The sequence below is a fragment of the Oryza sativa genome, chromosome 2 (genome assembly GCF_034140825.1).
Source record: "Oryza sativa Japonica Group chromosome 2, ASM3414082v1".
Classification (NCBI taxonomy): domain Eukaryota; kingdom Viridiplantae; phylum Streptophyta; class Magnoliopsida; order Poales; family Poaceae; genus Oryza; species Oryza sativa.
In genome coordinates, this window is record NC_089036.1 from 26668502 (window position 1) to 26782469 (window position 113968).

Sequence of the window (113968 nt, forward strand, 5' to 3'; positions counted from 1 at the left end):
TACAGACCAACCCCCCTAACAAGAATCTCGACCCCGAGATTCAGCACCTAAGGGAGCAGCTCCGGAAACTCGGCGCGGAGAAGATCTTCTCGCTTCTAGGTTGCCTCATCTTCAGAATGGTTGCTCCATTGGACTTTGTAGAACTTGATGGTCTTCGTTCGAGTCTGACGTTCTGCCTCTTCAAGAACCTTGGTCGGTCTTTCCTTGTAGGTCAGATTCTTTTCCAGCACGATATTACCCAGGGGAACTTGCTCTTCTGGAACTCGAAGACATTTCTTTAGCTGGGATACGTGGAACACGTTGTGCACATCTGCGAGACCTTCAGGTAGCTCAAGCTGATAAGCCACTTCGCCACGTCTGGCGGTTATGAGGTAGGGGCCGATGTAGCGGGGTGCTAACTTGCCGGACATCCCAAACCTCCTCATACCACGGAGGGGTGATACCCGCAGGTACACATGATCTCCTTTTTCGAACTCAAGGTCACGCCTTCGATTGTTAGCGTAACTTTTCTGACGGTCCTGCGCTGTCTTTAAACGTTCTCGGATTAGCTTAACTTGTTCTTCTGCTGACTTGAGTATGTCAGGACCGAATGCCAGCGCTTCGCCCACCTCATTCCAGCACAAGGGGGTGCGGCACTTTCTTCCGAACATTGCCTCATTCGGCGACATCTGAATGCTGGCCTGATAACTGTTGTTGTATGAGAACTCAGCATACGGCAAACAACGATCCCAAGTGCCTTCGAAATCCAGGGCACACGCACGTAGCATGTCTTCTAGGATTTGGTTTACCCTTTCAGTCTGACCATCGGTCTGCGGATGGTAGGCCGTACTAAAATTTAGATCGGTTCCGAGGGCTTCGTGCAATTGTTTCCAGAACCTTGAGGTGAACTGAGTGCCTCGATCTGACATGATCTTCTTGGGACAGCCAAATCTACATACGACATGGGTCATGTAGAGTTCTGCTAGTTTCTTTCCATCAAAGGTGGTTTTCACTGGCACGAAATGAGCTGATTTCGTGAGTCGGTCCACGATTACCCAGATGGAGTCGTACCCGTTAGGGGTTCTTGGCAAACCGGTGATGAAATCCATTCCGATCTCTTCCCATTTCCACTCGGGAATCGGTAGGGGTTGCAGCAGACCAGCTGGCCTCTGATGTTCCGCCTTGACTCTTTGGCAAATGTCACACAGGGCTACGTATTCTGCGACATCTCGCTTCATTCCAGCCCACCAGAAGTATGCCTTGATATCTTGGTACATCTTCGTACTTCCTGGATGAATGGAATAGGCGGACTCATAAGCTTCCTTTAGGATGAGATCTCTTAACTCCTTCTTGGCCGGTACACAGATGCGTGGACCGCACCAAACTGTGCCTTGGTTGTCTATGGAGAAATTGGTGTCTTTCTTCTCCTGTATTCTTTTTATTAATTCTTTTATCCCTTCGTCGTCTTTCTGAGCCTCCCGGATTTGCGACTCTAGGGTAGGCTGTACTGTCAAGCTGGCAGGGACACCTGACTGTACCACGGTCAGCCTTAACTTCTCCAATTCTCTGCACAGGTGATCTTGGTCAGGCCGTATTTGAGCTACATTGTGATAGGCCTTGCGACTTAGCGCATCAGCGACCACGTTGGCTTTACCAGGGTGATAGTGGATTCCAAGATCGTAATCCTTGATTAGTTCCAACCATCTTCTCTGTCTCATATTTAACTCGGTCTGTGTGAAGATATACTTAAGACTTTTGTGATCGGTGTATACTTCACATCTGTTCCCGATTAAATAGTGCCTCCAGATCTTAAGAGCATGAACCACGGCTGCCAACTCGAGATCATGGGTGGGATAATTGACTTCATGAGGCCTGAGCTGCCTGGAGGCATAGGCCACAACCTTTCGTTCTTGCATTAGGACACATCCTAAGCCTTGTCTTGATGCATCACAGAAGATCTCGAAATCTTTTCGGATATCTGGCAAGGTGAGAACTGGGGCAGTGGTCAACCTTTTCTTCATTTCTTGGAAGCTGTCTTCACAGGCTGCAGACCATTGAAATTTCTTTTCCTTCTTTAACAGCTCGGTCATAGGTCTGGCTAGCTTAGAGAATCCTTTAATGAATCTTCGATAATATCCAGCTAAGCCGAGGAGGCTGCGAATCTCTAACACATTCTTGGGCGGGTTCCAAGCAAGTACAGCTTCAACCTTGCTGGGATCTACTTCGACACCATTGGAGGAAATCACGTGTCCAAGAAATGCTACTCGGTCTAACCAGAATTCGCATTTCGAGAATTTTGCGAATAGTTGACGATCCCTGAGCTTTTCCATTATCAACCTCAGGTGTTCAGCATGTTCTTCCTCGTTCTTGGAGTATATCAGGATGTCATCGATGAATACCACAACAAACTGGTCCAGGTATTCCATGAAGATTTTGTTCATTAAGTTCATGAAGAATGCTGGAGCATTGGTGAGTCCGAAGGACATTACTGTGAACTCATATAGACCATAACGCGTTGAGAAAGCGGTCTTTGGGATATCTTCAGATCTGATTTTCAGTTGGTGGTAACCTGACCTCAAGTCAATTTTTGAGAAAACTCTTGCTCCTTTAAGTTGATCGAATAAATCGTCGATCCGTGGCAACGGGTACTTGTTCTTTATAGTTACTTCATTCAGGGCTCTATAGTCGATTACCATTCTCTCAGAGCCATCCTTTTTCTTAACCAGAAGCACTGGGGCTCCCCAAGGGGATGAGCTAGGTCGCACAAAACCTTTACTTTCCAGCTCTTCGATTTGTCTTTTAACTTCTGCTAACTCATTAGCTGCCATTCGGTAGGGTCTTTTTGCAATTGGTGCGGTGCCTGGTGCCAGTTCTATGGCGAACTCAATCTCTCGGTCTGGTGGCATTCTTGTTAATTCTTCCGGAAATACGTCGGGATATTCACAAACTATGGGCACCGACTCCAATGAGGTGACTTGTAAACAGGTTAAGATAGACCGACTTGCGGTAGGAGTGTTAGGGGTAAAGCGGACTTGCTTTCCTCCAGGTCCTTGCAAGGTGATGGACTTTTCGGCACAATCTATCTGTCCTTTGTACTTAGCCAACCAATCCATCCCTAGGATGATGTCCAAGCTTTGCGAGTCTAGGACTATCGGTTTGGCTAGGAAGTCAACTTCCTCAATTCTAAGGTTAACTTCCGGGCATATTTGAGTTGCCCTTATATTCCTTCCAGGGGAATGTACTATCATTGGTACACGCAAATTTTGGGTTTTCCAACCATTTCTTTTCACAAAAGCTTGTGATATGAAAGAATGGGAAGCTCCCGAATCAACCAGAACTATTGCGGGTATGGAGTTGACAGAGAACATACCCATCACAATGTCTGAAGCATCCTGAGCGGTTTCAGCTTGAATGTGATTCACACGGCCTCGACCAAAGTGGTTGGAAGCACGTGAACCTTGTCCACTTGCCTGAGAGCTAGGACGAGACTGAGCTGCCGCTGGGTAGGAGTTCTGGCAGTGCTGCCATTCGCATGCCCTGAGCTGGTGTTGGTAGGGTTCTGAGGGCACTGTCTAGCATAGTGACCCATCTGGTTGCACCGGAAACACTGAACTACTGTCGGTCCCTGTGGTGACTTGAACGAGGTAACACTGTTTGGCGCAGTATTGCCACTAGGGGCACGCTGCTGTGGCTGAGGTGCCGGACGGTTCATCTGAGGACGAGGGGCGTAACCTGGCTGGCGGTTAGCCTGAGTGACCGACTGGTGGTATTGCATGGGTTGTCCGTAGCGAGGGCGAGGTGCGCCTCGGGAAGAATTTCCCTGATGGTTAGACTTGCGTTTCTTGTATTCTTCGGTAGCCTCTTTTCTAGCATCCTCGAGTAGAAGTGCCTTGTTGATCATATGTTGAAAAGTGGGGAAATCATGAGCAATCAACTGGAGTCTCATTCCAACTGCGATTCCTTTCAAGAATTTCCTGATCTTCTTCTCGTCGGTGTCCACTTCCTCAGGGGCGTACCGAGCCAACTTGTTGAACATACTTAGGTACTCATTGACACTGCTGTTGCCTTGCTTAAGTCTGTTGAATTCTTCTTTCTTCATATCAATAGCGCTTTCAGGCACATGAGCTGTACGGAAAGCCATAGCAAACTCATCCCAAGCAATGTTAGTGGGTTCAGGGTGTGCATTGCAGTAATTCTCCCACCAATCTGCAGCAGGTCCTCTTAGCTGGTGAGAGGCGTAGAGCGTCTTCTCAACCGGAGTACACTGCACTAAGTTGAGTTTTCTATCAACATCTTTTAGCCAATCGTCAGCCTCGACGGGCTCGACGGTATGAGAGAACTCTGGCGGACGAGACCTCAGAAAGTCTGTCAGCTTGGATCTATTGTTGCCCACGTGAGGGTGGCCATTTCCATGCGCATTATGCTGAAAACTGGCTATGGCTGTGGTTAATCCCTGCAAGATTTGTGTCTGAACTGCCATTAAGTGCTGCATGTTGTTTTCCACATGAGGTGGGGAAGGAAGGCGTTCTTCTCCAGAATTGTGACTGGCAGTGCGGTGAGAGCGGTGAGATTGTTCCATCTCTGCATTACGGAAAACTGTGCGATGCGAGCGGTTGCTGCGGCGGGGTTGCTCAACCTCTGCGTTGCGGGAAACAGTATGGTGTGAACGGTTGCTGTGGTGAGACTGCTCATTAGCTGATTCATGATTTGCTTCTGCTTCAACTCTACCATCTTCAAAACCAAAGCGGGCTGGTGCACGAGCTGCACGGCGGGGGCGGCTAGCCATCTAAACTCCCAGAAAAGGGCGGGGTAAGAGTCAGATAAGCACTTAGGAGGGCAAGGAGCAATAGCAACTCAGATAGCACACACTAGGCATAAACTGGATTTTTCAAATCATAAAAACACCTGATACAACGGGTGTGGACAAGTCACAGAGCTACACCGAGCTTGACTGTGCGCACACCACCTAGGAGAACCAGACTACCAAACAACACCCACAACAAACACACGCACGCACTACCTCGCCACGACTCCAAAAGAGTTGGCGGCGGAACAAAAGGGCCTATCACACGGACGGCTGCTGAAGACTGCCTCCTCTACTCCTCGTCGGCCTGGCTGCCTCCTGTAGTCGGCTCCTCAGTCGAAGAAACGTCGATCGGCTGGTGCGAAGGGACCGGCAGAACCTGTCGAGGGCCGGCAGCAGCACGGGCCGCTGGCGGTGGGGGAGCTGGGTGGCGGAAACGGAACACGGTGGAAGAACCAACAACACGCTTCCGCGCGGTGCGGATAAAGCGTGGGCCACGGCGGGAGGAAGCAACTGGGGTGTGTCCGGGGGTGTAGGAAGGGCTAACTGGGTGTGGGTAGGGGGAGTACACTGGTGAGTATGGCGCACGCGAGCTGGGGGAGCGCGGGCCGCTGGGGGTGCGGGCAGAGCCGCGGGAGCTGTGGGAGGACAGGTGGCTGGCGTGGCAGAGGCGTCCTGAGTCCCAAGAGATAGTGTCAACTGAGGTGACACCCTCCTCGGCCAGACGGGCCTCCAAGGCGGCGTAGCGGCGGGCAAGGGAGCGGTAAGCCTCAAGGAGTAGGTCGTGCTGAGTGGCCTGAGCCTCCGAAAGCTCAACCATGCGAGTCAGCACTGGCTGAGACTCGCTGTACGGACAAGGGTACCTGGCGTCTTAGTGGCCAGAGGGAAGGCGTGGAAGCTGCCGGAAGGCGGAGCCTCCGAGACGGTGGCTGTAGTCGTGGGACAGGCGACGAAGCGCCGTCCAGGAGAGGTCCTGGTACGCGATCTGGAGAGTGGGCCTGGCCACGGTGAAGTGGTGTGGGCGAAGGCCAGCTCCGTGTATACCTCCACGGGGGTAATGGTACACAGAGAGCTCACAGTGAGGGGGAACACGGTCCACGGAGTACCCCGTGTACTCGGGACACGAGAAGCCAAGGAAACGGGAGAGGTCACGCCCCGAACTAGTCCCGACCGGAACTAGCCCGTGACACTCCAAATTAACCTGTTAATCGATACCAGTCCCAGGAAACAGTACTGGTATCACAGGGAGACAGAATATCACAGCAACAGAGGTCTCTTTATTATAGAGTAGTTGTACAGTCATGTTGGGCTGCGGACAGATCCCGAGCTCACAACTGCATTACAAAAGGAAAGCGGAAGCCAGGACTTGGACCAATCAACACAGGCGCGACTTGGGAACTAGGCCGAAACCCTAAAACACATCGTAGCCGGCTTGCTCCTAGAAGAACTCCTCATCAGCAGGATCCGCTTCATCTTCTTCAGCAACTGGGGGGGGGATTATTTATATAGAGCAAGGGTGAGTACGGGAGTACTCAGCAAGCCAGGGGAAATAAGTGTTTAATGCAGGCTTCAAGGAAAGGCTGTTGTTTTCGTAAATGATTTTATTTGAACTTTTTTTCTAAAAACATCTAGGTGAGTGCTTCTCAAACGACATGGTTGAGACAGTGCGTCCCGTCCGGTCGGAGTATGTGCAATGTATCAGTCTTTAGAATTTAAACAAGGTTGGCACCCGGCCAACAGCTTTTTCAACGGCCACCCGGGCCAACAACTCTTCAAACGGCCACCCGGGCCAACAACTTTTCAAACGGCCACCCGGGCCTAGCTGATCCCATCAGCTGCAGATTTTTCAAATACCGAACCCCTTTTCACACAGCAATTTCACAAGCAGTAGTCAAACCAAACTACGCTAGGAATCACCTCACATCCGCCCATGACCGTGGGCACGGCTGTTCGAACAGTTTGTTAACCTCTGCAGAGGGGGTACACTTTACCCACACGACATTACTAACCCGGATCACCCATCCCGTGGGGATCAGCCACGTCGGGAGACCTCCAAGCTTTCATGACAAGGCATTTCCAAAGCCGACACAGGCTTACCATATGCCGACGAGAGGGGTCCCAGACCAACAACAGGTTAGGTCCCAGACCATACTGTGCCAGGAAGCCCAGGGGGGTCCTCTCCGACACCACCCCGGCGAATCCACATGTCTCTCGACATCATGGCTCCCCTGATAAGCTAGTTACTCAGCCAGGGGTGTCCCATTCCACCTATGTGGTCGTACTTGTCTTATGTTCGGATGAAATTCCAAGGAATCGGTCCTTAAGTGCGGGAGCGGGAAAACCGTACACCCGTACGTTCCCGGTCCGCGGTTTTAGAAATTCATTTAGTTCGCAAGCACCGACCCAGGTGTCGGGTTTTCCAAGTCTTTTTGTAAAACTCCAATTTTACCCAAGTTGTTACTCAGATTTTAAGTTTGAAGGCGACCGTCGATACTTGCACAGGGTGCACGAGTATCGAGGCACAACTGGGTGGTTACAAGGGGACATGGTATAGCAATTAACAAAGGAAGGATCAAATGCGACAAATTAGGTAGGTCCGCCAATCTGCCTTGCAGACGGGACAAACAGATTAAGTGCGATCCTATCAATGCATAATATTTAGCAAGCAACATAATTAAATTTCAAATATAGGCTCAAGATGTTCAAAGGTGGCTTGCCTTGCTCGAGATCCGGAGCTTGATCCTCGAAATCCTCGCACTGCGGGTCTTCGGGTTCCGAAACTACACGCGAAACGGGACAACTCAACAAACGGCGAAAAAAATAAGGCCCTATTAATGACCTCTAAGCGTGCCATTAGATAGATCTCGAGATTTAGGGAATTTTGGAAGTTGAACGGAGTCAACGGATTTACGGTTGGGAAGGTATTGAATTTCTAAGATTATTGAATTTTTGGCCTAAAGGAAACGGATTTAATTAAATCCTTTTTGGAAAAGAAAAGAAAAGAAAGGAGAGAGGAAATTTAGACTTTCCTCGGGCGGCTAGGGTGCGGCCCAAGGGATTTGGGGCGGCTCGGCCGAGCTTAATGGGCCGGCCGGCCCAAAAGGCGGCCCAGAGCGCGCGCGGGAGGGGAGGAGAGAGGGGACCGGTGGACCGGACTCACCGCGCGCGGTCCCGGGTGGGACCCGCTTGTCAGCGGCTCGGCTCACCGTGCGGAGGGAGCACGCGGTGCACGCGCGCGGGCGGGGTTGGGACGCGGTGCACGCGCGCGGTTTGCGGTGGACGCGGATGCGGCGGGCCCACGCGCAGCCTCACGGCTCGCGGTGGAACGCGCGCACACGGAGAGACCGACCGGGGTTGGCCCGACCCGGTCTGGGCTGAGCTGGCGCCGACGTGGTGCCTACGTGGCTGCCACGCGGGCCGGCGGAAGGTAGACGACGATCCGGCCGCGAAAGGACGGCGGACGGCGGCGGCGAGCGGCGGAGCGAACCACGGTGATACGGGCAAAAGCGAGCACACCGGGCGGTTGTTCGTGACGAGGGGAGACGAACCAACGGCTCGGATTCGCCGGAGGTTGCTCGACGGCGGCGGATTGCGGCGGCGGCAACTGGCGGCGGGAGAAGGGGAAAACGGCGACGAAGCTACGAGGGGTCGATTCCCGGCGGTGAGAGCATCTACGCGGCGTCGGGAACTCGACGCTAGCGTCGGATTGGACGGAACTACGCCGAGCGAGGCTGGCGACGTGCGGGTGCTACGGGGCTCGAGCGGCGACGGCGGCGAGCACACGGCGAGCGAAGGCAACGGCCGGGGCGGCGCCGGCTAACTACGGGGAGGCTACTCAAGCTACTACCGAAAGCTAGGGGAAGGAGATGGAGCGAGGAGGAAGAACGAAGAGAGGCACTACCGTGCGGGACAGGGCGCTGTGACGAGAGGCCGACGGCGCGGGAGTAATCTCTCCGGCCTCGGGCCGGGGAAGAGGAAGGAGAGGGCGCGGCCGGAGTCCTCCTTCCTCTTCCGCGTCCTTGCTCGTGCCGGCTCCTCCGACACGCGCAACGACGATCGGCGACGGCGAAATAGAGGGCGGCAATGGCGTGGAGGCGAAAATGAGGGAGTTTGGAGGGGGAGGGCTTGGGCTTAAATGGACGGCAATGTCGGTTTGGGAGAGGGGAACCGACATTGGACGGTTAAGGCGCGAGCTGGCGCTCGGCGCTTGCAGCCAAAGCGGCGGCAGGAGGATGACGCCGGCGAGGAGGAAAAGGGGAAAAGGAGGGGGAGAAAGGGGCTTGCCCCTTTGCCGATTCGGGAAAAAGAGGGGGAGGGGAACGGGAGCATCGCGGCAGAGGGAGGAGGGGCGCGGCTCCATCCCTTGGCGGCTTGCGCGCGGAGGGGCGGGGGCCGGGCGATGACGGCGGGGCGGTTTGGAGCGGAGCGGCGACACTGGCGACAAGCGCGTGCAGAGGCTGCCGGCGGCGGCGATCGGGCGGTCGGCCACCACGGCACGCGCGCGCGGGAAGCAACGGGCGGCGTCCGCGCGGGCGCGCACACGCTGGCTCGCGAGGACGAGCGGCTGCGCGGCTGCAGGCGCGGCAGAGCGAGGGGAAAGGGAGGGGGCGCTCGGCGCGGCGGCTCACGCGCACGCGCGCGCGGCGTGCGGGCGAGGCTGAGCGGGGAGAGAGGCGCTCGGGGCGGCTCTCGCACGCGCGAGCAGCGTACGGGCGAGGCCGAGCGGGGGGGGGGGGAGATGGGAGAGCGAGAGAGAGAGAGAGAGAGAGAGAGAGAGAGAGAGCGCCCGGGGAGAGGGGGGCCGGGGGAGAGATGGGCCGAGCGGAAATCGGCCCATCGAACCCGGGGGAGGCAAACTAGACTTTTGCGGAGGAATTTGGTTTGGAGGGATTGGATTCGGAATTGAACTCGACGATAGATCGGGGATTGAGATCTTGAGATGGCACGGACACTAGACAACAAGCAAGGAAACAAATTTCGCAATTAGGGTTTTTAAGAGATAATTTTCCCGCTAGGCGCCACGACGGAACGGGCGCTACACTAAGCTGCCATCAGCTTTCCTCTTCACTTTGTATACCCACTTACAATCAATGATATTTTTGCCTTGCTGAGGAGGTACAAGGTGCCATGTTTTGTTTCTCATTAATGCAGTATACTCAACATCCATTGCATTTCTCCATCTTTCATCAGTTAAAGCCTCATCTAAAGTTTGAGGCTCACCTGTAGCAGCAAACCCAGTATATTTATATGGAATGGTTCCATCAGTATATACCTTAGGTTTGCGGATTCCTCCTTGCAACCGTGTTTTCGGTGTTGTAGGTTCTCCCCCTGTCTCAGGCATCAGTATCGTCTGCTCGACAGTACTATCATCAGGAGTACTACTTGCATCTGCAGCAGGAGCACTGGTGTCAATAATTATATTATTCACCGGTGCATGCGTCAGGGAGGGAGTGCCAACAGCTTCTCCCTCTCTTTCTGTTGATGTGGACGCGCCCGGTTGGTCAGTACCGACGCAAGTATGCGACGGTGTTGCAGTGCCGCTATCACTTCCATCTATCTGCATGGAGCTGTCGCTTCCATCTGGCTGCATGGAGAGTTGTTCTGCTTCCTGCACACCATCACTTGCACCCAGATTTTCTGCATTTTCACTAGGAGCATTAGTGGTATTAGGAAAATCAAGCACAGGATTATCTATTTGTTCTCCCCCTTGATCATGTGCAACTAGAGAGGGTGAAAGTGATGTAATTTCTGCACGCAACCGTGCACCTGCATTGGGCTTGAGGCTAGAAAAAGGAAACACACTTTCATCAAATATAACATCTCGGGAAACATATATCCTTCCAGATGAGACATCAAGGCATTTAAAACCTTTATGCTGTGTGCTATAGCCAAGAAAAACACATTGCTTCGAACGGAACTGTAATTTTTGAGAATTATATGGGCGCAAATGTGGCCAACATGCACAACCGAAAGTGCGAAGAGAGGAATATTCAGGACTTTGGTGAAACAATCGATCAAGAGGTGTCTCAAAATCAATAACTTTGTTAGGAATTCGATTAATAAGGTAGGAGGCAGCTAGGAATGCCTCATCCCAGAACTTGAGAGGCATGGAAGCATGGGCTAAAAGAGAGAGACCAACTTCAATGATATGTCTATGCTTTCTTTCAGCTGACCCATTCTGTTGATGGGTATGAGGACATGAGACCTGATGGGAGATCCCAATTTGGCGAAAAAAGCTATTTAGTTTTTCATATTCTCCACCCCAATCGGTTTGCATGGAGATAATTTTTCGATCAAAACGTCTCTCAACTAGAGCTTGGAATTCATGGAAAATTTTAAAAACATCGGCTTTGAACTTTAAAAGATAAACCCATGTATACTTGCTATAATCATCCACAAAACTAACATAATACTTCTTTCCTCCAACAGAAGTGGGTGCAGGCCCCTAAACATCAGAGAAAATGAGTTCCAAAGGAAAGTTAGAGACACTATTAGACTTATGATAAGGTAGCTGATGGCTCTTGGCCATTTGACAAGCATCACAAACCGACTCTCTACTTTCCACACCTTGACATGGCAATTTATTTTTGCTAATGACTCGAGACACGATAGGATTAGCAGGATGTCCTAGACGACCATGCCACCTTGCAAAAGACGGCACCACAGCATGAGCTTGTTTTGTTGGTGAAGTGGATGACGACGAAGTGGGCAGGGGGGTAGAGGCCTTGGCGACATCTCCCCTCAAGCATTGTGGTCCTCATGGCTCGATCCTTAACCAAGAAATATTTACCATGAATTTCAACAAAGGCAGAGTTATCGGAAGCAAGTTTTGATGCGGAAACAAGATTTTTTGTGGCTTGTGGAACATGTAAGACATTTTTCAGATGTAAATTGCGCATGGGGGTAGAAACAAAAGATTGACCTATGTGCTTGACTTCCATACCTGCTCCATTGGTGGTGTGCACATGATCATTACCCTTGTATTTGTCGCGGATGGAAAGTTTGTTGAGCTCGCTGGTGATGTGATCTGTGGCACCGGAGTCTATATACCAATTGGAGTCAGCTCCATAGGCATATGAGACTGCTGCTGCTACATGACGCTCTTCCGGCACATAGTTCTGATCGAACCTGTGCCAGCAGTCAGACGCAGCATGTCCTCGCTTGAAGCACACCTGGCACACAGGCCGGGTGTCATTGCGGCCACCGCCACCAGTCCGGCCGCCACGGTTGGCGCCAGCGCTCGGAGCTCCACGGCCGCTGCCGCGATTTCCACAGCCACCGCGACTGGAGAAGCCACCGCGGTTGCCTCGCCCTGCTGCATTGGCAGCGATTTCTGCTCTCCTCATCTCGAGCCTGTTCTCAAAACTTAATAGTTGTGCATATGCATCTGACAGTGTAAGTGGTTCAACCCTAGCAACTAGAGCCGAAACAATAGGATCATATTCGTCATCTAGACCATTTAGTATAAAAGCAATCAATTCTTCATCATCAGGTGGTTTTCCAGACGCTGCAAGTTCATCTCCATATGCCTTCATCTTACCAAGATATTCAGAGATTGTGGATGACCCCTTCTTTGTTGTGCAGAGTGATAGCCGCACGTTCATGGACCTTGCTCGAGTCTTCGTAGTGAACATACCTTGAATCGCAGCCCATCCTTCAACCGCCGTCTGCACCGTGGCTACCTGAGACAAGACGTCTCGAGATAACGAGGAGAAGATGAAGCCGAGGACCTGTTGGTCCGCAGCGAACCACTCGTCGTACGCCGGGTTCGCCATCCTGACGATCTTGTCGCCGGTCTTCTTGTCATCTGATGGAGTCTTGTCGATCTCCTTGGGAGGAACTTCGGTCTTGCCGGTGATGTGTCCCTCCAGTCGTGCCCCACGAATCGTCGTGAGCACTTGAGCTGACCACAGTTGGTAGTTCTGCTTGTTGAGTTTTTCGGAGACATGAGATCCGAATAGAGGATTGGTTTGGGAGGTGGAAGAGGAAGAACTGGCCATGGTGGATGGATAGATTGGATCTAAACTTCAGAGCTCTTATACCATGAAGGAAATCACGAGAACTGGAGTAACGTCGCCCTTCACGCTAGGGTCAACGGTGCGTGTTTCACTTAGTGCACAAATCGGCACAGGTAAGTACATATATATGCATAGACTTGTGAGGCTCGGCTGGGGTTGTTTACATAACAAACTTGATCTTGTCTAACTATCTAAACCACCGGCCAAGCCTCATCTTGTCTATGTTTGTTACATGGGATAGTATCTCTAACACTCAGTGCCTCTCCTCCCCATCCGGCGCCGGAAACGGATTCCCCGAGCCCCGGAGATGCTCCCGCCGCCCTCAATCGATCCCTCGTTAACCGCCGCCGTTTCCCCTCTTTGCTCGCCGCCGGTATGCGCCGCCGCGATTCGTCGCCGCCGGCCTCCCTCCGGTGAATCCGGGCCGGTGGTTCGCTCCTTATTGTCCCTCCCGTCGCTCCGGTGACCTCCCTCTCCCTTGAATCCCCGTGTGCTGCCCCGGCGAATGTCGCCGCCGTCCGCCGTCCATCCGGCCACGGCCTTTCTCCCTCCTCCCGCTCGCCAGCGTGGCCGCCACCTCGGCTTTGACCGAGCCAAGTCGGTCAGCCGCCTCCTCCCTCCCCCACCCTCACGCGCGCGGTCCACGGTGCGCCAACCGGCTGCGCGTGGGCCCGCCGCATCCCTAGTCCATCCGGTGCACGCGCGTGAACCGCGCTCACCCGAATCCTAGCGCCACCCTTACGTGCGCCCATCCCTCCATGAGTCGCGTCACCGACAAGCGGGTCCCACTCGGGACAACGCGATATGAGCCCGGTCCACCGGCTCCCTCTCTCCTCCCCTCCCGCGCGCCCTAATGGGCCGTGTCTCCTTAGGCCGGCCGGCCCGTTAGCTCGGCCGAGCCGCGCCTCTTCTCTCGGGCCGCGCCCTAGCCGCCCGAGGGAAGTCTAAATCTCCTCCCCATTTCTTTTCCTTTTTAAAAAGGGTTTAAATAAATCCTTTTCCCCCTATTCCGTAAATCAATTCTTTATTCCAAAAATTCCATGAATCATTTTCCTTGGTTCCGCACGTCAGTGACTGTCAATAATATTCTTGAGAATATTATTTCTATAAATTCCATAAACCATTCCTCTCATTCTAGAAATTCCAAATAAACTTCCGAAATCCATATCTTCTCAACCGCTCATCCGATTGACTCCGTTCAACTTCCAGTAATTCCGTAAAATTAAGAACTATCTAATGGCACTATTAATTAGTCTAAATAGGGTCTTTCTTTTGATCTTTTGTTTAGGTTTTTGATTGTTTGCGTATAGTTGCGGTTGCGGATTTTCATCAATCAAGGATTTCTCGAAGATTCGTGAAGCTTCGTGAAGACCTTGAGCAAGGCAAGTCACCCTTTGACCAATTGCTCCTATAATCGAAAAAATCATTATTATTTTGTTTGCAACTTGCATTATTAGAATCACCCGTTTAACTTGCTTGGCCTCGGTTTGCATGCCAAACCGACAGACCTACCTAGTAGTCGCACTAATTCCTGTAGGCTATACTACCCTGACTCCTTGTAGCTCCACCTTTGTGGTACCTCGGTATCCATGTTCTTTGAGCGCGTATACCAAATATCCTACATACACCGTTGTTTGTCGAAAACTTGGGAAATGGGTTTGAGAAGCCTTGAAAACCCAACATGTGGTGTCGGTGTGTTTGAAAATAAAATAAATTGTGAAAACTCACGATGTGGGGGTTGTGCCTATGTGGCACTGTCCCGTATTCGCATATAAGGACCGATTCCTGTGGGAAATTCATCCGAGCATATAACAAGTGCGACCACATGGGTGCAATGGGACGCCCCTGGCTGAGTAATTAGCTAATCGGGGGAGCCATGATGCCAAGAGACATGTTGATTCAACGGGGTGGTGTCGGGGAGAACCCTCGGGCTTCTTGGCACAGTATGGTCTGGGACCTAACCTGGTGTTGGTCTGGGACCCCTCTTGTTGGCATATGGTAAACTTGTGTCGGCTTTCGAAATGCCTTGTCATGAAAGCCTTAGGGTCTCCCGACGTGGCTGATCTCACGGGCTGGGTGATCCGGGTTAGTAATGTTGTGTGGGTAAAGTGTACCCCCTCTGCAGAGGTTAACTAACTGTTCGAACAGCTGTGCCCATGGTCATGGGCGGATGTGAGGTGTTTCCTGTAGCGTAGATTTGTTTGCTTGTGCTTTGTGAAAAGTTGTTGTGGTGTGGGAATCGTTACCAGAATCAGCCTATGTGGCAGATGGATGACCTGAGTGGTCAAGAAACGAATCTGTGTGATTCGGGATGTCTACGGGCATCATAGACTAGACTTCTCGAGCGGAAGCGGATTGTTGTGCTGCTGGGCAGCTGGACTCTGGGAGTCCGAGAACATGAATAAGGCTCTGGGAGCCGCTTAATCAAGTGAAATGGCTCTGGGAGCCGAGAAGTAATGATCTGACCTGGGGGGTCGGTACATTACCAATTGAGTTGTTGAAAAACATCTCTTAAAGTCGAATCGAGACGCAAGCCTCTTTTCGGCCCAAACTTAGAAAGAAGTAAACCACTTAGTGATTTCAAAATGATTTCAAAACAAAAGATTTGCAAAACAACCTTGCCTCTCTTCCAAGCTTGCATTAAACACCTAAATTCCCGTGACTTGCTGAGTACGAAAGTACTCACCCTTGCTCTATATAAATATATATAGTTCCTCCGTCCTGAAGTTGAAGATGAAGTAAAGTGAAGATTAGGGTTTCGTCCTGGTTCCCAGCCGTCGCCTGTGGTGTTGGGTATTAGTCCGTTGGTTCCGCTGCTGCTGCTGTTGGTGTTTCCTCGTCCGTATCGTCGGTTGTATTCTCGGGCTGTCTTGAGCTGCAACCTAAGTTAAGGTAAATAAGTCCTCTATTTATTTTAAGGATTGCAATGATTCATATTTGTCACCGTGGGTACCAACGCTATGTCCTAGGATTGGTACTGAGATCGCGGTTTCGTAGGAAGCGGTTCGCGCCGTTTTTCCTACTATACACTCCTGTCAGGTGCCGTTGTACGGTGGTGCCAGATTGGGGTGTGACACAATGGAATGTGAGGCAAGATTTATGATGTCATTTCATTCGCCCTTGTATGATAAACACGACTGCAAAAATTCCTTACAATAATTGATTGCGGAGCAATAAGAAATAGCCTTAAGCTTAAGACTAGCCTTTACTAGCTTATAACTCATCCATAAGAAATAAAAAAGTGTTCTTTCTCTTACTTCCTTTCATCATGTTTATGTTTGTGTCTGCAAGCTTTACTATTCTGGATATCTTTTTTCTCGTGGGATCCACCTTATGGCTTTACGTACTATTTTGTTTTTATTCATAGAACACCATGACCAGCGTGAGATCTCAATTAAGGGTCGTATGACCTCCATACATTGAGGATGCCCATAGACGATTATGCTGCTAAGAAGCATGCGAACGAAACAAAATAGGAGCAGCAGTTCTGATATAAATGCAGCCGAATAAGCACCGAATCTGACGTTCCTGCTCAGCTAGCACCACGAACGTGAAGAAGCCAAGCCGATCGAAGGATGGCTGCCGTGTCGTGTAATCGTGTTCGTGTAGAACCACGTGAAGAGGCTGCATAATTTAAGAAGCTGATCCTGAAAATGTTTGAGAAATTCACGAACTTCGATCCCTCGAGTCAGTTATGAAATCTTCAGAGTTCCGGCTATGGATGTATGGAACTCATCGAGTCCTCTCGTTTGGCGTTTGGCGTTTGTATGGGCCTAAAACTCGGCCTGATGATATATATGGGCCTAAATTTTAGTTCGACTTTCTTAGCCTATGCCGGATCTGGCCGGGATTGATGAGACCCATCCAAACAGGTAAGATCGTAACAGATGTGGAATAGGTCCGTTTTGCTTTCCCTATCTTTGCATTGAGTTTAAATCGCAACTCTGAATCACTCAATAATGAGTATTTTTTATAATGTAAGACTTTCTAGCATGCATTGTCCATGAATGTGAGCAATGCTAGAAAGTTTTACATTGTGAAACGAAGGAAGTAGAAATCTTGAGCACCTAACTTGTAAAACGGGATTAAATTAGATCCTCTGAAAGTATAGATGATTGGTTTCCCTGATAAACCGAATGATCAAACAAGATAGAAGCACATGTCATTACTTTGCCATGTCTCTTGTCTTATTGATGTCAAAGGTACTAGACAAAGACGGATAGACGGAGGCACACTATACCACATTTACATAGAAGAGGAACTCCTTTTCTATAGAGCATTAACTATATTTAGTACTATTCAATTTCATAAGATAATAATTAGTACATGCTTTTGCCCACTGATTGATACTTGAGCAGATATAGGAGTGGGGTACATGTAGTAATTCTATACTAAACTTCTCTAGACATTAATTAAGTATAAGAAACAGGGTTTATGATTCTGAGATGGTCTTCCATTTTGGGCTCTAGCGAAATGACGGTTTTCGCGAAATCTAGTGGAAAGCCGGTAGATTCCGAACAAATTTTATAAAGCAAAATTTGAATACAAATTCCTTGACTTTACCAGTTGGCTTTGATGAAATTCTGAGTGAAATCATCGAAATTTCAATTGGTAACTAGAAAAAGAGGTGAACTGAAAGTGCTTTTCTTTTTTTTAATTCGTTATTCTTTTCTCTCTTACCGTAAGTTTTAGTAAATACACGAAATATATTATTTTTTTCGAAAATTTATATCCCAATATGTTATATGAATATCATACTATATATAATATTTTATTTGATATTTTCCTTTTTTATCAATTCAAATTTGAATTTGGATATAATTCATTGAAATCTCAGACGGTATCTACTTTCGAGCCTTATCGAAACCTTGAAATTTTACGGAATTTGACCGGTTTTTGTCGGAATTGTGAACCCTATTAGTATCGAGGCCTTTACAATTATGCTTAGGCCCCATTCTAAACTACAATTCCAAATTATTTTTTCGTTAGCGTGTCCATAACTGCTAAATGGTACATTTATTTTTAAAAAAATTATATAAGAGTTTCTAAGAGAAGAATTAAACAAATTTATTTTAAAGATTATAATAATTGATACTCGAACACAACCTTAGTTGAGATTACAGTGTAGTAGTCATCAATCCTATACATGTGAGTAAAAAAAGTTATAACATATTTTATGTATGCCAAACTAAACAATTCTCAAGTTATAAAATGTACAAGTGTACAAACACAGCTAATTCGATAGGTAAATTAAAACACAAACATGACTTGGATCATAGGCAAACAGCAGCTCACTACAACCAAAAGACACATTTACAGTTAATCATCACTGTTTATTTCTGCAATCCTCCACCCATGAAATTAAACACACTACACCTCTTAGCTTCCAGGCGTAAACTTCATGCAGATCGGTGGCTTAATCTTAGCGAGAGCAAGGATAGAAGAAGGGAAGGTCCAAATGCCATCGCCACACATGAGCCCAGACGCAACAGCAGGCACCATGAAGGCAGCCTCCTTCTTGTTCATCTTGTTCCAAGCAAACAGCACCAGGCTCCCGACGCACATGTCGATGGCGAAGCTCGCCCCTACGAGGAACGGCACGGCCATCGCCGTCGGCAGCGGCACGAGCTTCTTGTACCTCGCCGGCAGGGCGTCCCTCGCCACGTTCGTGAGCACGGCGAACGCGAAGAACCCGACGGAGAGCGAGAGGCAGTGCTTGGGCAGCGCCGAGATGCCCTCGATCCCGAGGATCGCCATGTTGCGGTAGATCAGCGCGTATGGCGCCTTCCAGTAGCCATCGGGGTTCCCGATGTCAAACGCCCTGTAGAACAGCATGAACGTCAGTGGCGCGATGAAGCAGCCAATGCCTGTCCCGATGAGCTCTCCCACGAGCATGGACCTCGGCGATGTCAAGGTGAGATGTCCCGTCTTGAGATCGTGCATCAGATCGGCAGAGACGAGCACCAGCTGCTTCACCAGGGTGCCAACCACAAGGCCGGCTATGACGCCATTGTCCTTGCCAGCCCAAGCTGCAAAGACGAAGAGAGCGATCTTGCCGTAGTTGTACCCCATGTTGATGTCCGTGAGCCCTGCTCCGTAGGAATTGGCGAATCCTAGCACCGGGCCGAGCGCGTAGGCTATGATCACGTAGTACCACTTCACTTGTCGAAACATTATCGGTATGGTGATTACCGCAATGATGCTTAGCAAGAAGTAACCACTGTATGCCATCCAAGAAGGGACAGTACCCCTCTTGAATACCTCATCACGTTGTAGATCATCTAATGAAACCATATCACCCTCCTCTGATGCTGCAATTCATTTCATTTAGCCATCATTAACAGTGTTATGAGTATGTGAAAATTAAGGTGATGGAAGAGTGTGAGAGGCATTCCATTTCCATGTAGTTGAATTTGCAATGGTTTCATTTTCTCACCTGTGTTGCTAACACTTTTTCGGTTAAATCTATTATGTAAACTCTTAGCAGTGACACCGGTAACTTTAACAAAATGGTACAGGCCATCCCCCATAATCAGAGCAATGCATAAAAACGACTGCAAAAGGAGCAATTTACATAAGTTATCTGATGGTTTTGTAAGTAGTATCTGCTTTTACATTAAGCATTGAGAAAATATGAGACCTTGTAACCATACAAACTTGTCATGCTGCTTTCAGGTATGTTTGCAGGGTACCAGTCCCCCTTATGTTTGCTGATAAGTGGCCACATTATTCCCCATGAAATGACCGCACCAAGGAGGGTAGAGAGGTTCACAAGGTGTGAGCAAATCATCCCCGCACCAACATATGTGAGGCTAAAATCAAAGAAGAATCTGATATCCAAACAAATTCAGACTTAGAAAATTTGTCACCGCATGCTACAATTTATATAAATCTGTGATGAACAATTAGGAAATTAGCATATAATTCTTACGATTGTTTCCAGGCTTTCAGACCAAAAGTAGGGAACTGAACAAATCCACAGGCATTGCCTCCCGTGTAGAACCATTGGAAGAAGCTCCAAAATAAGCTAAGCCCAAAATATTTTAGAAACCCATGGAGTTGCAATCTGTCATGAATGCAGATTGCAGAATTAGTTCATTTAGGGTCAACGACTGTCTAACAAGAATAATGCAATGAGCACAATTAATTGAGGTGAAAACACGTATACTTTGCATTCTTATCTCCTTGGGCTGTGTGGAACCCGTTGATAAGAACAGCTGTTGCAGTTCCACTTGGATAAGTTAATTTGTAGTCTACGACCAAAGCCTGAAAGCATTTAGTACCAATTAATTTAGTAGGAATAGATAATTGAGACCTATTTTTTATCCTTAAAAAATGTTTTGTGTCACATCACTACTTATATAATGCTACTGTAGTCCATGAATGTTCCCATCCTTTGGGCTCTGCTTTTTTTTTTTTACATTGCTGCCACGTACCAACTGCATCTTGGATTTGTTATTTCCAAAGGTTTTTTTTTACTTGATTGCATTTTCTTACTGAGTTTATGACAGCTTTGTCAATTGTCAACCAACTGGCTTTAGAAATTAGGAGAGGGTGGCGCAGTTTGAAACAGATCATTATTGAGCGGATTATTGCTACGAATAATCTACTTTTATATGTATGTATATATATATATATATATATATGTATGTATATATATATATGTGTGGGGGTGTGTGTGTATATATATATATATATATATATATATATATATATATATATATATATATATATATATATGTGTGTGTGTGTGTGTGTGTGTGTGTGTGTGTGTGTGTGTGTGTGTGTGTGTGTGTATGTATGTATATATATATGTGTGTGTATATATAAAGAAAATATTTTAATAAATAAACTTAACAAATCTATACTGCTTTAAAAGATTGTGGTGGTAGTGTTCAGCCACCAATCCACCACCAACAACTATCATGTAGGGGTCCATGGAAAGTGAGATAACACTTTGATTTTTTTTAGCCACCTCACACAAGAGAGTTATGATAACTGAATATCCTTTTTAAGGAAATTTTATTAATCTATGATATATTAGATAATAGGGATGACTTTTCTAAAGGCTCTAAAAATATATACAATGAATTATTTTTTAAAAGTGATCCAAACAGTACACTAGTAGAAAGTTTTATCAGAAAACACAATTTTCAAACATTAAGTAAATAATTTGTTTCAACAATTCTATAAACAATTAAAAAGAACTAACCGAAGTGGATCAAATTAAGGGAAGAAAGGCACACCTTTCTTAGGGGAATCAAGCTGAGGTTACCCGCGAAGCTAATAGCCAGGAGGAGCCCTACCATCCAGCCAATCCCAGGCTCCTTATAGCTCCCTGGCACATTGCCTGGTGAGTTCCCGGCCAGCTCGTACGTCCTCTTGTTCAGGCCCAGCAATGTCGATCCGAACCCACCTGCATGAACCACTCACACCGATCGATCAATACAGAGCACAGATCAACATCTATGTGAGGTTCACATTCTCGGTGTAAATTTCCAAAATTTCAGGTTTTACGGTGGTATCGGTACAATTTTCCAAAATTTCACTAAGATTGGCTCTGCTTAAAAAAAAATTTTGAAACATAAGGCGGAATGAACTTTGTTCCACTTTTATATTTAGAAGAAGAGAATTGATACAGTTTATAAGGAAAACCGGATCCGAAAACCACACAATTGCACGGTTAATTATAAGGAAACTGGCTGAAACCCACCGCTACACAACTAACAACGACGGTGGAGCCCAAAGCTTAAAAAAAATTCGCATATGTATAAATTAGCTAAAATATGTTTCAAACTTCAAGAAAGTTATTCCAAATTTTTGAATTTCGGTCCTTTTTTTTCCATTTTGAAATATAAAACCCTGCTTAGAGTCAAGTTATTGAAATTGAAAAACATTTCAGGAGTACTGATAGAAGCGAAATTTTAGAAATTGTGGGAATCTCAAGATGTTTTGGACGAAATTAAATACTTAAATTTAAACAAAATTTATTTAAATTTAAATGTTTTCTTGAAAAATGGCCGAAAGAATATTCTATTGGAGGATCAAAATTTCGGAAATTCCGTTCCAAAAATGGAACCCTCTGCCTATATAGTAATAAGAGATCGACGCAGAGGCTGCAGCCCGGCGACGTACCGCCGAAGGCTATGGTGTAGCAGGCGACGGCGCAGGTCTGGACGACGGTGTTCTCCTGCCGCGTGAAGGGCCGCGGCGAGAAGCCGAGGCGCTCCAGCGCGCGCGTCCAGCCGCGGAGCGCGAGGAAGGCGAGCAGCGCGGCGGAGATGTTGAGCGTGGGCACCAGCCCCGTGGTGAGCGCGATCTTCATCACGATGACGCTGAACACGAACCCGATCAGCGCCGCCGCCACCACCCCGCGCGCCGTCACCTGCTCCCGCCACGGCTGCAGCCGCTCCATCTCCCGCGCCCGCGCCGGGTCCGCCTCCGCGTCCTCGTCGTGCAGGCTCCCGATCTCGGGCGCCACCCGCGTGCGGTCCGCGTCGGCGTGCTCCATGGCGGCGGCGGCGGCGTCGATCTCGCTTAGCTGCTCGATCTGCACCACGAGGACAAGAAAGAAACACGGAATTGATTATCTCCTCTTCAGCGACGTCGAATTCCGACGAGCATTATTTGGGCCAAGATCGATGAACACGGCAGGATGCTTCACCTCAAGTTCGCACTGCTCGTTCGATCAGTGCGCCAATGGAACAGTTGCTCACTGCTCAACGTGAGCTCTGCAGCTTGCAAGTTCGAGTGATGCAGGGGTGATGCTAACTGCGATCGATGGCATGTATTTATACCCACGAGCTCTGGAAAAGGTCTACGATATACGTACAAGATTTTTTGTGTCCAATTTGTCACAAAGAAATTCCCGGATTACTTTTCATGCGTTGGACTAGTTTTGCTTCTTCTATAAATGTTTGCTGCAGTAGAGATGCACACACAAACGCATTCTATCTGTGCTTCCTCCCAAATCTTATCGTTCTACTATAGATATCCTAATCGCGGTTCCATTTGACTGAGCACCACTTGTCTAGGAACTTTATATTCTTATTGTGTATCACTATATATTACGTAATCAGTGGCGGCACTTTTCTTGCCGTCATATCATTGATGTGGAATTCACTTCGGCAATGCTCTACTCATGATTTTGTTGAATCCGAAGCTGATGATATGTACCGAGGAAAAATGCTCACTAATAGTACGGCAAAGTCAAAACCCCAATATGGTTAGTTCTTGTTTTTCTTAATAAGTGCTCTAATAAGGAAGCGGAATCATTAAACCACAAGTGTTTCATGGCAGTGCAAAAAAAATTAACGTGGTCAACTTCAGTTTATAGTAAGCTCGTAAATTAACCTGAAAGTAACTTTTGGTTGTACATTAACCTGCTATTTTTTAAAACTTTTTTTAACGAATTGACGATATTTTTTTCATAGCTTGATTTTTACAAACTTTGAACCGGGAAAAAAGCATGAGGAAATTCAGCAAAAAACATTGCGATGGAGAATCTGGAGACATGCTAGATTTCGCACTACAAAACTTGGCATGTTTTCCTGTTAAGCCGGCTCTAGGCCTCTACTTATATTAAGTGATCAATATTCATAGAGTAACAGAATATATATACTCCCTCCGTTTCAAAATATTTGACACCGTTGACTTTTAGTACGTGTTTGACCATTCGTCTTATTTAAAAAAATTAAGAAATTATTTATTCTTTTCATATCATTTGATTCATTGTTAAATATATTTTCATGTACACATATAGTTTTACATATTTCACAATTTTATTTGAATAAGATGAACAGTCAAACATGTGCTAAAAAATCAACGGTGTCAAATATTTTGAAACGGAGAGAGTAATTAACTATTTTTGTAGAAGACTATATAAAAATAACCAAAACCACACTGACGGGGTTATTTGATGAATAAAGCAAGTAAGCAACTGCAGCTTTCGGAATGTCAAACGAGAGAGAAAAGATGCTTATCACGCAACGCCAAATGCACTAATTCAATAAGTCCGCGGAGTCAAATGCTATACTATATGCATCATGGTTCATCATTTCCTGGCATAAAAAAGAGTAGTAGAACAGTACGCCCATTTCATGCCGCTTTGCTCTTAGTCTTAGTGGCCTATGCCCCTTGAAATGATGGGTTGAGGTATCAAGCAACAAATGCTTTTGTGCTCTCTCTTTTGATTTTAAACCACGATTCAAGGATGAATGACAACTAATTGCCCTCTTTAAGCGAACCTGGTTTAAGAACGTGTTTGGTTTTAAAACTATTTTTTGAGATGAATGGTACACATGTCTGATGTTTAGAGGACTTGTTTGGCTGAAAATCATACAAAATTTTGGTAGTGCCGGTTGGCAAGTTTTAGCACTACCAAAAAATTAGTAAGGTAGATTTTAAAACCCATTTGAATTGATGCCAATTAGACACATGTATATGGGTAATGCCAAATTGTTTTGTGAGGTATCAAAACCAAACAGGCTAGAATGTTTCAGTAATGCCATAGCCTTGCCTGAATACTTGGTTTCGGCCCAAACTATGAATAAAGAAGGAATAAGTTTATCTGAAATTTGTCAACGAATCTGATTTTCATCCTTCAACCTGAAAACCAGATACAACGGATCCCTCGACTGTTAAAACCGGTGCAAAATAAGTCCCAATGCAGTTTGTATGGCGGTTTTAGCTAGCGTGGCGCCTACGTCCCAAGACCGAGTTAAACTAGCCACGTAGGCGGCACGTCAGCCAAATCCGTCTTGGGACTTATTTCACACCGGTTTTGACAGGACCCATTATATCTGGTTTTCGGATTGAATGATGAAAATCAAATTCGTTGGCAAGTTAAAAACCTCAGATGAACTTAGACCAATAAAGAAGTGCGGTGCGGTGCTGGGCTGGGCGGCCTGCTTGCTGCCCGGCAAGCCACAGGCCCACAAACACCGAAGCCGGCCCGCCTCGCCGCAGACGTTCGCGCCATCCTCCCTCAACAAAAATGGAAGGCGCTGCTTCCAGCTGTCCTCAAGCCATCCTCCACCGGCTACTCGACAGCGCAACCTAGCTAATCACCTACACCTACTGCGCAGCGCAGCTTTACTGCTTACCATCTCCCCTTGCCAATTCTGTTTTCCGCTTGCATTGTCACGATGGAGAAGAGGGAATGAGGGATGGAGGGCGAGAGAGGTCGGGCGCCATGGACGGGGGCTTACTCACCAAGGGTCAACCGGTCGACGTCGCGCTTGACGCCGCAGTGGGTGGCGAGCCGAGGAGATCTCACCGTGCATGCAATGCAGCCCCTGTGGTGGCTCGGGACCGGGAGGAGGGGAAGCCCCGGGCGACGTGGGCCGAGGCGCTCGCCAGCTGTTCGATGCAATGCCCACGCCTGCCTCTGGTTCATGTGCCTGTGGGAGGAATCGAGGGGGTGGAGTAGTCAAGTGAGATCACAGACTTCCACAGCTTGTTTCAGGCAATGAGGCAAGTGTTAGTCATGATTGGCATAGCTTCTTTATCTGAAAGAGGCTATGAACTTATCATGGCATCTTGTGACTGGTATGCAGATAACTTGAGAGTATATGATCTGAAAACTTACATGGCATACACCTATATCATAATTCATAACTTACAAGCTCAAATTGTCAAGTGCTGATCTACAGCTAGACTCTGAAATGCTACTGCTCATTATGTAGTTTCAGTGGCCTGGCTTGCTGAAGTCTGTGTACAATACACTGACTGGTGTCAGCCCAGAGTTAATTTGCACTATGGACACTCTTCTCCTTTGCTGGACTAGAACTCTGGAAGATAATAACCAAGTCACTGTGAGCTCATGTTTTGTGAACATCAAGTGCTATGGGTTGCCAAGATTGGGTCGGATTTCCCAGAAGGACGGAATATTGATTATGTTGATCATTTGGTGGCCATAATCGAAGGTCAGCAGTTCTTCTAGTTCTATTTTCGTAACCAATGAGTTAAGTCGTTAAGATATTGATCGATACTAAGGGCATGTTTGGTTGGTTCCCCGTAATTAGCCAAACTTTCAAGCCACATGTTTTGTATGATGCAATTTTGGTGGTGGCAAAAGAGCTCAGTGCCATTGTGGCAAAGTTTGGCTAAGAGATGAGCCTGTTGTGGCTGTGTACATCCTTCGGGATGTAGAAGTCGGGTTTTATTTAACCCATTATCTAAAAACGAGATGAACCTGTGGCATGTAAGGATTGGGGATAGGAAAAGGTGGCAAGTATTGGGTGCAACCAAATGCTTCCAACTGTACGTCAAACTTGCCTAAATTGTGCGTGACAAGTTTGGCAATAAACCACAAACATGCCCTAAAATTCATGTTTACTAGCTAAAAATGTTTTTCTGCCATCATGTTCCGTTATGCACTTTACGATGTTGCACGGTGGTAATTTCTAAGTATTCGGTGTGCTTTGTGATTAGTGTTTAGTACATAGTGTTCTCTTCTCAAAAAAAAAAAGGGAAGAAGAAGAAGAAGGAAGTACGTAGTGTTCTGTTTTTTTCCATGTGGGCAGAGATCCTTTTCCAAGCCAGTCAAAAGAAATATATACTACAGCATAGTAAGGTTGTGTTTAGTTCACACTAAAATTTGGAAGTTTGGTTGAAATTGGAACTATGTGACTGAAAAGTTGTGTGTATATGAAAGATTTGATGTGATGGAAAGTTGAAAGTTTGGAAAAAAACTTTGGAACTAAACAGGGCCTAAGCTTAAAAAAGAGACACATGAAAATTCTTAATCCTAACTATTCATAATTGGAAGCAAAATTATGACTCACATGTTAGATTCTCCCATGAGAAAGGGAACTGTTACAGTTAACCAAATCACTTATTCATCACTAATAAAGAAAATATTAAAGGGGAAAAAGGACAATTTGTTGAAGAAAACACAGGAGATCAGTTTAAGTTTTACCTTACAAATTACAAGAAATCAAGAATAGAGTGCAACATCATATTTCATACTAATGGTAGCAGGCAACATTATTTCATACTAACTGCAAGATTTTTAGTCCATGCAAATATCAAATCAATCACAATTTTTTTCATACGGAAACATTTTCAGAGTCTACATTCACAAGTTCAGAACTCGTAACAAAAAAGAGAAAGCAGAATTACATTTTGTATTTACAAAGACACCACAAAGAACTCCTCACAGTATTAACTGTAAGTCTGATGTTTGACTGAACCTACAGAATTGTGTATTACAAATCTACAGTAAGCAAAATGTTGGATCTTTTTAAAGTATTTATAGTGATAAAAAAGTTGACTAATGGACCTACCTTTACAAGCACATCAGAATAATACAGTCAAGAACACCAACTCTTGCAGAAGTTTATGTTGGAGTTGGAGCAGCAGCTGCCCTCATGAGCATGAATCTCCTCCTCGCAATATTGTTTGCATTTTCACCTAGCGCAGCCAGGTGAAGCATCCGCCGCCTTGCTGCCGCCACAGCAACATCATCTGCGGTTGGCTTCCCAGGAACCTCATGAGGTGGTGAGCTCTCCCCTGATGCCTCGACGTCACCATCCAATTCGTTGTGCTGCATCACTTGCTTTATGCTCTCCACCACCTCTCTCATAGTTGGGCGGTCTTTTGCATGTTTTGCAAGGCAGCTGTTGGCCAATTTGGCAATTTCTCTAGTGCCCTGCTTAGAGTAATTGTGCCTGAGTCTGATATCTATAATCCTGCTGAACCTCTTAGTCTCAACAGGATACTGCCTCACCCATTCCAGGAGTTTCTGCTCGTTCTTGGGACGATTCCTTTCCATTGAACGGCGTCCGGTGAGGATCTCATATAGGACAACTCCAAAGCTCCAAACATCACTCTTGTTTGTGAGATGGCCTGTCTCAACATAGTCTGGAGCTGCATAACCATAAGTCCCCATAACCTGATAGCAGTAAAGAAAATTGTTCTTGGTGAGCTATGAAATCCATGTTCCATTATCTATTTTGATAAGAACTGGAATGTGCAGAAGCTGCATAGAGGAATTCCTTTACTTTGATCAATGAAAATAAATCAGTACTTACCGCTGTGGACACATGAGTGTTATCTGCAGTTGGCCCTTCCCTTGCTAATCCGAAGTCTGAAAGTTTCGGTCTGAATTCCTCATCAAGTAGCACATTGGATGCTTTGAAATCACGGTATATGACCTATAAAATTTTCAAGTCTGAAACAAGAATTTTCTGTGTTTCCTCAAGCAAAGTCAAAACCATAATTGACAGGATTGCATTTTTAAGGATCTCTTAAAAGCCATTTACAAGCTGGAGGTAACATTCATCGTTGGGAGAATAGCCACTATGGTCCCTGAAGTTTCGCTCTGAGATCATTTTAGTCCCTGACCTTTCAAATTGTCCAAGCAAGCCCTTAAACTTTATCATGTGGACATATACAGTCCTTGGCCCATCGAAAATTGCCACGTGGACATGCCATGTCATCTTCCAATGCAAATATATGATGACATACCCAATTTTCCCTTACACATATCGTCATAGGGAAAAAAGAGAGAAAGAAAAGGAGAAAAATAATAATAATAAAGAAGTAGGTGATCCTGCATATTAAATATCCGTTAGAGTTTTAACATTGAAATGCAACTACTTACATGAAATTTATTTGGCATGATAATTATATATTTAGTGGTTGTAGCTAATTTAACTTTGTATTAGCATAATCCAGTGAAAAAAGTTTGCCATATATCCAGTCACATTGAATAAAGTTTGTAAATTCTTTTCATTATTTTTTATGGTACATGGAAGGGTAAATTGGACATTTTACCATATATTTTGCATGAGAGCATAACATGGCATGCTCATGTGGCAATTTAAGTGGAACTAAGGACTATATTAGCCCACATGACAAATTATAAGGACTCGTTTGGACAATATAAAAGGTTAGGGACCAAATTAATCATGGAGCAAAACTTCAAGGATCATGTTGGCTATTCTCCCTTCATCGTTCATGGTAATCATTTTCTTTCAAGTATGTCCCATTCAATCAATATGTCATATGACTCAACGGACATTCAAAATACTTGCAATAAAAAGGATTGAGTAATATGTCCATCCAAGCTATATGATTAGATTCATTCCAGATCTCCAGTCATGAAATATATAGTTAACTTTAAAATTCAGAAGTGTTGCAAAAAGATCAACATAATTGACTTGCAGACAACCATTCTTGCACAGCATTTGCTAAATCACAACATTAATATGGTATGGCTCAGGGACACCAACAAACTGTGAGGCCTTTAGCAATATAACTCTATTAAAAGCTGTCCTATTTCAGACTTTAGGGGAGAAAATGGGTAATCCGTTATGATTCAGATGAATAAAATGAATTTCTTGATGGTGAGTTGCCAGCGGTGTTACCTGAACTTCCAATCCCTCATGGAGGTACAACAACCCCTCAGCAGCACCCAATGCTATCTTCAACCTGATGTCCCATGGGAGGACGGGATATGCTTTATTGAATAGATGATCATCCAAGGTCTTGTTCGACATGAACTCATATACCAGCAACCTCTGAGGGCCTCGTTCACTCTGAGCGGCACAATATCCAATGAGCTTGACGAGATTCGGGTGCTCAACAACCCCTAGAAATTGAACTTCTGTCAGCCATTGCTTGTGACCCTGATCAGAATTGGGATAGGACAGAAAAGGATAAGGTAAAACACTGAATGGTTTCTAGGCTCTTAAATATAAGCATTGAAATGAACCTACAATTTTAATTACATAGAAGGCATGCATCTATGTACACCATTAGAAACTACAGAACAAAGAAGTGAGAAGACAAAAACATTGAAATGATACACTAACGCCATCACAAATCTTATTACCGTGTTAGCAAATTCCATATTATCTACTAGACTATACATAGTTATTCAGACCATGCTCAGCTTAGGAAGCCAATATGCCGCAGAGTTGCATAATTCACATATTAGAACTACCACAATAGAAGTCAGAAGTATGAATGTCAATTGGCAGGTACTTATAAATTGTAAAGTACTGGCTAGTGATCAGGGATTCCAAAAGTTTGAGCCCAAATTTTTTAATTGAAAAACAGCTGCATTTTCTTTGTTTAAAATTTTTGGGTTTAAACTTCAGTTTGATAATTTTTTTCTAGTGATTATATACTAGTAATATAGTTGGATTAACCCGGACAACACCGCCCAATTGGACAATTAAATTGCAGAGGAAGGATACCTGTCGGCTGTTGGGATTGAGCTTTTTTATGGCGACCTCGGTGCCACCGGCGGGCCCTCCGGGCAGCCGAACGACGCCCTTGTAGACGCTCCCGAAGCCGCCCTCGCCGATCTTGAGCAGGCGGCTGAAGTCCCTGGTCGCCGCCTGGAGCTCCCGGAGCCCGAACTCCTGCAGGGAGCTCGCGCCCCTCTCCTCGTACAGCTCCGGGATGCTCCGCGCCGACGAGACCGACCCGGACGACCTGCTCCACCCGGCGGCGGGCCTCGCCGCCGCCGCGCTCGAGTCCTCGGTCGACTGGCTCGTCGCGACGGCCGACGACGACACCGTGGAGGTGGAGTGGGACGAGCCGGCGAGCGCCGACGGCGGCGGCGGCGGCGGCGCTGGCCCCTCGTGCGGCGGCGGCCTCTTCTTCCCCTTCCGCTTCTTGATCATATCCCTCACGCGGCCGAAGCAGCCCATCTCCGAGGAACAGTAAGCTGGAGAGAGGGGGATTCGGGTCAGCTCGTGGTGCTCTTCTCCATGGCCTTCACCTCGTCAGCTCGAATCGTGAGGAGAAAGGGAGCAACCTTTCGGCGATAGAAACGGAAGCCTTCTTCTTCTTCCTTCTCCTTGCTGATCGGATACAACTACAAGAACTATTTTCTCCTGGCCTCCACGAAACACGACAACAAACGGAGACGAACACGAACGAACTCGCGTGAGTCGGTAAACTGACGCAGAATCGTTTGACGCAAGCAAGGACGAGGGAAGGATGACACCAATTTGTGCTGGGTGAACAGGAAGTTCGAGTGTATTTTCCTTGTTCTTTTTCCCCTGGGAGGCGAAGAATTTTGAGCCACGCTTGCTGGACAAGTACGGGAGTAGTACTTGAGGAAGCAAAGAAAGCAGATTAATAAAAGAGGTGGTTGAAGTACAAATCTCGAATCGCGGGGGCTCAGAACAAATCGTAAGAAAACCTTGTAGGGGGTCAAACGAAATGGGCTGAAAGTGACAGGAGAGGCCGCGGATGCAAAACTGCAACAACTACTCACCCCGGTCGCAGCTCGACAGGCCCCCACGAGACTCGTAGGGACCACCTATACATTTGTCGATAAATTTTCTATTAAAAATTTGACAGATATAATTATAGTACAATCGTAGTGTAATTACACTGTAACTTGTATGTAATTACACTGTAAATTGCAAGTAACTACAGTGTAACTTGTATGTAAGTTTCATGTAATTTTGAATCGTTAGATCTATTACAAGATTTGTTCTGGTGAGGAAGAAAAAAATCACAGCACACACATATGTGAAAGGATTTGTTCCCACGACCTCTATTTTACTGAAATAATATGTTACCGAGAGATTCTTGAAAGTTACATACAAGTTACATTATAGTTACAGTGTAATTACATACAAGTTACAGTATAATTACACTACAATTGTACTGTAATTATATCTGACAAATATTAGGGGGAGAAATTTGATGACAAATATCTAGCAAAATCGGACTCGTTTGGTGTATTTTCTATTGTGCTTAGTCTTTGATAAAATCCAACCACGTTACAAAAAATTTTGTAGGTTTAACACTAATTTTGTTTGAAGTGTTCAAACACGTGAACAATCAACCACCACCAAAAAGATTCACACATAGACACGCTATGGTTCGTCCATGAACCCCCTTTTTTTTTGGAACGATAATGCCGTTGCTAACGTTTTATATATAGAAGAAGATGTCTCACTCTAAGGAGAAAATGAGACCAAACCTTATAGCGCACAGTTAATTAGAAATAATTGGATGAAAACCACAACTACAAACAACTCATAACAAACAAACCTAAACAACTAAACTATAAGAACACGAAAACTGACAACCAGGCTTACTAAGTAGTGAACCCCTTTTTATGCTCTTGAATGCAAGTTTATACAAGAGAAAAACTACAACAAGATCGAGAAGTGTACATATTGTAATCACGCACAAAATATAATTAAGGTAAGTGATATCTATATGGTATTTTGCTAAAAAAAGGTTTAACAAATCAATCAAACTATAACCGTCGGATCGCAAAATGGATGGTCCAGATTAATCCTTATCTCCTATATAAAGTTCACTTGCCATTCCCAAAACCCTAGTTCTCTTCCTCCCACTCCACTGGCCGCCTTCCGCCGCCAGCATCAATTGTCCTTCTCTCCGCTGCTTGCCTCCCTCGTTCCTCGTCTTTCATGGCAGCACAACCTTCTTCGTTGCTTGCTTTTCTCCTTCCTTGACTCCGCAGCACCACTGCCTTCTTTACTATCTCTTCTATCTTACCCCTTACTTGTGAGCACCGACTACCACCCTCGCTCGGCCCGGCGCGTCGCCACCCCTTGCCATCCCTCTTGTCCCTTTCTACTCCAACCCCAAATCTAAACAAGAAAATACATAGGAGAGGATGGCTCATCGGACTTATAAACGACATCGACCGTGGTTAGAGCATGGATTTGGACTTCTATCCTAAGGTTAGGATTTCTATTGTAAAATCAAAAGTTATTTTTAGTTGAGCACAAAAGGGATCAGATGTAACATATGTTAGAAGATTGGAATCCGTTTCAAAATGGTGTGGTATCAGGTGGTACCAAATCTGATACCTATGAGTACCAGATCTGATACCAAGGTATTGGTACCCACAGGTACCAGACCTAATACCTGTGTATCAGATCTTGTACCTAAGTATTTTACATGTACCAGCAACAGGTTCCATCCTAATGGGTCATGTGCACCATTGCGGAGATCGGGCACAACCGGTGATGTGTCTGTGCTAGTGGCCAGAAGCAGGTCACAACGCTAGTGTTCGCCATGGCCGTCTGCACCGAGATCGTTGTTACGGTTGTGTTGCTAGTTGTTATTGTTATAGTGATCATGGGGGTCGATGTTGTGGAATCGTGCGGGAACTGTACAAAGGAGATCATGTTGTTGTCCTCAGCGCCACCGTTGCATTCAATCATGAAGCAAACGATGGCGCAGAGGGCCCGCGAGTTGCTTACGTAATGGCTATAGTCTGGGTTGAGACGCGTTGGAGAGCAAGGTGGAGGCACACAGTGGTTGCCAGCCAGCGACCACCGCATGCGCTGCATATCATCAACCTGCATCACGTCGATTTACAGCCACATCACCTTATTGCCCTGGCAAACCCGCCCCTTGTCGTCATTCTCATGGAAGTTGATGTCGCGTGGAGGACTATGACGGTGGCACTTGCAGCGGGAACACCTAGCTAATACTGTCGTGCGCTGCGCACGTGATCTCATGCACTAGCATTTTCAATATTAGAATTCCTATTTCCAATTATTTTATGGTCATATTTTGAACCTATGAATCCAAAACTTCACGATTCTATCCTATGCTTTCGTCGACATGATGATCACCCTCTCTATAATACTCCTGGCATAGTACTTCCTCCATCATAGAAAAAAGGGGATTCCTAGTTCTCCAAAACAAGAAGAGTAGTGAGAAGTAAATACTAAAATGCCACTCATTAATAAGAAGATAGAATTGGTGGTTGGGGTGAAGGGGTATGGAAACTTGGAAATGATAGAATTTCGTGATGGACCCGGGTAGATGAGAAGGTATAAGTTGATTTATTTTTGGATAAAGTTTAAATTTTAGAAGTTGTTCGCTCTTTTTTTTTACTGAGGGGGTATGATTGTGTCCAATCCACTGAAGGGCTCTCCCATTTTCTTGGCGGAACAGATCCCCTAGCAAGACTTTAGCTTAGAAATATATTTCCTATCCGTCTAGATTCGTAGTATTAGAATGTATTTCATCTATCTTAAAACCCTTATATTTTGAGACGATGGGAGTATGTACTATATTTCTCTCTCTTTCTTTTTTTTCTCCCTTTCGTTTGCAACAGTGCTCGAGACTTATGACGAAGGAATTGCTGCTCAGGGTAAATTTTTGTTGCTGATGCACAGGAGGGATGTACGGGATGGTGCATATAGCTAGCATACATATAGTACATAAATGAATCAAAGCAGTTTTTTTCCCCCACTTGAGAGAAAGCTCTAGTGTTGCTGAGTACATAAAAATGTTGACAAGTTGACACGGTAGTCGCTTTCGACATACCTTGCGACCTAACCATGTTTGACTTCATTTTCCCCTTGACCTTTATATATCAGTCAGTACTGTATCATGTTGATCTCTCATGAGAGGGATTCATTTACGAAGGAACTGATGTTCTCAACTCTCCAAACAGGACCAGGACTATACATGACTATACATAGGATGTGCTTGTTGGAGTTTTTGGCTTATGCAGCAAGGTTGTCCTAAAAGTCAAACTCTACATTGAACATCACTGGAATATCCCCTGTAAGCTTTTACCCTTTCTGCTTATTTAGTTATCCGTTCTGCTAGTTATGGAAATGGTTTGCCATAAATACCTAATGATCATGATACTTACTACTATATTTGTCTTAAAGGGTGTGTTTAGTTCACACTAAAATTGGAAGTTTGATTGAAATTGGAACGATATGACGGAAAAGTTGGAAATTTATGTGTGTAAGAAAGTTTTGATGTGATGGAAAAGTTGGAAGTTTGAAGAAAAAATTTGGAACTAAACTCAGCCAAAGTATACTCCCTCTGTCCCGAAATATGGTAACTTAGGAGATGGTTAGACACAACCTATTACAATGTATCTGGACTAAGAATTTTTTTAGGTTGGATATAGTTATGAGGTACTCTCTCCGTCCCAAAAAGAATCAAGCTAGGAGGAGATGTGACCGGGGATGTGACCCCTCCTAAGACAATGTATGTGGACACCCCTTATGTCCACATACATCAATCTAGGAGGGGTCACATCCCCTATTAGATTGATTCTTTTTGGGACGGAGGGAGTAGGTGGGCATAATTAAATAGGCTTATGTGTGATTAGTTGGGAAGATAAAGTAGGTGGAAAATTAAATGAGGAATGTTGTAATTGGTTGATAAGAGAAAAATAGGTGAAGTTAATATATTTGGCACAAAATTCAACTGCTAGAAGTTGTTATATTTTTGGACGAAGGAAGTAGTACGAGTGCTTACTGGTATTTAGAATGATTGAGAAATTTGATGAATATCGTTAGGCATTCATTCTTTTATGGGCATGAGCCGGATCGAATCCTGAATGTGGTGGATACTTGTCACGCCCCGAGCTAGTCCCGACTGGAATTAGCCCGTGACGCTCCAAATTAACCTGTTAATCGATACCAGTCCCAAGAAACAGTGCTGGTATCACAGGAAGATAGAATATCACAGCAACAGAGGTCTCTTTATTATAGAGTAGGAGTACAGTCATGTTGGGCTGCGGACAGATCCCGAGCTCACAACTGCATTACAAAAGGGAAACGGAAGCCGGGACTTGGACCAAACAACACAGGCGCGACTTGGGAACTAGGCCGAAACCCTAAAACTCATCGTAACCGGCTTGCTCCTGGAAGAACTCCTCATCAGCAGGATCCGCTTCATCTTCATCAGCAACTGGGGGGGAATATTTATATAGAGCAAGGGTGAGTACGGGAGTACTCAGCAAGCCAGGGGAAATAAGTGTTTAATGCAGGCTTCAAGGAAAGGCTGTTGTTTTCGTAATTGATTTTATTTGAACTCTTTTCTAAAAACATCTAGGTGAGTGCTTCTCAAACGACACGGTTGAGACAGTGCGTCTCGTCCGGTCGGAGTATGTGCAATGTATCAGTCTTTAGAATTTAAACAAGGTTGGCACCCGGCCAACAGCTTTTTCAACGGCCACCCGGGCCAACAACTTTTCAAACGGCCACCCGGGCCTAGCTGATCCCATCAGCTGCAGATTTTTCAAACACCGAACCCCTTTTCACACAGCAATTTCACAAGCAGTAGTCAAACAAAACAACGCTAGGAATCACCTCACATCCGTCCATGACCGTGGGCACGGCTGTTCGAACAGTTTGTTAATCTCTGCAGAGGGGGTACACTTTACCCACACGACATTACTAACCCGGATCACCCAGCCCGTGGGGATCAGCCACGTCGGGAGACCTCCAAGCTTTCATGACAAGGCATTTCCAAAGCCGACACAGGCTTACCATATGCCGACGAGAGGGGTTCTAGACCAACAACAGGTTAGGTCCCAGACCATACTGTGCCAGGAAGCCCAGGGGGGTCCTCTCCGACACCACCCCGGCGAATCCACATGTCTCTCGGCATCATGGCTCCCCTGATAAGCTAGTTACTCAGCCAGGGGTGTCCCATTCCACCCATGTGGTCGTACTTGTCTTATGTTCGGATGAAATTCCAAGGAATCGGTCCTTAAGTGCGGGAGCGGGAAAACCGTACACCCGGTACGTTCCCCAGTCCGCGGTTTTAGAAATTTATTTAGTTCGCAAGCACCGACCCAGGTGTCGGGTTTTCCAAATCTTTTGTAAAACCCAAGTTTTACCCAAGTTGTTTTTCAGATTTTAAGTTTGAAGGCGACCGTCGATACTCGCACAGAGTGCACGAATATCGAGGCGCAACTGGGTGGTTACAAGGGGACATGGTATAACAATTAACAATGGAAGGATCAAATGCAACAAGTTAGGTAGGTCCGCCAATCTGCCCTGCAGGCGGGACAAACAGATTAAGTGTGATCCTATCAATGCATAATATTTTTCAAACAACATAATTAAATTTCAAATATAGGCTCAAGATGTTCAAAGGTGGCTTGCCTTGCTCGAGATCTGGAGCTTGATCCTCGAAATCCTCGCACTGCGGGTCTTCGGGCTCCGGAACTACACGCGAAACGGGACAACTCAACAAACGGCGAAAATAAAGCCCTATTAATGACCTCTAAGCGTGCCATTAGATAGATCTCGAGATTTGGGGAATTTTGGAAGTTGAACGGAGTCAACGGATTTACGGTTGGGAAGATATTGAAATTCTAAGATTATTGAATTTTTGGCCTAAAGGAAAAGGATTTAATTAAACCCTTTTTGGAAAAGAAAAAGAAAAGGAAGGAGGGAGGAAATTTAGACTTTCCTCGGGCGGCTAGGGTGCGGCCCAAGGGATTTGGGGCGGCTCGGCCGAGCTTAATGGGCCGGCCGGCCCAAAAGGCGGCCCAGAGCGCGCGCGGGAGGGGAGGAGAGAGGGGACCGGTGGACCGGGCTCACCGCGCGCGGTCCCGGGTGGGACCCGCTTGTCAGCGGCTCGGCTCACCGCGCGGAGGGAGCACGCGGTGCACGCGCGCGGGCGGGGAAGGGACGCGGTGCATGCGCGCGGTCCGCGGTGGACGCAGGTGCGGCGGGCCCACGCGCAGCCTCACGGCTCGCGGTGGATCGCGCGCACGCGGAGGGACCGACCGGGGTCGGCCCGACCCGGTCTGGCTGAGCTGGCACCGACGTGGCGCCTACGTGGCTGCCACGTGGGCTGGCGGGAGGTAGACGACGATCCGTCCGCGAAAGGACGGCGGGCGGCGGCGGCGAGCGGCGGAGCGAACCACGGTGATACGGGCAAAGCGAGCACACCGGGCGGTTGTTCGTGACGAGGGGAGACGAACCAACGGCTCGGATTCGCCGGAGGTTGCTCGACGGCGGCGGCAACCGGCGGCGGGAGAAGGGGAAAACGGCGACGAAGCTACGAGGGGTCGATTCCCGGCGGTGAGAGCATCTACGCGGCGTCGGGAACTCGACGCTAGCGTCGGATTGGACGGAACTATGCTGAGCGAGGCCGGCGACGAGCGGGTGCTACGGAGCTCGGGCGGCGACGGCGGCGAGCACACGGCGAGCGACGGCAACGGTCGGGGCGGCGCCGGCTAACTACGGGGAGTCTACTCAAGCTACTACCGAAAGCTAGGGGGAGGAGATGGAGCGAGGAGGAAGAACGGAGAGAGGCACTACCGTGCGGGACGGGGCGCAGTGACGAGAGGCCGACGGCGCGGGAGTGATCTCTCCGGCCTCGGGCCGAGGAAGAGGAAGAAGGGGGCGCGCCCGGAGTCCCCTTCCGCGTCCACGAACGCACCGGCTCTCCCGACGCTTGGCGATGGACGGCGGAGGCGAGGCAGAGCACGGGAGCGGCGACAACGGTGAGGAGGCGAATGGGAGAGGAAAGGAAGGGAGGGGGAAGACGGGTTTAAAAGGGTGGCAATGTCGGTTTGAGAGAGGGGAACTGACATGGGCGGTCAAGCCGGCGAGCTGGCGCTCCGGCTAGCGTCCAAAGCGGCGACAGGAGGTGACGCCGGCGAGAGGGGAAAAAGGGGAGAAAAAGAGGAAAAGGAGGGAGAGAAAGGGGCTCGCCCCTTTGCCGATTCGGGAAAAGGAGGAGGGAGCGGGGCGACTCGGCAGAGGGAGAGGGGCTCTCTCCCTCCGCCCCTTGGAGGCTAGCGCGCGGAGTGGTGATACCCGCAGGTACACATGATCTCCTTTTTCGAACTCAAGGTCACACCTTCGATTGTCTGCGTAATTCTTCTGACGGTGTGCTGTCTTCAAACGTTCTCGTATCAGCTTAACTTGTTCTTCAGCTGACTTGAGTATGTCTGGACCGAATACCAGTGCTTCGCCCACCTCATTCCAGCACAAGGGGGTGCGGCACTTTCTTCCGAACATTGCCTCATTCGGCGACATCTGAATGCTGGCCTGATAACTGTTGTTGTATGAGAACTCGGCATACGGCAAACAACGATCCCAAGTGCCTTCGAAATCCAAGGCACACGCACGTAGCATGTCTTCTAGGATTTGGTTAACCCTTTCGGTCTGACCATCGGTCTGCGGATGGTAGGCTGTACTAAAATTCAGATCAATTCCGAGGGCTTCATGCAACTGCTTCCAGAACCTTGAGGTGAACTGAGTGCCTCGGTCTGACACAATTTTCTTGGGACAGCCAAATCTACATACGACATAGGTCATGTAGAGTTCTGCTAGTTTCTTTCCATCATAGGTGATTTTCACTGGCACGAAATGAGCTGATTTCGTGAGTCGGTCCACGATTACCCAAATGGAGTCGTATCCGTTGGGGGTTCTTGGCAAACCGGTGATGAAATCCATTCCGATCTCTTCCCATTTCCACTCGGGAGTCGGTAGGGGTTGCAGCAGACCAACTGGCCTCTGATGTTCCGCCTTGACTCTTTGGCAAATGTCACACAGGGCTACGTATTCTGTGACATCTCGCTTCATTCCAGCCCACCAGAAGTATGCCTTGATATCTTGGTACATCTTCGTACTTCCTGGATGAATGGAATAGGCGGACTCATGAGCTTCCTTGAGGATGAGATCTCTTAACTCCTTCTTGGCCGGTACACAGATGCGTGGACCGCACCAAACTGTGCCTTGGTTGTCTATGGAGAAATTGGTGTCTTTCTTCTCCTGTATTCCTTTTATTAATTCTTTTATCCCTTCGTCGTCTTTCTGAGCCTCCCGGATTTGCGACTCTAGGGTAGGCTATACTGTCAAGCTGGCAGGGACACCTGACTGTACCACGGTCAGCCTTAACTTCTCCAATTCTCTGCACAGGTGATCTTGGTCAGGCCGTATTTGAGCTACATTGTGATAGGCCTTGCGACTTAGCGCATCAGCGACCACCTTGGCTTTACCAGGGTGATAGTGGATTCCAAGATCGTAATCCTTGATTAGTTCCAACCATCTTCTCTGTCTCATATTTAACTCAGTCTGTGTGAAGATATACTTAAGACTTTGGTGATCAGTGTATACTTCACATCTGTTCCCGATTAAATAGTGCCTCCAGATCTTAAGAGCATGAACCACGGCTGCCAACTCGAGATCATGGGTGGGATAATTGACTTCATGAGGCCTGAGCTGCCTGGATGCATAGGCCACAACCTTTCGTTCTTGCATTAGGACACATCCTAAGCCTTGTCTTGATGCATCACAGAAGATCTCGAAATCTTTTCGGATATCTGGCAAGGTGAGAACTGGGGCAGTGGTCAACCTTTTCTTCATTTCTTGGAAGCTGTCTTCACAGGCTGCAGACCATTGAAATTTCTTTTCCTTCTTTAACAGCTCGGTCATAGGTCTGGCTAGCTTAGAGAATCCTTCAATGAATCTTCGATAATATCCAGCTAAGCCGAGGAAGCTGCGAATCTCTGACACATTCTTGGGCGGGTTCCAAGCAAGTACAGCTTCAACCTTGCTGGGATCTACTTCGACACCATTGGAGGAAATCACGTGTCCAAGAAATGCTACTCGGACTAACCAGAATTCGCATTTCGAGAATTTTGCGAATAGTTGATGATCCCTGAGCTTTTCCATTATCAACCTCAGGTGTTCAGCATGTTCTTCCTCGTTCTTGGAGTATATCAGGATGTCATCGATGAATACCACAACAAACTGGTCCAGGTATTCCATGAAGATTTTGTTCATTAAGTTCATGAAGAATGCTGGAGCATTGGTGAGTCTGAAGGACATTACTGTGAACTCATATAGACCATAACGCGTTGAGAAAGCGGTCTTTGGGATATCTTCAGATCTGATTTTCAGTTGGTGGTAACCTGACCTCAAGTCAATTTTTGAGAAAACTCTTGCTCCTTTAAGTTGATCGAATAAATCGTCGATCCGTGGCAACGGGTACTTGTTCTTTATAGTTACTTCATTCAGGGCTCTATAGTCGATTACCATTCTCTCAGAGCCATCCTTTTTCTTAACCAGAAGCACTGGGGCTCCCCAAGGGGATGAGCTAGGTCGCACATAACCTTTACTTTCCAGCTCTTCGATTTGTCTTTTAATTTCTGCTAACTCATTAGCTGCCATTCGGTAGGGTTTTTTTGCAATTGGTGCGGTGCCTGGTGCCAGTTCTATGGCGAACTCAATCTCTCGGTCTGGTGGCATTCTTGTTAATTCTTCCGGAAATACGTCGGGATATTCACAAACTATGGGCACCGACTCCAAGGAGGTGACTTGTAAACAGGTTAAGATAGACCGACTTGCGGTAGGAGTGTTAGGGGTAAAGCGGACTTGCTTTCCTCCAGGTCCTTGCAAGGTGATGGACTTTTCGGCACAATCTATCTGTCCTTTGTGCTTAGCCAACCAATCCATTCCTAGGATGTTGTCCAAGCTTTGCGAGTCTAGGACTATCGGTTTGGCTAGGAAGTCAATTTCCTCAATTCTAAGGTTAACTTCCGGGCATATTTGAGTTGCCCTTATATTCCTTCCAGGGGAATGTACTATCATTGGTACACGTAAATTTTGGGTTTTCCAACCATTTCTTTTCACAAAAGCTTGTGATATGAAAGAATGGGAAGCTCCCGAATCAAACAGAACTATTGCGGGTACGGAGTTGACAGAGAACATACCCATCACAACGTCTGGAGCATCCTGAGCGGTTTCAGCTTGAATGTGATTCACACGGCCTCGACCAAAGTGGTTGGAAGCACGTGAACCTTGTCCACTTGCTTGAGTGCTAGGACGAGACTGAGCTGCCGCTGGAGTAGGAGTTCTGGCAGTGCTGCCATTAGCATGCCCTGAGTTGGTGTTGGTAGGATTCTGAGGGCATTGTCTGGCATAGTGACCCATCTGGTTGCACCGGAAACACTGAACTGCTGACGGTCCCTGCGGTGACTTGAAAGAGGTAACACTGTTTGGCGCAATATTGCCACTAGGGGCACGCTGCTGTGGCTGGGGTGCCGGGCGGTTCATCTGAGGACGAGGGGCGTAGCCTGGCTGGCGGTTAGCCTGAGTGACCGACTGGTGGTATTGCATGGGTTGACCGTAGCGAGGGCGAGGTGCGCCTTGGGAGGAATTCCCCTGGTGGTTAGATTTGCGTTTCTTGTATTCTTCGGTAGCCTCTTTTCTGGCATCCTCAAGTAGAAGTGCCTTGTTGATCATATGTTGAAAAGTGGGGAAGTCATGCGCTAGCAACTGGAGTCTCATTCCAACTGCGATTCCTTTCAAGAATTTCCTGATCTTCTTCTTATCTGAGTCCACTTCCTCAGGGGCGTACCGAGCCAACTTGTTGAACATACTTAGGTACTCATTGACACTGCTGTTGCCTTGCTTAAGTCTGTTGAATTCCTCTTTCTTCATGTCAATGGTGCTTTCAGGCACATGAGCTGCACAGAAAGCCGTAGCAAACTCATCCCAAGCAATGTTAGTGGGTTCAGGGTGTGCATTGCAGTAATTCTCCCACCAATCTGCAGCAGGTCCTCTTAGCTGGTGAGAGGCGTAGAGCGTCTTCTCGACCGGAGTACACTGCACTAAGTTGAGTTTTCTATTAACATCTTTCAACCAATCGTCAGCCTCGACGGGCTCGACGGTCTGAGAGAACTCTGGCGGACGTGACCTCAGAAAATCTGTCAGCTTGGATCTATTGTTGCCCATGTGAGGGTGGCCATTTCCATGCGCATTATGCTGATAACCGGCTACGGCTGCGGCTATTCCTTGCAAGATTTGTGTCTGAACTGCCATTAAGTGTTGCATGTTGTTTTCCACATGAGGTGGGGAAGGGAGGCGTTCTTCTCCAGAATTGTGACTGGCAGTGCGGTGAGAGCGGTGAGACTGTTCCATCTCTGCATCACGGGAAGCTGTGCGATGCGAGCGGTTGCTGCGGCGGGGTTGCTCAACCTCTGCGTTGCGGGAAATAGTACGGTGCGAACGGTTGCTGTGGTGAGACTGCTCATTAGCTGATTCATGATTTGCTTCTGCTTCAACTCTACCATCTTCAAAACCAAAGCGGGCTGGTGCACGAGCTGCACGGCGGGGGCGGCTAGCCATCTAAACTCCCAGAAGAGGGCGGGGTAAGAGTCAGATAAGCACTTAGGAGGGCAAGGAGCAAAGTAAATAGCAACTCAGATAGCACACACTAGGCATAAACTGGATTTTTCAAATCATAAAAACACCTGATACAACGGGTGTGGACAAGTCACAGAGCTACGCCGAGCTTGACTGTGCGCACACCACCTAGGAGAACCAGACTACCAAACAACACCCACAATCAAGCACACGCACGCACTACCTCGCCACGACTCCAAAAGAGTTGGCGGCAGAACAAAAGGGCCTAACACACGGACGGCTGCTGAAGACTGCCTCCTCTACTCCTCGTCGGCCTGGCTGCCTCCTGTAGTCGGCTCCTCAGTCGAAGAAACGTCGATCGGCTGACGCGAAGGGACCGGCGGAACCTGTCGAGGGCCGGCAGCAGCACGGGCCGCTGGCGGTGGGGGAGCTGGGTAGTGGAAACGGAACACGGTGGAAGAACCAACAACACGCTTCCGCGCGGTGCGGATAAAGCGTGGGCCACGGCGGGAGGAAGCAACTGGGGTGTGTCCGGGGGTGTAGGAAGGGCTAACTGGGTGTGGGTAGGGGGAGTACACTGGTGAGTACGGCGCACGCGAGCTGGGGGAGCGCGGGCCACTGGGAGTGCGGGCAGAGCCGCGGGAGCTGTGGGAGGACAGGTGGCTGGCGTGGCAGAGGCGGCCTGAGTCCCAAGAGATAGTGTCAACTGAGGTGACACCCTCCTCGGCCAAACGGGCCTCCAAAGCGGCGTAGCGGCGGGCAAGGGAGCGGTAAGCCTCAAGGAGTAGGTCGTGCTGAGTGGCCTGAGCCTCCGAGAGCTCAACCATGCGAGTCAGCACTGGCTGAGACTCGCTGTACGGACAAGGGTACCTGGCGTCTGAGTGGCCAGAAGGAAGGCGTGGAAGCTGCCGGAAGGCGGAACCTCCGAGACGGTGGCTGTAGTCGTGGGCCAGGCGACAAAGCGCAGTCCAGGAGAGGTCCTGGTACGCGATCTGGAGAGTGGGCCTGGCCACAGTGAAGTGGTGGGGGCGAAGGCCAGCTCCGTGTATACCTCCACGGGGGTAAAGGTACACAGAGAGCTCACAGTGAGGGGGAACACGGTCCACGGAGTACCCCGTGTACTCGGGACACGAGAAGCCAAGGAAACGGGCGAGGTCACGAAGCTGAGCGACGTGGTGACCCTCACCAAAACCGTGGGAACTGAAGCTGGCGTTCACTGCCATCTACAATTTTGAAAGAGGGAGAAAGATCAGTAACCATTTTAGAAACAAACTATTGAAAAAAATAAAGAAAACAAAAGACACCTTAGCTTTTCGCAAGTAGTTTTTGAACATAGTATCCTTAGGGTCGTCCTAAGCGTCGGGTTTCGCCCTAGGGCCAAGCCTGTGCTCTAATACCATCTCTTGTCACGCCCCGAGCTAGTCCCGACTGGAATTAGCCCGTGACGCTCCAAATTAACCTGTTAATCGATACCAGTCCCAGGAAACAGTGCTGGTATCACAGGAAGATAGAATATCACAGCAACAGAGGTCTCTTTATTATAGAGTAGGAGTACAGTCATGTTGGGCTGCGGACAGATCCCGAGCTCACAACTGCATTACAAAAGGGAAACGGAAGCCGGGACTTGGACCAAACAACACAGGCGCGACTTGGGAACTAGGCCGAAACCCTAAAACTCATCGTAACCGGCTTGCTCCTGGAAGAACTCCTCATCAGCAGGATCCGCTTCATCTTCATCAGCAACTGGGGGGAATATTTATATAGAGCAAGGGTGAGTACGGGAGTACTCAGCAAGCCAGGGGAAATAAGTGTTTAATGCAGGCTTCAAGGAAAGGCTGTTGTTTTCGTAATTGATTTTATTTGAACTCTTTTCTAAAAACATCTAGGTGAGTGCTTCTCAAACGACACGGTTGAGACAGTGCGTCTCGTCCGGTCGGAGTATGTGCAATGTATCAGTCTTTAGAATTTAAACAAGGTTGGCACCCGGCCAACAGCTTTTTCAACGGCCACCCGGGCCAACAACTTTTCAAACGGCCACCCGGGCCTAGCTGATCCCATCAGCTGCAGATTTTTCAAACACCGAACCCCTTTTCACACAGTAATTTCACAAGCAGTAGTCAAACAAAACTACGCTAGGAATCACCTCACATCCGCCCATGACCGTGGGCACGGCTGTTCGAACAGTTTGTTAATCTCTGCAGAGGGGGTACACTTTACCCACACGACATTACTAACCCGGATCACCCAGCCCGTGGGGATCAGCCACGTCGGGAGACCTCCAAGCTTTCATGACAAGGCATTTCCAAAGCTGACACAGGCTTACCATATGCCGACGAGAGGGGTTCTAGACCAACAACAGGTTAGGTCCCAGACCATACTGTGCCAGGAAGCCCAGGGGGGTCCTCTCCGACACCACCCCGGCGAATCCACATGTCTCTCGGCATCATGGCTCCCCTGATAAGCTAGTTACTCAGCCAGGGGTGTCCCATTCCACCCATGTGGTCGTACTTGTCTTATGTTCGGATGAAATTCCAAGGAATCGGTCCTTAAGTGCGGGAGCGGGAAAACCGTACACCCGGTACGTTCCCCGGTCCGCGGTTTTAGAAATTTATTTAGTTCGCAAGCACCGACCCAGGTGTCGGGTTTTCCAAATCTTTTGTAAAACCCAAGTTTTACCCAAGTTGTTTTTCAGATTTTAAGTTTGAAGGCGACCGTCGATACTCGCACAGAGTGCACGAATATCGAGGCGCAACTGGGTGGTTACAAGGGGACATGGTATAACAATTAACAATGGAAGGATCAAATGCAACAAGTTAGGTAGGTCCGCCAATCTGCCCTGCAGGCGGGACAAACAGATTAAGTGTGATCCTATCAATGCATAATATTTTTCAAACAACATAATTAAATTTCAAATATAGGCTCAAGATGTTCAAAGGTGGCTTGCCTTGCTCGAGATCTGGAGCTTGATCCTCGAAATCCTCGCACTGCGGGTCTTCGGGCTCCGGAACTACACGCGAAACGGGACAACTCAACAAACGGCGAAAATAAAGCCCTATTAATGACCTCTAAGCGTGCCATTAGATAGATCTCGAGATTTGGGGAATTTTGGAAGTTGAACGGAGTCAACGGATTTACGGTTGGGAAGATATTGAAATTCTAAGATTATTGAATTTTTGGCCTAAAGGAAAAGGATTTAATTAAACCCTTTTTGGAAAAGAAAAAGAAAAGGAAGGAGGGAGGAAATTTAGACTTTCCTCGGGCGGCTAGGGTGCGGCCCAAGGGATTTGGGGCGGCTCGGCCGAGCTTAATGGGCCGGCCGGCCCAAAAGGCGGCCCAGAGCGCGCGCGGGAGGGGAGGAGAGAGGGGACCGGTGGACCGGGCTCACCGCGCGCGGTCCCGGGTGGGACCCGCTTGTCAGCGGCTCGGCTCACCGCGCGGAGGGAGCACGCGGTGCACGCGCGCGGGCGGGGAAGGGACGCGGTGCATGCGCGCGGTCCGCGGTGGACGCAGGTGCGGCGGGCCCACGCGCAGCCTCACGGCTCGCGGTGGATCGCGCGCACGCGGAGGGACCGACCGGGGTCGGCCCGACCCGGTCTGGCTGAGCTGGCGCCGACGTGGCGCCTACGTGGCTGCCACGTGGGCTGGCGGGAGGTAGACGACGATCCGGCCGCGAAAGGACGGCGGGCGGCGGCGGCGAGCGGCGGAGCGAACCACGGTGATACGGGCAAAGCGAGCACACCGGGCGGTTGTTCGTGACGAGGGGAGACGAACCAACGGCTCGGATTCGCCGGAGGTTGCTCGACGGCGGCGGATTGCGGCGGCGGCAACCGGCGGCGGGAGAAGGGGAAAACGGTGACGAAGCTACGAGGGGTCGATTCCCGGCGGTGAGAGCATCTACGCGGCGTCGGGAACTCGACGCTAGCGTCGGATTGGACGGAACTACGCCGAGCGAGGCCGGCGACGAGCGGGTGCTACGGAGCTCGGGCGGCGACGGCGGCGAGCACACGGCGAGCGACGGCAACGGTCGGGGCGGCGCCGGCTAACTACGGGGAGTCTACTCAAGCTACTACCGAAAGCTAGGGGGAGGAGATGGAGCGAGGAGGAAGAACGGAGAGAGGCACTACCGTGCGGGACGGGGCGCAGTGACGAGAGGCCGACGGCGCGGGAGTGATCTCTCCGGCCTCGGGCCGAGGAAGAGGAAGAAGGGGGCGCCCCCGGAGTCCCTTTCCGCGTCCACGAACGCACCGGCTCTCCCGGCGCTTGGCGATGGACGGCGGAGGCAAGGCAGAGCACGGGAGCGGCGACAACGGTGAGGAGGCGAATGGGAGAGGAAAGGAAGGGAGGGGGAAGACGGGTTTAAAAGGGTGGCAATGTCGGTTTGAGAGAGGGGAACCGACATGGGCGGTCAAGCCGGCGAGCTGGCGCTCCGGCTAGCGTCCAAAGCGGCGACAGGAGGTGACGCTGGCGAGAGGGGAAAAAGGGGAGAAAAAGAGGAAAAGGAGGGAGAGAAAGGGGCTCGCCCCTTTGCCGATTCGGGAAAAGGAGGAGGGAGCGGGGCGACTCGGCAGAGGGAGAGGGGCTCTCTGCCTCCGCCCCTTGGAGGCTAGCGCGCGGAGTGGCGGGGGCCGGGCGATGACGACGGCGATGACGGCGGGGCGGTTTGGAGCGGCGCGACGACACGGGCGACAGGCGCGGGCTGGCGCGGCAGAGGGTGACGGCGGCGGCGACCGGGCGGTCGGCCACTCGGCACGCGCGCGCGGGAAACAACGGGCGGCGCGGCTGGGTAGCGGGACCGGGCGACGCGGACGGCGCAGACGACGCGGCTCGGGCGGGAAACCACGCGGGCGCGCGCGCGAGCGACGGCGCGCGGCGCCGGCTTTGCGAGCGGGGAGCTCGCGCGAGAGGAGGGGGCGCTCGGCGCGGCTCTCGCACGCGCGAGCAGCGAGCGGGGGGGGGGGAAACGCGCCGGGGAAAGCGAGAGAGAGAGAGAGAGAGGGAGGGAGGGAGCGCTCGGCGCGGCGGCTCACGCGCACGCGCGCGCGGCGTGCGGGCGAGGCTGAGCGGGGGGGGAGAGCGCGAGAGAGAGAGAGAGAGCGCCCGGGGAGAGGGGGCCGGGGGAGAGATGGGCCGAGCGGAAATCGGCCCATCGAACCCGGAGGAGGCAAACTAGACTTTTGCGGAGAAATTTGATTTGGAGGGATTGGATTCGGAATTGAACTCGACGATAGATCGGGGATTGAGATCTTGAGATGGCACGGACACTAGACAGCAATCAGAGAAACAAATTTCGCAATTAGGGTTTTTAAGAGATAATTTTTCCCGCTAGGCGCCACGACGGAACGGGCGCTACAATACTTTAGTATAATTTGCAAGTTTTGAATTTGACTTGAAGAATATAAAAAAAATTGAGAAAAATCCTATAAACATTGATCATGGTAATCCTATGAGGCATCAAAATATGTTTTAAAAGTAGATTTATGTGAATTTTGGCACTTCAACATAATCAAATATTTTCTAAAAAGAAAAAGGCAAAAAGACAATAGTATGTTATATAGAGAAATATCTGGTGAAAACCAAGGCACTATTCACCCCCCAAAAGAAGTTGAGTTTGAAATTAAGATTTGGTGGAAATGTATCTCATGCCTATACCTATCTGGCTATCTCCAGTATTTTTTTCCATGAATTTATAAAATTTTAGGTTCGGTTGTTCACGGGTTTTCACTTGTACGAGGTTTTTACTGGATATTCCCCCATGATATATGTTGTTATATCAAATATTTTTTTACTATTATATTCCTGATGTCATAGCCATTATAATACTACATCCGTCTCAAAAATATCTTCATTTTTAACCATACGTACTCAAATAAAGTGAAAAAGATCAAAGTGTCCCTCATCAATATGAAAAGTAGTATTAGTGGGTATGTATATAAAGATAGGTAAGTGGTATTGAAGGAATAAGACTCATCAATTTGTGGACCAAGAGTAGGTAAAGAAAAAGAAGTGAAATTATTTTGGGATAAATGGGAGAGGTGAAAAATGAACTTATTTTGGATGGAGTGAGTATTCTGTTGTCATATTATATTATATTATATTATATTATATTGCTTCATGTTTGTTAGACATTATAATATTGTGTTGATGATGGCATGGACTTTAAACTTTTTCAACCATTGTCATAATAATTTTAATTCTATACATATGTTACATAATTGCATAACTATCAATTGTGTTGTTTCAATTGGAGGTGTCCAAATCATAGCAAAGGTCAAAATGTTTCAATTGGGGGTGTCCAAATCATAGCAAAGGTCAAAATGTTTTCTTGGTCGAAATCCATTCTTCGTTCACTCAAAATTGGTCACAAGGATTCAAATATTGATTTATACTATTTTGTTGTTATTTTTCGCGCATGCCACTCGGTATTTCACAGATTTTATTATTTTGCGGAGTTTTGCATTCCTTGCTTTAAACGGTTTTGTAAACCCTGATTTGGTCAGTTCATCTCCATGTTGTGGAAACAATCATTCCTGGATTATAGCTCTTTGGTTTGCTGGGTGAAATCAGCCTTCACAAGTTTGGTTTAGAACAATCCGAAATTCCTAAAAGTCAAACTTTCCAAATCTCTGTGGCTGTGTACAGTCTAAATATTAAATGAATCACCTAACAAAGTTGTACATAATTAGAATCCTAGAATACATGACAAAATAAAGATCAGCCATCATACCTGTACTCAGTAAAGTTCCAGTTGTATATGAAAACGCATAAAAATGCTGGCACTTAGCTTGATCCTTAACACTAGGATTAACTGTTACCGCTACCAACCTCTTTGTTCTTGAAGCCAATGATGATGGCTGGCTCTTTGGCCTGTGTGTCGTCCATGACCAGATAGGAGTAGGAGATGTAGGAGTATCATTCATTGGGCCAGCTAGTACTTTCAGAGGATCTTCATCGGGGAAGGTTGAACTGGCTGCTGAGAGCAGGTACAATAGCAGCCTATAAGCCAACTGCAAACATATTTTAAGAAGATAAATGAGGAAAGAGAAAATCAGCGGGCTACAGATTTGTAGCCAGCTGTAGCACGGACTTTAAGAAGAAGTGTGTGTATGACAGGTGGGACCAGATATTAATAGTGTAATATGTAACTATTATATGAATAAGCTATTAGATTGGCTATAGATGAATTAGAGCTAATAGTTGGCTACGCTATTAAACTTGCTCTGACTGCTGAAGTGCTGAGCACCACCCAACCCCCCCTACGTTGGTTACCTACGAATGACGGTTTGGGGCAAACAGCACATGCATATGTAGGCCCTTTGTAGTTTCTACGTAAAAACTTTTCATTGCGTGTAAATTACGAAACAAATCTTTTAAGCTTAATTGCTTCTTGATTTAACAATATGGTGCTACAGTAAATATTTGCTAATGATAAATTAATTAGGTTTAATAAATTTGTCTCATAGTTTATAGATAGAATATGTTTTGTTATTACTTTACGTTTAATACTTTAAATGTATGTACGTATATCAATATGATACTTTTCAACCCCTCGAACTAAACAGTGCAATAGTGCAGCACGAGTAATAAAAGAGCTTTGGTCTTTTCCAACAAACGCCTCACACATTTTTTTGTCACGGCTGTTTCGTGCGTTCGCCCTCACTGACATCCATCCCCCGATCGACGACGACCCGGGGGAGACCTGACCTGACCTGACCCGACCCTGAACCTGAACCATCGGGCGCTGACTCGTGGGCCCCACCTTCCGTTACTTGCCTTGCACCGGTGAGCGCCCGCGTACTTCCTTCACCGGCGGGGTTCACCCGACGTGTCCATGACGGGTGGGCCCCACGATCCCGACCCCCCCCCCCCCCTCCCTTTTCCCGTTCTGGTATGTCGAAAATGCCTTCCCCACCTATGCGCGCTCCTCCTTCCCGTGCATATCGTAAAACAAACAAAAACCCATCTCCAACGCGGAGCAGAGTAGAACACCGCCCCGAAAAACCCACATCGCTCGCGTCCTCGCGCGGTCGCGCCCCCCGCCGCTTCGCCTGCCGCCGCCGATGAGATGCCCCGCCGGAAGGGGAAGGGGAAGGGGGTCGAGGACGAGGTCGAGGTGTACGAGCCGGCGTCCCCCCCGGAGCGCGTGCTCATCATCCTCGACAGCAGCGAGGACGATCTCGACCTGCAGGAGGTGCGCCGCTCGCTGATGATCACGGGCCGGGGGCGCGCGCGGGCGGCGGAGCGCGTGGGGGAGGAGGCTCCGCGGGGTTCTGGGCGGCGCGCGGCGCCGGTGGTTGCTAGCCGGCGGAGACGGAGACGGTCGCGGTCGCGGTCGCGGAGCCCCCGCGCCGCCCGCCCGCGCGCGGAGTCCTCGCGGCGGCCTACGGCCCGCCGTGCCCGTGCCCGTGCACGTAGCCCCTCGCTAGAGATCATCGACGTCGACAGCGGGAGCGACAGGGGCGTGGTGCGCGTCAAGGAGGAGCCGCGTTCCGGAAGCGACTCGGACTACAATGGTGCGAGAGGTCGTGCGCGTGCGCGGGCGCGGGCGCCGGTCGCCGCCACCGCCGCGAAGAAGAAGAAGAGGAAACGAGGAAAGGAAGCTCCAAGCAGAGCCCAGGAGAGCCGGGAGGTTGTCCGCGTCAAGGAGGAGCCGAATTCCGACGGTAATGGTGCGGGAGGTCGTGCGCGTGCGCGCTCGCCGGTCGCCGCCGCCGCGAAGCAGAGGAAGCGAGGAGGAAGAGAAGCCCCAAGCAGAGCCCAGGAGAGCCGTGTGCCCGTTCAAATCAAGGAGGAGCCGTATTCCGGGAGCGATTCCGACGGCAATGTGGCCGGTGGCCGTGCGGTCGTGCCGGCCGCCGACGCGAAGCAGGGGAAACGGGGAAAGAAAACCCCAAGCAGAGGCAAAGGGCGGCGGGTGGTTGTTCGCGAGACTTCCACACCCGCTGCTCCGTCCAATGGTGCTCCCTCCGTCGGCAGGGGAAAAGGTAGAGGGCCTGGGAGAGGTCGCCAGAGAAGCAAGGGCGCTGTTCGTGGTCGCGCTACTCCGGTGAACCGGGTGAGCACGGGTGTTGGTTCGAGAACTCGGTCACGCTTGGCAGAGCAGGGGAGAGCTTTTGCACAAGAGGAAGAAGAACAAGTGGAGGAACGAGAGGAGGAGGAGGAAGAAGAAGAGCAGGGGAGAGCTTTTGCACAAGTGAAGGAAGAACAAGTGGAGGAACAAGAGGAGGACGAAGAAGAAGGTGAGGAGGAGATGGAGATGGAGGTGGAGGTGGAGGTTCGTTCAGATGACAACGATCATGGCAATGGTGGAATCAGGGGAGAAGGTGGAGGTACGGACGATGTTGCGGAGATAGAGGAGGAGGAATTGGGTACGGATGAAGATGAAACCAGTGATGATAGCGATGAGAACTTCAGCGATGAGGAAGGGGATGAAGAGGAATTGGAGGAGGAGGAGGAGGAGGAGGAGGAAGAAGAAGATGATGATGATGATGACGAGGAGGAGGAGGAACCGGGTGATGCACCTGATCAACCGGGTGAGGCCGGTGAGGAATCTCCTCCCCGATCAAGAATCATGGCAATGCCGCTGATGGGAAAGAGGATGTTTGAGGGATTTAGTTTTCTACAACAGGTGGACACCTCGACTGGCAGGGATATCAGAGCTCGCACACGATCAAATTTCAAACGCAAGAAACTCCTGGACAAGAAACTGCTCAAGCGTGGGACGTTCGCGAAGCCTTATTGTATCGATGTGTCTAGCTCGGGGTCGGAGGAGGATGTGCCACAGCCGGAGCAGTCGGCGTACGGTGGGGATTGTGCGGATGACGATGGCGGCAGCGATGGCAATGAGGAGCATAGAGCTGTGAAGAGGAGGAAATTGAACAGGAGGCAAAGTGCCCATAGTGATAGCGAGGAGGATACAACATTTGTATGTGATGTCAAGGAAGGATCAGGTTCTAGGAGGGTACAAGAAGGAGCACCTCGTAGGCAGGTTAAGAAGGAGGGTTCCAACAAGAAAAAGGATGGCTCCACTCCACAATGCGTCAGAAACAATGGACCAAAAGTTGGGAGACAAACAAATGGGCTCAATGGACAGGGTGGTGTATCCTTCAAGAGAAATGTAAAGATTGCTCAGAGGAGGAAGCGCAGGCAAGCAACGGCAGACCAAGAAAAGTATGGTCATTTGCTCGACCCCATGTTTAATGAAATAGAGAGCAACCAATATGAGCCTGTTCCTGAAGAGCAAATTGACAGGAGATTGCCCCTGGTATTCGCATTTGGGGATGACGATAAGCTGGAAGAGAAATCCAAACATGACAAGTTACAGGATGAAGATGAACTGTGGAAAGAATTTGATTTTGCTTTGGAATCCATAAATGTTTGTTCTCACAACTGCGAGGAGGTACATCGTGCTCTCTGCTACGCAAATATAGTTAGAATTATACTTATTATCTAAAATGATAATTCTAATTATGTCAATAGAAGTGCGCTATCAGCCCTGACTTTTGTGTTTCTTGAATGGCTTTAATGTGAGGTTTATTATTTAATCAGGAATAATAGCTAGGATGGATTCTATATATATCTTATATAAGCCAAGTAAATGTGTCTAATGACTAGTTTTGGATTCTGAAACTATTATTGAAATTAAATCAGCCTGCTCCAAACCTGACTATTGATCATTAATTTATAGAACAATAAACTGTTTTGTCTTTTGTGTATGAATAGATATTTATGTACATAAAAATTCAAAACAAAGAGTAATTAAGAAACAAAAGGTTTGTTTGCATAAGAATATATATGTATGGCGCAGTCGCAGTCCCATTTTTCTTGCTTTGTTTCCCTTTCTAAGTGCAACTGCTTACTTGCACCATTGTAAATATTGCTGCCTTTTCTTAATATAACACCAGCAATTGCTTGCTCGGTTTCAAAAAAAAAGAAAAAAGAAAGAATATATATTTAAAAAGAAAGTTAGTCTTGCTGCCTCACAAGATTATTCATAGCTGTAGTATCATTTAATTTGTAGTAAAATTTTATATGCATATAAGTATGCAAAATAAATGCATCATCAATAGCCCTTGCTAATACACGAGTTAGCTTAATGTTCTTTGTGGATATCCATCAGCCTCAGGAAGTGGTTGTCAGAATAAGTTTGTAAAGCCTCCCTATAGGGAGGTCTGAGTTGCCTTGTTTGTCCTCTCAGCATGTTAGGACAAACATTAACTTTTGTATGCATTCAAATGTAAACCTCTTTTGGAAATTCTGTGTTTTTTTATCTCCAGTAAAAAAATCTAAATACAAAAGTGATGCTCATATCGTTGTTTTCAGGGTGAAAAGGAAGATGAGCAAGAAATCCCTGCGGACAAAGCAGCTTCATGCATCCAAGGGAAGCATGAGCTCATTATTGATGAGCAAATAGGACTTCGATGCAAGCACTGCAACTTTGTTGATCTTGAAATCAGATTCGTACTTCCCTCCATGGTAAGCTACTACCGTACACTCCAACATGTTTCCCAAAGACCTTATACTTCACCTGACTGATGCTTTTGCCTTTCTTCTGATTAATCATCTATTATCTTGCAAAAAATTATATATGTTTTCTTTTTTTTCTCATTCAATAGGTAAAGTCCTGTACTGAAAGGGACATGAGAAAAGATCACGAGTTAGACTTGTTTTTTGATGATATCCTAACATCAGCGGGATATGAAGGACCACGTGATTTTGGTGGTAAAAAGACTGGCCTGGTTTGGGATCTAGTTCCTGGGGTCCGGGAGGACATGTTCCCGCACCAGCAAGAAGGTTTTGAGTTCATGTGGAGAAAACTAGCAGGGGGGACTTCAATTGAACAGCTGAGGAACAATGCAAACACTATTGAAGGTGGCTGTGTGATTTCTCATGCACCAGGGACAGGGAAGACCAGACTAGCAATCACATTTGTTCAATCCTACTTTGCGTTTTTTCCCGAGTGCTGTCCAGTGATAATTGCTCCCAGAGGGATGCTTGCTACATGGGAACAGGAGTTCAGAAAATGGAAGGTGAAGGTCCCTTTTCATGTATTGAACTCCAAGGAGATTAACTGGAAAGAAGACAGGACCATCAAACAGCTGGCTATCATGGATGAAAATTTGGCCCAAAGTTTGGCTAGAAACAAATTGGATCACAAATTTAGGCGAAAGTTGAAGTTGGCATCATGGCGTAAAGGGAGCAGTATAATTGGTGTGAGCTATACGCTTTTCAGGAAACTAGCGAACCAGAGCAGCATGGATGGGAACATGGTGAGGAATCTGCTCCTTGAGATGCCCGACTTGTTGGTCCTTGATGAAGGGCACACACCAAGGAACAAGAAAAGTCTCATATGGAAGGTTCTTGAAGAAGTTCGCACCAAAAAGCGAATAATTCTATCTGGTACTCCATTTCAGAATAGCTTTCTTGAGCTCTCTAATGTCCTGTACCTGATTAGACCAAAGTTTGCAAGACACTTCGCTTCTAAAAGTTTCAAGAAAATAGGCCTTGAGGATTACTGGACATCCTTGACACTGAATAACATAACAGAGAAAAAGATAGATGAAATCCGGCAAATACTCGATCCAATTGTGCACATCCATAACGGTGACATTCTTCAAAAGTCTCTTCCAGGATTGAGAGAATCAGTTGTGATTCTGAATCCTCTTCCTCATCAAAAGGAAATCATCACAGCAATGGAGAACACAGTGACAATGGGGACTCTTGATGCAGAATACAAGATCTCCCTTGCATCTATACACCCGTTCCTCGTCACATGTGCAAAACTGTCGGAAAAAGAAACATCTTCTGTGGATGTCTCTTTGCTGAAGAGCTTACGGCCAAACCCGTGCGTAGGAGTCAAAACAAAATTTGTTTTGGAAATTGTCCGTTTGTGTGAAGCCATGAAAGAGCGAGTACTTGTTTTCAGTCAATATCTTGAACCACTATCTCTGATCATGGACCAACTTAGTAAAATGTTCAATTGGATAGAAGGTGAGGAGATCCTACTGATGAGTGGAAATGTCCTTGTTCAAAATCGAGAAGCTTTGATGGAGGCCTTCAATGACATGAAAAGCAATGCCAAGGTAATGCTTGCATCAACGAAGGCATGCTGTGAAGGCATTACACTTATCGGGGCATCACGTGTGGTTCTCCTTGATGTTGTATGGAACCCTTCAGTTGGAAGGCAGGCGATTGGCCGAGCTTATAGAATTGGTCAAGAGAAGATTGTGTATACATACAATCTAATCACAGAAGGGACAAAGGAGAAGGACAAATATGATAGGCAAGCTAAGAAGGATCATATGTCCAAACTGCTATTTTCAAAAGAACCCCATGCTGCAGGATTCAACTTGTCTCAAGAAGTGATATTCAATGACAAGATATTGGAAGCAATGACATCACATAGGGAGCTCAAAGACATGTTTGTGAAGATTCTCCATTCTCACTAACAGTAAACTTACAGCTAAATCTGGTAATTTGATTCTTATGAGACTAAAATGCAATTTGATTCTTTTGAGATTAAAATGTCAGTTTGATTCATCTAAGACTAAACTTTGTTGTCCTTTTTTATGTTGTTTGCGGAAAAGTAGGCATGCGGACTCAAGTTTCATCCATATCTGATTTTTTTGGCTTCTCAAGAAGAAAATCACCTGAATTTTTGGAGGATGGTAAGCTCAGGAATGTTGATGTGAATAAATTATTCACTGTCAGGCTATGCGACTGATATTGAAGTGTTGATTGCTCAAATGTTGAAACTGGGATTAATTGCTACCATGTTTTGTGGTGATCTAGGCACCGTTAGAACTGTAGCGATGGAAGCATGAAGATGTGCCTTATTTTTTATGTCCCTATGTCCTGACCGAAGATTCTCGGTTCATACTTCATACTATGTACGATCTTGTAACTGAGCCTTACGGTTTTTGTAGGGAGGTTGCATATCCTTGGTAAGTATATGGAAAGGCACATCGGTATATAAGTTACTAGTTGATCAGCATCTATATCCTAACTGGAAATTACGTATACAAGTTACTTATGTGTTTTCTTAATTTAGGGAATGCAGCGCTGCTTCTTATCTGTGGAGAGGAAAATGTGTCTGCACCGCCATACTGTGCTGCCTGGAATTTTGCTCAGCTATAGATGCTCAAAGGACTGAATAGAAATTGTAGAAAAACCTGCAAGGCCTGAGAATAGGGGAATTTTTTTTAATTGCTTAGAGTTCCAGGGCTTCCTTGAGTTCCTAGGCCAGATGCACGAATGGATGACCCTGAAGCTCGTATACTGAACCATGAGATGATCTGTTCTTGAGCTGCACAATGGCACAATGGATGGTTGACATTTGGTTGTACTGCTTTTACAAATACCCAGTTGGCGATTGTTTTGTCTGCTTCTTCTACATTCTGGTTGCAGTACTAGTCCTCATTTGACTAACTAGCTCTGTGCTTTGCGAAATCCATTGACGTTTCAGTGTCCTGGGTATTTGGGAGATCGCGTCTCAGGCTAGTTGCAGCCAGGGTTTCCCAAACCGCCAGTGCCGGGGTTACCACGCCCCGGCGGTAAGCACGGTTACCGCGCGGTAACCGCGGTAACCGCGAAAAACCGTGCAAAATTTATCAAAAAATCAAATTATTTTTAAAATTTATTTGAATATAAGGAGGTTACCGTGGTATTTATATTACCGTACCCCGCGGTAAGCCCGGTAACCGCGCGGTTACCGGCGGTAAGGTAAACGCTGGTTGCAGCTACCACCGTTCAACCATGCAATCACACGTTGGTGAGCTTCACGTTTTAGCTTGTGTTTGCACGGTGCAAAGCCTGGAAATTTTGTGACAACTGAGAACTGAGAGAACAGACGTTCAAAGGTCCATGCTTTCAAAACGCTTCTTTTTTCAACCGAGACGCCGGTCCAAGACCTCTAAGCTCTGCGCTGAGCAAAAAACACTTTGGCTACTTGATTAAAAACGTGTCCGAAAACAGTTTAGTGCCTTCTCGATATCGTGCAGAACTGCAGATCCAATTGGAAATCCCCGGGACTTGTTACGTGCTTTGTGCCTCCACAGATGTCCTGCTTGTGTAACGTCGAGAATTCTTGACTCGTACTAGTATATGACTCGAGCAGTTCGATCCACCAGCCAACTGAACTGAAGAAAATAATGCAGAAAGATAGCATCAAAACACCCTTTCTTCTTCGACAAACTCTCTACTTTCAACGATTCCCTTGCAGAATAACTTTCTTGATGAATAATTCTATTAGGCTCTAACCAGCGGTGCAATGCCGTGTCACCGAGCCTAATAGAGTTCCTGTTTGTATTCTCGAAAGAGTTCCTGTTTGTTCCCGGCACGCTTTCAAAGTCACTCAGCTATTAATGCCTTCGGATTCCAGAGATGAAAATCACGCCTTTGGTTCGCCAAATTTCCGTCTCGTGAGCTTCTCGTCGTTCTTGTGCTTGTTTTCCGTCGAATCCTCGTGCAATTCTGTGAGAAAAAGAGGGCGATCTCCGGTGCTGCCATGAACGCGCTAGCCGCCACCAGCCGCAACTTCCGGCAGGCGGCGAGGCTACTCGGCCTCGACTCCAAACTCCAGAAGAGCCTTCTGATCCCTCTCCGCGAGATCAAGGTACCCGATTCCCTGCTTGCATTGCATAGATTGATTGATAGATGCTCTGTGTGATTTGTGTGATTTCCTGCTTCTCTGTTTCTCGCAATTTGATGCTTGATTCAGTGGTTCACATCGGCTTCACTGAACCATTGGCATTTGTGTGTTCAGGTTGAATGCACCATCCCCAAAGACGATGGCACCTTGGCGACGTTTGTTGGGTTCAGAGTGCAGCATGACAATTCCCGTGGCCCGATGAAAGGCGGCATCAGGTATCACCCTGAGGTGAGGAGATGATGTTTTTCTGCCAATTCCTTTAGAAACTACAAAATTTCTTGCGTTCCAAAAGAGTAGGTCTTTAGAAGGATCGATTAGTATTGTAACCATCAAGGTTTCTCCCTGGACAGGTTGACCCAGATGAAGTGAATGCACTTGCTCAGCTGATGACATGGAAGACTGCTGTTGCTGCTGTGCCTTATGGTGGAGCAAAGGGAGGCATTGGGTGCACTCCTGGTGAACTGAGTAGAAGTGAACTTGAGCGTTTAACGCGCGTGTTTACCCAGAAAATTCATGACCTCATTGGGATCAATACAGATGTTCCAGCCCCTGACATGGGAACAAATGCACAGGTGAGTCATCCAATTCCATCTGCCTTATAATTTATCATCTGCTGTCTTCATACTCTGCTTCTTCTTTACATGTTTCTGAAAATTTTATTTTCAACTGTCACAGACCATGGCATGGATACTAGATGAATACTCAAAGTTCCATGGCCACTCCCCAGCTGTTGTCACGGGAAAGCCAATTGTGAGTTTACATGAGTCATGAAAAACCTATTTCATCTAGACAAACTCTTCATATTTTATCATTAACTTTACTTATTGTCTTATTTGATATAGGATCTTGGAGGATCCTTAGGAAGAGATGCTGCGACTGGCCGCGGTGTTATGTATGCTACTGAGGCTTTATTGACTGAATACAGCGAGTCAATTTCAGGATCAACCTTTGTTATCCAGGTAACAATGACAACATTATTGATTGACTTAACAATATGTTAATATTAGGATGCCAAAAATTGTATAACTTTGTACTTGATCAACTACTAATCTTTTCTGCAGGGTTTGGGGAATGTTGGTTCTTGGGCAGCCAAGCTCATCCATCAGAAAGGTGGCAAGATAGTTGCAGTTGGAGATGTAACAGGTGCAATCAGAAATAAATCCGGGATAGACATACCTGCTCTCTTGAAGCACAGGAGCGAGGGTGGATCTTTGGAGGACTTCTACGGTGCAGAAGTTATGGACGCTGCAGAGCTGCTTGTGCATGAATGTGATGTTCTCGTCCCGTGCGCCTTGGGTGGTGTTCTCAACAGGTAAGAACGGCGCATTGCTGCATTTGATAAAAGAATCTCGTATTATGGTAATTTGATTGATGTTTTTGCTACATTTTCACCTGGTTTCCAATATCTCATTATTAGGCCGTAGTGTTTCCAAAGAAATATGTAGTACAAATTTCATATGTAGCGCAAACCTAAAAACTAACGTAGGATCCAATTAAAAATAAACCGTCTAAGATATCCTGAGTAAAGCATTTACTCCCAATAAAACTTTTTACTTATTATTAAATCTGAGAGTAAAAGTTTTACTCGGGGTGATGAGGACAAATCTTAGACGTCAGTTTTTTTTTATCCTATGGTAGTTTCTAGGTTTGTAAACTGCAAATGAGATTTGCTTTATATTTTCCTGTGTTTCCATTCATATAAATATTGGCACCTTGGTATTTGGTAGTGTGTGCGGTGTCATGATACCAAAAATTGTTAGCTGTGTATTGTGGAGTTTTCTGTTTTAGTTTTCTACCTTAGTCTAGCTGCATGTTGCAGAATTGCTAATTCACATGAGTTATCTGCAGAGAAAATGCAGCTGAAGTGAAGGCCAGATTCATAATTGAGGGGGCTAATCATCCCACTGATACAGAAGCTGATGAGGTAAGCTCAAAACCACAATGAGCTCTCTCTCTCTCTCTCTCTCTCTCTCCTTCAAGGAACATGAATATCCTCAAGACATCAAGAATGATAATTTATTTATAATTCTAATCTTTTGAGCTTACTCTCTGCCTTGAAGATACTCGCAAAGAAGGGAGTCATTGTGCTGCCAGATATCTATGCAAATTCAGGCGGCGTGGTCGTCAGCTATTTTGAGTGGGTTCAGGTAATAGAACAGAAGATTTTGTGCCTTCTTTGGATCTTTCCCATGAATCTAATGGCATATGTTTGTGCTACGCCTATGGTGCAGAACATTCAGGGCTTCATGTGGGATGAAGAGAAGGTGAACAGGGAGCTCCAAAAGTACATGAAGAACGCTTTTCAGAACATCAAGGACATGTGCAAATCCCAAAACTGCAACCTTAGGATGGGGGCATTCACTTTGGGGGTTAACCGGGTTGCAAAGGCTACTCTGTTGAGGGGATGGGAGGCATGAGAATCTGTTGAGGAATCACCTCAATTTTGTAATTCAAAATCTTCATTCGGTAATATATTGGCACAATCTGGTACAGTGTTGGTTGTCACTAGATTTTACAAGGAATTCTAACTAAAGGCACCTTTTAGAGCAAGTTTAATAGTATAGCCCACTACTAGCTACAATTCATCTATAGCCAATCTAATAGCCAATTCATACAATAGTTGCTTACTATACACTATTAATATATGGCCCCACCTGTCATACGCACATTGCATCTTGGAGTCCGTGCTGCAGCTGGCTACAAATCTGTAGCTCGCTGCTCTTCTCTCTCATCTTTCATCTCCAATTCATCTAGAGCAGGTACAATAGCAGGCTATTAACCAGCTATAAACATATTTTAATGAGATAAAAGATGAGAGAGGAGCAGCGGGCTACAGATTTGTAGCCAGCTATAGCACGGACTCCAAAATGCAATGTGTGTATGACAGGTGGGACCATATATTAATAGTATATAGTAAGCAACTATTGTATGAACTGGCTATTAGATTGGCTATAGATGAATTGGAGCTAGTAGTGGGCTATACTATTAAAGTTGCTCTTAGAGAGACTTCCTTTTTGTTCTAGATTTTGTTTTACCTCATGCAGTCATTTAATCATTGTGAATTTGTGATCATTTTGGCCATCATTCCTTTCTTGGAATGGAAAGCCTGCACACTATCTTGCTGTACATCAAAAGATATACAACCATTGATCAGAAGCATGCTGGCAAGAAGTTTTAACTCTCAACCAAATGAATAATATTGTAGTTTTTCCAAGTTACTTCCACTCTGTTTTCATGCTCATTTGTATATCTCTGTTGCAACCCCAGAACTCAACGGTCAAGTGCACAAGAAATTTATCTCTCAGTCTGCAAGTTTACAGATATCATACACCTTCTTGCCTATTTTACACACTACATGACTAAACTTGCATCTCAGATTAGATATTTGAGATGTGCCCAGACTGCTCTGAGATTTTTCGATCTCCTTAATTGCTTGTTTCAGTTTGCAGCTAACATCACCCAATGCCCACGCCAGTGATATATGTGGCCGTGGATTCTGCCATAAGTTCAAGACACTAGTTAAATAATTTTGCACAAATGTGGTGATGCTACAGATGATAATGAATTAGTGATACTCTGGGTGGGACACTATAATCATTCTAATCAGCCAGTGACTGATTCTGTCAGACAGATGTTCCAAACCAAACAAAATTATAGTACACTACCGCCCTCCCCTTATATTGCAGCAGTGTATTAGATTTCTGTTTTAGGTTGCAATTATGTTGCTCGCATGTTTTGAAATTAAACCATAAAATATGTGTGATGTGGTACCCATCAAGTAAAATATGCAGAACACCAGCACAAACATTGCTAAAGAATATATTACCTTATAGAATTCAGGAAGCCCATGTAATCGATATACATCATCTACCATCGTTATCTGTTTACTAATCTGCAAAAGTTTAACAAACAGTAAGTTAATAGTGCATTTCATTAATGACATATAAGAACATATATTATATGGTATTTTTATTATCAGACTTAGTAAAAAGATCCATACAATGCCTAAAGATGCTAGGACACTAGGTAGATAGTATTAAGCACCTCTGGCAACCCAGTACTTGTAACTTCTAGCGAAAGAAATGACCGTGTACAATCATCATTGACAAAATGCTCCCATTTGTTGAAGTCCATCCAATACCTGATTAATATATAGTCAATTCTATCAGTGCAAAAAATTATTATACCCAAATAGGTACATAAAGCAAGTATAATCTGTAGACAAGTACACATAGTCTGTCCACTGAAAGGAGTTAAATAGTAAGAACTCAGCAATAAAGGTATAAGAGATGACTAACCGTTGCTGTGAGCGGAACTTTTGCCGAAGCATTGCGACAAGGGACTCAATTTGATGCACCTGAATTGCAACAGTTCTTCCTAAACTTACATGAAACTCCCTGCTCAGAAGCACTTTCTCAAGCTTTTGTTCATCCTTGCACAACTCGGAAAGTGCATAATCTGCATCGATGGCATAGAGATCCGGCACAAAAGACGCGGCTCTTCTCATAACAAGGACCAGGTGTTTCTTTGCATCAGAAGGTATGACAACTGCACGAGAGAGATCTATATGTAAGAGCAAGGGCCTTTCAGGACGTAAAATTTTACATGTCCAACAGTGAGAAAGTGAATCCTTCTACCCGTTTTCTGTTCAATTCAATACAATAAAAAAAGAAACCATGATACTGAACTGAATCAACGGCATTCCCCCTTACACTATATAAATGACAGAATAAGGGAAAATGATGTTACTAAAATTTTGCTATGTTACTAATTCTACAACTTAGGATGATGAACATGCTGAAAAATCAGTTCAGCAACAGCAACATATAGAAAGTGCCCTTCGTCGCTTAATGTTGGCAAGGTGCATGCTTATTTCGGTATATCAGTATATGTACTGTGCAAACATGCAGTAATGTCCTCAGAATGCATCCTGTTTCCTAAGGAAAACCCATGAAACCAGATAGGTAGGGCTAGGCAATAGATCCTACTCCTACACATCTGATCGTGGTGTTAAGCAATATAAGCATGCCTATTCACATGGAAAAGCAACTAACCTTGCGGTAACATGCAACCAGCGATAAACGACCAATAATTTACATTCACCTAAGCACAAACAGATATAGAAAGATCAAGAGAAAAGAAAGAGAGAAAACAGACCAGGGATGTAAACATGTAGCGCATAGTTGCCTTCCACATGTGGGAAGCTCCGGACGCGACTCCCCTGCGCCATTGTCGAGCAATCTGCAAAACTTCAGTAAGAACACATCACCGGGGGGCCTCAGAATAAGAATTGAGGAAAGGCTCAGTACGGTAAAGAAGTATCAATCATGCCTACGAAGTTTGGGGGCTGGAGGAGGTCGAGGGGCGGGGGAGGGAGCAACGCGGAAGGTTCCGGAGGCACCGGGGCGGCTTCGCCCGCGGTAGCCGCCGGAGCATCGCCGTCGGAGTCGGAGTCGGACGCGTAGTTCGCCACGAGCGCATCCATCGCCTCACCACTATCTCAACCGGATCGAGTCAGAGGCCAGAAGGGGCCAATCGGATCCACCGCTGGCCCCGCCTCCGGCCGTCGGAACTCAGTTACCCACTCTTCCCTCTTAGTATGGCGCCGGCGGGCGGCGGCCGGCGGCGCAGGGTGGCCGGGGGCGGCGAGGAGGCGCGCTGCGCTGGTGCGAAAGGCTGCGGGAGCCTGGAGGAAGAAGATGAGTGGGCATGGATACTTGGCGTTGGTGGGCTGGTTCTTATTGGATACGGAAAAAGTACACCAAAGGTCCCTGAACTTGTTATCGGGATAGAAAAACGTCCCCGAACCACAAAACTAGATATGCGTCCCTTAACTATACAAAACCGATCACCCGAGATCTTTTATTGGTTTTGACTTCGGTTTTGGTATACGGCTGAGTCAGCATGAGATCCACGTGAGCCCCACATGTCAACTTGCCGCGTCAACTTCCCCTTTCCCCTCTTCTCTTTCTCTGTTTCTCTGCTTCCTCCCTCCCTCTCGCTCTCTGCTCTCGCAGGGCATCGGGATGCCGGCGCTAGGGCGCGTGCGGCCGGGGTCGTCGGCGGGGAACGGGTTGGCATCGTTGTCGTTGTCGAGGAGGCTGAGGAGGTCGTCGGCCGTGGAGAAGAGGAGGGAGCAGGAACGGCGGCGGGCGCGGGAGTAGCAGCCGCGGTGCGGTGAGGTGGCGGGCGGGATGGCGGAGAAGCCGCATCCGCCGCCGGCGACCCCTCCTTCGTTCTCGACACATCCACCGCCCCCGACAACCCCTCCTCCCAAATCGCCTATGGCCTCACGGTACGCAACACCATGGCGGAGCCAGAGAAGGCGATGGGTTCCCCGGCCGCGAAGGAGCTGGAGAAGACGCCGCCTCCTCCTGCAACTGATGGCCCCAGCGGTGACATTATGCAGCGGCAGTATAAGAAGGACGCCGACGCCACCCATGGCACACTTGTTGGCGACGACGCGGACGAGGCGCGCCGCCTCTTCCTCGCGGACGTGGTGGAGCGACTAGACGCGGTGTGCGCTGAAGAGCTCGAGCATGCAGATCCTTCGGAGCAGAGATTGGGAAGACTGGACTCTGCTCGCGGTTGCCAATGGCGTCACCGCCCGCCGACGCCACCACCCCAGTGATGAGCAGCTCAGTGAACGACGGGGCCTGAGCGGAGGAGAACCCAAGCACTAGTTGACCCTGGCTGACAGTATTGTCATGGGTAGATTAAAGAGGCCCAGTTGAACTTGCACGCGATGATTTGTCTCAGTTCTTCAAGTATCGGTTAATTTGTTCTTGTTATCTGGCTCTAGCATGCTATTATCATGCAAATGGAATGTTTGACACAGGTAGCTGGGAGCTAGAAATGCATGCAGTCACAAGGTCAGATTGATCGATGCAGAGAACATGGGAAGTGTAGGCGAGATCGATTGCGAGTAACGAGCCGTGGGCGGCGCAGTTCATGGGCGTCGTGGGGGAGCTTGCCTGCGGCATCGACACCATCAAGGTGGAGTCGGTGTGGCATCGCGTCCCCACCAATCCGGCGTCCTCGCGGATCCCGCCGTCCCTGCTAGTTCCGGCTGATGGTGCTGCTGCTGCTCCTTACTGTTTGCCTGCAGGTCAAGAGGCTCGAAGCGAGGATCCGCGAGGTGTGCGCCGCCGCTCAGCCCCGCTCGCCGCCTGGCCGTCTGCTCCCTACCCGTCGGCCCAGCCTGCGAGAGAGAGAGAGAGCAGAGAGGGGAGGAAGGGAGAGAGAAGAGGGGAAAGGGGAAGTTGACGTGGCACGCTGACATGTGGGGCCCATGTTGACTCAGCTGCCACGTAGACAAAAACCGGGGTAAAAACCACCAAAAAGACCTCGGGCGACCGGTTTCGTACAGTTCAGGAACCTGTATATCTGATTTTGCGGTTCGAGGACATTTTTTAATGCCGATGACAAGTTCAGGGACCTTCGGTGTACTTTTTCCTATTGGATACTCGACTGTTGCCTCGACGGCCCAACTAGAAGTTAACGAAGAACTCCCATGATTAGTCTTCTTGGCTTATCAGCCGCTACTGCAATTTGAATTTTGAAATTTAAAGCTGATTTTAAAGTTTTTCTATCATAGCTTATTTTTCATCATTGGCTTTTAAATCATAGTTTATTTTTCATCGTTAGATCGCTGAAGAAATATTCCCAGTTTGATCATCACTAAACAAACAGCATACAAGTGAACAACGCAACATTCATCATTCTTAAATTAATACTCGCGATCAAAGTGCTACGTCGCTTCATGTCCCGTGAAATACATCAAATTTTAAATATTGCACGGAATTGCACCAATATAAATTAATTTTAATTGGTTACATGCATCGTATTCAATAATATTCATTTATTTACTCTTTGCACAAATAAATAAGAAGGCACTTGCACCAAATAAACAGACACTGATCATTTTGAAAAGACAAAAAATCTTAGGTGATGCTCAAACGGGATGAAAAGAGCATATAAAAGTTTTACCCATATTTTTTAAGTAGCGGCTTATAATCTTGTTTTCTCCGGTCGCGCATAAACTGTAACTACATTTAGAGCATCATGGGCAGCTAGGCTAAATCATAAAAAATGTGCACCAAGCCAACACATTCGAAGGTCTACAAAAGACCATTGAAAAGCAAGCAAAACGCAGATAAATAATTCGTGGAATTGAACTGTTAGTGTTGGGTGCCATAAACATACTATACAGATACAGTGATACAGCTTTGACAACATACACCTCTGAATTGTCCACTGTTCAATTCAAGCGATTCGCTCCGCACATCACTAAGATGTGAAGTGTTGCCCTATTCGTAAGCCTGGAACCCCAGGCGCGCCTGTCAATACTATTATCTACAAACAGTTTATATAGTGGTACAAGAATTTCTGAACTATGACGTGCATTTTAATCAAACGGATCAATTCGAGGGTCGTGCTCACTTGCCATTGCCATCCCCGTGCAGAGACATGTTGGACACATCACCTGCAAACATTTTGTTTGAAATCAGGGCTGTTTTTCAATCCAAAATAGCAAGTGGAAATATGCGTATATTATTTGAATGACATTGTTGTTGGGAATCATTGTGCAAAAGGCTGATTTACCTTTCCTGCGCCTGAACAATTTGGGCACCTCTCTGTTCTTGGCGTAGATAAAGGCTGATCACCATCGCTGAATGTTGAAACCGGTTCAGTAAGCACCAGAGTTCCGGTACTTGAACAGCGAGCACAGGCCAGGTATCCTACAAGCCACAACTGTCAGTACCCTAGCAAAGCTGTAGTTTAAACAATTAAACCTATAGCAATTGAGCAACTATAAGAAAATTTTCTTAGAGGGGATAGATTTTTTGGTAACAGGTCCATAAAAACAAGCTTAATAACTAGGCACTAACAAATTAGACGCATTATACAGCATTACAAGCTATCAGACCTTTGAATTCATTCTGAGATTTTTTGATTCTTGTGAGCATCTTTGGACTGAGCTAACACTAGTATAGCATTCTTACATTGAAGTACTAAACTTTTTCTTTACATAATGGAGAGATTTTACTAAAGCACAAATTGTACTGCATTGAAGTACTGAACTGCGCTGCCAAAAGTCCAAAACACAACAGCAAGTGCAAATCTTAGATATTTATTCATATTTTATGGGTACGAGGATTGAAGCAGCATTGGAAGAAATAAGTACCAGTTCCTAAACAATATTTGCACCGCTTATGCTCCTGCTGTTTGACATTGTTGATCTCAACAACCATTAGAGCGGAGATAACTCCAACTGCTCCACCTGAGAACGATGCCACAATAGGATCTACCTGACTGTACAGATAGAAAAATCATGAAAAGGATCAGCACACGGTATCTCAGAACTTCCCTGGTATCAAGAACTGGTTAAAAGATGTTCACTACACCAATAGAACATGGAATAGTTGTAATACCTCAGTTGCATCGGCAAATGGACACTGCGGATGAAGTCTGCATAAGATGTTCCTCCCACACCGAGTTTAAGTTCCAGCTGCAAGAAAAGTACAATAAATTGTTAAACATCCACTGGATATTGATGGAATCAATAATGATAAAAATGGTGACAAGGACTAGACAGTGTAACTTACAATTGGTGCAAGAAATCCACCGAAAACCATTATCCCAGCAATCAAAGTGAAACACGTAGCATAGTAGATTTTGAGATTAGCTGCACTCTGTTTAAAGCAAGAGAACCATTAGTAATGAGCTGATTTGGAACTTCAAATTCAACAAGTAATATCAATAGCATATATACACTCCTTAAATATGAACCATGTGAGATGGTGCTGGATGTAGAAGTATATATACTTACCAGGGGAGGCAAGAATGGAATGAATGATGGAAAATCAGGAAGTTCCCCTTCAGGCACATCAACTGAGATCCCAAGTTCAACATTCTTTATTCTTTGTTGTATTCTCAACCTGCGAATCTACGTACACGAAAATAGAAAAATAAGGATACAGCACAAAACACATCTGACACTGCACAGAAGAACTTTAGAAGGTATAACAAACTGAAAGCAATCTAAAGTACATGCAGAAAGAAGATGTGCCAGATTTATTCAAAAGGATTAACGGGTGTTTCCAGTTCTCTGATGATTTGCAACACACCTGTTTAATATCACAATATCTAGAATAAAGATTAACTAACAACGGCGCAAGCTGTGAAATCATTGCGTAAACAATCTAAAAGTACTATGTAATAGCTCAGAGGATTGCCATCTCCACGTTAGTTGAACTCATATGCTGATTACCAAGCAAGGACTACACATTATCTTCTGTATTTTAACTATTTGTGAGGGATAATCAGATCATACCAAGCTTACACTATTGCCATTTAATGAAAAACAGTAACATAGAAAAAACAAAGTCGACATACCTCCTCCATATGCAAGAAGATCTTGTTCCGGCGGCTCCTAATATTATCCTGAATCTCCTGCAAGTCCAGCTTTTCAAAATCCTGGACTGTCTCAGGCCCTTCAATGATACAAAACCTGAGAACAAGCCGGGCATGACTCAACATGAGCTCCGTGCAATACAACACCAAACCAAAATGTTATCATCTCTAAAGGTCCAAAACGACAGAGTTCGGGACCAACGTTTTGTCAGCTAGATCCACCTAACGTGTTCAGTCGTACTCCAGCACCAACACGGAAGGAGCCAAGCAAAGGCTACAAAAACTACTTGAATTTTTATCGTCTAGATCCGGCATGTTCAGACATCCTCCATCAACAGCGAAGCTGAGGCAAGCATATCATATATATATATAGCTACCCTGGTACTCGGTTTTTTATCAGCAAGATCCACCATATTCAGACAAACTCTATCAACAGAGAATTCGTCCCAACCATGAAGCATATGCTAAATCTATTCGAATTATTTCTCCCCTCAATCCCCTGTATGCTGGTCAACACAGTACTGAGCGTATATTGGGGGGTCAAGCTCAAGAACACTCAGCCATCCAGCGTGATTGACCCACGACCAACCCCCCAAAAAAAAACACCTACTGATCGTAGAAAAAGCATTTACCCCGGGGAGCCGGCGGCCTGCTCATCACCAGAGCCGAACGACGCTGCTGCAGGCGTCGGAGGCGGCGAGGACGACGACGACGACGACGGCAGGTCGGGGGATCCGCCCGACGCGGCGGCGGAGGACGCGACCCGCCACCTGCGCGCCGGCAGCGGCGGCCGCAGCCGGTCAGCGTAGGCCCCCGGCCGCGGCGACGGCCGGAGCCGCCCCCCGGGGCCGCCGAGGCCGCTGCAGGCCAGCATGCGGGCCGAGCAGAGCATCGCCTGCGCCCTGCGGATATGCACGCGCGCGCGGGGAGCTGATGGTGACGGAGGAAGGATGGATAAAATATAGATGGATAGGTTGGATAAAATCGGAGCTGAGCAAGGAAGGAAGGGAGGAAGTGGTGGCTGCCTGAGTTCCTCCGATCGGTGGAGCGGGGAGGAGCAGCGTGGCGGCAGCAAGACAGCAAGTAGTGGAGCTGATGTTTTCTAGGAGTACTAGTTTTTTTTTCTTTTCAAGAAATTGCTGATGGGCACAGAGGAAAAATATCCGATACTAGTGGATTTCTGATGCCGCGCGGTGCGCTGCACAGGGACACGTACGCGCCTACCACCGGCAGGCGGCGCGCCACTAGGGTCTGTTTGGATGCATGTCTGTTTCACTTTGCTACCATTTTCAACCTTATATTTTTTAAAATATTAAAAAAAATAGCTACATTTAGTTTGTTGCTAAATTTTAGTAAGTACATATGAAATCTTACCAAATTTTGTCAACCTTGCCAAAATTTTAGCAATCTTAACAAAAATTTGGCAATGCCAAAACTTCGTAAGGTTGAAAATGGTAGCAAAGTGAACAAGCCCTTAGTTGCCATCAAATCATATGTTTAGACACTAATTAAAAATATTAAACGTAGTATATTGATAAAATCCATTCCATAACTCCGAACTAATTTGCGAGACGAATCTATTGAGCCTAATTAATCCATAATTAGCCTATGTGATGCTATAGTAAACATGTGCTAATTATGGATTAATTAGGCTTAAAAAAATTGTCTCGTGAATTAGCTCTCATTTATGCCATTAGTTTTATTATTATACTATGTTTAATATTTCTAATTAGTGTTAAATATCTGATGTGACATGGACTTAGTCGCTGATCCAAACACCACCGAAACATACGCATTGACCACCTAAGAATGGAGTTAATGTGGGTGGTGTGCAAAACTTACAGATACTAGGTGAAACCCCCCGTGTTGCTGCATGAGTTTAGTATGATAATAATAAAATAATATATAAGATAGCTAAACAATATAAACTTACATAAACACTAGAATCAGTTGATGTGATATGGCTTAATTAAAGAAGAGAGAAATAACATAAACCAAGTGATAAGATATTATAAAGGTATATAAGATATTATAAAAAATAATGAAGATATATATTGAAATATTATTAGGAAAAAGTACGAATTACCCCAAACTATTACGGTCGTCCGAATTACCCCCCTGAACCACAAAACCAGACATTCTTCACCCCCCAACTATGTAAACCGGACGAATTACACCCCTCGACCCAATCCACGGTAGTTTTGGTCTACGTGACGTACGCGTGGCAACCCAGTCAGCATTCTATTTATTAAAAAATGTGGGACCCACCTGTCATATCCTCTTCCACTATTCCCCCATCTCACTCTCTTTGACGCGCACGGCAGCAGGCTCTCTCTTCTCTCTCTGACGCGCACGCACGCGGACGGGGGCCAGAGGCGGCGGCGAGGACGGCGGCACGCACCGGCCGCAGGCTCGAGGCCTCGACCTCCGTCCGCCGGTGGCCCCGTGAGCAGCACCGACTCAGGCGTCGGCTGCGGCGCATCCGCGGGGTAGATGGTCGAGCTAGCGAGGACAAGCAGATTGCGTGCGGAGCCGCAGCGGCGGGCGGCGTCCACGACGTTGACAGTGATGCGGAGGTTCTCCGTTAGGTACTCCGCTGGTGCAGCGGAGCCGGCGTGGACGCCGCCGATGTTCGCCGCCGCCAGGATCACGTAGCGCGGCAGCTCGGCGGCGAAGAAGACACGCCAGGTCGAGCTCGGCACGAGTCCGGACCACGATGTTGGTGAACCCCAGCGAGTCCAGCTTGCGGTGCACCACCGAGCCGACCATGATGCGGTGGCCGGCGATGAAGACCTTCGCTGACTTGTCGACGAGGAAGGACACGGCGGCGGCGGCATCGCCGGTGGTGGCTCGTCGATCCCGCATGCAGGAGCTCGAGCTTGCTCGGCAGCTCATCGATCCCGTGGAGGAACTCGAGGAGGGACAGTCGCAATCACCGCCGTCGTGCCTCTTCGCACCCCGTGCCACCGCGTGCCGTCGCGTCGCGTTTGTCACACCCTAAAGTTCTTTCCCAAGCCTAAATTGAATTTATAAATCACCTAGAGAAAATATCGGTGTAAAAGCAAGAGAGAAACCCTAATAAATTAATGCAAATAATAATCGGAATTGGCATGTGGAATTTTTCTTGAGTTCTACATATCGAAATATGCTAACAAGATTTTTAGTGCAATTTTCAGAGCTCTAGAACTAATTGCAACCAATTAAAAATGAGCACAAGCAATATTTAATCCCAGGAAAATCCATTTCCTTCTTTTTCTTTTTCTTTTTCCCCTTTTTCTTTTCCGAATGGGCCGCCGGCCCATTCTCTTCCTCCTCCCCCTCCCCGCTGGGCCGGCCGCCCGAGCCCCCTCCTCTCTCCCGGGGTCGCCGATAAGTGGGGCCCACCTGTCGGGTCCTCCCCCAACCTCCAGCTGCCGCCGCGCATCCCGCAACCGTCGCCGCCTCCTTGCGCCCGCGCCTCTCGGGCCACGTTGCCCACGTCGCCGCCCGCGCCCACTTTCCCCGCGACCCCGCGCCCACTCCCTCTCTCTCTCCCGCCCGCGCCCGCGCCCGCGCCGAAACGGCCGGGATTCAATTTTGAATCCCATCGGCCACGCCCTCTCTCCCCCTCCCCACTACTCCGGTGAAATCGGGCTGCTCCCGGCCACGTCCGAGCCCCCTCTCCCCTATTTAAGCATCCCCGCTCTCCCCCTCTCTCTTTTTCTCCATTTCGCCGAGCTCTCTCGTGCCCTCTATCGCCCTAGCGCCGTCGCCCTCCTCTTCACCGCCGCCGCCGCCGCCGCTCTGGTAGCCGCTAGCCGCCACGCCGAGCCGCGCCGTTGCCGTCGTCGAGTTCACAAGCCCGAGGGCCACGCCGTCCGCCTCTCCGCCGCTGTTTTCCGCCGCGGGAACCCCGTTCGCACCGCGCGCCGGTGAGCTTCGCCATGGCCGGCGCCTTCGGTCGGCGCCCTAACCATCCATGGTTTCCCTCTCCCTCTCTAACTCCCCCCTTTTGATTCCTTAGGTGATCCTGGAGCTCGTCCCGCCGTCGCCATCGCCCTCCGTCGCTCGCCGTCGTCAATCGTCGTCGGTGAGGCCCCTCCTTCTCTTTCTCTCTCTCTCTCGCCGCTTAGCCGCTGCGCCGCCGCCTAGCCGCTCAGCCGCCGCTAGCGCCGCCCTCCGCCGCCGGCTGGTCGCCGCCGGTCGCCGCCTTGCGCCGCCGTGCGCCATGGCCGCCGGGCCGGCTTGAGCCGCCCGTGCATGCCGGCCACGTGCTCCCGCCGCCGTAGATTGGGGCCGTCCAACCCCACCGCCCGCGTGGCTACCACGTGGCCGCCACGTGTGCGCCGCGTCGGCGCCACGTGTGCACCACGTGGTGCGCCGCTCCTTCCCCGGTTCGTGGACCCGGTCCACCGTGGACCGCCCCCCTGAGTCACTCCGTGTGGGGCCCGCATGTCGGCGCTGCCCTCTCTCTCTCCCCGGGATTTTAATTATTGCGTAATAAATCAATTAAGGATTTTTCTGTTTATAGTAAAACACAGTGAATCTTCTAAAATTCATATCTAATTCATCTGAGCTCCGTTTAAGCCCATTCAAGTCTCAGAAAATCAAGAAAAATGCATAGAATCCATTAAAAATGGTTTTGTTTTCTGTTTCAGTAGTCTTATAGCCTGTTTGTATTGTTTGCTTTGTATGTCGCTTAGATTCCGGCTCTCCCGACGCTCTGGTGTACTTTGAAATAGTCGCCGAGGTTCCTCCAGCAGCAGAGCAAGGTAAGTCATGCTTGTCACTTGAACATGTTAATCCTATATTGCAAATGCTCTACTATTTTCCCTTAAATACTGCATTGTTTTATAATGTTACTACGGGATGTTTACCTACTGTTACAGCCATGCTATTTTGTACCATGCTCCTTTGTTAGCTTGGGATATAACATGACTAGAGATTGGACTAGGGATTGCTTAGCCTTGCTTAGTTCAACTAGCACACAATGGGGGAAATCACATTAATGCTTAGACTTCAGGTTCTAGTGTTGGTGGTGGAGTAAAGCCACCGTCTTGGTGTTAGTCAATTAAAATATACTAATTGCTGGGCTGTGGGTGCATGGTTTTGATGGTCGCGCCCATGGCACTTAAGGACCGGTTTGTGGGAAACCCTGGAAGAATTCCTCGTACTTGCCACAAGCCAGCGTGGGCAACGGCTGGGCTTGTAGTGTAGCTTTCCTCTAGCTGACGCATCCAGGCAAGGGTGGGCGTGATGGAGTTTGGATGGGCCCTACGACGGCCTATGCGGCTTCCGGATTCACCTAGGCACGAAAGGGGACTGCCCGCTGCCTTGCGAGGAGTGGGGGTGAAACCTGAGGTGTGGTGTGCTTGGTTAGAGGGGGTAATGCGAAGGGTCCTGTCACGGCCTCTATCCGGTATGTCGTGGTGGCATGTCGGCGCACGAGAACGCGTCGTGGGGCTGTGTCTTGTGGGTACAATTGTACACATCTGATCAGAGTAAAACTATTCGAATAGCTATGCCCGCGGTTATGGGCGGTCAACCAGATTCACTGTGATTAGTCTCACCCTAGTCTAGTCTAATGGAATTGATTAGTTCAGGTGGATGGTTGGGCCTGTTGCAACATGGTGTAGCGTTGGACAGTGGATGGATAATATTGGGTAATTAATACAATTTTTATACTGCTTTCAACTACTGTTTATAAATGCTCACTTTATGCAAAAGAACCTCTCTAGCTATCCATTGGTAATACCCTGCATCATACCCCTATTCCGGTATGACTTGCTGAGTACGGTGGTTGTACTCAGGCTTGCTCTATTTTCCCCAAAACACCAGAGTTTGAGTACGTGTCAGATGGCGGTTTCTCCGAGGAGTAGGCTCCGTTCGTGCCGTCGAGGATGCCTGTGGAGTGGTGTTCCCGTTGCGGTCCAAGTCAAGGGTTAGCTCCAGTTATCTTTTAATTTTCCGCTGCATTTATGTAAGACTTTTATAATGTTTGTAAGACGTGGATCTATATGTCAACTTTGTCGTTTGTGTACCCCGGCCTGTCCTGGACGGGGGTTTTAATGCACATTCTGCTTGGAATTCTATTCGGGAATTTCTGGGCGTGACACCTATCGTCGTCGCTCGTGCCACGCGCTGTCGCTTCGCCTGTCATCATCGCTCGCGCCGCGCGCCGTCGTTATCTCCCCTCGAGCCCCGCCCACGCCGCGCGCCATCGTTCGTCGCCCATCGCCGTCGTCACCTGGAGCCCCGTCCGCACGCTGTCACTCTGCGCCCGCGTGCCTGTGTGTCGCCGCCGTCGCGTCGCCTCCTCGCGCCCTGCCCCGTTGTGCTGTGCATGCCGCGGTCCTCGCTGCCGTGTGCGTCTTGGCCACGAAGCCGTCCTCGCCGCCACCTCCGGCACCCGTTCGCGTACGTGCTCGCCGCCGCCGCCGCCCCCGCCTGCTACCGTGCGCGAGAGAGAGGGGAAGAGTGAGACAGAGAGAGAGAAGAGAGGGGAAGAGACAGAGAAAGGATGAAGCATCTAGGCCCCCGGTGTTAATTTTGGTAATTAATGACAAGCACTAATTGTGGACTAACCGTTGTGTTTGAGCTATTTATTTGAGTTAGGTTCACTTATTTGTGTGCACATGGATGATCATTGATGGATTAAAATTGACGGCGCAAAGCAAAAGGAAGAGAAGACGGTAAACTAGTGTTTTCATTTTAAATTGATCGAGGCGTTGGGCGATCAAAATTGTGCTAGTTTATTTAAAGCCTTGCCGTACTATTAAGTGGGGTAATGACCTAGCAAAGAGATGATTTTAATTGCCACATTAGGTCATTATGCATTTAGACTTGTGCTCTCATTTCATCACACACACACAAACATTTTTCTCTGTTTGAGTTCAGCCTGACAAGGACCAGTCTGACCGTGGACCTAGTGCCGGTCTAACCGGCCAGGGCAGCCGGTCTGACCGCAGAGTCAGAGCTGGTCTGACCGCCGCCTCAAGGCTGGTCTGACCGGCAGGTGCGGGCCAGTCTGACCGGCCGGCCATATGGCGATGGTGCCGTCTCGGTGTGCCGATCTCGAGCCGCTGGAGCCGTATTCGGTCAGACCGAGCTGATGGCGGTCTAACCGAGCCGAGGCCGGTCTGACCGGCCAGGGCAGTAGGGCCTAGTGTCAGCCCTGCAACGGCTAGAAAACTAACCGTTGCACAGTAGCACGGTCTGACCGGCCACATACCTCCGGTCAGATCGGCAGAGCACTGAGTTGGGGGATTCCGCCCCCAACGTCTAGTTTTGGTTGATGGGAGTATAAATACTCCCCCTCCAGCAGCAAGGGGACTTTCTTGGCACCCAATTCAATTGCATAATCCCTTGCATCTCTCTCACACACCTTTGAGCTTAGTGTTCATCCATTGTAGTGGTTGAGGTTGTTTTAGCCAAGAGTCAAGTGCATTTGCTTCCATTGTAGAGCTAGTGTGGCACTTGATCATCTCCACGCCGGGTCATTGCTTGTTACTCTTGGAGGTTGCCGCCTCCTAGACGGCTTGTGGAGGAGTTGCCTAGTGACCTCTCCGAGAAGATTGTGGAGGAGGCCCGGTGCCGGTTTGTGAGTGGTTTGGAGTTCACTACCTTCGGAGTGAAGGAAGAACTACCCCGAGTGATCGAGGCTTGGGTAGTCCTCTCCATGGGCCGGCTCCCGCCTTGCCCACCCCTTGACGAAGGGGGCGTGCGGTGGCTTCGTGGTTGAGCGGTAGAGTTGGGCTCGCCTCAACAGGGAGTAGGAAACCGGCGTGTTTCCGAACCTCGGTGAAAAATCTCTTATCTCATTGTCTCATTTGATTGTCGCATTTACATTTGTGCAATTTACATTTCTAGAGACATACTTGAGATCATATCACCCTAGGATTGCTAAACATTGACATATGAGTGTGATTTACTTTCCTAGTGATATACTTGAGCCACTTTCACCCTAGGATTGCAAAACATAACTTAGTTGCTTAGTTAGTCTTGTCCCTCACCGAGCCTAGCAACTTAGTTTAGTTTTGATTAGGTGTCATTTAATTTTAAATTGCCTATTCACCCCCCCTCCAGTCGACATCTCGATCCTACAGAGGGGAAGAGTGGAAAAGGATATAACAGGTGAGTCCCACATTTTTTTATAAATAGAATGCTGACTGGACTGCCACGCGTACGCCACGTAGATCAAAACCACCACGGATTGGATCGAGGGGGGTAATTCGTCCGGTTTGCATAGTTGGGGGTGAAGAATGTCCGGTTTTGTGGTTTAGGGGGGTAATGCGGACGACCGCGATAGTTCGGGGGGGGGGGTAATTCGTACTTTTTCCGAAATATTATGTAAATTATGTGGAATGATGATTTAACATGCTTTCATTTTAAAAGCTCTAAAATGTAATAAATTTTAAATTATAGATAATATAGCATGTTTGTATGATACTAAATGCATTGATTGTTAGTGGATGATGATGTGTCAACTTGTTAGTGGATGATGATGTGGCATATTTGTATTTTAAGCTTTAGGAGTTAGTGGGTTATAACTTTAAAGTAAGATAGGATATGGGTCTGTTTGGACTTTGGATGTCCACCTTAAATCCTTAATTTGCCACAATTTTATGTCAAAAGGTGTGGCTCAAAAATTGATGATCTCACTTCTAATAAGCTTTGGTTAAAAAAGAGTTTACAGTGGGATTTAAAAAATAGAAAGTATGGTATTGTCAAAGTTGTGGAAATGAATCAAACACTTGCCACATTTGATCAAACTTTTCTCTTTTAAGAAACATTTGGTCAAACTAATATAACTTAAGTGTGGCAAAATTCCTCGCAAAAAAAAAGTGTGGCAAAATGAGGCACCAAACAGATCCATCATCCATAGCCTCGGTTGGCTCTACTTTAAGCTAGCGAGCAGAAAACAATGATATGTGGTCTAAATTTGAGCACTGCTCTTGATGTTTTTGCCTTTGTCGTTTTGCTATGTATTTCCTTAGTTTAATGTGTAAAAAGGTCATAATAAATATGTGAAGCTCTGTTTGTGAAGCTCGACTAGCTTTTTGGTGGGCTAGCTTAGTTTACTGGCGTCACTGGCAGCTGTCACTGGCGTCATTTTTTTTTAAATTACACAGTACAACGCAAACACTCACAACGCACGCGCACTCATCCCTATGAACACACGCACGCAAACCCTACCCCTATGAGCATCTTCGAAGACTGGGCCGGCAAATTCTGGAGAGATTGACAAAGTCACCACAGGCACCTCGTTGTCGACGGGTACATCGCCTACTACTGAAAGCACAACGCCGTTAAATCCTGTAAAATTCGCTCCCATGGGGAGTCGAACCTAGGACCTCAGGTGCTACTGAGGCTCTTGTAACCACTAGGCTACAGGCCCTTTCGCTCACTGGCGTCATGTTTGTGAAGCTCCATTGTGCCAACAATAACACCATATACATATCTTAAAGTAGAAATGGTAATTTCTCCATGGAGCCAGGTCCCCTGCAGGGACCAGACCCTAGGGAGCGGGGGTGGGTTCATTTTTTGACCCACGGGGGAGTCGGGTCCGGGGCCCTGCATTTAGGTGGGGAGGGGACGGGGGACATTTCACCCGCGGCCCCCCGCGGGTGTACGTTAACCCTCACAATGTAGCCCATATAAGGTCTAAAAGAGCCCAATCCAATAAAATACTTATATATACACGAAACCCTAGCCTTATCTCTTCAGTCTCTGGTCTCCCCATCTCATCTCCCGTGCGCGCACCCATATCACATATAGGGAGGCGGCAGGACGCTAGGGGCAGCGCACCGGCACCACGCATGACGCATCCCCTCGCCATTCCCAGTCGTTCGCTCCCTCCCTTCTCCTCCGGACTCCGAGTCCCATGAACCAGAACCACGCACTCTGGTCTCGCCGTCCCGGTCGCCCTCTCCCTCTCCCCTCCAGCCTCCCGCTACCTAATGCGGGGCCCCGGAGGGGGACGGGGATGGGGCCTGATTTGGCCCTACATCTCGAGTCGGGGTCGGGGGTTGGGGGCGGGGTTGTTCCAGCCCAACCCGGCCCGCCCCGCCCCGTTGCCATCCCTATCTGAAAGGGAGCTCAATCTACCCCCACAATGGTTCCTTCTTAATAGAAAGAGGGCATAAGGGGGTTAAGTGTCCATATTCAACAGTTGAAGGGTGTATGTTGTCTGTTTTTGTGGTTGAGAGGGGTAAATCGAACTTTTGTAGTTGAAGGGGTTGTTGTAAAACAGACTTAACCTTTTTTTTAAAAAAAAAATCCCCTATCAGCACAAGAAGGAATAAGTCCACTCGTCGTCCCTCAGCTTTACCTCGAATTTACTTGACATCCCTAAACTATAATACCAGAAATCTTCTTCTCATCTTTGCAAAAACCATCCAAGTTAGGTCCACTATGGATGCTTGTTTGGGCTAAGGGCATGGCCAACGCAAGGTATAGCCTCATAAAAAAGGTGATGCCAAGTGGGATGAAACCACACTTCTGATATCTCTCACATATTGCAAGCCATACTCCCATCTTATTGGAGAAAGCCATCCTAGCAGCCGGCCTGAGGTTGTCTCGCAAGTCGGAGCCCAATTCTACAGCTTCAACCCGCCGCCACGGCCTAGCCTAATCCACTGGCCACGGCCCAACTAGCCGCCACGACTGAAGAATCCAGAAGCTCCACCCCTCGAACCCTAAACCCTAATTCATCATCCATCCCGTCCCATATATAACCACAGCCTTCGCAGCTGTTATTCCCATCGCTGCCTCCACCCCCGCCGCAGCAAATCTCCTCCTCATCTTTTCCCCATCGTTGTACGCCGCATCTCCCTTAGGGATGGCAATGGGGCCCCGTTCCCCGGTCTCCGACGGAGAATTCCTCTATTAGGGTGAGTTAACGGGGTGAAATCATCCCCCACGGGGGTAGAAAACGGCTGAAATTAGGGTTAATTGGATACATGCCATTAAAAATTTGTTGGTTTTGAAATATACCATTACTATTTGCGTATTTGGAAATATACCATTATAATTTCACACATATTCAAAAGATACCACTTCTTATCCCTTGGATACATTAAAAAAAAAGACCAAAATACCCCTTTTCCCATCTTCTTCCTTCTTCCCCTTTCTCCTTCCTCCTCTCTTCCTTCTCAGGTCTTAGCGGCCCGGCTGCAGCAGTGGCGTGGCTCGGCCCGGCGGCGGCAACAGCAGCGCAGCGGCGAGCGGCGGCAGCAACAGCGGCGCACGCGCAGCCCGGCGGCGGCAGCAGCCGCGATGGCAGCAGCAGCGGCACACGGCGCGGCGAGCAGCGCAAGCAGCAGGAGCAGCGGAGTGAGCGACGTGGCGGCAGCAATGGTGGTGGAGCAGGCGGCGTAGGGGTAGAAGATGTGGAAGAGAGAGATGTAGAAGATGAGGACATTTTCGTCTAATATATGCAAAATACGTATTTCGGTGGCACCGTTAAGATTACAAACAAATAGCAATGGCATCGTTACAAATATGCAAATAGTAATGACATTTTAAAACCAGTAAATTTTTAATGGTATGGATCTAATTAACCCCTGAAATTAGGCCCCATCGGGTGGGCTGGGGACGGGGTCGTTCCACCACTCCCCGGCCCGTATCCCCATGGGGCCCAAGATATATCAGCCCATGAGCAAATCCCTAGGGTGTCAGTCCATTCTAAAAAATAACAGCCCAACTATGAGGCCCACTTAGAGATAATATATATAGAAAAACCCTAATCCCGTGATGCCGTCCCACCCCCACTCCGCCGCCGCTCACAACCACGTGCGCACAGAAAACACATCGCGTTTTTTCTTTCTCCCATCTACCGATCCCTAATTCCCCATTCCTCTCTTTTCTCTGAATAGAAGTCCGATTGGTGAGGCGAGGCGACGCCAGGGAGCCAGCGAGGCAGCGACGTGCCTCCAGGCCGCGCGCCGCCGTCGCCGCCTCGAAGCTCCCTGCGCCGCCGTCGTAGGTTAGTAGCGTGCCGCTGCCGCTGCCGTGTGTGTGGAGCCGCCGTCGCATGTGATGTGTACTCTGTTGAACTCCAAAACATGTGAGCTTGTTATGTACTGCATGTGATGTGCTGCTATGATGCTATGCATGCACCGATGTACTGCTTAAGTTTATGTGATGAACTTGTTAAGTTTAATGTTTGTTGGAGTAAGTTTACTATGTTTTCTTCTTCCTGTAATCCTGTTGTTGCTTGCTTGCTGTTTTTCTGTTTCTTTCGGGTGCTGAGACCCGGCGGGTGCCCCGTACCCGCTGCGGGGACGGGGACGGGGGAAATCTACCCCCTGTGCGGGGATGGGGAAGGGGAACGTTCTGTTTTTTATGCTGTGGGGATGGGTACGGGGTGCACAAACCCGACGGGGGCAGCCCCGTTGCCATCCCTAATCTCCCTCCAGTCCCTCCCTACCACAGCCACAGCCAGATCCGCTTATTCTTGCGCACTTTTTTCTGCATCCTGCGATTTATTTTGTTTCGTTTTGATCTTTTTTTTCACGGTTGTTTTGTTGTTTTATTATGCAAGCGATGCGATGGCAGTGACGACCTGGTAATATTCAAGCTCAACAGACCAAATCACAGGTCTTTCTCTCTGGATCTACTCCTCAGGGATTGATTTGTATGCCGATTTTTCCGCTGAACCGAGCCATCTGATTTTGCTCTTTTTTCTTATCTGGTTTAATTGTTTTTCTGTTAAAAATTGCTATCTTTCTCGATTCCTTATTGGTTTATATTCGTGTTCTTTGCACTGGAGGAGTCTATTGCGATGAGGATATTAAGCTCCCTCTTCTGAAGGCATTGAGGACACTCGCTGGCAGAATCGAACCAATTAACAAAGCCACCACTGAGTAACTTGAAATCCTCCTTCAATTTGTTCTGCTATGTTTTTTCTGTTGTTTTTCTTAGATCTGTTTGGATTGTGAGGAGGTAATTGATGCATAATCCAACACTTGATCAGAGGACGGCTTCTGTCGTCCATGTGACGTTACACATCTTTGCATCTGAATCCAATCACAGAACAGATCTTATCGTTTATGGTTTTATGTGGATTTTTTACAGTATCAGAGGATGAAACCTTATAACAATCTTAGGACACCTTCTGACACAGTGCTATAACACTGTGAATGAGAAGGCTTTTCTTTCTGATGATGCTTTAAAGATCATTTTTATATTCTTTTCTTTAAATCTTGCGTGTTCTATAATTTTTTCTCCTTCCTATATCTACGATTTTAAGCCTATGATGATTAGCATATTGTTGGAATTACCGTCAGATTATCAAATGACGACATTTGTCTGGCATCCTGAGGCTTTATAATCCAGTAATATTGTAGTGTATAAAGATCTAGATTTTGTTCATGTATTATGAGTTGCAATCTAGTCCCAGTGAGGATTCTATGACCATAGGAAGTGCCGTATGACACTTTAAACAGCAGCTGCTTTTCTCATTTGCAAGTGTCCATCCTTCGACCATAACCTTTGTGGTTTGGTCTGGGATGGAGTACCCATTTGCAATTGGTTAATTCAGCTGTGTGTGTGATTTTAAACGGGTCTCTTGAGGGATTATGCGAAGCTGTCTCATAATAATATAGAATTTGTATCTGTTATTTTGTGATAGTTTGGGCCTGATGCCACGTCACCTGTAGCTACGGCTTTGACCGGTGATGCTTTGATTAGGCCAAAACAGAGTTGGTTTCCTACGTTTCACATGTTGATAGGAACCTGGGACTGCATCTCCATCGGTCTACAGAGCCCGTATCTGTCATTACATTTGATTTATTTGAATTAACAACCTTTTTTGTTTTGCTTTTATTTTTTTGGTCCCTTGATTATATGGCAATGATGATAAATTTAAGGCTTGTTTCTCATAACATTCGCAGTTGCCGCCTAAGAGCTTTCGCCCTGCCAGGCTTGAGAGCTAATGCTGTTAATTCCTTCCTTGGATGTCTGAGCCATTTTCTTCATGCAAGTTTATTTGTTGTTCTTCTGTAAATTGGTGATCTGCATGGCAAATGATGCTAAAAGCAAGGCTTGTTTCTCATAACATTCGCAGTTGCCGCCTAAGAGCTTTCGCCTTGCCAGGTTTGAGAGCTAATGCTGCTAATTCCTTCCTTGGATGTCTGATGCAATGCAACACCAACTGTATTCTCTTTAAATTATTGTTTTGCCACTTCTATAATTAATGTTTACTGAATGTAAGTGAGCTGTTGATGGACGCCTAATGATGCTAAAATTTCTCATAGCATCTGCAGTTACTGCCTAATAGCTTTCGCCCTGCCAGGCTTGAGAGCTAGTGCTGTTAAATCCTTCGTTGAATGCATACCCAAGCTCACTATTTTGATCAACCTGTGTTTTTAATAAATATAAATTCTAAAAGTTCGATGAAATGTTGATTTCATGTGAAACTTGTCTGTTCGAGTTGTGAATTCAGCTATTGAGACAGTGAAAAGAGCAGTTATTCCACAAGATCCAGCTATTGAGACAGTGAAAAGAGCAGTTATTCCACAAGATCAGAACTAGACAAGAACACTTCCAACCTGTAAAATCTTATTTTGTACTATTGGCTGTAATGACAATATGCGGACTATGAGATGTATTTGTAGTATGCAATATCCGTTGTGATTTTTGCATAACAAGCAGCTGATTATATTTTATTATTCATCTTGCATTGTCATACTGTGAGGGTCTGTAGTATTTTGTCTTTATTTAACAGTCTGTTCCTCTACTATGTTTCTATTATGTTTATGCATGGAGATTTAGTGTGAAAGCTACTTGGCGGCTAAGCTGAGAAGAGGATCTAACTGATTCGTAGATGTTCTGCGGACAATTCTTCGGCAGAAATTTCCTTCTCCTGAATTCTGTTCTAAATTTGTCAACTCAATTCACAATATATGTACATTGTTCAGCTTTCCATACCGTTAATTACAGTTATTCCAATCACTATCGCCCCATCTTATCAGATTTGCATAACGCTCAGTTCAGTACTGCCGATAATTTGTTGCTGCATGGTGTGAGATGGTGGAACGTGAGATTGGGTTTTTCTTCAGTGTGTCCTCAAAACCGATTTTCAAACTAATCAAACTAACACGGCTGCTCAGATAACATTGTTATATTTGGGAAGGTTTGGTGATAAAAATAAAATAGTAATAACTTTTGGAAGAAAAAAAAATGGAACTTTTGGATGAAGGTGGTATTGTCAGTGTGTAATTCGCTGAAAACCACCTTCATTACCCCCTCGTGTAACAGTTGCTTGGTCATTTGTTGTGTAACAAGTGTCAAAATTAATGAGAATTGAATACTGCTACACGGAATAACTTATTTTCTAAATTTACTAACAATCATCTCAAACATTTGATTTAGATAGATAAAAATTATAAAAAATCTATATACACTCATAACATGATAAATTAGTGTTAGTAAGAATTTTGTTGGTAAAAGAAAATGAGTATGTATAGCTTTTTTTCCCCTTTCTTTTCGTTTTTCACCTTACTCTTCGGATAACCAAGCAACTGTCAGACGATTCTCATTAATTTTTAGGTCATCAGCATTCTCATTACTTCTCATTAGGTTCTTTTAGTTCCTGGAAAATAACTAATTACATATAAACCAAAAGAACCTAAAAGCTCTTTACAAATTACAAGCCACGGCAAAAGAACACACGATGAGAGAAGACAATACAAACCACTAAACCAGTATCATATCATATGGTTCAGTGTGCAGGATCCACAATAATCGATCTGACACTGGAGGTTCGTCGACATTCTCAACCTTCGATGTCCCTTCGATCTCCTGAATTCTGCTGCACCGCTGTAGCCAAAAATCCATCTTGTAGACTTCATAAATTGTCTTCAGGTCGTATCCAAACAGGGTGCGGGCCATGTAGAGTTCGTCGTCAGATTTGACGAGATATAAATATGAGCGTAATTTATATACCCGAAAAAAAAATATCCGTCAATCACGTCAGTTGTTGTGATCTTGCTGAACACAGGCGCAGGGCAGAACTCGAGCACGCCTAGCTAGCCGGCCAGGCCGTTGAAGTAAAAACTTCCCCTGACAAGCTGCTATCGGGCAAATGGGCAGTTTTTCTTTGACGGCCTGCGTCCCAAATATCGTACTTGTACCTCGTCCACTCCTCGTCGACACAACAGTACAAAAGCACAGGGGAGACAGGCTCATCGAGAAGCACAAAGCACCGGAGATGAGAAGGCGTGCCGGAGAGGAGGCAACTGCTGAAGTCAGTACTTCTCTCCCTCGTAATATAAGAGATTTTAATTTTTTTTCTTATACTGTTTTACCACTTCTCTTATTTAAAAAATTTGTGTAATATAAAAAAATAAAAAGTTGTGCTTAAAGTACTTTGGATAATAAAGTAAGTCACAAATAAAATAAATAATAATTCCAAAATTTGTTTTGAATGAGAAGAATGGTCAAACAGTGTAAGTAAAAAGTCAAAATCTATTATATTATGGGACGGAGGGAGTATTTGGTAGGCGTGGCAGGCAGTTGAATCTTGGTCCAAAGGACATGGAAGATGGAGGTGGTGACATTATGCACAGAATCCAACCCTGTTGCTATTGTTCTTCAACACCTCAAGTGCTCAACCATGTTGTCACAGGTGGTCTTCTTCTCAGGGATGCTGAATTATATCACCGGCTTGTTTGAATCTACACCGTCCTTAAGGGCGAGGCAGGGAAGAAGAAGAGGAACACGCTCGACGTATCCATCTTATCGCAAGATTGTCACTATTGGCTGTATCGGCGGAGAAAAGAGTAACCACCTGTCTCAACTCATGGAAACGAGGGAGGGTGTAGAGATTACCGACTAGTCCAAAGCTCGAAATTAACCAAACGCGACTACGCGAAACCGGAGCCGGAGTACGATACGTTGGTTTGGTTGTGTTAGAGGATCTCCAACAACCTCTCTAACTATCTCTCCAAGTTAAAATTTGACAACTCTAGCAAAAAATAACATGCTCCAACAGCCTCTCCAACTGGATGGCTAAGCCATCCGGCTGGCCAAATCTCTCCACTCATTGGTCAAATTTGGCCATCCAAACTCACTTGCCAAAAGTAGGCCCCACAACTCTCTCTCTACCATGAAAAGGTTCTAGCCGAATCCACCACGAGACCACGATGACGGTGACGGTGGCACGGCGAGGGCAAGAGCGGGAGGGCGCGCCGGCGGCACGGCGAGGGCACGGCGAGGGCGGGACGACATGGTGGTGGGTGCCGGCCTCCTAGCGCCGCCTCTGCCCCGCATCAACTCGTGGAAGGACGAGATGGGGGCGAGGATGGAGGGAGTAGCAGATGCGGCTTTGCTCGACAGTGAGGTCGGTGGTGGTGGCGATGTGGCTTGACGGCGAGCTCGGCCAGAGCAGCACCAGCAGGAGGAGCCCGAGCGGCAGCAGAGGGCGGATGGGGATGGAGCCCAAGCTCGGCCCGAGTGGCGGCGCCGGCGGATGGGGACGCGGCCCGAGCGGCGACGACGGTGAGGGAGGAGCGAGGGAGGCCAGTGAGGAGCGGATCCGCTCGCTGCAGCCCGCCAGCTCAGCGTCGTCTCCACTCACCGCTCGCTACTGTCCCCCGGCCTGCCTCCCACGTCTGTCGCCTTCGCGCCCACGAGTCGCCGCCGCCGTCCGCCGTTGAAGGGCAGAAGAGATTTACATATGGGTCCTATTTGTCATAGACTTATAATGGAGATAGTAGATGGAGAAGCTGTTGGAGTAAACAACGAGTTTGACTAGCTAAATTAGATGGAGAGTTAGACAAATAGACATTTGGAGAGGTTATTGAAGATGCTCTTAAGCAGGGAACCATAACCGCACACGAAGTGGGTACCCACCTTCAACTCAACATGCCGTGCACTAACTTTTGGGCCCATAACCATAAAGCACGGTGTTTGCGAGGTACTTAGAGGTGGAGCAATATGAACCATTGATCAAGAGAGGGGCAAAGTATGGAACAAAATTATTATAATATGACGGCAGTAGAGTAATTAATTAGTAAAATATGGACATTTCATATGAATTGAATACTTGGCTCTATTGATCGGTATTGTTGTATAGATTGGTATTGCTGTAGATAAAAAAACGTGAATCATGGATACTCCATTGATTTAGCGATCGATTCGATCTGTAATGAGGAAAAAAAAAAGAAAAGATCATGTATCCTTTCTTCTCTACCTTCACTTCATTATTGTTCTAGGACTTTAAATGGTTCACCAAAGGAGACAAAGGGATAAGCACCGACATGGTTAAGGGTTGAAGAAGAGACGAGATCGGCCGGTCGACGGCTAGATGCAAGCGCATCGGTAAGATATCTAGGACATATGTGCGCACTTGATTAGCTATTTATGTAGTTTACAAATTCCTTGAATAAGAAATTGAATCGAGATCTCCTCCTATATGTTCTTCAAGGGTTTGAATGGGTACACCCACAAGGAGAGATAGCGTGGAAGAAGCTCAATCCTTCATGTTTTATACAGATAAATTAATAAAATGTATAACTTAAAATGACGAATTATCCTTCATGTTTTATACGGATAAATCAATAAAATGTATAACTTAAAACGATGCAAACCTTCGATTATATTTTAACAGGTTATGTTTTTAAAACACAATATAATCTCTCCGCGTAAAATAAATATAAGTCTCAAATGAATTAAAGGGATAAGTTTTGACATGTTCTTTAGAACATAACATAAATCTAGAAAAAAAAACATGATCAATAACTTTTACTCTACTAACGTGTTTTCTGAAACAAAACATAAATTTAGAGAAAATCATGCAAATAAGAATAGCAAAGTACATAACGTAAATATAGAGGAAACCATACAAATAAGAAACACTAAGCTAGTTCCCGTAAATGACTAACTGGTACCTATACGGTACCGATTAAAATTAGGGACAATTCTACCATTTTCTACCAACTAGTGCACTTATGTTTTTATCTGGTATCTAAGTAACTAGCGTTGGGTTTTTACATTTTTTTGGAATGCAAATCCTGTAAAAGTTCTCCTTTTTTTGTGCCTAACCGCTTCGCGGTGGGCTCTGCCCGCATCCTGCGCCTACACGCGTCGTTGCACCGGCACGATACGCCGCACCATATATGCACGGTGCACGTGGCTGCTGGGCTCCGCCGGTGTAACGAGCCACCCAGCTGCCGGCAATCGTTTCCGTCCCATCCCCTCGGCGGCGCGCCCCCGTCGACCGGAAATTGCCCTGGCCACCGCGCCGTTCCGCGCGCTCCCGGCGGCCCAGGACGAGCTGCAGCATGCACTGTGCACACACCTCACTGTACATGGGGGCGAGGTGACCATCGCCATCGAATCGCACGAGAAAGCTAGCCCAGTCGAAAGCTACGCGCGGAGACGGGATGGGTTCGTTGTCTCGTTGAATTACTCCCACCGATCGATCCCACCGCATGTCTGCGTCGTGCCCCTTTTCCCCCGGCCGACCACGCACGATTGCACGCACGCACGCACGCACCGCACCGCATGCATTGGTTGTGAGGCGGCGAGACGCGAGACTAGAGTTGAATTGTTATCTATAGGCTATGTATAAGAGATCCATGTCACCATATTTTTCTACATGGAAGAGATTAAATGAAGAGAGAGAAAGCAAAGCTATCTACTAGTCTAGAGATAGTCTATAGAGAAAAACAAGGCAATGGATTAGAGAGCTATAGATACCCATATAGACATACTATTGAGGTGATTTACTATTAATCTAATCTATTGTTGAGATGTATATGTTTTACAGAGAACACCTTACTTTACCATTGTGGGTGCCATTACCATTGTGGGTGCCATTAAAGGAAGGATGCTGTAATTGTAGTATTGTACTATTATTAAGTGTGTCCTACCATGGGCACAGTGCCGACGGTATCACAAAAGGCTTCATATATCCTTGTTAACCCCGAGGGTCAAATTTAACGGCTACGTATGTGGTCAGTGCTTGCTTACCACTATCTTGATGCCCGTGATTATGGCCTTGGATATCTTAGGCCGCGGCTTGGCTACTTGATTACGACGTTCAAGCACGCCGCATTGGCACGATCGAGTATCAAATATTATTGCGCCCATCTTTGGATCAAACCGCTAGATAACTAGTACTACCACTCCAGTAATGTACAGCACTAGCTAGCTATGAGTGTAAATAAACGGACTCCCGATTGAGTGTGTGTACTCGTGTTCACGAAATCACTATCGACGTCACGCCCATATCGTTTTCTCCTCTTTGCCATGCGTGCGGTCACGGGCGCGCTAGCCGCTAGCCGCCGAGAGATCTCTCATTGTCATCAACACGAACCTCTGGGAACAGACGAACGACGCAGGGCCAGCTGCATAGTGGCAACATCAAAATTTTTTGTCCAGCTGTTGCTAGCACATTTGCACACCTCGACACTAGCCATCAGCGAACCGGATTCTCTAGCTCACGGGGCCTCGCTCTCGACGAAGAAAAATGCACGCACATGAAGGAACAAAAGAAAACAGAGATCATTCCTTCTCATGCCATTACAGTGCGACGCGGCACGGACGGGATAAAGGTGAAAGCGGCTTTGGCGAGAGACTTTTGTAACGCTCGGTCGGCAGCGCAGCTGCGCAAAGCAAAGCTTGGCGATCGACGCGACGAAGAGGACATGCATGGCAAAGCAGAATGGCAAAAGGCAGCAGCAGCAAATCGATCGATCAAATCGTGGCAATGGGCCGGTGGTGCGTGAGCGCGATCGGTTGCCTGTGGACGCTATAAATAGGGGCATGGCACGGGACATCCACTGCAAGTGCAACACAAGTACGCAGAGCCAAGAAACAGAGCAAGAGTGAGTGAGAGAGAGCTTGCAATGGAAAGAAGCGGTGAGCGGCGGCGAGAGAGGGTGGTGGCGGCGGCTCTTGCGGTGCTCCTCCTCGTCTTCGCGTCCGCGTTCGTGCGGTGCAGGGGCGACGCCGACGGCGAGGGGGACGGCGCCGGCGCGGCCGAGCCGGGAAAGACGGGGCCGCCGCTGCCGCCCGGGTGGAAGGGCGGCTCGGGGTCCGGCCAGGGGTCCAGCCCCGACGGTGCTTGGAGGTATGGCTGGGGCTGGGCCGCTAGCCCTGGCGGCAAGGGCTCCGGGTTCGGGTTTGGGTACGGTGGCAGCAGAGGCGAAGGTGGCGGCGGCGGTGGCGGCGGCGGCGGAGGAAGCGGTCGAGCATATGGTTTCGGTGGAGGATACGGTGGCCACCCCGGAGGCTTTGGAGGTGGCGGTGGCGGTGGCGGCGGCGGCGGCGGCCGCAACTATGGTGGCGGCAGCGGCGGCATTGGAGGATATGGCAACTATGGTGGTGGCTATAATGGGGAACCTGGAGGGGGTGGTGGCGGAGCCGGAGAAGGTGGTGGATATGGCGGGGATTATGGCGGCGGCGATGTCGGTGCAAACTGGAGCAAGCGCGGGAGCTTCCGCGGCGGCGGCGGCAAGACACAGCAGAAGGACGGTGGCGGTAACAACTGAAGCCGCCCGTCCTCGTCTTCCTCCTCTGGCCATGAGACGAACCATGAGCTTCATAACTAGAGCAATGTATAGGAATCTCCTAAGATATATATAGTGTCATGTCATCCATGCTACGTTATCAACTGGGGAACGCTGATGTACGAGCTTCAATTTGAGCATAGCGGTACCGTACGTGCTGTGTTCTTCAGGCTTTGTAACTGGTAGTACCTTCTACTACGATGGTTCATGCCCCAAATGCCAATATAGTACTCGACTTGTGAATTGGTGATACGCCATGCTAGCTAGTTGCTTCTGCGCTGTGTTCGTGGCGGAATTCCGTCTGGCTTGCGTTTCCAACTTCCTGAATAATCGACCTGCATGTCAGATTTCTGAAGCAAAGCTAGATGTAACCGAAGGCTATTCGGCATAACGTATTGGATGGCATGAAAACATAAATTCTCTGCTAGTCTGCTACTATTGTCTGATGTATAGCGGAGCTGCTATGGATTACCAAATGTGAAATACGGCAATTTTGATTTTCTTTTAAGTTAAATTCTTGAAAGTTTGATCAAGTTTATAGAAAAATATAACAACACTTATATAACACCAAATTAATTTCACTACATCTATTACCTCTATCCCATAATAATTGTATTTATAGGGTTTGAATTTGTCCCAAAATAATTATCACAATAGAGTACTAATGATCCTATTAATCACTTCTCATCCAAATTTCTTCCTATTTTACCCTCAACTACTCTCCACTCTTACCTATAAACCGTTTGACAAGGGGTATTATAGTCTTTTTTTCTCAAATCTCAATATATGCTAAACAACCTAGAATAACAATTAATATATGTAACATTTAACATATTTTGGTAGTTTCTTTGTTTTATGTTTAAAATTTTATTACATTTTTCTGTAAACTTGGTCAAACCTAACAACGTTTAACTTAAAAAAAGTTAAAACAACTTATAATATAGAAGGGTGGCACCTCCAACCACGGCTTGCTCCCCATCCCCATCCTCATCCCTTTCACCGTCTGCAGCCTCTGCCATCCATCTCTCCCTCACCGATTGCGCCGCTCTCTCATCCTCCACATCCAACCGTGAGCTCTAGCACCCTATCTTGGGCTCCATTGGTCTAGAAATCATAAAAAAAAAACACTAAAGGGTAAGTAGTGATACATATCAAATAATCAAGAAATTGTAATAGCATGATTCCAAATAAATGAATAATAATAACATGTTTCTAAAGTCGAAAATTTATAATAGTATGGATCCAATTAAACATATAATTTATGCCCTAGTGTACAAAGCTATAATATAAACCATGGGCCAATATTCATTATGGGCTAAACTTTTCAGCATATTCAGAGTACAGTGGTCACTACTAATTGGGCCATGCCCAGGGCCTCTATTAGTATTCGGCCTACTGCAGTTTTGTGGGGATTCTGGTAACTGTATAAATGAAAAATAATATTTGGGCCTCTCTTTTTTAAGTAATGGCTCAATCACTAACTAATCCACTACACATATTTTCTTATGAAGGTTACAGAATTCTCCTATTCTTCTATATGCTCTTGTGTTTCAATTCTTAAAAGGAGAGAGAAGTTGTGATAAACAATATGATTATTCGTGGTGGCGGAAGTCAGCAGTGAAGACGACGACTCCTCGAGGAGATAGGTTGTGACGGTAGCTCGGCTTAGGTTGTGGTCTACGATGACAATGTCGTGGTAGTAGCATATCACTGACGAGATAAGCTACGGCAACTCAGTGGAGGTCATGGTTTCGGACAAAGAAGATGTAGCGGCGGATGTTCTCCGGTGAGATAAGCTTCGACGGCTTTGCAGAGGTGAGGTTATGCGGCAATGATTTTTTTTTGGGGGGGGAGGGGGACATCATAGCGCCATTGAATTTTGGCAAGATAAGCTGTGGCAGCTCAGGGGAGGTGTTAGTCTATGACGACGACGACATGACAGCGATGAACATATTCACGTTCAGGGAGCACAGTTTGTTCGGACATCACGAAACCGGTGCTTATCGATGACAAGGCGGTTGGGTGGACTAGTTCTGTCCCCTTCCTTTGTTCATGACGGAGCAGAGGAACTTTTATGGTTGTTGTAACAACAACGAGAGGGTGTGGAGGTGGAAGAGCGGGCTAGCTCCGCATTCCCCTAAAGTTTGAAGTGATGAGGGAAAATTTGAAGCTAGTCTCTTCTAATATTTTCTTTTAGTTTGCTTGTTTTTCTGTGTATCTTAATGAACTCGTGTAATATTTAGTTGTGTATATCTACTTATGGATATAGATACCGTACTTCTATCTTATTACCTAAAAGAATGATAATTAATTAGCTGACAAGTAAGCTCATAAGCTATGGGTAGTTAACATATGTTCGTAGCCAAATTGTTTTTTCATTGCAACTCGTAGAAATTAAATTTGATTTTATATGTTTGTGGAGTGATTTCTCACATATTAATCTATTATTTTTTTCATAATCATTTGAATGACATACAAATAACGAGAGAATATCTCCTAAAAAAATTAGAATAGTTTCCTATACTGTAGTACTACCTCTGTCAAAATTACTTGTCGTTTTGAGTTTTTGTTTATAACGTTTTACAATTTGTCTTATTCAAAAGATTATTGAATTATTATTTATTTTGTTTGTGGCTTACTTTATTATCAAAAGTACTATAAGTATGGCCTATCTTTTTATATATGTACTAACTTTTTAAATAAGATGAATGGTCAAACGTTAAAAGCAATAAATCAAAACGACATCTAATTTGGAACGGAGCGGCCATAGATACTACTGGCATAGTATTTCATTTCCCTCCAGTACCCAAGATTTCGGTGCCTGTAATTATTGTGATAGTCATAGGAGCTTGGTGAGCCCCCCTCCCGCCCATTGCTTACGGTCACATCTCTTGCCTTTCAGTAGTGGTTGGCGCATCCACCGTGTGTGAGAACGCCAGTCTGAGCTATATGGTCGACTACATACTTCACTTCCAAGATTGAAAATTACTTTTTCCATCAAAATTTACATAGGATCAAATTGCATAAATGTTTCACTGATCTACACCATTAGTACACACCGAAACAAAAAAAGAAAAAAAGAAAAAGAACAAAGGAGTGCACAGCAAGAATGCACTGCTGTACGCATCATGCAGGAGGAGAGGGCGATCGACCACCTATTAGCTACTATAGCTAGCAGGCTAACTAAACTAATCAAAGCAACTGCCACACTAACTAATACTCCAGCACGTAGGACAGATCACATGTATGTACGCAGTGTGACATGCTAGCTTGCTTCCATGGCCGCTTCACGCAGCGAGCTGCTGCTGCTGCTGCCGGCATCGTCCTCGGACAGGCAGCAGTAGTGCAGCCTCGTCGGCGGCGCCGCGCAGAGCATCTCGGACTGGAGCACGGCGCAGTAGTCGGCGAACGTCTCCGGCGTCACGTTCAGGTCGAACCCTACGCCGAACAGGAAGTCCACCTCGAGGTAGTTCATCTCCGCCAGGCTGATGCCCCCGACCTTGGCGAAGTAGGCGTTGTTGTAGCATCTGAATATATATATACAGATCGATCGATCATGTCAAAAGTCAAAACAATTCGGCTGTTAATCTTTTCAGACAAAAAGAAATTAATGACAGTATTATTGTATATTGCCTGTATGCTCCGTCCATTCTTTCAGATCGTTTATGATTGCTCTCCAATGATTGACGGCACAATCACCAGTAGCATCGAAGGGATCGATCAAGCGACCGAACAAAATCGCAACCACAAATCACCGAATTGGCCCCAAACGGGCTCATTCAGTACGCCAAGTTGGCAATTAAGTATTGTCACAGTAGTGTCGCTCTTACTCTTAAGAAAAAGCTAGAAAAAAGAGATGCTCCCGATGAGGCCCTGACACGGGGAAATTGAGCTGCAAACATCAGCAGCAAGGGCAAGTTGCCAGTCCCAATCCCCCACAACTGGCACTGAATTAAATTCCAAACAAAAAGGCGAGGGGGTCCTTGTGCAGGGTGGAATTCTGGTTTGTGTTCTTGGGTCCACGGTGGATGTGTGTGGTTGGACGCAAGGAATAGTGAAATGATACCACCTCATTTTTTTTTGCTTTGCTGGACAAGCATAATTCTGTCCATGTACTGCGTTTGTTTGCGTGGACAAATCACTTTGGGTACCCGGTGCAAAGCCTAGTTTTGACAGCAAAGTTGAGGTGGAAACCTTTCCCAGTGGCTTCTTTGGAGCATGATTACCGACAATTAATAGCTGGTGGTTGCTGTGATATTCAGATGTAACTATTTCGGAGGTTCTCTTTGCCTTCCGTTTCAAGACTGTAAGGAAAAACTCATTTTGGAATTGTAAAAACAGAAAAATTCCTGAACTAGGGACCGAAATGATTCTGGAGTTACTTCGAAGACACTCCCAGTTTATTCCTAGCTGGCAGTGTCTCGAACAAGGGAAGTTTGTGAATAGAACAAAACTATGTCGAGTAGGAATAAGAAACAAAGTGATTGAAATTATCCAACTATAAGTTGAACCCAAAGCACGGTACAAAATTCAGGTGATTCATCAAATATCCATCGGCGATTCACCACTCAGGTGTGTTGAAATTTAGTTCTCTGTAAATATTGACAACCCGAGTAATTAAACAAGATTACAAGAACATGCCAGGAACAGAGTGAGTTCTATTGCAAATTCATTTTTTCTTCTCTAGAACCAATCAAGAAGATGATCGTGTTACGTGTAAACGTGCCTGCATATTAGCTGGTTAAAACCGTTCTGTTACTTGATCATGAGACCGTAAATGCGTGAAGAGTGGCAGCAGAGTTTGCAGAGAAAACTCACATGTCATCCATGAACTTGACTGCGGAGAGCACGGCGGTGATGAGGAGCCGATGCACGCTGTAGGAGTCGACGGCGAGGGCGAGGGCGAGGCACCGCCGGCCGCGGCGCAGGAGCCGGTCGAGGTAGATGTAGGCGACGACGTAGCACGCCGGGCTGCACCCGGCGAACCGCGCGATGCGCGCCGCGTACGCGCGGACGGAGATGCCCGGCTTGGCCGTCGCCCGGAACGGCGACGCCGGCGCCGCGGCGAGCTCCGCGGGCGTCGCGGCCGCGTCGTTGCGCCCCGCGACGCGCTCCAGGATGCCGGCGAGCGCGGCGACCACCCGCGGCATGTCCTGGTGGGCGCTCTCCCCCACCAGCTCTGCGCCCTCGGCCATGGCTTCCCTTGCCTCGCTCCGCAGGCGCGCGTTGGCGGCGCACGTGATGTGCTGACCCGGCCTCAGAGCTGGTGGGGAGCAGCTGAAGTTCGGGAGAGAGCACGGAATCCGTTATATGGAACGGAAGCAAGAGGGAAAATGATATCCCAGAGATGTGACACCGCTTCTGTTAAGGTCTTTGCATGACATTTCAGCAAAAAATAGTCTTCAAACAGGGCAACATATTCTATGCACACATGCCCTCACGTGTACACACGTGCACACCAACTAAAAAATGTCACCAAAAAATCTAGAAAAAATCATACACATACTTTCAATTGTATTACACCTAGAGTTAAAATCTTAACGTCAAATTCATTATATTTTAGCCGTAACAAAAAATCTGACAGTTTTAAGGTTACAATTTTGTCAGAATTTTATCTTTTTTGTTATTCTCTATGTAGAATGAATTTGAATATACGACTTTGCACGTAGATATAATACTATTAAAAGTACATGTATAAATTTTTCTAGAATTTTTTGTGAAAATTTTTAGTTGGTGTACACGGTGTACACGCGAGAACCTGTGTGCATATATACGCTCCCTTCAAACAGAGGCGATACAAGGGACGCAGCCACGCAGGCACCACCGCAGCAGACAGCAGGTGAGGAGTCGCGACCGCGGAGATAAAAATAGCGGGCTCGCCGCATCCGCCGGGACGGGTGCTCCGCACGGCGCTGGAGGAAATCAACGCAATTTGGGGCGCATTGGACCGTGTCACCCTCTTCTCCTCTGGGCCCAACCAGGATGCCCGCGAACGTGCGTCCTGCCTCCTCAAGTTGGGCCGGGACGGGATCCCTGCGCACGCAGTGACCGGGCCGTGTTTCCTAGGCCATCATGATGGGCCAGCGCGTGTAGGTGGAGCTCATGATCGAAGATTCGAAGGTGACACACCCACTCACCTCGATTTCATGGCAAGCTCGATCGATCTCACAGTGTTAATTTTTTCTTCAGCGACCACATTTTGAGGCCCTCCCCGATGGATGACCACAATACCAGACCGATCGATTCGCGTGCAGCTGCATGCCTGCATGCCCTCCCTATGCATGGCTAGCTTCTGAATACACACACCAGCTGAAAGACGCCGAGGAGATGCGAGCACGCGAGTGTTGATGGCGGTTTTGTTTGCGAGCCCCTGTTCGTTTTCGCCGGAACTGCAGGTTCTCTGTTGCAACAATCATTAGCGCGCATCGATCGAAGCATATATGTGCATCGATGCACATATACGTAGGAGTACATACAAGTACGCAGAGGAGCGCCGCGCTGATGAGCCTGTGTTGTTTTTTCTCCTCCTTTTAGTTCCTGTGTTGTGTGTTCTGTCAGGCCTGCGCTCATCAGTACGTAGTATATGATCAAACTTAGTACACCAAAGTGGAAAAAAAAATAAAGGTGTACAATATGATCTACTACCTCTGTCCTAAAATAAGTGTAGCAATAGGTATCCGTGTCCAATGTTTGACCGTCCGTCTTATTTAAAAAATTTATGAAAAAATTAAAAAAAAAATAGTCATACATAAGTATTATTTATATTTTATCATCTAACAACAATAAAAATACTAATCATAAAAAAAATTAAATAAGACGAACGGTCAAACGTTAGATATGAATAGTACAGAATTGTAGTTGTTTTGGGACGGAGGGAGTAACTTAGGACTCACGGATACTACCTCCAACCAAAAAATAAACCTACTCCATCCGTCCCATAAAGAACGCATTTTTGGATTTCTGTATCTAGTTTCCTGTCCATCTTATTTGAAATATTTATGGAACAAATAAAAAAATAGTTATACATAAAATAATATTTATGTTTTATCATCTAATAATAATAATACTAATCATAAAAAAATTAAATAAGACGAAGAGTCAAATGTTCTATAAAAATAAAAAAAAATGCACTCTTTATCGGACGGAGGGGAGTATACTCTTTACGAGACATCGTATAAAATATGAGATAACGTACTAGATTTATTTTTTATCGTAGGAAGGGAATACCTGTATGCGCATGCATGCAGAATTGCAGATCACCGGACTTGCAGTGTAGTACTGCATCCATGAACTGATCTCAAAGTGAGTATATAGGATGTGTTTAGATTCCAAAAAAATTTGGTCAAAAAAGTCTTGATGTTTGAACACACGCATGGAGCATTAAATGTGGTCGAAATTTTTTTTGCATAGTTTGCATGTAAATTGCGAGATGGATCTTTTGAGCCTAATTGCGCCATGATTTGACAATGTGGTGCTATAGTAAACATTTGTTAATGACGGATTAATTAGACTTACAGTAAATTCGTCTCGCAGTCTACAGGTGGAATCTGTAATTTGTTTTATTATTAATCTACGTTTAATACTTTAAATGTGTGTCCATATGCTTAAAAAAAATTTGGACGATGAACTAAACACGGCAATAGCTAGTTATAGTCGTAAAGTGAACTGCGTTCATGAAAACACTTTCCCCAGTACTATATACTCCCTCCGTCTTAAAAAAAACGAATCTTGTACTGAATGTGACATATTCTAGTATAATGAATCTGGATAGAGGTATGTCCAGATTCGTAGTGCTAGGATGTGTAACATCTAGTACTATATTGGTCCAATATTGGAGTTTTTTATGTGTAACACAAACTTTGCATGTGCTGATGTGTTTATAGAAGAAATACATAGCTTAATTTATTGACTGCTGCTTGTAAATTGTACGTGCATGCACGCAATACATCTCACGTATAGCTAGCAGTACTGGTACATTGCGCAGGCATGGCTCGATATTACGTCGCCTATATATCTCAACCATCAAAATGAAAGAGAGCTAGAGCTAGCCACAGTTAATCGATCAAACGGTGGACATATAGGTATACGACGGTATATATATTGATGGATGGATCAACGACGAAAATGCAAAGTGCTAAAATCTTCAGAAGGAGCTGAAGCAGTTGGTGTGCTCGCCGGAGGAGTTGTCGTCGCAGGGGGAGTGCGTGTGGCGGCCCTCGTAGGTGGTGATCACCATGCGGCAGTCCGTCGACAGCCGCTCCACCCGCTTCTTCACGCGGCAGTTGCTGTGCGTGCACCTGAAGTAGCTCCTGCATGCATGCATATGCGCATTCATATATATATCGTCGATCAGTTTTGGCATGTGTACATCCAAATCACACAAAAATGCCTGTTTGTAGTTCTGATCTCCAACAGATCAGAAGCTCCGCAAAACAAGAGATTATATTCATGGTGTCCTCCTATATACTTCCTCCGTTTCACAATGTAAGTCATTCTAATATTTCCCACATTCATATTGATGTTAATGAATCTAGATAGATATATATGTCTAGATTCATTAACATCAATATAAATGTAGAAAATGCTAGAATGACTTACATTATGAAACGGATGGAGTACTAGTCTATCCCTTATACTAGGGGACGGAGGGAGTACTGACTAACAAATTTCCATTTCTCAATCTAATATATAGATTAAAAAAATATAGATGTGTTTATTTACTGAAATGAAAGGACTATTACATGTTTTTTTAGATATTTGGCAGTGCGATGACTCCCGCATGCGACGTAATTAGCTAATTGACAACATTAATTAATTTTTATCGATCGAGTTCTGCAAGGAGATGGGAGTTAGATTGGGCCCGCGCATCGCAGCGGAAGTTCTGTATAATAATAGAACAAATAACATGTAAAAATAGCTAGATGACGGATGACGTAATTTTATATAATTTTCATCTTTGATCGACCATGAAAAAAGTTAAAAATAGTTTAGATGGCGTGATTTTTAATAATTTAAATCATATATAAATTGATCATTAAAAAGTAAAACTAAGGTGATATGCCTCAACGACAAAATAAAAAAAAGGAGAAATAATATAGATTAATCATCTAAAGACAAAACTAAGGTGATATAACTTCGTATGAGAAAGAAAATGATAAAAATAATTTGGACCATAAATTAATCATCTAAGTGTCAAAGACAATTGAGGTGATATGGTTTAATGAGATAAAGAAATAGTATCATTATATGAACATTATACATAGATATATAAGATGCCAGATACAGTGCAGTATACTCCTAACACAGCTTCTCACAAACGGATGTATGAATTTGGAACTGAAGCATCTTTCTTATTAATGTACCTTTTGTGCCTATGTTAATTGGCTGCTAATTGCCGTTTATTTTATCGCATGAAATAGCTAAGGCTTACACTACTTGTGTTGTATGAGTGTGTAGAATGGCATGCATCGTCCTTAGTTTTGCAAATTTAGGGTCCTCTCTTTCATGGTGCCAATATTAGGATCCGTTATACCTTAATTAATTACCCCAAGACTCCTTCTCATACATGCATATTCAGAATATTTGTGGTAAGAACTCGATCCTTAATCTATTTATGACCCGTCCCTTTATCTGCATCAGGGATGACAGTACCTATCATAAATTAAAGAACTGATACGGCTAGTTATGTATGATGAGTTTGTTAAACTTGTCACCGAAATGTAACTAGTAACTAATTAAGCTTGTTCACCAAAATGTAACAATTTGCATTAAAAATATTTTTTTAATAAAACTGTGCAGAAGGTGAGCCTGTCAGATTCAGCTCAATAGATTATTTTCATTGTTATAACAAAGTGAACCCCAATTTAATTAAAATACCAATTAATTCTTGGACCTTAATTAACTAGTACATAATTAAGATTATTTGCAAGGGTCATCTGATGACAAGTGTGTGAAACTTTTCCATATACTGGCGAACACTTTTGACATATGGATCATATAATTTGACAGCAATATGTTATAGGAGTAGCTGCGTTTATTTCGATTGTAGGTAGAAGCAAAATAAACATATATATCATAAGTACAGAGCTAATAGATAAGCACATACCAAATTAAATGAGGAATTTTACATTTCCCTTGTTAAGAGATACCATATTTTCTATTGTAAAGACTTGGTAGTACCTTAAATACTAATTACAGAGGTACCAGAATTTACATTAAAAACGGTGGCACCTCCTAACATCTCTTAAGTACTGTAAAATCGCTTTTAACTATATTGATATAAAAAGGAAAAGTAATAATCTAGCCTGCATATATATAATTATATTTGTAGATATTTTGCCTTGTCTTAAATCAGCTTCTAATCTATTCATATCAAGACCTTTGTTGACAAGTTAGTTTAACCAGGCATGCATTAATTCTCTTCTGCCATAGAGAGTACCCTTGGTATATTTGGTTTGGAGGAATTTCACGAGAATTTTGGAGAAATTGAAATGTTTCCTGTGAAAATCCTACAAATTTTCCATGTTCTGAAGAAGCCCTTTAGGAGAAAAAACAAGATCAACATTGCTCAGTTCTGTACATATAAAATTGATATTTTATCTGGTATATATAAACTTGCGTATTACTAATTAACCAAATTAAATAGGCATCGAGACATTCTTCTGTTTATGTTTATAATTAGTTAATTGATAAGAAACGGGGAATCTATTATCTACACATATGTATAAATGATATAAGAAATCAAATATGTAGGGTTTTGGTTAAGTTGAGCATATGTACCTGGGATGGAGACTGTTCTTGACAACCTTCTGTCCGTACTTCCTCCACTTGTACCCGTCATCCAGCACATCCACTTCGCTTCTGGTCTGGAAGCAGAACCTCGGCTCCCTCATCTTCCTCCTGATCTTCATCTTCCCCTTCTCCCCCATCGCCGCCATCGTCGAGCCCCTCCACCTGCAAGCTCCCACAACTGGAGATCTCAGCATGGGTTTGCATCTATCTTATGTTTTCACTATATGCACGCGTACCATGTAGTGGAGCCATTGCAAGTAGTACTCTCATTGCCAGCTTTGGTTACAGTGGTGGCCACCTGAAGAACAAGATCATACTCTATGAGAATTAGTAAGGAACAAGAAAAGAGACCTTGTTGATAATCAGAATAAAATCTAGCCCAGCCAGTTTACCTCCTCAGCGCCGCCAATATTGGGCATGGAACCGGCGGCTGCACTGTGCTTCCCCAATGCGACGGTTGCGGCGGCGGCGGCGGCGGAGTTGCTTAACGGAAGCGCCGGCAGAGGGTACAGCCCGCAGTGGTCAGAAGAGAGCATCACGCCATGGATTCCGGGCTGATCTTCTTGGTCGAATGGCATCTGGAGTAGCTTCGGATGGCACGGTAGTTGAAGTGGAGGAGGAAGAGGCATGCCGTGGTGATCTGGCAAAAGATAGAAATTCGGAAGACAAGTCCCCAGTTGGCCACCTCCTTCCATGCAAGTATGCATATGGCTATAGCTATATCGTGTGTGGCGTTTGTGGCAGTAGTAGTGATCTCTATCTATCGCCAATCGATCAAAGTGGCTCTTGGGACATAGGATTTCTTGGGATAGATCTCCTCTCCCTGTCTTTTTGGTGTCAATTTTTGATAGGGTTTGATGCTTTCAGGGTCTAAGTGGTGGGCTATGGCTCTCTGGACTTTGGAGTCTAGGCTGCCCTTTAAAGGGCTTTTTGCTCAAATTGTGTCGTGGGTACAGTGCCTGCTTCAGTAGCTGTTGCCCTCTCCTTGAGCTAGCTAGGTATAGTGCATGCTAATTTATCGGCTCTTGGCAAGATGTCGGATCTGCCTTCTGTAGCTGATATGTGTACTACTTATATAGATGTCGGATCACAACTGATTAATCGTTAATCATGTTTTCTATGAGAAACGCTGTTGCTATGATATTTGGTTCTTGAACTTTCATCAGTGCCACGAGCTTCCTGTTTCAGTCGATATATATGTTTCATGTTTCTATACCAGATTAGCTAGTTAATTGCAACTTTAGTGTTGTGTAAGCCAGAAACTTTTGGCCACTACTTTGAATCTGTGATCAGCAGGGCTTTTTCAGGCTGGGCGCATGTATTATTGCAGCGATTGTTCCGCGTACAGGATAGCACTGATTGTACCTTTTGTTCCCTGCAATTGCCAGATCATTTATATGACTTTTGGATAGATGCTCCTCACAAAAGATCATACTGGTGCTCATAGTTCTCTGTGATGCGCACCTATGTGAATCAACTCTAGTCTTTTCCTGAATCATCACTATCCTACTTTATTGGGTGCGTATGTATATCTAGGGTACGTGTGTCTTCCGAAAGGGACTGGTTTTGATGTTTATTCACAAATTAATATCCACAATTAAACCAATAATAAAACATTTGACTGCAGTACTGCCTGGTCTCACCTACCTACCTCCCATCCCATGTGTTATAAAGCCGGTCCCGAAATCACATCGGAAACCAAATGCGGAAGAAACACCATAGGAGATCTAAACATGGTGACGACACCGAGGCGTGATATTTGATAACGGAGTTCAGCCGAGACCTACATCTCCAGGGCATTAATTATGGACGCTCCTCCCCGATCCAGCATATTACAGTGTATCAGAGTTACAACGACTCATAGCCGGCAGCCACTCCCTCTCGCATGCTATGTCGCCCTATCGGTTACAACAGGCACGCTCCTCTATTTATGAGAGAGCCTAGGATAGAGTCCGACTCTTACTCTAATCCTAACACCTAGTACAACTCCAAGTCCTAAACTGTAACCGATTGCGTACACATATTCAACACAAACTCTAACAAACTCCACCTTGATGAATATGCCACGCCAACCTGAATTTGTTCTTTGCACGAAACTCCGTGCACCTGAAATTGAGTTGATCCCTTTTCGCCGTTCACGCCGAGCCGCCCCGATAAGACTCCACCAGGCTCACCATAACAAGAGTCAACTCCTGCTATCCCTGTAATTTCTTCTTCTTGACTCCACCTACAACAGTGCTCCACCTTCTCACCTATTACCACAGTCGTCTTGCCAAACAAAATGGAATTCCTTCCTAACTGTCACATCATAGACTTCCCCGAAGACCATGTTCAACTCCATCTACCGTCTTAAAGTTGACTTGATCTAATCCATGGCCAGATAACCGACGTCATCACCAAATAAATAAATCAAACTCACCAGACATGTAGTGAACCCTTTCTTTCTTGTTGTCTTATGAACCGAGCTAATAAATCCAACATCCACGCTTTCCGCATCCGTAGACTGAATATCCGATAATTTGAGAAAATTCACCATTGCCTTAAATCACCCGAAGAAATTACCAACATAGCGATTGCTCTTCATCTTTAGTGACGCATATTTTATATATCCCCATTATGCAAGCCCCGCAGATTCTGGATATACCCTGTACTGCCAAACGGCCCGTTGATTCCATCAACGATTTTCACCCACTGTTTCCCGGGATTTCTAACTGTCTCGTACAACTGCATAACTAAGTTAAGCCACCCTTGCAATCTTGCCGAACCAATACTTTGGCTTGCCATATCACCTCAGCTTTACCTCATGTACAAATTAACCATTACACACAGCATGGTCCCAACTAACCAAATCCCTGTGCATAACTAACGTAGCATGCAATCAGCTTGTTCCATGCACAAGCCATCCCAATACTTCAGAAAATGCATCGTTGTAACTTGTCCTTGCCGTCCACAGTTGCTTCCCGTGAACAACTCACTCAGTGAAACAGTACTCAGCCCAAATGCCCAATGAACGGTAATTGATGATGGAGAAGCACGACTTAAAAGGTAGGGGCGGTCCTCATCCATCAGACTAGTCTTTTGGGTTGTGTAGGTCCAGGACCTAAAGTTGTGACTCCGGTTGAGCTTGTGGTGGAGCAGGCCTCATGTGACCTGGGTGGCCCACGGTCAGTGGGCCGGGCTGCGCACATTAACAAGTGGTATCAGAGCCCAAGTTTAGAACCCGGAACGATTTTCATGGGTCACATGGTGAGGAGGCCAAGTAACAAGTCTTCGAGGTCACATAGGTGATGGGTTGATGTGACGGGGAGATTGTTGGGCCCGAGGCCAGGTAATAAGTCTTCAGGGTCACATGGGTTGATGTGACGGGGAAGATTGTTGTTCCCGATGTGTGACGGGGAGATTGTTGGATTTAGTCCCATATCAATAATTAATGATGGGGAGTACGACTTAAAAGGTGGGGCAGTCATCACCCATCAGACTAATCTTTTGAGTTTGTTGGTCCAGGACCTAAAGTTGTGGCTCATGTTTAGCCTGTGGGGGAGCAGGCCTAATGTGACATGGGTGGCCCATGGTTGATGGGTCGGGCTACGCACTCTAACCCATGAAAACAAACCTAAAATTGAATGCGACTTAATCTAGCACAATAAATTTGGACATGAACTTAATCTAGCACAATAAATTTGGACATGAGGTTATCCAGATTCGTGGTACTAGATTAAATCACATCCAATATAAGGTTAATTTATTTTTTTGGGACTGAGGAAGTAGCTAGTTGCTGCTGAAAAAAAATTATGTAGCAAGGTTTTAAAAAAACAATCAAATAACTAGTTTTTATTTTTGAAAGCATCTGAACCTCATACTTACATACATGATTCACCGGGAAAGGTTTTAAAATGCAACCGGTACGTAGTCAATAACCCCTGGCGGTTTCATCGATAATCGAGCGGTTAAATTTGGATTTTTTTTTGCCAAAATATTGAATTTTTGTTTGATTTTCTTTAACTTGGCTAGTTTACGGAGAGGCTTTCGTAAATGGTCGGTTCAATAAGACCGATAACCATGATAACTTATCAATTATCATCGCATTTTGAAACCCTACCACAAGATCTCAAACTCAACGCATCTTAGCTTGAAAGCCTATTGAGTTTCATGCACTAATTAGTTCTTATAAGCTTAAACAGATTAGAAAAGGTATACAGATAACTCAGCAGGGTCAAACCAACATGGTCTGCGTTTATTACTCAGTCTGTTCAGGAATATAAGAACATATGGAGTTTTTTTTAAGAGATTATGGTTTAGGTGAGAAATGGTTGTGATAGAAAATAGTTGAGGAAATTAAATAAGTGAAAGTTGTAATTGGTTAAGATAACGATAACTATATTAGGTGAGGATATCTTGTACTCACTCCGTTTCAGGTTATAAGACGTTTTGACTTTGGTCAAAGTCAAACTACTTTAAGTTTGACAAATTTTATAGAAAAAAGAAATAATATTTTTAACACAAGACTAATATATTATGAAAATTTATTCAATTATGGATTTAATGAAACTATGCCAGTGTTGTAAATATTACTATATTTTTCTATAGAGTTAGTCAAACTTAGAGTAGTTTAATTTTGACCAAAGTCAAAAAAACGTCTTATAACCTGAAACGGATAGAATATTATTAAACGAATTTTGAACTTTAGATGTCCTTATTATATTCTTCGGCAGGGAGTATTCAGTTGGCAAATATCTATATTAACACATATTTGGGTGGCGATTTAATTGAAAATGTCAGAAGTAACATGCATTTCTCTAAAGTGGATATAATCACAAATAAGCTTATGCATGCAGTGCAATGATGCGGCTTCCGCAGAAATGCAGGATTCACGAGGCCGTACTGATCTTTTCCAAGAAAAAGAACTTAAAAATCGGGTAAATATGGGAGTATGATTTTTCACTGAGAAAAAAAAACTAAAAGTGGGGGGTTGCAAAAGATGTTGGCAAACCGAACAAATTGCTGCTAGCTAGCTGCTGCAGGCACTCACATTGATGTATCCAGATTAAGGGTGTGTTTAGATCCAAAAATTTTTGGTCAAAAATGTCACATCAAATATTTAGACACATTCATAAAGCATTAAATGTAGACGAAAAAAGAAACCAATTGCACAGTTTGTATGTAAATTACGAGACGAATCTTTTGAGTCTAATTGCGCCATGATTTGACAATGTGATGCTACAGTAAACATTTGCTAATGACAGTTAATTAGGCTTAATAAATTCGTCTCGTGGTTTACAGGTGAAATCTGTAATTTATTTTATTATTCGTTTATATTTAATACTTTAAATGTGTGTTTGTATACTTAAAAAAGTTTTAGCCGAAGAACTAAACACGGCCTTAGCCACGGGGATTGCAGCAGGCGAAATGGAGGGGAATTCCTATCATTGCACCCTGCTGCAAAAGCCTCTTCTTCAGGGGCCTCCAATTGGGCCACTACTATTCATCTGCCATCATAGCAGCGATCTCCAATTCAAAAAAGAATATGCAATTGCAAGGCATGCACATAAACATGCAATGATCAAATTGAGTATAGCACACACATGAGTACACATGACAATTGACACATGCGTGAATATATCCAAATAGTTGGTCCATGAAGACGTGATCAGGCAGAGACATGTGATCGCCACTACTACTACTACTACTCCTCCCTGCTGTACTTGCACAGAATCCCCAAGGACTCGCATGGTGTGCCCTAGAAACGGTGAGACACAAAGAGCTTGTACTATACAGCGCTGCAGAGAACAGCAGAAGCATGCACGAGATGTAGTAGCAGAATAGTATGTCGTAGTAGCAGAAGCAGCCGCGCGCGAGCCTACTACTGCCGTCCCAAACATCATCAGCGGATGCAGCGGCGTGCGAGAAAAGAATAGAAACCCCAAAGTGGCGGCGCCCTGATCAATCCCTGATGCATGCATGGGTATAGTAGCACTGTGCATATGCAGAGAGATCACGACGACGGAGATATACACGGAGAAGAGGGGCAAAAGCTAGGGGACAAGAGGAGATCGACGCGTATGAAAGCGAGACGAGAGACGATATCGATGAAACGCGAACGGTATGATGGACAACACGTACTATTCTGTGCGCGTGCGTGTGTGTCTGTGCACGTACGTACTAGCTAGCAGCTAGCTAGCTAGTGTTGTTGCCATCGCCAATCGGAATCATTCGCAGCTCCGGCCGGCCTCTCCGGCGGCCTGTCGCGTTGATGGGGGGAAATGGTTATGTCATTTTGCAGCTGGGAGATAGCATGGTATAGGCATAACTACTATTGCGTGATCGGTTTTTGCCTGATCTAGGGTGCAGCGACAAGGAAGGCTGCAGATACGTTGTCCCAAGCTCTCGTCATCTCGTCTTCTCCGTTTGTTTTATGTGTCTAGGAGCAGGGAATCAATAGACACATACCCTAGTTCCTCTACCACAGAATCCCTGACAGGGAACATATTATCTGTGGCGCCGGTATATAAGGCATTAATTTTGCTCTCTTCTCTGGTCCTTCGCGGGGTCTAAAATTAAAGATCAGTATTTATATATACTCCTTTGTAAGTTTTGCTCAATTAAAAATTTAACACCAATAATATATGTGACATTTTTGTAAGTACATCAGTACTGATATCAACGTATTTTTTAAAGAAAACCGACAATGTTGGGATTGGAGCCGAGCGAGCCCGTTTTGGTTTTTCAAGTCCTCCACCTCTCTCTCCTTCTCCCCTCACTTCTCTCTTCCTCTCTCATCCTCACCCTCGTTGCCACCGCCACTGCCTCAGTGCCTCTCCTCGCCTCCACCACTGCTGCCACAACCCCTCACTTTCTCCCTCTCCTTCTCTCTGGACTCCGGTGGCCAGGCCAATGGATTTGCCGCCACAAGCTTGGTGGCAACTAGATCTAACCGTCACGAGATCGGCAGTAACGATGACGGGTGCTAGCAAGACTTCATCATGGACCACTGGTGACCTCCTCTTCTCCCTAGTGACTAGGGCAGCGGATCTAGCAGCATGGAGGTTGGGGGTCACCGGATCCAGCTGCCTGGAGGTCCCTGTTAGCCTCTGACCTTGCCGCCTGCATCCCTCCGCCTCTAGATCTAGGTGTATGTAGAACTTGGGGGATTATTGAATGCTGTTCTTGTTCATGCGTTGATTTTGGGAATGGGATATGTCGTCCATCTATTGAAATGGGGATCTAGGGGTTATTGTTTGTTCTTCATGTGTTGATTCGAGGAACATGAAATTATTGATTGGATGTGTTCTTTTGTATTTGATAGTTCTGGATGTGTCGACCGAGCTGTGCATCTAAAGGATTTAGCTTGATGCTAGAATTGGCTCGATTCATCAAGTCAAGCACGACTCTCTTTTTTTGGCTCACAGAAGTCTAAATGTGTTGGTTCCCCATCTATCATCGTGAAAAAAATTAATAAGATACAATAATATGTAATATATCTCTTAACGTTTAAATTTTGACATACAAGTTGTAAAAAACAACATATTTGTTTGTTTATTTTGTTATAAGTTTTGTAGGTCGAATTTAAACATTCATTTTTGCGAAGTGATATATCACAATATCTATCATGTTAAATTTTTTATAATTATTTGAATGGCGCACAAAAAATGAAGGGGTCTAAGGATGAAAATACTTCTCTCATCTATATGTAAATTTAGCACCTCCAGTTATCTTAGTACTTCCTAGTACCTTCTCCAAAATTGTAAAATCCATTCATGTATTACATACATAAACACATGCACCCACCAGCATATAGAGGTCCACGGCGGGTTGATCCGTTGGTATTAGACCGCAGTTCATTCAAGGGAATTCTATTCGATGCGCGTGAGAGAGATGGACAAGTCATACACAATGACCTCCTACTATCTCCCCCCTCTCCACCTTATCTATTCCTCTCTCTTTCTCAACCTTAGTGCACGCAAGCGGAGCGGAGCAAGCGATGGCGACGATGACAACTCTCCTGCGAGCCCTTTCTTCCTCCTTCTGGTGAATTGCCCCTCTTCCTCCACCGCCACCTCCCCCACCCCACGTGCACACAATGTCATCGTCTCGACCACGCTGGTGCCGAAAGTCATCAATGTGCTAGCATGACCCTGGCTAGCCGGCCTCATCCCCCCCTCCCCCACCCCGAACCTTTGCCTGCTGCTGACCCCGCCTTATCCATTGCCCACCGCTGGTCCGCCACCTCATAGGTCATCCCTCTAACCCCAACTCCCCACTCTCCCTCCCCATAGCCACCCCCCACACCCGACCCTCGAAACCCTAACCCAGCGCGTACGATTTCGTCTGCTAGTGTGTATACGTGAATTAGCATTCCTGGTTTGTTCAATTCGATGGCATTTAGTTCCTGCTTTTGAGTGGTACAATGGGCCACTCGAATCCCTCCAAAATGGTGGTCTTTGCGCCCTTGCTTCTCCACGCACACAACCGGCCTAGTGATCAGAGACATCATGACTCTCAAGTCTCAACACCACTGATCTCTTTCTCTCTGTCATGAGAATAATGATGATAATTTGGCCCTTCGGCCCAGATTACTACCTTTTTCGATCATGCATGAAGCCAGGTTGGGATCAAGCTGAGAACGCGACCGCGATGTGTTGTTTCGGCAAACGCGTGCGCTGATCAGCACGAGCTTCAGTATACGCATGCATGTGTGTTCTCCTGTACACATCGATGATTCGATTCTGCGCGCGGGCTCGTGTCGTTGTGACACGATACAATACATCAATACGGCTGGATGCGTTGCACGATCGATCGAGTCGCCGCGCGGTTCGCCATGTACAGGTCCCCGGCAACAAGGCACGCGGCGATCGATGGTTGAAACCCCTGCCGAACCCGTAAACTTTTTCTCCCGTGGAGGACCAGCACGCGGTTAAGCACAAACCCTGAACTGACGCGGTGCCGCGCGCGGCATGCAGTGCAGAGTGGCAACAGGCTTTCGGCGCGCGCGCTCACACCCCGGCCCTTAGCCCCGTATCGCTGCCGCCTGATCAGACCGACGCGGAGAGAGGAAAACCGCATCATTTCCGCGAGGAAACGAGCCCGTGCGGTGCGCATGTGCCCGCGCGCGTGGATGTGTGTCATCTCGGCACCTGCACCTGCTTCTCGTTTCGTTTCGATCCGATTCCGAGTCAAATTAAATGACATGGACGATCGAATCTGCTGCTCGATCGGCCAGATACCAGGTCTCTCTCTCGGAGGTGTGTACCTGTGATTCTCTTTTGACGTGCACGCACCGACCGGGAATACGGGTTGGAAATTAATGTTGCTTGTACTACTACGTAGCAGACACGTGAGCAGTTGCACACATACGCACACACAAGTAGTAGGTCGCTCTGCTGGGGCAGATTCATTTGGTGATGTGTACATTGGGCCTATTCTTCGTAGACAGGATAGATATCCTTATTTCTTTGACATAAAAAATGAGAAGATGGATTAATATATGATATATTATTTTATAACCAACAATTTAGAGTTTACTTTCACATGTTGTAAGAAAAATAAACTCTAACTCCTACACAGCATGTATTTAGAGCCATGTTAGAAAACCTTTTTTACAATCGTAGAGGTTAAATTTGAATTTACATGCCTATGTATAATGATATATCACGTATTAATGTATCTTTTTATTTTTTAAAAAATATAATTGTTTAAATGACATGTAAGAAATGGAAACACCCCCTCTAGAGACAAAAGACTTTTCCCTTTCGTACTCTACTTGCGAATAATTTATTTTTTACCGGGATGACCCAAGAAGAGGACATTCAAATATTATTGAGTTTGAGGGGGAAAAAGTTACCAAAAACACTATTGTCAACAGAAGGCTTTCAAGATTTGTTGTATACTGAAGCACACATGACCAATAACCACAGCTAACCATACAAACACATATCACTAAGAATGGCTTAGCACCAAACCGGCACCGTAGTGCATGGCCAATTGTCATCGGGCCTACAATAACACCAATGATGAAAAAGTGGAAACCCGAGTCCCCACCTCCAGTTGCTCAGGGCACCAAGGGCCTCCAAGATCGCTCAACAGTATCAACCGCGAGTGGAGCCAAGGACCTGGCCCCCATGGTTTGGCTAGTTGCGCCCCGTGCTCAGGACGCATGCGAAGAGCAGGCCCCGAACACAGAGGTTCCCCAAGCACGAAGCAGAGCTTGAGCACGGAGCATGCCCTGAGCTTGACCATCCATGGGCTGCTCAAGGACTTAGGGTGCCATTAATATGACTGGACTTGACTCATCATTCCTGCACATCGTCTGCCCGATCTTGCATTATTAATCAATGCGCCGAATACAAATCCGGCGGTCGCACGTGGCAGGTGACGGGCGACATATCATCACTCCTAAAAATCCGGGGGTGTGGACTGTTAGGAGACGTGGGTCCTTAACCCATCGATTGGCTAGCCATACCATGACTTGGCGCGCATGTCTATCAAAGCGAGAAGTGAGCTTGGTAGGTGTCATCCACAGTCTCGTCACCAAACTCGGGCCATGCATGGCATGTCATGTCATCCACAGCATCGGCGCTGAGGGTGCAGTGAGCTAGAAGGCAATTGTCCACTATCATGCCAGCTCCTCCGACGGGACACTGAAAATAGAAGGCCCCACCTGTCAGCACGTGATACGACTAACCCTACCTAACTCCTGTGTATATGGGACTCACTTGTAAGTGACTAGCAATTGTGGATTAGACTATAAAGGGAGGACCAAGATCACAGAAGTAGGGGATCAAACCAAAGTAGCCCTAGTTTGCTAAGTCTCTTTCCTTTAAGATTTGAACCCCAAGCAACGAAATAAATTCAATAGGGCAAAGTGAGTGTAGCTCAACTGGTTTGGTTCCTTGTGGTGGAACCAACCCACCCAGGTTCAAATCATAGATTTGACATGGGTGCTCGCTTTTACGGCTAATTATTCTTTCAGTGGTAGGCGACGTACCCGTCGACAGCGAGGCGCCTGTGGTGACTTCGTCAATCTCAAGACATGCCGACCCAGTTTTCCGGAGGTGCTCATAGGGGTAGGGTGTGTGTGCGCGTTGTGAGCACCTGCGTTTGTACTGTGTTTCTAAAAAAACAAACTCAATAGGAGTAGGGTGTTACGCCTCTGAGCGGCTCAAACCTGTATAATCATTTTGCCTCACTTTGTCTCGCGCGGCCCAAATTTAGCATCCGCCATTTGCTCCTTGGCCAAATCCAAAAGGGGGGGCTACATGACTCCCTGCTATTGGAGTTTAGGTTCAGACAACCACAGAGCCGAGTCTTCAAAATGATGCTTCCACGGAGGTTGTGATGCTAAGGACGTCGTTGTCACCCGTCTAAGAAACTTAGATGTGGTTTTTACCCGAAGATTCTCGTCAAGAAAGGTGAGGAAGGAGATACCTCGATAGCATCTCCAGAGGGGTTATAACACCCGAGGGTATATTCACTGTCGTCCTAGTGAATGGCTGGGCTAGGCTTTCGCCTAGAACCGCTGTAACCCTATCTACATATGGTTTGTCACCCACCATCTTAGTTACCACCATCCAAACGTTGGCTGCACGCGGCCTATGCCACATCGGACCAACGTCTCTCTGTCGGCCCACTTTTAATCCTGTCACCAGCAGGACCTCCACTGCACCTCGTCGCCAAAATTAACCCTCTATCCCGCTGCAAATTCCCCACGTGTTGGCTGAGGCCTCCTCCGTCCTGCTGTCCACCAGCCTCCTTACCGAACTTGCCCAAGGATAACCCGGAACTGGGCGCGTGGTGTCATCTTGACAGCTCAAGTCTTTCATAGCTGATCAATCGTCACCTCCACGGTGCTTCACCTTGCTTATAGAGCTCCCTGCATAGGAGGAGAGGAGCTCCACAAGCTAGTTCATTTGCTTCACAAAAATAACTCGGAGTGCGTGCACGGATTATATCAAAGTTTATTTTTGAGGGGATTATATCAACGTTTAGGTGGAAAATTATTGGAACATGGTTTGAGTGAGCTGGGTGCTCAATGACCTAGAGTGGCAAGTTTGCAGCAAGTGATCACGCAGCTTTGTAGCATCTCAACTCACAGACACGCACACCTTACTTCAACTGATTACCACAAGAATGAAAAGTAAGTACATCTTTAAGTGTAAAAAAGAAGCTTTCTGCTTAGCTAAATAGTTCGAGCCCAGCTAGCTAGCTAGAGCTAGTTTGCTACAGTAAATTGGCCCATGCTGGACTAATGTAAATGCACACGGCCAGCTAATATCATTTCTCTAGTTCTGTACATATCGACATCACGAGACATGAACATTTGTTGTGTATAGTTACTGGTAGCTGAGGTAGGACAATGGGCCCAGCTCTTTCAACGTTGTAGGGTTGGTAAGACTCAAAAAATCGATCGATTATTTGAGGCAAACGGTATCACTACCAGAGATCAGCTGAGGAGGAGACGGCAGAAATCTAACGCTCGCCAGAGATTCCTCGCCATGATGATGCCTTTCGTGCCATCGATGGCTCCCGGCGACGAACGGAGGCGACCAGATCTCTTGCGATCTTTCGCGACTGCACACATGTCAAATCCACCATAAGATGGCACACGACAGAGAGCACCACTACCGGCCGGCCGGCCGGCTTTCTTTGATCCCCATAGGGGAGAGAATTTTAAAATTTTAAGATTGTTTTGTTTCTTTGAAATTTTATCGAAGCTTGTTTGGACATTGTAAGCAAAAATTATTCAGCCTCATTAGACATTATGCATATTTGGATATCGTTGTTTGACGGAGGTTACATCGTGAATTTTGCCTGTACTGTAGGGCATATGAGTGCCAAAGAAGTGATCTTTTTTTGCTTGGAAGTCCTAAAAAAAATCTCTTGGAAATTGGAATGGCTAACAAGAATGCATGGAAACTGTCGTAACTGTTGGAGCT

The 113968-nt window shown here is 46.6% G+C and overlaps 10 protein-coding genes, 1 long non-coding RNA gene, 9 other non-coding genes and 1 pseudogene across 25 annotated transcripts; 14 read left to right on the forward strand and 7 right to left on the reverse strand.

The window, feature by feature from the left end:
* Nucleotides 1–12140: 12140 nt before the first annotated feature.
* On the reverse strand, nt 12141–12279 carry LOC112938022 (small nucleolar RNA Z247). The gene has a single exon (XR_003241070.1). It is a non-coding gene; the product is annotated as a small nucleolar RNA Z247 (small nucleolar RNA).
* Nucleotides 12280–17858: 5579 nt separating this feature from the next.
* On the reverse strand, nt 17859–22730 carry LOC9268232 (iron-phytosiderophore transporter YSL15-like). The gene is made up of 8 exons (NM_001424249.1): nt 22466–22730; nt 21937–22351; nt 21048–21217; nt 19970–20067; nt 19733–19867; nt 19442–19631; nt 19238–19355; nt 17859–19112 (listed from the first exon to the last, which is right to left on the reverse strand). Exons 2-8 carry the CDS (start codon nt 22310–22312, stop codon nt 18181–18183), a joined length of 2019 nt encoding a protein of 672 aa, NP_001411178.1. The 5' UTR covers nt 22313–22351; nt 22466–22730; the 3' UTR covers nt 17859–18180.
* A 4099-nt stretch (nt 22731–26829) lies between these two features.
* On the reverse strand, nt 26830–30847 carry LOC4330163 (probable serine/threonine-protein kinase PBL19). Of its 2 annotated transcripts, XR_001542816.3 has the most exons (5): nt 30009–30847; nt 29175–29435; nt 27837–27959; nt 27090–27697; nt 26830–26996 (listed from the first exon to the last, which is right to left on the reverse strand). XR_001542816.3 is itself a non-coding variant. In XM_015767475.3 (4 exons), exons 1-4 carry the CDS (start codon nt 30465–30467, stop codon nt 27143–27145), a joined length of 1398 nt encoding a protein of 465 aa, XP_015622961.1. In that variant the 5' UTR covers nt 30468–30847; the 3' UTR covers nt 26830–27142. The 2 variants fall into 2 exon arrangements, 1 of the variants encoding a protein (XP_015622961.1); XM_015767475.3 differs by having other exon boundaries at nt 26830–27697.
* A 19761-nt stretch (nt 30848–50608) lies between these two features.
* Nucleotides 50609–57078, forward strand: LOC107277028 (SNF2 domain-containing protein CLASSY 4). Of its 5 annotated transcripts, none has more exons than XR_010739529.1 (6): nt 50609–53085; nt 54009–54161; nt 54302–56157; nt 56273–56353; nt 56478–56629; nt 56737–57078. XR_010739529.1 is itself a non-coding variant. In XM_066307819.1 (4 exons), the coding sequence occupies exons 1-3, from the start codon at nt 50752–50754 to the stop codon at nt 56132–56134; spliced, it is 4320 nt and encodes a 1439-aa protein (XP_066163916.1). In that variant the 5' UTR covers nt 50609–50751; the 3' UTR covers nt 56135–56157; nt 56273–56409. The 5 variants fall into 5 exon arrangements, 1 of the variants encoding a protein (XP_066163916.1); XR_010739531.1 differs by having other exon boundaries at nt 56746–57078; XR_010739528.1 differs by having other exon boundaries at nt 56276–56353.
* Nucleotides 57079–57462: 384 nt separating this feature from the next.
* On the forward strand, nt 57463–60827 carry LOC4330164 (glutamate dehydrogenase 3, mitochondrial-like). The gene is made up of 9 exons (NM_001416796.1): nt 57463–58299; nt 58450–58563; nt 58686–58907; nt 59011–59085; nt 59178–59294; nt 59397–59647; nt 60184–60259; nt 60396–60482; nt 60567–60827. Exons 1-9 carry the CDS (start codon nt 58192–58194, stop codon nt 60750–60752), a joined length of 1236 nt encoding a protein of 411 aa, NP_001403725.1. The 5' UTR covers nt 57463–58191; the 3' UTR covers nt 60753–60827.
* A 684-nt stretch (nt 60828–61511) lies between these two features.
* Nucleotides 61512–64082, reverse strand: LOC4330165 (U6 snRNA phosphodiesterase). Its single transcript, NM_001416797.1, has 6 exons — nt 63667–64082; nt 63493–63576; nt 62634–62883; nt 62380–62476; nt 62162–62227; nt 61512–61831 (listed from the first exon to the last, which is right to left on the reverse strand). Exons 1-6 carry the CDS (start codon nt 63818–63820, stop codon nt 61637–61639), a joined length of 846 nt encoding a protein of 281 aa, NP_001403726.1. The 5' UTR covers nt 63821–64082; the 3' UTR covers nt 61512–61636.
* Nucleotides 64083–66468: 2386 nt separating this feature from the next.
* Nucleotides 66469–69824, reverse strand: LOC4330168 (protein ORANGE, chloroplastic). The gene is made up of 8 exons (XM_015767439.3): nt 69384–69824; nt 68734–68848; nt 68168–68284; nt 67944–68030; nt 67770–67846; nt 67523–67650; nt 66940–67076; nt 66469–66820 (listed from the first exon to the last, which is right to left on the reverse strand). Exons 1-8 carry the CDS (start codon nt 69641–69643, stop codon nt 66743–66745), a joined length of 999 nt encoding a protein of 332 aa, XP_015622925.1. The 5' UTR covers nt 69644–69824; the 3' UTR covers nt 66469–66742.
* A 10665-nt stretch (nt 69825–80489) lies between these two features.
* On the forward strand, nt 80490–83419 carry LOC112936030 (uncharacterized). The gene is made up of 2 exons (XM_066307340.1): nt 80490–80523; nt 80607–83419. The coding sequence occupies exon 2, from the start codon at nt 80823–80825 to the stop codon at nt 81300–81302; it is 480 nt and encodes a 159-aa protein (XP_066163437.1). The 5' UTR covers nt 80490–80523; nt 80607–80822; the 3' UTR covers nt 81303–83419.
* Nucleotides 81281–81399, forward strand: LOC112938035 (small nucleolar RNA Z107/R87). Its single transcript, XR_003241084.1, has one exon. It is a non-coding gene; the product is annotated as a small nucleolar RNA Z107/R87 (small nucleolar RNA).
* LOC112938055 (small nucleolar RNA R30/Z108) lies at nt 81505–81600 on the forward strand. Its single transcript, XR_003241105.1, has one exon. It is a non-coding gene; the product is annotated as a small nucleolar RNA R30/Z108 (small nucleolar RNA).
* LOC112938042 (small nucleolar RNA snoR31) lies at nt 81662–81759 on the forward strand. Its single transcript, XR_003241091.1, has one exon. It is a non-coding gene; the product is annotated as a small nucleolar RNA snoR31 (small nucleolar RNA).
* On the forward strand, nt 81806–81901 carry LOC112938034 (small nucleolar RNA snoR31/Z110/Z27). The gene has a single exon (XR_003241083.1). It is a non-coding gene; the product is annotated as a small nucleolar RNA snoR31/Z110/Z27 (small nucleolar RNA).
* Nucleotides 81980–82061, forward strand: LOC112938039 (small nucleolar RNA snoR77Y). The gene has a single exon (XR_003241088.1). It is a non-coding gene; the product is annotated as a small nucleolar RNA snoR77Y (small nucleolar RNA).
* On the forward strand, nt 82126–82309 carry LOC112938025 (small nucleolar RNA Z112). Its single transcript, XR_003241073.1, has one exon. It is a non-coding gene; the product is annotated as a small nucleolar RNA Z112 (small nucleolar RNA).
* LOC112938043 (small nucleolar RNA snoR2/U65) lies at nt 82368–82518 on the forward strand. Its single transcript, XR_003241092.1, has one exon. It is a non-coding gene; the product is annotated as a small nucleolar RNA snoR2/U65 (small nucleolar RNA).
* Nucleotides 82580–82700, forward strand: LOC4330169 (small nucleolar RNA SNORD14). Its single transcript, XR_003241103.1, has one exon. It is a non-coding gene; the product is annotated as a small nucleolar RNA SNORD14 (long non-coding RNA).
* On the forward strand, nt 82753–82873 carry LOC112936003 (small nucleolar RNA SNORD14). Its single transcript, XR_003241104.1, has one exon. It is a non-coding gene; the product is annotated as a small nucleolar RNA SNORD14 (small nucleolar RNA).
* Nucleotides 82962–83064, forward strand: LOC112938054 (small nucleolar RNA SNORD14; annotated as a pseudogene).
* Nucleotides 83420–89521: 6102 nt separating the features above from the next.
* On the forward strand, nt 89522–90500 carry LOC4330171 (putative glycine-rich cell wall structural protein 1). Its single transcript, XM_015768046.3, has one exon. The coding sequence runs from the start codon at nt 89586–89588 to the stop codon at nt 90228–90230; it is 645 nt and encodes a 214-aa protein (XP_015623532.1). The 5' UTR covers nt 89522–89585; the 3' UTR covers nt 90231–90500.
* Nucleotides 90501–93210: 2710 nt separating this feature from the next.
* Nucleotides 93211–95585, reverse strand: LOC4330172 (cyclin-P4-1-like). The gene is made up of 2 exons (XM_015768365.3): nt 95067–95585; nt 93211–93775 (listed from the first exon to the last, which is right to left on the reverse strand). Exons 1-2 carry the CDS (start codon nt 95441–95443, stop codon nt 93514–93516), a joined length of 639 nt encoding a protein of 212 aa, XP_015623851.1. The 5' UTR covers nt 95444–95585; the 3' UTR covers nt 93211–93513.
* Nucleotides 95586–98137: 2552 nt separating this feature from the next.
* LOC4330173 (probable WRKY transcription factor 12) lies at nt 98138–101930 on the reverse strand. Its single transcript, XM_015769476.3, has 4 exons — nt 101432–101930; nt 101276–101337; nt 101028–101201; nt 98138–98557 (listed from the first exon to the last, which is right to left on the reverse strand). The coding sequence occupies exons 1-4, from the start codon at nt 101744–101746 to the stop codon at nt 98392–98394; spliced, it is 717 nt and encodes a 238-aa protein (XP_015624962.1). The 5' UTR covers nt 101747–101930; the 3' UTR covers nt 98138–98391.
* Nucleotides 101931–113968: the final 12038 nt, after the last annotated feature.

Excerpts from the sequence above, each read along its gene's own strand:
- LOC4330164 (NM_001416796.1), top strand. The coding sequence starts at position 58,192 with ATGAACGCGCTAGCCGCCACCAGCCGCAACTTCCGGCAGGCGGCGAGG. Across the intron at positions 59,086-59,177 it reads TTGTCACGGGAAAGCCAATT|GATCTTGGAGGATCCTTAGG; the intron begins GTGAGTTTACAT and ends TATTTGATATAG. Across the intron at positions 60,260-60,395 it reads CTGATACAGAAGCTGATGAG|ATACTCGCAAAGAAGGGAGT; the intron begins GTAAGCTCAAAA and ends TCTGCCTTGAAG.
- LOC112936030 (XM_066307340.1), top strand. The coding sequence starts at position 80,823 with ATGTGCTGCTATGATGCTATGCATGCACCGATGTACTGCTTAAGTTTA.
- LOC9268232 (NM_001424249.1), bottom strand. The coding sequence starts at position 22,312 with ATGGAGCACGCCGACGCGGACCGCACGCGGGTGGCGCCCGAGATCGGG. Across the intron at positions 21,218-21,936 it reads CTACACCATAGCCTTCGGCG|GTGGGTTCGGATCGACATTG; the intron begins GTACGTCGCCGG and ends TGGTTCATGCAG. Across the intron at positions 19,356-19,441 it reads CAAGTTTGTATGGTTACAAG|TCGTTTTTATGCATTGCTCT; the intron begins GTCTCATATTTT and ends CTCCTTTTGCAG.
- LOC4330168 (XM_015767439.3), bottom strand. The coding sequence starts at position 69,643 with ATGCTCTGCTCGGCCCGCATGCTGGCCTGCAGCGGCCTCGGCGGCCCC. Across the intron at positions 68,285-68,733 it reads TCTTCTTGCATATGGAGGAG|ATTCGCAGGTTGAGAATACA; the intron begins GTATGTCGACTT and ends TCGTGTACGTAG. Across the intron at positions 67,077-67,522 it reads CAAATATTGTTTAGGAACTG|GATACCTGGCCTGTGCTCGC; the intron begins GTACTTATTTCT and ends TGTGGCTTGTAG.
- LOC4330172 (XM_015768365.3), bottom strand. The coding sequence starts at position 95,443 with ATGGCCGAGGGCGCAGAGCTGGTGGGGGAGAGCGCCCACCAGGACATG. Across the intron at positions 93,776-95,066 it reads GTCAAGTTCATGGATGACAT|ATGCTACAACAACGCCTACT; the intron begins GTGAGTTTTCTC and ends ATATATATTCAG.
- LOC107277028 (XM_066307819.1), top strand. The coding sequence starts at position 50,752 with ATGCCCCGCCGGAAGGGGAAGGGGAAGGGGGTCGAGGACGAGGTCGAG. Across the intron at positions 53,086-54,008 it reads GTTCTCACAACTGCGAGGAG|GGTGAAAAGGAAGATGAGCA; the intron begins GTACATCGTGCT and ends CGTTGTTTTCAG. Across the intron at positions 54,162-54,301 it reads GATTCGTACTTCCCTCCATG|GTAAAGTCCTGTACTGAAAG; the intron begins GTAAGCTACTAC and ends CTCATTCAATAG.
- LOC4330165 (NM_001416797.1), bottom strand. The coding sequence starts at position 63,820 with ATGGATGCGCTCGTGGCGAACTACGCGTCCGACTCCGACTCCGACGGC. Across the intron at positions 63,577-63,666 it reads CCAGCCCCCAAACTTCGTAG|ATTGCTCGACAATGGCGCAG; the intron begins GCATGATTGATA and ends GAAGTTTTGCAG. Across the intron at positions 62,884-63,492 it reads GCTACATGTTTACATCCCTG|TTGTCATACCTTCTGATGCA; the intron begins GTCTGTTTTCTC and ends TCTCTCGTGCAG.
- LOC4330173 (XM_015769476.3), bottom strand. The coding sequence starts at position 101,746 with ATGCATACTTGCATGGAAGGAGGTGGCCAACTGGGGACTTGTCTTCCG. Across the intron at positions 101,202-101,275 it reads TGCAATGGCTCCACTACATG|GTGGAGGGGCTCGACGATGG; the intron begins GTACGCGTGCAT and ends GGGAGCTTGCAG. Across the intron at positions 98,558-101,027 it reads AAGAACAGTCTCCATCCCAG|GAGCTACTTCAGGTGCACGC; the intron begins GTACATATGCTC and ends GCATGCATGCAG.
- LOC4330171 (XM_015768046.3), top strand. The coding sequence starts at position 89,586 with ATGGAAAGAAGCGGTGAGCGGCGGCGAGAGAGGGTGGTGGCGGCGGCT.
- LOC4330163 (XM_015767475.3), bottom strand. The coding sequence starts at position 30,467 with ATGGGCTGCTTCGGCCGCGTGAGGGATATGATCAAGAAGCGGAAGGGG. Across the intron at positions 29,436-30,008 it reads TCAATCCCAACAGCCGACAG|GGTCACAAGCAATGGCTGAC; the intron begins GTATCCTTCCTC and ends AATTCTGATCAG. Across the intron at positions 27,960-29,174 it reads ATGAGGGATTGGAAGTTCAG|GTCATATACCGTGATTTCAA; the intron begins GTAACACCGCTG and ends AAAATTTTATAG.